This window comes from Choloepus didactylus, chromosome 25 (assembly GCF_015220235.1).
Source record: "Choloepus didactylus isolate mChoDid1 chromosome 25, mChoDid1.pri, whole genome shotgun sequence".
In the NCBI taxonomy this organism is placed as follows: domain Eukaryota; kingdom Metazoa; phylum Chordata; class Mammalia; order Pilosa; family Megalonychidae; genus Choloepus; species Choloepus didactylus.
Genome location: NC_051331.1, coordinates 7,236,359 through 7,364,895, shown reverse-complemented (window position 1 = coordinate 7,364,895; position 128,537 = coordinate 7,236,359). Strand labels below are relative to the sequence as shown.

Here is a 128,537-nt window from a genome sequence, read left to right as displayed (position 1 = left end):
TTGAAAGTACCAGCATGCCCCCAAGAGTGGGACTCTCTGAGTCCCCAAACAGGGATTGCTGCTCCTTCTGGCCAAAGCTGCAGCTCCCCTTTTTTCTCCCAAATATGGGACTGTCTGCCACCCCAAATGGAGGATTTGTGACTCCTCCCCCCCAAATCGAGAGCACTAGGGAACCCTTCCCTAAATCGAGGACCCTTGGCCCCCAAACATCTGGGACGCTCATAACGTCACACCGACATGAGAACAATTCAAATCCATTCCCCAAAGATTTGCACTCTCAGGTCACCCCTAAACATCAAGATCTCTGCGCTGTTTTGCAAGCCTGGGGGCCCCCAACCCCAAATATTCGGCGGTCCCAGGACATCTCCAACATTGGGGCGACCAGGCCTTCCCACAAACATCTGGGATCCCAGCCTCCCAGCCTCCCGAGCCCCGTAATATTCCTGGTTCCCGGCTCACCTCCCACTGCTACGTGGGGACAGGGTGGCCCTGTTTCCCCCTATGGATAGCGCCCCCTACTCCGGTGGGAGCGGGATAGGGGAGCCCGCCGCAGCTGTTCCCACGCCCGCCAGAAGGCAGCCGGGCCGGAAGCCGGCGCTGCCGGCCTCTCCCTCCACCCCATCCCCCATTCCTCACCCCGCCCGGCTCCCGGGGGCTGGAGGCTGGAAAACAACGCGGGAGCCAGGCGTGGGGGTGTGGACAAGACTCCCAGCCCCCGCGTGCGTGCGTGCGTGCGACTGCGGGTCTGGGTGGGTCGTAACTGGGCTCCTAGTTGAGAGTCCGTGCGATGGCGAGGTGGGGGGAGGACGCTCTTATCACCCTGCCTACCCCTCCCAGAACAGGGTCCCCAGGGTCAGCGCCCCTCCTTTTAGACCTAGACCCATCCCCAGGGTGGAGCCCGCCCCTCCCGCTGGGTACAGCTAATGACCTTTAATTACTGTCCCTTACCCCACCCGCCCTGCGAGTCAAAGGGCGCAAGCCCGAGCTCTACACCCTCTCCCCCCGCCCCTCAAAGCCGGGTTCACTCTGACCCTCTGTATCCTCTCCTGCAAGCTGGCGATGAAAACAGGACTTGCCAGCTGGGATCGTGGGAGGATCCAACAGCCTATATATTTAAATTGTGTAGCGCAGGGACTGCGTACTTTAGGCACGCAATAAATGGTGACTGCGGTTTTGTTGTTTTTACTATTGTTATCACTTTCCATTGAGCCCCCTCCACCGCTGGCGCAGGCGGGGTCTCTCCGGGTGGGCGCACCCTCTGCCCGCCCCGAGCCGCGTCCCGGCAGCCTGAGCGCCCCCTGGTGGGTCGCGGGCCACGCGCAGCTTTGGCCGGATCCTGGGTTCAGCCGCAGGGGGCTGCCCGGCAGGGGTCTCCGGGGAGGGGGAGGCGCAGAGGAAGCTCAGTGGAAGACAGAGCCCGGAGGACATGTGTCTGGGTGACTCCTCCTGCCCCATAGGACCACACCGCGTCCCCTTTACTAGCCCCCGGGGCAAGACTGTCAAATCACTTCCACCGAGAAGACCCCTTTAGGATCCCCCCCCACACTCCAAGTCCATAGAATGCCGATGGCCTGCCCCTGCCCCGCGCAGTTAAGCTCCCATCATAAGGGAAAGCGTGTCACTGCGGCAAGAAGGAGGTGTTGGAGGATCTTGCAGCAGAAGGCAAGGACGTGAATGCGCCTGTGTAAAAAAATGGGGTAGCCCCGTCTCGGATGCTGACAAATGATCACGAGGAGCCCCCTACCCCCCAAAAAGGCCAGGAGAGGAGAGGGGGCGGGGTCGCCGTAGGGATGCGCAAGGCTGGACCACGCTGACCCCTGGCGGCAAGGCGGGCGCCCGCCACGCTGCCCGCACCCAAGATGGCCGGGCTGGAGGCCTGCCCGGCTTCCGGGGACGGGAGATCACGTGTTCGGGGCGGGGCCAGCGCTTAGGGGGCGGGACGGGGCGGCGCTCTAGGCCGAGCGGGAGGTCGGGGCTGCGGGCGCTCGCTGGTGGCGGACCCGGAGGCTGCGGTGGCGGCGGCGGCAACTCCGCGGCCGGAGTCGAATCCGATCGGGAGCGCCATGAGCGTGGACAAGACGGAACTATGCGGGTCTCTGCTCACCTGGGTAGGTCGGGGGCGGGGCCGGGGCTAGGTGTGCACCCGCTCCTCTCGCTCGAGAGCCCCGGCCCTGGCTTGGATCGTCCTCCCCTGTCTTGGGGCTGCGAGGGAGCCGGGGTCGTCGGCTCGCCCGGGCCATTGGACTCTGACCTGAACTCTCGGCCCCGTCACGTGGCAGGTCTGCGTGGCCAGCACAGGTGAGGCCCCGCCCCTCCGCGGCTGAGTCACGTGGGGCGAGGGCACAGGTGAGCCGGCCTGGTCACGTGGTGCCTGTGGGGACCGGGTGACTCTAGTTCGTTGGGCAGAAGTGAGGTGAGGCCACACCCCCTCTGGTCCCAGGTGAGCGTAGGCCACGCCCCACCACGCAGGTGCGGTGGCGCAACAGGTCAGCCCTTACCCCACGGTGTGGGGCTTCTGCTGGCCTGAAAGTCTTCAAAAAGAGGAGTGACTCTTACCCCCTCTCCTTTCCTTCCCCCCCAGTTGCAGACTTTCCACGTCCCGCCCCCCTGTAGCAGCCCCCAGGACCTGAGCAGTGGCCTGGCTATAGCCTTTGTACTGAACCAGATGTGAGTGGGGCTGAGGGGGAGGGGGGTTCCCAAAAGGGTCGCCGGTGGAGCTCATCCCACCTTCTGGCCCCTAGAGACCCCTCCTGGTTCAACGAGGCATGGCTCCAGGGCATCTCAGACGACCCAGACCACAACTGGAGGCTGAAGGTGACAGGTGGCCTCAGAACTGGGGGACAGGCTGGTGGAGAGGCAACCAGGGAACGGTTAGCTAGACACTTGTCCTGGCTGATGCACAGACAGCTATCTGGCCAGGGAGGGTGACAGCTTGTCAGTCACCTGTCTATCTGGTGGTCAACCAAGGATTTGCTCTTTCATTCATTTTCTTGAGCACCCACTGGGTGCGGGGGAAGAAATAATATAGGCAGAGAGCTACCTTCACACAGCTGATATATTCCAGCCACGTGGACAAACAATCTGTGCACAAACATAAACCCTAACTTGCAAGGGCACTAAGCCCTCTGTGAAGACAAGGAAAGCAGAATCATGGGAGGGAGCAACTGGGGATGGGTGGGTGTTTCCTTGAGATGTGAGATTTGGGGGAAGGACGCCTCGGGCATAGCCCCCTGGCTGCTAGAAGACTGGAGCGTATGGAGCAAGAGCAGGAGAGAAGAGGCTGTTGCAATAATCTGGTGAAAGATGTCAGTGGCCAGGGCCCAGAGAGGGTGGTGCAGGTGGTGAGAAGTGATTGGCTTCCGGGGACATGGGAGAACAGAGGTGAACAAGTGGACGAGAAGGGCAGACAGCCAGACAGTTCCTCCCCAGGAGATGGGGCTTTCAGACAGAGAATGGGGCCAAACAGGGATTGGGAGGTGAGGCAGAGAGAAAAATATGGGGTAGACAGATGCAAAGATGGGGGCTGCCTGGCCCTTCCTGGGGGGGGGGGTCCCTGAGCCCCTGGACACAGCCCTTGCCCCTCCCCAGGTTGCCAATCTGAAGACGATATTACAGAGCCTGGTGGAATACTCCCAGGATGTGAGTGCCTGTGAAGGGACTTAGGGGGTGGCGTTGGGGGCAGGGGGAGCATCTACAAGCCCCTGACACTTCCCCACCCCCCCATCCTCAGGTCTTGGGGCATCCTGTTTCGGAGCAGCTCCGCCCGGACGTGAGCCTCATTGGCAAGTTCTCAGACCCGGCAGAGCTCGGCAAGCTGCTGCAGCTGGTGCTGGGCTGTGCCATCGGTTGCGAGAAAAAGCAGGGTATGGCTGGGGTGGTGGGGGTGGTAGTTAGGGGATCCTCTTGGGAAGGCCTGAGGAAGTCTTCCTCCCCCCTCCCACCCTGGGGTCTCATTTTATTTATTCTCCCCCACCTTGATCCCCAGAGCACATCCAGAGAATCATGACACTGGGAGAATCAGTTCAGCAAGTGGTGATGGAAGCCATCCAGGAGGTGGGTGGCAGTGCCCAGTGTGGCAAGGAGCATTGGGGGCAGGGCCATCTCCCGGGCAGAGGCGGCCGGGCACAGATTTTGCTCCGCCACAGTGCTGGGCTCCGCCTGGAATGCAGCTGGCCAGTCGCCTCTGTCTCATGTGTCTGCCAGCTCCTCCCAGCTCTAAGTCACTGTCACCCAGCAGTGACAGACGAGTGGTAGGGGCAGGACGGCCGCCCCAGGGCTGGGGTTACTGGGGAGCTGGCCTTGGGGATGGTGGGACAGAAAGGGTCTCAGGCTGGATCCACAAAGCCCTGAGGTCACCCATCCCAGCTCATCTCTATGCTTTCCCCCCTTTCTCCCCTCAGCTCATGACCAAAGACCCCCCTGACTCCCTGTCACCAGAGACATATGGGAACTTTGACAGCCAGGTAAGGGGGAATGGGGGGGCTGCTTCTTGAGGTTAAAGGTCACAGCCCCGTTTCTGATCCTCAAGGCTGCCCAAGGATGAGGGGCTTGTCCTTAAGAAAGTGGAAAGTGCCCCCTTCCTCGGAATCCAATCCTTTTCCCTTGCCATGTTCCCCAGTGTTCCCAAATCATCCTTCCCCCCATCCTCCCGAGTCTCAGCCCTCTCTCCTTCTTAGATCCTGAAGATTTCTTGGCCTCCCTTCCCCAGCCTCCTCCCCCAGATCCCGAGTTCTTCTCCTACCCACCCCTGTCCATTCCTCAGTCCCGCAGATACTACTTCCTGAGCGAGGAAGCTGAGGAAGGGGACGAGCTGCGGCAGCGCTGTCTGGACTTGGAGCGGCAGGTGGGGGACACACGGGAGCTTCTGGGGCACGGTCTCCCCCAGAGCCCCCTACATGCTCCAGCTCGTCTCTGCTCCCTCCCAGCTGGTGCTCCTGTCAGAGGAGAAGCAGAGTCTGGCGCAGGAGAACAGGGCACTGCGGGAGAGGGTGGGCCGGCCCGAGGGTGAGGGGCCCACGGGCCTCACCGCCAAGAAGCTGCTGCTGCTGCAGTCCCAGCTGGAGCAGCTGCAGGAGGAGAACTTCAGGTGCAGTCAGCTGGGACCGAGCCGGGGGCTGGGCAGGCCGGGGGTGGGGTGGGGATGGGTGCAGCCCCCCTCACGTGGCTCACCCCCACCCCCAGGCTGGAGAGCAGCCGCGAGGACGAGCGGCTGCGCTGCGCTGAGCTGGAGCGGGAGGTGACAGAGCTGCTCCAGCGGAACCAGGAGCTGACCAGCCTGGCACAGGAGGCACAGGCCCTGAAGGACGAGATGGACGAGCTGCGGTGAGTTCCCACTGCCCCCCACTCCATGCCAGGGTGCCCCTCCAATGCTCCAGCACCCCTGTAACCCCCGAATGCCCAGTGGACCTTCCCAATGCCTCCCAGATGCACTGTGCCACCCTGGGCCTCGCTACAAGCCCCTGGACCCCACCAGCGCCTCCATTACCCCACATTTTACCCCCCTCAGACCTCATAACATCCCTGGGTCCCCAACAAGTCAGGATCCCCCACAGTGCTTCCCACATCCAGTTCACCACTCCCTGGATCCCCTGGTACCCTCTAGAACCATGCTGCATACTCCCCTAACAACTCCACAGCACCCCTCTAATGCAAAAGGATCCAATAGGGCTTTGGCCCCACAGTCCCCTCTGAGCCCCCACAGACCCATCGGGAAGTTCCCTGATCATGGCCCTGGGTTAACCATCGTTGCTTAGGGCCCCCGCCTGCCCCCTCCCCCAGGCAGTCCTCGGAGCGGGCCGGGCAGCTGGAGGCCACGCTGAGCAGCTGCCGGCGCCGCCTGGGCGAGCTGAGGGAGCTGCGGCGCCAGGTGCGGCAGCTGGAGGAGCGCAACGCGGGCCACGCGGAGCGCACGCGGCAGCTGGAGGACGAGCTGCGCAGGGCGGGCTCGCTGCGCGCGCAGCTCGAGGCGCAGCGGCGGCAGGTGGGGTCCGGGGGCGGGGCGAGAGGGCGGGGTACTGGGGGAGGCCCCGCCCCGGAGCCGGGTGCTGAGCCCGCCCCCTGCCTCGGACCCGCCCACTCTTTTACATAAGCCATGCCATTTCTACCGTCCCTCCACCTAGGCGAACCATCTGGGTTTGCACCCCTACCCTCTAGGTGTGTAAGCTCCGCCCCCAGTCCTGCCTTTGCCCCTGAATTCTTGGGGGCCCATCCTTCCTGCCTGCTCCTTCACCTTAACTCAGTCCCCCCTCCTACCCACTCGGCCGTCTGCGTCCCTCCTCTCGATTCAGGTGCAGGAACTGCAGGGCCAGCGACAGGAGGAGGCCATGAAGGCCGAGAAATGGCTATTTGAGTGCCGCAACCTGGAGGAAAAGTATGAGTCAGTGACCAAGGAGAAGGAGGTGAGGTTCAGGTCGCCCCCACCCTCGGAGTCCGGCCCTGCCCCTTATGGGGTAGCCAATTTCCCCGGAAGCCGAGCAGGCTCACGTGGCTTCTTGCACCCCATCCCTCCAGCGGCTGTTGGCCGAGCGGGACTCCTTGAGGGAGGCCAACGAGGAGCTGCGCTGCGCCCAGCTGCAGCCGCGGGGGCTGATCCAGGCCGGTGAGCTGGAGGCCAGGCCTGGGCGCCGGGTGTGATGGGAGGCCTGGGGCCTTGCCTGGCTTGGGTGCCCAGGGCAGGCGGTAGGGGCAGTATCCGGGGCTTATGTAGGCTGGGGGCAACGCTGGGCCAGTCTGGGGGCGAGGCTAGAGAGGAAAGGGATGACTTGGGCGGGACTCAGGGTGGGGCAAGTCCATCACGGGGCTGGGGTTTGTGTCAAGCCAGGCCTTGGGCCGAACTTGAGACCCCATAGAAGATCCTTGGAAAGGCCTTGAGATGGGGGCAGGGGGTTGCACGGAGATTCGAAGGTTTTTCTGGCATTCTCCAGACCCCACACTGGATCCCACCTCACCAGGCGTGGAAAACTTGGCCGCAGAGATTCTGCCTGCCGAGCTCAGGTATCCTGGGGTCACTCAGCATTCTGGCCCCAAACAGGCCTGCCAGGGCCCGCCCTCAGCCCCACCCCCATTAGGCTCTGCGCCCCTGGCCCAGCCTCCTGGCCCCGCCCACTCTGTCACCTGCCCTCACCCGGCTCCGCCCCCTACCTGCCCTTGTCTCTAGGGTATCGACCCTTAGCATGCAAACTACGTAGGACGCATCTGGCTCCACCCCCAGTGCAAAGAGCCACCGCCCTAGCCCCGCCCACCCCGGCTCGTACTTGGCTCCGCCCCCAGCGTCTTCGTTCTGCCCAGGCCCCGCCCCCAGAGCCCAGTTTCGGTGCCCAGACCACCCCTCCCCACCCCTGCTTCCCTCGCGTCCCCAGTGTTCTGCCCCCCCCAGCTCTGTCCTGGCTCCACCCCGACCCCAATGCCTAGCCCCGCCCACGCCTAGGCCCCGCCTCCAGGGCCTCCGCAGACCCCAATCCCGCCCCACGGTCCGATCCTAGGCCGGTCTCTTCCCCAGGGCTCTGACCCGTCCCTAGCTCCGCCGTCCCCCGGGCCCGGGCAGGCCTGCGGGGTGGCCGCGCCCCAGCCCTGCTCAGCCCTCCCCGGCCGGCAGGGAGACGCTCCTGCGGCTGCAGCTGGAGAACAGGCGGCTGTGCCAGCAGGAGGCGGCGGACCGCGAGCGGCAGGAGGACCTGCGGCGCCACCTGGAGGCGGCCAACCGCGCGCGCCACGGGCTGGAGACGCAGCAGCGGTGAGCGCCGGGGGGCAGGGTGGGGGGGGCGGGGGCGCCGGCGCTGAGCGGACCCCCCCCCCCCGCAGGCTGAACCAGCAGCAGCTGTCGGAGCTGCGGGCCCAGGTGGAGGACCTGCAGAAGGCCCTGCAGGAGCAGGGGGGCCGGACCGAGGACGTGAGTGCCCCCTTCTCCCCGCCGTGCCCTCCTTCCCGCCCCCCAGTAACCCTCCTCTCTCTTCCCCCCTGCCGCCCGACGCCCCGCGCAGGCCGTCGTAAGTGCAGCCACCGAGGGTGGCACCCTGCACCCTCACGCCGGGAAGGGGCTGCAGGTCTCTGAACCCCTTCCTCACCTCCCATCTCTTTTCTCCCTGCAGGCCACCCTGCTGAAGAGGAAGCTGGAGGAACATCTGTGAGTCGCAGCGGGAGGCCAGGCCCGGGCACAGGCTTAGGGGGCGGGTCGGTGTCCGATGGGGATCGTGTAGCGCGGCCATCCCCCCTGCTGAAACAGCGGGGTCAGATCAAAGGGGACCTTGTGGGTCAAACAAGAGAGTCTGGGAGCCCAGAGAGAGTTTCTGCAAAGGACTGTAATAAAGTGATGCTCCTCTTTTAGTTTTTTTATGTTTTAAATTAGAAAACAAACATTTTAAATAGCAATCATATATATGGTTCAAACCCCAAACTGACAGAGCTGTACAGAGACAGGTGGTGCTCCTTCCAACCCACCCCCTCTGACTCAGTTTCCATTCCCCCTTGTTCCAAATTCGTTTGTTATGGAAATCTTTCCAGAGTTTTTAATATAGCGTGAATATGAATATAGATTTATATGCCCATCCCTTTCTTACCTGAAAAGTAGCGTAACATATATGTGCTAGTTGGCTTTTGGCTTTTCATGCTTCACAAGATGACTGGGAAATTTCTCCATTTGAATCAATCAGGAGAGTTCTTGAAGGTTTTTTGGTTTGGTTTTGGTTTGGTTTTTACAAGTTTAACAGCCTTTGCCAGTGAGGGTTCCATGGGAAAATTAGGCTTTGCAGAGAATGATTTGCATGATTGTTTTCTCAATTCTCCCAGAGCACACAGCAAGGAGTATTTCCTTACAGAACACAGATATCTGGGTGCCACAGGGCTCAATTTTCCTGTGGAATTCTGGTTGCTAAAGGCTGGCCTCTAGCACTTCATTTGTGGAAATTACAATGTATTTAACTCATCCTTTCTAGATGTTTGCAATCTCAAAACGATGCTACAGAGTATAAGCTTGTATATACATCATTTGGCTTGCCCTGCCAATATGTCTGTAGAATAAATCCACAAAAAGTAGTTCTGATGGTTTAAAGAGTAGAGGCCTTTGTACTTTTAATAGCCACAGCCAAAAGGGGGGATATAAGATGTTATATCACGTTCCATGTTCAATGCAGGACAGACTCACATATAGGAAGTATTATCTTGCCACACAGACAGCAAAGCTGTGAAGTTTTTGTTGGCATTTTCTTCTGTTGTAAGAGCTTTGCATTCTAGAGAGACCCCTGGCTGCTGGGTGGAGAGTGGAGCTGAGGGCTTGAGACTGGGATGGTGGTGGCTGGACCAGGGTGGGGGACTGTGGTATGGGGTGGGGGGGAGTGGGTGGGTAGGGGGCTCTTCTAGGGGTGGGGAAAATTGTGGCTCCCGTGACAGAGGAGATGGTGGGAGGCCCGGAGAAGGGTTGGGGCCCCTGGCTTGGCATTTCGGGCTCACCGGGAAGGCCGTGGCTCCCACTGGGAGAAGCGGGGGTGGGGGGTAGGGATGGGCTGGAGGTCAGCCAGCTGCCGCCCGCCCCCTGCTCTCAGGCAGAAGCTGCGCGAGGCGGATGTGGAGCTGCAGCGGAAGCGCGAGTACATCGAGGCGCTGGAGCCGCCCGCCGACAGCAGCAGTACGCGGGACTCGGGGTGGGGGGCTGGGCGGCCTGGGGGGGGGAACTCTGCCAGGCGTGCAGCTGAGGGGTCACCTTGCCCCCCGCAGCAGCCCGGCGAATCGAGGAGCTTCAGCACAGCCTGCAGAAGAAGGAGGCGGATTTGCGTGCCATGGAGGAGCGCTACCGCCGCTACGTGGATAAGGCGCGCACGGTGAGGCCACCGTGCATCCCCACGGGCCCCCTGCTGAGGCTGCACACACACACACGCACACCCGCGCCCTCACGTGTCCTATCCATGTCACCAGCCTTCGTAACTGATGCACTTCAACAGGCGGGGGGGGTGGAGCTCGCCCTGGCTCTGGTGTCCCCAACCCCCCAACCCCTAGGTCATACAGACCCTGGAACCCAAGCAGCGGCCGCCTGGGGGGGCGCCCCCGGAACTCCACACCCTGCAGACCCAGCTCAGGGACCGGGACGTCCGCATCCGGCACCTGGAGGTGAGTATACCTGTCCCACCCCTCTCCACCACCACCCCTCGCTCTGCAGGCCCCTGACTGTCACCTCCTCGGCAGATGGACTTCGAGAAGAGTCGAAATCAGAGGGAACAGGAAGAAAAGCTACTCATCAGCGCGTGGTACAACATGGTGAGTGCACAGTTGCCAGGGCACGGGGCTGGGAGGTGCCCTGTGGGCCCACCCGAGCCCCAGCCACGTCCTCTCCTCTCCAGGGCATGGCTCTGCAGCAGCGAGCCGGGGAAGACAGGGCCCCGGCCCATGCCCAGTCTTTCCTAGCTCAGCAGCGTCTGGCTACCAACGCCCGCCGCGGACCCCTGGGACGCCTGCGCCCCCCCGACAAGTACTGGTGAACCTCAGGGCCCTGCCACCCTCCAGTTCCCATGGAGCCTCAGCAGCAGCAGGCCTCAGGGTCATGACCTCTGCCCCTTGCTCTTTCCAGATGGAGGTGAAGCAAGAGTCTGGGGTGGGGCAGGGCCGGAGGCCGGTACAGGCCCGTTCTTTTTAGCAATGTGATTCTTACCCTTGATTCTATCTCTGGGATTCATGAGCTGCCCAGGGAGAGTCTGGTTTTTATATCTGAAAGGAAAAAGAATAAAGATTTTAAATCAGTCCTGGCTGGACCTTCAGCACCAAGGCCAGGGAGAGAAGGCGGGTGTTCCGGTTTGCTAATGCTGCCATTATGCAAAATACCAGAAATGGATTGGCTTTTATAAACGGGGTTTATTTGGTTACAGAGTTACTGTCTTAAAGCCATAAAATGTCCAAGGTAGGTCATCAACTGTTGGGTACCTTCACTGGAGGATGGCCAATGGTGTCCGGAAAACCTCTGTTAGCTGGGAAGGCACATGGATGATGTGTGCTTTCAACAGCTGTCTCCAAAATGTCTCTCTAAGTTGCAGCTCCTCTCTCAGCTCCTGTGTGTTCGTTCTTCCAAGTGTCCCTTTTGGTTGTAGCTCCTCTTCAAAATGTCACTCACAGCTGCAGTGAGTTCCTTCTGTTTGTCAGCTCATTCATAAGGCCCCAGTGATTTAATTCAGACCCATCCTGAATGGGTGGGGTAACACCTCCATGGAAATTATCCAATCAAAGTCATCACCCACAGTTGGATGGGTCATATCTCCATGGAAACATCCAATCAAAAGACCACGCCATAATCAAAAAGATTAATCAATCTGCCCCACAAGACTGCATCAAAGAGAATAGTGTTTTGGGGGCCACAGTACACCCAAACCAGCACAGCGGGCTTCCCTTCCTCTCTTCTGTACCATGGCCCAAGCCATTGCTTTTAAGGAAGGGCCCAGTTTGCATTCTCACTAAAGTGTGAGTGACTGGTAGCGAGCACCCAGTGGAAGGTGAGAATCGTGTTTGTGTCTGTCCAGTTCTGCATCCGCGTGTGTGTGGTGTGGTGTCTGGAGAAACTTCAGACAACAACAAAAAGCATCCGCCTTCAAGAAGCTGACATTCCCGAGGAGGGGGGACAGAAAATGAATGCAATAAATAAAATTTAAGTTTGACATGAGAAGTACTACAGAGAAAGGTAAAGCAGAGCAGTGCAGGGCTGGAGGTGGATTTGGCAATTCTTAATAAAAGGCCGGGAAAGGGGGTCCTCACCAAGGAAGTGACATTTGAGCAGAGACTAAAGGAGGTGAGGGAGGGGCCTCGTAGGAATCTCAGCACGTGCAAAGGCCCTGAGGGAGGTCCTGCTGGTGGGTTAGAGGGACAGTGAGGTGACCGGTGTGCCTGGAGCACAGTGGGTGAGGTAATAAGAGGAGAGGAGGGCAGGGAGGTGAGTGGACAGATCCTTCCGGCCTTGCAAAAAGAGGTGGGAGCCATAGAGGGTCCTGAGCAAAGGAGAGACATGGGCAGACTCAAATGCTCACGGGCGCCCTCTAGCCACTGTGGGGGGAACAGACTGAAGTGGGGAGGGCTGGAACCAGGAGATCAGAGTGGAGGCTGTTGATCCAGGCTGGTGATGGTGAGAGTTCTGACCAGGGGACCCCAGAGGAGTGAGAAGTACTTGGATTCTGGGTGCAGTTGAAGGCAGAGCTGATATCAGTGTGGAGGAGGTAAGAGAAAGGAGGCAAGGGTGGTGTCATGGTTTCAGCCTCCTCATCTGGAAGGACAAAACTGGCAGAGGGCGGGGAAGGTTGGAGAGACCATGGGGAATTGGTTTGGTGCATGGGGATGTTCAGGGCGCCAGTGAGATCACCCCTATGGAGAACCCAAGAAAGCAATTAAGTCTCTGGGTCTAGAATCAGGGAAAGGATCCCAGCTGAACTTGGAAATTCCAGAGTCATCAGCATATGCTTAAACGAGACCCAGAGAATTGAAGGGGGTATTTGAGAAGGCAGGGAGTTTGGGGACAGTCGCTGTGGAGCCACACGGAAGGGTGGCAGGAGGAACTTCTGGTCTTGGGACAGTGCCTGGCACAACCCACGGGCATGGACAGGAGCATTTCCACAGAATTTGGGAAGAAGTGTGTGTGTGTGTGTGTGTGTGTGTGTGTGTGTGTGTGTGTTGGGGGTGTCATCAAATTTCCAAATCTTGCTTAGCACAATGCCTGTCAGAAGTCATCCCAACAATGTTTGAGTACAAACTATGAACATTTTGTCAAGCATCTATTATGTCCCAAAGGCTAGCGGTACTTTTATTTCATTCTCATGACAATCCAATGAGGTAGGCATTCAAATCTCCATTTCCACGGAAGAGTAAAGGCAGGATGGCGGTCTTTCAGGCACCAGGAAGTAAGAAGTCGAGCTGGCACAGGGCCTGGCCCACGGGCGGCTCCAGGATCCCGGGCCAAAGGACTGATGGCGAGGGCGCAGGGAGCAGGTAGCCGGCTGAAGAGCTGGAAGGCGCGTCCGCACCCGGCTTACGCAGGCCTGCGTGCTGTACGGGGGCCGGGTCCCCGCCCTGAGGGTTCTGGAACCCGAGGGGGTCAAGCTAGAGACTCCTCTTCCTCCCCAATGGGGCTGGGCAGCCAGGACGGCGCCGGCCCCCGGGACCCGGGCACGGACCCCACCGAGCAGGGCTCGGGGGCTGGTGCCAGCGCGGGCGCGGGTGGCTCCAGGCCCGCGAGGGACTCGGGCTCGGACTCCCGCCAGCGAGGGTCCAGGAGGAAGTCCCCGCAGCGGCACTCCGGGGCCGCGCCGTCGGGGGCGGCGGCGCACGCGCAGCAGGCGGTGGTGGACGCCTCGGACACGCAGCTGTTCTTGCGACGCAGCAGCGACAGGCGCCGGCCCAGCAGGCCCCCGGCAGTACCCGCGCCCGCCGGCAGGAGGCGCTGCAGGAAGTCGCCGGGCACCTCGCCCAGAGGCGCGTCCGCGCCGTCCAGCCGCCGGAACTGCATGTCCTCTTTGGCCAGCCTGCGGGAGGGACCCCCACCCCCACCCGCCGGGGGTCAGCGCCACGGTCCCGCCCCTCTCAATGATTGACAGAGCGGGAAGAGAGGCCCGTTGCTGCCCCTGGCTCCACCCACCCCTTGGTCTCACTTCTCCCCAAACACCTTGAACCCTCAAGCCAGAGCCTGGCTGCAGCCTCGAACTCAGGCCCCAAAGCCTCAGGCGTGGCTCCGCCCTAACTCCTCGTCCACCCCCTCGGCCCGTCCAATCCTCGCAGACCTGAGTCCTTAGCTCCGCCCCCCCCCCAAGAAGGGCTGGGACCCCGCCCCCTGGCTCCCAAGCTCAACCCCCAGAGAATTTAACCCTTAGCTCTGCCCAAGTCCCCCACCGCCCCGTGGGTCAGATGCACCCTGCGAGGATAATGAGTCCCGGCCCCAAGCCACCTCGCCCCCCACCCCGCTGGCTCACGTGATGTCAAAGGTGGAGCCCTGGAAGGAGGGCTGCTGCAGCAAGAAGGCGGTGGCCGCCGTGTAGGGGGCGCGAGCATTGGCCGCGTCCCAGTACACGTCCTTCTCCAACACGGCCAGGTCGTCGTACATCTCGTCCACCGCCAGCATCGACACCTGCGGGGGCGGAGACGCGGGGCTGGACCCCTCACGACGAGGGTCCCCGTGGTGTCCGAAGGCAGAAGGGTGGTTCAGGGGACGGGGCCTGGCCCAAGTCTTGGAGGGGGGTGTGGGGTCCCTGGGGAGCCCGGGGATGGTCGCGACGGCGCGAGTCTCACCTGGAAGTTGCGGTCGATCAGGAAGTTGGTCTCAAAGTCGTCGTCGTCCTCTCCGAAGGGGTTGATGAGCTGCTCGGCTACCTGAGTTGGGGGCGGAGAGGGGAGGGAGTGGGCGGAGTGGGCGGAGCCTGGAGGCTTCCGCCCCGCCCACCCGGAAGTCCCCGCCCCACGCCCCACCCACCTTGAGCCAGCCCACATAGAAGAAGAACTGGAGCAGCGTGAAGATGGGCACGCACAGGTCCAGGTCGTGGTCTTTGTAGCCCTGCGCCGGGTCCAGGAACTGGCGACCGATGAGGCAAGCCAGGAAGTAGCTGTACACTGCGATGGTCACCACCTGGGGGCGGGCCCAAGGACCAATGACCAGGAATCATTGCGATGGGGAGGAGCGGGGTCGTGTCCCCTTCTCTCCCTGCCACTTGTGCATCAGGGCCTCTGCCACCGGGTATAAACGGAGGCACAGCGCCGTTACCTGGGTGTAGACGAGAGGTACGCTGATCCAGTCGTAGTGAAAGAGCATGCCGCACTTGGCCCGGAACATGTTCAGCTCCTGGGATGGGGGGCGGACATAGGTCAGGAGGGGGCTGCCCTTTGAGCTCACATATCGGTGAAGAAGTGTGGGAACCTGGGATGGAGACAGATGGACACCTGGTGGGAGGTGGGAGTGTGCGTTTGTGAGTTCCAGGGAGAGTTTTTGGTGGTGAGGGCGCACCTGGGGAGAGGGCCACCGTTCCCGGGGTGTAGGGGTGCTGCCCTGGAGGATGTTTGGATTCTGCTCCATGAGGATAAGTGAGAAACTGGGGGGCGCCGGCTTGGAGTGCTTGGAATCTGCCTCGTTGGGGGCGCGCAGCAGGGGCGCCGATGTGCACCCCCGCTCCAGGGCGCACATTTTCCCTGATGGGTCCCTTTGAATGACTTCACCCTGGCGGGCCCACCTCGAGAAGCAGCTTGAAGGCACTGTTGTCGCGGATGCGGCCCTCGTGCCGGGCTTGCGCCGCCAGGTTGCAGAACCAGACGCAGGGCACCCAGAACTTGTTGTAGGACGAGTTCAGGTTCTCGAACTTCTTGCGCTCCTCGCGGGTCATAAATCCTGGAGGGGCGGAGTCATGGTCGCTCGCCCCGCCCCTCGCCCCGCCCACCCCCGGGCCTGCCTGCGGGACCTTGGGCCTCACCCGCCTCCACTATATGGTCCATGGTGGGGAAGCGCTTGAAGACCGCGGTGCTGACGGAGCGCAGGATGAGCACCGCCGAGAGCCCCGCGTAGCGCATCAGCGTGCGCCGGTAGAGGCGGCCGCGCTCGTCGCGCCCGTGCACCGTGCCCACCACCACGCACATGAGCGCGTCCGGCAGCGGCATGGACAGGTACTGGTTCCACCAGCGGTTCACCACCAGCGTCACGTAGAAGCCTGCGTCGGGGACAGCAGGGCAGTCTGTCCACCCTGGCCACGGGTGGCCCCACCTGGGGCTGGGAATTTGGGGACCCGGGGCCTGAGAAGTTGTCAGGGAGACCCGGGCAAGGCTGGGTCACCCTGGCTCCTCGAGGATCACCTGGTCTGGAGTGCTGGGGGTCTCGGTATGGAGGTGGAGATGGGAGACCCATGCTAGGGGGCAGGTGGGTGGGTGCCACTGGGCAGGTGTCGTTGTTTGTGGAAGTGTCCAGCAGACCCACCTTGGCAGGTTTGTCACACCAGCCGCATGGTGCGTCCTGAGCGGGAGTGCGTGAAGGGATTGGGCACAGGGTCTATGTCGGGGAGCCCTGGGGGCCCAGGATAGTGGGAGGGATGTTGGGGTCACATGGGGGCCAGGGCAGGTGAAAGAAATGCCCACTTGGGGGTGGAGTCATAGGGACACCGGAGGGCGGCCTAGGACGTGTGTGTTGGGGTGCAGATGGGAGTCCCTGAGGTGACCTGGGATGGCTCAGGGGCGCATGTAACCAGGAGATATCCAGGATCTTGGGGTGCAGGGCTACACCTGGCCCAAGGGATCTAGGAATGAGGGGCTGGGGGGGGCTGGGTTTGAGTGGGAGTTAACACTCCTGGTCTGGGAGGTGACTCCCTCCTGGGCGTCCCTGGGGTGGAGGGTGGTAGAGGGGGCTGGGAATCTCACAGGGGCGGGACTGGGGCCTCGGGGAGGTCATGGGAGTGGGGGATCGCCGCCCGCACCGAGCACGAAGGAGATGGGGATGAGGCTGGCGTACTGGTCGCAGTAAATGACGAGCTTCTCGAAGTGGCGCTTCTGCCCTTCACTGAGCACGAAGCTGGGAGGCGGGGGGCGCGGGGTCAAGGACTGGGGGGTCTTGGGGGACCCCCACCCCAGCTGCAGATCTCTCTTCCCACCCGGGGGACCCCTCCCAGCCGCTTCTCGCAGCTCCTCCCCCTCCCCACTTCGTCCTCCCCCAACCTCACCGCTGCCCGGGGACGCGCGGGGGCTGCCCACCCCCGGCCGCGCGCCCACCCCGGGGGCCCCTCACCGGTAGGCGGCACTCAGCACCAGGTAGAGCGCCAGGAAGCAGAGCAGCTCCCGCCACAGCAGTTTGTAGATGCTGCCCCGCCACAGCAGCAGCAGCTGCGAGAAGCCGCCGAAGCGCGCGTTCGCCACGCGGGCCGTGTAGGTGACGGTCATGGCTGCGCCGGGCCGGGCGCGCCGCGGGAGACGCGGGCTCCACGGCACCCGGGCCGGGGGTCAAGGAACCGGGAGCTGCTGGGAGCTGGGAGGTGGCCGGGCTGGGCATGGTGGGTAAGGGGTGTCTCCTCCCCTGTCCGGGTTCCCTCCCACCCACCCCCAACCCGGGTCCCCCTCCTCCAGCCCTCCTGGCGCCGGCCACCTCCCCGCAGCCTCGGTCCTCAGGCCCCTGGCTTCCCTGGGGTCCATCGACAATCTACAGCACCCCCCCCCCAACTCCCCAGCCCCCAGTTCTTCCATTTCTAGTCTCTCCAGTGCCCCAACTCCCCCCACCCCCCTTTCCCAATTCCCCTTTCTTTCCCCCCACCTCTGGCCTGCTCCCCCAGCCCCCTGTCTGACGGGCCCCCTCTCTTGCACCCCCTGCCCCAGCCTTCTCCACATCCCACTTAACCAGCCGCCTTGGCTCTGCTCCCTCCCCCTTGCCTTCTGGTCCACCTTGACCCTCTGTCTCTTCCCCTGCCTCCCAAAACCTTCACTTCCTGCACGGAGGTCACCCAATGGCTTCCTGCCCTCAGGCTCATCTGTCCCCAGGGTCTTTCCTCCCCACCAATCCCCCCAACCAGGCCTGGCCCTTCTCACCTGCGCTGAGGGTGGACGCTGTGACTCGGGGACAGGGACAGGATGGGCAGGTGGCTCTGGCACTGGGTGGGAGGGGGTTGGGGATTGGGTGGGGGCTGCCCCTCCCTGGCCCGCCTCCCTTGGCGCAGCCTGAGAACTTTGTTTGGAGAAGTCCGGCAATTTGTTACCTGGGCCAGGAAAGAAATCTGCCCTCTCCTTCCCTTGCCCCATCTGGTCCGTCTCCCAGTCCTTGGCAGGTCCCAGGGGTCTTGGACCTGGGGCTGGGGAGGATGCAAAAGCTGTTCCCTTCCAGGTCCCAGTGTCACATACACACACTGCTCAGCAAGTCCAGGTCCCTGCACCCCCACCTCCAATCACACGCTCCCAAATTTGCACGCGCATCACAGACTCACAGACAAACTCGGCTTCCTGCAACACAACCATCGGTGACCCGGAGGCCGTGCACACTGCTGTAAAGTCGTCTAGGGTCCACAAAACACAGGGACACCAGCTCTAACCCTCTTCCCTAACATGCGCACGTCCAGATGTGAGGCAGAGGTTCCCTAACACACCACAACCAGAGCTCCAAACAGGGCAGGGACACAGAGGGGACCCCTCATTCCCCCATGATCACACGGGTCGCAGAGACACACACAAGGTCACCTAACCGGTCAAAGTCATTACACAGACGTCAGAACACCTGTCCTCCACTCACCACTCACAGTCGCCCAGAGGGAGGTAACACACATGTTTATTCCGGATCAGCACTGCAAGGAGATGCCCTCGTGGCACATCCCAGATGCAGTAACAGCTCCCCTAAACCCAGCAGCACCCAGTCCTGGGGTCAGAGCAGGCCCTGGTGGTCCCTTAGATCCACCAATATCACAAAGACACCCTCACACAAAGGCAGCTCTGCACCACCAGCCCACACATTTCCACACAGCTATAGGGTCACACCCAGGTGGGGTCACACCCATAACCCCTTGTGAAAATCAGTTGCATTTGCGCATACACAAGACGGCCCCTCACTGCGGCCACCCAACCGGACACACATGCAGGTCTCAGAAGCCCAGCACTGCTGTGAACACACAAGCTTGGGGACACAAAACCTTGTTCCCAGATTTGGCATGGATCCCGGACAGATGTTGTCCCACTATACACACCGGCAAAGCCAGCTCGCCCAGACTGGAACCAACGCTTTCTCCCATTCCAACCTAGGCTACACGCAGACGGTGTATGTGTGTGTGTGTGGGGGGGGGCAGGGGCTCAGGGTGCCAGGCCCGGCCCGGGAGGGGCGACCCCTGGGTCCCTCGCGTCCACCCTGCGCTGCGCGCGCGCTGGCAAGGTGCGCGGCTGATTCCGCGCGGCGACGCCCTGAGGCCGGGCGGGCCCAGGACGCGGTGTTCCCGGGGCCTGGCAGATGTCCGCCCCGCCTGGGTTAATTAGGATCCGGCCCCAGCCGGCCGTCCGGCCGTCTCAGACCCGCGCCTTCGCTGTCCAGCTGCCGGACAGCCCATAAACGGGGGGCGCGGGGATGGCGTGGGCGGCGCGCCAGCAGCTTTGGGAGCCTGGGTAGGGGCAGGCTGCGGGCTGATGGGCTGCCTTGGGGACCCGACCTGACCCTCCGTGTCCCCACCCTCCCTGAGCCAGCTCCCACTCCTCTGCAGGACCTCCGCCGGGCGCAGGCAGCTTGCCTGGACGAGCGCACAGGCTGAATAATTCTGACAGCGAAAAAGAACAAAAAAGTCCTTGTTGGACACGTGCCTGGTGCTGTTGTAAAGCATCCTTCCCGACGGCTGCAGGAAGTTGGTGCTCTTGTTAGAGCTGTTATCCGGGTAGGGAAACTGAGGCTCAGAAGACTCACTGCTCCATCGGGGTACAGCTGGGAGCTGAACCCAGAAAGTTTGGTCCCCAGTCTGGGGTCTTTGCCACTGGTGTGCACCAAGTTTGTTTATATGCAACGTGCCTACACCCAGGGGAGTTGGCTGGGGGGACACGTCTGGCTTCGCGGCTGGGTTCCCCTTGCTTGCACCCAGACTCTGGGTGTGCACAATTTCTCGCCACCAGCTCCTGACTCACGTAAATCCTCAGGCACCCCTTTCATCTCCCTTCGCCCCAAACACCTCTGGAACTTCCAACTGCCCAGGGTTGTTTGCCCCTGTACGTGGCCTCTGATAATGAGATAATGGGATAGTGGGTAGCCTTGGCCAGGGGCTGAAGTCAAGGGAGCCCACTGGTGGGAGGCTGCCCCGCAAATTGGGGTCACAGCTCTGTGAATGGCTCATCTCACATTCCCAGTTTGGAAATGAGGGGACTACAGCTCAAGAGAGCAGGGAGCCCACGCTGCAGGCTGCTCAGTGAAACAGCTGTGGGGGCAGGATGGGAGCCCCGAGTCCTCTGCCATGCTGCCCATTCCCCCATCATCCCTTTGTTGTAGCCCAGTGCTGGGAGAGGCTGATGGCACCCCGTGGGGCAGGAATTGGGGGACAAGCTGGAGACAGTTAATCCCCAGTCTGGCAGGCCCTGCCTCTGCCCAGGGCGCCCACTAATTCCCAAACCAAACAGCAGGCAGCGCTGGGCCCGCTGCCGGCCTAATCCACTCCCCGGCAGCCTGGGGCCAGCCAAGGGGCCTCCTGGTTCCCACGCTCTGAGACTCCGGATGTCCTTCTCCTCCACCCCGGGCCTCACAGCCCCAGCAGGGACGCCCCTACCCATACAGAGCTAGGAAAAGGTTCTTAACCCCTTACCCAAGCCATGTCCCTTCCAAAACTGCTACACTAAACATGCATTTCTATTAGATCTCCGTTGTGCTTGGGCTTTTTGTGCAGTGCCCAACCTGTGCAACTGTACACAGCAGGGCTGACCACCCGCCCCCCCCCCCCCATTAACATCCACGCTTTTTAAAGATCATTTTATTGAGGATCGGGAGGTGAGGGGGGGGCAGCTGCAGCCCACCAGCCCCACCAGGGGGAAGAGAGCCCCTCCTCACCTCCCACCCCCTCAGTGGCTCCCCCTGCACCTGAGGGGAGCCACTGAGGGGAACTTTGTGCAAACTCTGCCCTGGGCCAGGGGGAGGGGGGAGAAATGGCGGGTGGGTGTGAAAGAGGAGCAGCTGCAGCAGGCCGTGCTACTGGGCGCTGGGGGGCTTGTAGGGCTCCAGGAGGAGGGCAGAGAAGGTGTTCACCTTGTCTGCCCCCCGCACCTCGTGCGGCAGCAGCGGCAGCTTCACGATGTGGAAGTCTTCATAAAGGTCCTCCATCTGTGACCAGCGGGGAGGGCCCAGAGGGTGGGGGTGGAGCCGGAAAGGTCAGAGGTCACTGGGCTGGACCTCCCGCCCCCCTCTCCAGGGTCAGAGATGCCCAGCCCTGGCTAGCCATCGTCCTTCAGCGCCAGAAACTGGGGCAAGGGGCCAAAGTTGGGGCCAAGGGCTCAAGGTTGAGGCAAAAGGTCAGAGAACACAGTAAAGGGTGGGGGGGGCCCAGGGTCACAGGTCTGAGGGCCGAGGACGGTGCCGGGCGGCGGGCAGCCGGACGCACCTGGTCCAGGTACTTGGCCTGGATCTTGTGGCGGGCCTCACACATCTTGCAGGGCTTCTCAGTGTCGGGGAAGACGAGCTGGTTGACGATGATGTTGTGCGTGTCAATCTTGCACTTGGCTAGCTCCTGGATCAGCCTCTCTGTCTCGTACAGGGACAGGAACTCGGCGATGCACACGCAGATGAAGGTCGTCTGCTCCTGGGTGTGCCGGGGAAGGGGGACGGAGGATGGGGAGGGGTGGGTTCCAGCCCCTGGCCCCGTGCTGCCCACTGCCCGCCCGTCCGCCCGGAGTGCCGACTCACAGGGTCCTTGAACTGCTCGCTGACGGAGCGGATGACGGGCAGGGTCTCCTCCAGCTTGGAGGCCAGCTGGTCGGCGTTCATGTCCCCGAGGCCCAGCATGTTGCACATCTGTGGGGGGGAGGGTGTGGGAGGGCTTGCGGCTTAGCTGGGGGGCTCAGCACGCAGCCGGGGCAGGGGATCGCAGACCACTCTGGGGGTGCCCTGGACCCCTTCCAATAGGCCAAGGCACGTGCCCCTGGGCAGACCCGATGCTGTTTGTGGGGGGCCGTGGCCAAGGGGTTTGACCTCCTGGAGCCTCAGTTTCCCCATCTGTAGCTCTTATCTCCTAGAACTGTTGTGCTCAATGAGCGGACACGTGCTCAGAGCAGCGCCTGGCATGTAGAAAAGGGTCCAACAAAATGTTCCTACCCGATGTGCAAGTCCCCATAGAGAATTATACATGATAGGGAGGTGTAAAAGGTCAGAAGATACAGTAAAGGGTCAAAAGACCACAGTGTAGCAGGGCTGTCATGATAATAACCCAGGGCGGCGTGCTCGGGATCTCCATCTGACAGACAAGGAAGGTGAGGCCCAGAGAGGTCGAGTGACTTGCCTGGGGTCACACAGCTCATGAGTATAGAGGATTTGAACCCAGGCGGCCTGGCTCTGGGAGATGTGTCCTCACTCAGGCTCTGTCCTGTGGGTGGGGGCTGGGAGTGGGGGGGGGGTCTCCCGGCGGAAGGCGCAGACCAAGATGGGGATTGTGGGGAAGGGGCTGTGCCTGCCTGTGAGATGAAGGGGCTGATCTGGTTCTTGATCTGCATGAGGCGACCCAGGCCCCGCTCGACGATGGTGGGAAAGTTGAGCAGTCTCAGCGTGTGGCCCGTGGGCGCCGTGTCAAACACCACCACCGAGAAGTTCATGCCCTTCACCAGCCTGCGGGGAAGCAGGGGTCAGGCCCGCCATGCCCCCCGACTCCCGCAGCCCCTCCCTGCCCCCTCCAGGCCGCTGCCCCCCGCCGGCCGGCCTGGCTCGACCTCATGACCTCGGCGTAGCTCATGGCCTCGTCGATGCCCGGGAAGGCGCTCATGGCCTCCTGCATCATTTTCTTGCCCATGCTCAGCACGTTGTCCTCCTCGAAGAACTCGTCGGGCAGCTCCGCCACGCCCAGGCTGGGGTCGATCTCCTGGGGGCCGAGGGGGGCGGGACTCAGGCCGCTGCTCTGCTGGGGACCCCTGTACCCACAGGCCCTGGGGAGTTTTCATGGCTGGCGAGACCCCCCAACGCGGGCCCTGTTTTCCCTTGGGGACTCGTGGTCTCGGACGGCCTCACAGGGAGTCATGCCATGGGGTAGACTGCTGGGAAATGACACTCGGTGACCCGTGTCCCCAGAGGGAAGCCAAAGCCCACCGCAGGGCCTTGTCACTGGCCTATCCCTCGTCTGCAACTCACCTCCCCAAGATGCTTCTTGACCAGCGCCTCGATTTCACCAGATTCCTCCGCTAATGGGCCCTCCCCTGCCCACCTTTTATCTACAGCCCAGCTCCCCAAAGCCCCTCGGCCCCTTCCCTGACTTATTTCTCCTTAATCTTAGCCTTTCTTCACATCTCTATGGGATTTACTCAGGGTGTTTATTGTCTGTCTCCCCGGCTGGAATGCCAGCCCCACGAGGGCAGGGGCTTTTCTGTCTTGGTCACTGCAGTGTCCCCAGCACTTGGAACAGCGTCTGGCTCACAGGCAGCCCTCAGCACACATGTGGACTCCACGGAGAGGTGAGCACCCCCGGGGGCCCCGGCCAGTCCCTCTCCATCCTCTGCCCCTATCGCCCCTTCTTGGCAATTTCATGGATCCCTTGTGGGAGCCCCCCCATGCGCTGGCCTCAAAAGTCCCTCCCTCCAGGGGACTTGCCCACCCGTCACCCCGCAGGCACACCCTTGGTGGGTTATTCCTGGTCGTTAGGCCACCTCTACCCTCCCACCCAAGTTCTGACCGTCACCTCCTTGCCCCCTGCCTCGCTGATTCTCCCTCTTTGGGCCACTTTGTCCCGTCACCCCTGTGTCCCTCTTGGCCGGCACACTTTTGTGGCTCAGGTGCCACAGGATGTCTTGGCAAATACGCACTCTTCCCTTGTAGTTGGGAAAATCCCCAGCCTAGTTACTCCTAACTCTCTGGTTGTGGAACGCAGGGACGTGCGCCAACTGGATAAGGAACTCCCACCTTGCTCCCCCTTCCTGGTCAAAATTGCCGACGGGCACTCGACGAGCCAGACGACAGTCCTGGGTCCCCCTTTCCCCCTCCAAAGTGTTGATGTCACATCTTCTCCTGCCTCAGACTTCTTCTGTCCCATCCGCCCCTCTCACCCTCTGCTGAGGCCCTCACTCACCTCAGGCATCGTGAGAAAAGAGAAGCCAGTGGCGGCAACCCCCCTCATCTGCTCCCGGGAAATGCCCCAGTTCCTGCGTTCCCTCTGGATCCCCGACCCTGGCAGAGCCCAAGTCCGGGGCCCATGTGCCGGATGGAGCTCATGCCAGCCTGGGGACTCTCCTCTGCTAGCATAGTCTTGGCCTCCTGCGACATCATTTGTTCCTCCCTGTTGGAGTGTTTGCTGCCGGAAACGTGCTCTAGATCTCCTTTCTAAAAAAGCCCTCCTTCCCCCACACCCTCCTGCAACGATGGCCTGATTTCTCTGGCAATGCTTCTCAGAAAAGCGGTTCAGAGCTACTAACTCCTCCTCCTCACCTCACCCACCCCAGCCGTGCTTTTGCCTCCACTCTTTCCAAAACAGATGCACCTTCCAGAATGACGACTTCTTCCTGCCGGAAACCCTGTCTCTCCTGGGTGCTCAGGACGCCACACTCCCAGGCTTTCCTCCGGCCTCACTGGTGGCTCCTCCTACTCCTCTTCTGGAGGAATGCTGATGTGTCCCCAGGCTTGTTTCTGGGCCTTTCTGTTCTCTCACACTCCCATCCATTCACCTGGCTTTAAATACCACCCTTGGGACAATGACCCCCAAATCAAACACACAACGGGCACCTTGGATTCACCATGGCCAAAACAGAACTCTTGATTCCGCCCCCCTACACCTGCTCCTCCCCTAGTTTTCCGCATTCCATCTGCTCACAGGGAGACAGCTAAGAGTCGTACTTAATCCATCCCTTTTTCTCCATCACAACCAAGAAGCTTCAATGCTTTACTCCCAAAACACATTCCAAATCTGACCACTTCTCCCCCAGCGTTGTGCCCCCACCCTCATCTTGGCTGCTGTCATCTGTGCCTGGTTACTGCCACAGCCTCCTCGCTTGTCTCCCTACTTCCACCCTCTCTGTGACGATCCACTCCTTGTGGCAGCCAGAGGGAGTGTTTCAAGACATAGAATTGGCCATGACAGTGCCTGGCTTAAAACTGATGGTTTCCCATTAAACTTGGAATCAAAGCCTAACTGCTCACTGTGGCCTGCAAGAGCCTACGCCATCCGGTCCCTTCTCCTTTCCACCCCCTTGCTCACTGAGCTCTGGCCATTCAGCTCCTCAAACATTCTCTACTTGTTGCCCGTGGGTATGTTGAGAAAGAGGTGGAATCAGGAGAGACATACAGTGTAGAATGGGCAGGGCAGGGTGGCTAATGGTGGGGGCCTTTGTCAGACGTGGGGGGTTGAGCCCTGCTCCACTCACCATGGCGAAGAGGTTGTCATAACCTTTGACCTTGGTAGGCACCTTGGAGAACTTCTGGTCAAAAGCGTCTGAGATGTTGTGGGCTGGGTCTGTGGAGATGATCAGAACGCTCTCCCGCCCCTTGGAGAGCTGGACCGCCAGGCTGCAGCTGGATAAGGGAAAGGCCGAAAGGTGGGGAGAGAGGGGTTGGGCTCCCCTGTCCCAGATCTGCAGGGGAGATGTGAGACCCTAACAGCGGGGGACCCAGATTGGCAGGGTCCATGTGCAGGATCACGCCTGGAGCCTTGATTCCTGCAGGGAGCGACCCTCTGGAACTTCACTTATTGGCCCATCAGATTGGGCTGTGGTGGTAAGGCTCAGCCGACTGAGTCAGTCTGGCTTGGTGCTTGCTTCTTTTTTTGGTGGGTACAGAGGGGCATGGTCCAGCCAACCAGCCAGCATAATTTGACCCTGTGCCCCTCCCTCATCTCGAAGTTAAGGGGTCCCTCGCGGCTCCTGCCAAGCTCAGGATGGTTCAGTCCACTTGTCCAAGGTAACTTGCCCCAGCGACCCCTCTCTCTCCTGTGAGTTGAGTTTGGTTTGGCCCAGTGAGACTGGGAGAGTCTGATCAGGTGGCCCTAGACAGGTTTCACGGTCAAGAATAATTTCCCCCGGTGCCCCTCTCCCTCCCCCTACTCCGAGCTCACTCTGGTACGGTCCGGCTGAGTGGGACATCTAAGTGTCCTCCCACCCCCGTGAGCTGGGCTCACTGTGGTTCGGCCCTTGCGCCCCCACGGGGATGGTTCAATTCAGAGATCGCCCGGAAAGTCTCTTCCCTTCGCCCCAGGTAACTTTCAGAGAGTATGATTCGGAAGACTCCCGCCCAGCCCCCGTCCCTGACCTCCCCTTTTCCAGTGGAACGTCCCACCCGTCCTCCCGGCCCCCGCCGCGGTCTCCTCACCTGCAGGTGGTCTTGCCCACGCCACCCTTGCCCCCGACAAAGATCCATTTAAGGCTGCGCTGCTCGATGATGTTGCTTAGCGTGGGCTCCAGCGGCTCCACATCAGGGGCATCCTCGAACTCGTCCGCCTCAACCCCCCACCCGGCCACCCCTGCCGCCATCTTGGAACCGGCTCACGTGACTGGGCGGAGCGCACCATGCAAAGAACTGGAGGGGGCACGTTCCTTCTGCCATCCCCATCAAGGCTCGGAGCTTGAATTGATTTCCTTGCGGCACGTTTCTAGAAGCGAATAGAAGCCCTGTTTCCTATATTTTCCGCTTGTGGCGCTCCCCTTGCCGATTTCTCTGTCTATATCCTTGCAAAGACTCCCCCTGCCTAAATAATATTTGGTACGTCTCAGGCTACTCCCCTCCACTGATTGGACCCGAAGTCTCTCAGCTCGCCTCTCATTGGCCACATCTTTTCTGCCTGCCACCAATCACTCTACTGTTCCAGTAGCGCCAACCTCTCCTTAGCAACCCGCCAAACACTGGTTGCCTGCCCTGTAGGTGAAGTTAGATCCGAGGTCCGCCCTGGGCTGGCCGCCCGGGCTCAACTTCGTGTCGATCCTTTCCCCACCTCTTTTCCCAGTTGGGTCTCAGCAACGCCTCAGGTCCGCCCCGTCTATCATCCGGTTGGCTGCGAGCCGCCTGGCTCCTGCCGCAAACCGATCATAGACGTATTAATTAGTTGACTGGAGTCAGGTGCCCGGGTTGAGATTGGGTTAGAGGGAGAGACTCCATTTGTGGATAGTGTTTGTGCATCCTGAGCCGTATCCCCGAAAAACCCCTGTGCCCTCTGCTCCCCGTTCGAGGGGATGCTTGTCTGAGCCTCTGCCCTGGGCAGGAATACAAGCGGCGTCCTGGGCCCAGTTCAGAGATACTTCCCCATCCGTAGGTAGGGACTCCAGTCTTGAAATACCCCCAGCTTCATTTGGGTACTCCAGCCTCGAACATACCCCTAGTTTCAGACGAGGACCCCAGCGCCACGGAGCTGGCTGCGTCCCCATTCCCAGATGGGAGCTCCATCCCTGATATAGGCACTCAACCCAGAGGTACCCCCGGTTCTGATCGGGGTACCCAGCTTAGATATACCTACTTGGGGACCCAAGATCCAAAGCGTCAATTGAGCACACAGCCCCAGAAGGGGTCCCTCCCCTCTTAGACATTCTCCCGGGATTCTAGCCCGGGAAAAGCAAACGTGTCCCCAGTTCCTAACGGGACCCGCAGTCCAGAGAGCCAGCTGCAGGCCCCAGTCTCAGACAATCGTCGCTTTCCTGGGGCATCCGGGTGTGCGTAACCCCAACCAGAACCCAGCGGGATTTTAAAAGCCGGCCCCGCCCAGGTCCTAGGCCTCGTTGGCCCCGCCCCTTCGGCCCCGCCCCCCACAGCCACCGCCTGCAGGCCAGGCCTCTCTTCCCGGCATGCCTTGCCCGGGACGAGGCGAGTCGGGCGCGAGGCGCGGGGCCGGAGCGGCCTTCCCGGAGTCCTTTGCGCGGCACCTGGCGACAAAATGGCTGCCCGAGGGAGACGGGCGGAGCCTCCGGGCCGGGAGGCGCCGGGCCCCGCGGGCGGTGGCGGCGGCGGCGGCGGGAGCCGATGGGCCGAGTCGGGGCCCGGGACGTCACCCGAGAGCGGCGACGAAGAGGTGTCGGGCGCAGGTTCGAGCCTGGTGTCGGGCGGCGTGAACTTGTTCGCCAACGACGGCAGCTTCCTGGAGCTGTTCAAGCGGAAGATGGAGGAGGAGCAGCGGCAGCGGCAGGAGGAGCCGCCCCCGGGCCCGCAGCGCCCCGATCAGCCGGCCGCCGCGGGCCCTGGGGAGCCGAAGAGGAAGGGCGGCCCGGGCCCCACGTTCAGCTTCGTAAGGAGCCGCGGGGGTGGGGGCGGGCGCCAGGGCCTTCCCTGGCAGGGGGGAATCGGGGCCCGAGAAGGAGGATCGGAATCCACATTGACACCACTTCCCCCCAACTCTGCCCCGAAGAGGGGGGCTGGGGCCGTCCCGGCCACCCGCTGAGGACGCGGAGCCTGGATTCCCGTCGAGAAGGGTCTGGGGGCGGGGATCCCCGGAGACTGGCCCGCGGGAGCCGGGAGCGGGGGAATCGCACCCGGATACCAGGATTCTGAGTGGTTCCCGGACTTTGGGTCCCCGACTTTGGGGAAGGAGGGCTAATTCAAGTCCTGGAGTCTGAGCTCTGTGGAGTTAGAGACTCGGACCGCTTCCTGTTTGACCTGAGGAAAACTGCTTAACTTTCCTGAGCCTCATTTGTGCAGTGTCCACTTACTGAGCACCTTACTTTGTGCCGGGCGTTGTGCGAGATGCTGGGTATGCAGTGGTTATCGTGACAGGCAAGAACCCTGCTGTCCTGGAACGGCTAAGCTGGCCTAGCCTCATTTTCTCTATTAGCAAAAATGGGGTTCTAGCCTCTTTGAATATAGTAAGGGTATATGGTGAGGCAATCCAGGAATAGTGGTTATCTCTTGGCCTGTTTTATAGGAAGGGTTAATTAGTGGTTCTCAACAGGATATGATTTTCTCTCTCTTCCTTCTCCTCCTCCTCCTGGGGACACATTTGGCAAAGGCTTGGGACATTTTTGGTTGTCAGATCTCAGTGTGTGTGTGGAGGGGTGCTACTGGCATCTAGTGAGCAGAGTCCAGGGATGCTGCTAAATATCGTCCAGTGCACAAAACAGACCGCCCCAGCCAAGAATCATCTGGCCCCAAATGTCAGCAGTGCCGAGATCCAAAATCCCTGAGCTAAATAAAAGAAATGGGACCTTTTTTGGTCATCTCTGGGCTCACTTTGTTTCTGGCATTGAGATCAAGTCCCTGTGGCACGGAGAAAGAAGTGTGTTGACCCGGGGGTGGGGATGGGGTCAAGATCCCGATTCAGCTGTGTATTTCTGAGTCTGTGTATTTTGAGGGTGGCAGAAGGGTCGGGACCTGGGTTGGTGTGAGAACTGGGGATGGAGGCTGGGTGCCCTTCCGTGACTGGGAGTGTCAGGAGTTGCCATCGTCTCTTTTATTTGTTCATATCGAGGGGCTGTTGTGAGAGCACCCCCCCAGAGTAGCCCGGTTAGGTTAGGTCTTGCTTGGTTAAGGATGCTGTCTGTAGCTTTGGACTCACCTGATTGTGAATCCAGCCCCACTGTTGGCTGCCAGCATGACCCGGGGATGGCCTCTCCTTCTCCAAGTCTTTTCTTGTCTGTAAGATGGGCACGATTATAACGTTCACCTTGGACTAACTGTGAATGTCGAACCGAGAGGCTAACATCCAAAACACCCGGCTTGGCACTTGGCATATAGTAAGTGCTCAATAAAGGGAGCTGCAAGGGGAGGACGAGGCCTCAGCGTGGAGAGTGACGACAGAGCCTGTCCCCCCCACCAAGGCGGGTTCTCTTCTCGCTCCCGGGGAGGGCAGCCCGGGGGCCCAGGGCTGCCTGGGCACCACGGGCTGGGGGCAGGCGCTAAGAGTTGCATGTACTCCTCTCTGATTGCTGCGCAGGTCGGCCGGCTGGCGGAGCTGGGCGCGGCGTCGGGACGGGCCGCCGGGCCGGGCTAGGAAGGTGTAGTGGGCCTCAGCACCGCCACGGGCGGGCCCCGGCTCCCGTAACCGTTGCAGTCTTCTGTCCCTTCACCCAGGTGGGCAAGCGCAGAGGCGGGAACAAACTAGCCCTCAAGACGGGAATAGTAGCCAAGAAGCAGAAGACGGAGGACGAGGTGAGCGGGCCTGGGTGCCAGGGGGTGCCCTGCCGTGTCTTCTCTCCTGAGCCCTGTCCCTGCTGGAGTGGTGCGGGTGGGGTAGGAGGGCTGTACGCCAGGTCCCAGATATCTCGATCCTGCCTGTCTTTCCCTCAAATCCGGAGCCTTCTAGAAGGACAGCTCTCAGGGTGGGTCAGCTGCCTCGGGACAGACCTGATCCCAGTTCCTGGCCCCCCTGACAGCCCACTCCCCACCGCTTTGTTCCTCCTCCTCCCCCTTGTCCCAGGTATTAACAAGTAAAGGTGACGCGTGGGCCAAGTACATGGCAGAAGTGAAAAAGTACAAAGCCCACCAGTGTGGCGACGATGATAAGACTCGGCCCCTGGTGAAATGACCCCTTTCCCCGCCTGCCCACGGCCTTGGACTCTCTGCGATGTACATACTATTTAATGTGGCGGCAGCGGCGGCGGCCTTCCCCCGAGGACTTACACATAGAAGGACACCGAGATGCTTCCCGCAGCCGCGGACGATTCTCCAGGACTCTTTTTTTTTTACCTTGAGCACTTGCCTCCTGAGACTTCATAGAACAGTGGTTTACTGTCCCCCCTTCCTTCCTCTTCCCGCTGCCCTGCTCTCTCTGGCTCTCTCTGTCTTCCTCTCCTTCCGCCCTCCCCTCCCTGCCCTTAGTCATCACTTCTGGGAAGTAAAGAACTTGATTTAGTGCTGGAGCTGTGTGCTTAGTTGGCCTTCTTTGCCCTCTAACCTGAGCCTTCCCCCGGGGGCCAGTGCACCCACCAAATCCCGGTCCGGCCAAGTGAGGGGGCCGGACGCTGAGAGGCAGGCCCCCTCCTGCCGGCTTGGACTCTCCGCAAGGCCCATGACCCCCCTCTTCCTCCCCGCCCTGACCGCACCCTCACTGTGGCTCCTTAGCTTCACTTTCTCTTTCCACTCCCATTTCAGCTGAGCCTGAGCTGTTAATTTGTTTGTTCAGCAGGCGCTTATTGAGCACCTGCCTGTGTGCCAGCTCTGTTCTAGGCCCTGGGGCCACTGCAGGGAGCAGAACAGACCCCGCTCCTTGCCTCGGCGAATGAGCGACCGTTTGGGTGGCCACAGCTCAGGTAGAAGGAACAGCCGGGCAGGGACTGAGGTGGGAGAGGGCCCGGCCCTTTTGGGGAGCCTCAAAGGGGCCAGTGTGACCAGCACCGAGGCAGTGGGGGTGGGGGGGGCAGACACAGGAGGTTTTGGTGGCTGGAGGCTCGGGTGTTGACAAGGGAGGGGGGAAGTAGGGCTGGGGTCCTGGATTCCAGAGAAGCTGCTCCACACTGGAAAATACAGACAGGGAAGGGGCCCTCAGTCCTCCCAGTCACTTGGATCCCCTCCTAGGGAGACCATAGTCTGCTCTGCCCAGAGGTATATATTCTTAAGAGAAGGGCAAAGGGGTGTGTTTGTCCCACTGTGCTTATGACACATCCAGGGATGGAGCATCTTGAAGGAACTTTGACTCACTTACTGCCCTCTGATGCTCCTTGCATTTCTCTGCCCTCCTCCTGGCCCCACCTGCCCATCTTGGGTCTTTATCTCCACCAAGTCCACAAGTGTTGTCTAAACATGTCCACTGAGGCCCTTACCCTTTGGCCCCATCTCAAATCCGCAAATCCTGGAGCAACATCCACGGGCCACCACCAAGCAGGAGCACTGAGCAGTTGGCACACTTGCCCACCCCCTTGCCAGGTTCCCACCATCAAGCGAGAGAGGACTGTTCCTCACTGGCCTGGACAGCACCGGGCACGGGGGACCTTGGAGGCCAAGGGAGGAAGGATGGACGGCTCTGGTCCTTGGAGAGGGCTGAATTAGTACCCTCCTAGCATCCCAGATGGCCAGGTCATGTTGAGTGGGGTGTGTGTGTGTGTGTATATGTGTGTTCACTTAAATACTGAGTACCGATTGTGCTTGGTCACCAAAACAGACATAAACCCCTTCCTCAGGGAACTGACATTCGAGTGGGGGGGAGCAGGAGAAATAAATAAAATGCAGAGCACCTGGGATGGTTATACATTCTAAGGAAAGAAGCAGAAAAGGGGGGTAAGATGAGGGTGGGAGAGATGGCAATTTTAAGTTGATCAGGGACAACTTCCCTGAGAAGGTGACATTTGTTCCCAGCCTGAACGAAGGAGGTGCATGGAAGGGCATTGCTGGCAGAAGGAACAGCAGGCACAAAGACACCAAGGTGAAACCCCACCTGGCTTGTCAAAGCAACAGCCAGCAGGCTTTGGAACAGGCTGCCTGCCCCTTCTTGCTTCCTGCTAATGCACAGTAACGCTGGTGTGGTTGATTTTTCCACAACAGCTCTTGCTCCTAATTTGGAGATGGTGAGCTGGCCCAGGTGTGACTTTGGCCTTGGGGACAGAATGTGTGTGTCGGGGGAGGGGACACACGAAGCCATCTCCTCTCCCGAAGCCACCAGCATCACTGAATCTTTGAAAAGAAACTCAGAAATACAAGTGGGAGAAGTAGGTCGTCTCTGCAGAAGCTCAGCCTCTTCTGAAGTATCAGGAGGCAGGAGGAGCTAGTGAAATCCAGATACCTCCCTTCACTGGGCACACCAGCAATGACCTGGGAGAAGTCTGAAGGGGAGGAAACTCAAATCCAGGTCTCTGTGAATCGAAATCCTGGCTTCAAACCCTATTCTGGTGCCTGATAGCTGTGCCATCTTAGGTAAGTCACTTCTACGTTTCAGGTTCTTCCACTGTAAAAGGGGGGTAAAAATAGAGATGCATCTCTAGGGTCAAGTTTTAAAGTTAGGGCAATCGTCACAGCGTCAACCTGAACCTTGACAAGGCTTAAAACGGCGCTTTGCTTCTTTAGGTGAAGCAGTTGGCTCGTTTGGGGCTGTTTGAAAAATGCTGCCCTTGCAAGACGCACAGAGCGGCCGTTGTAAACTGAGAGCGCGTTGGTCTCCCATCTCAGATTCACGGTCGGGCACCACCTCCCGAATTTTTTTTTGCACTGAGCGCTTCTAGCTGAAACGAAGTGTTTGCCGTGCACAGGGCCGTCGTCGGAATTGCATGAAATAACATTTGGAAACCGCCCGACACGCGCTGTAGGTGCTTAAGAAATAGGAAAACGCCTTGTCCCGATTCAGCACTTCTGGGGAGAGGACGAAATAAGACTTTCGTGACCACGCGGGCAGCAGGGGCCACTCTGCTCTGCCCCGCCTCCCGCCTCCAAGGCGAGCGCAGGCAGCAGGAAACTTGACCTACAAAGAAGGGGGTGGTGAGCCTAAACAACTTCTCTCCCGCATCCCCTTATCTGGGGCATCCCTCAACGCTGACCACAGGCTCCTACCGGCCCCCCCGCCTCCATGGACCCCGCGAACCAGCCCCCAGTCCCACCCTTCTGCTCCACACCCAACCTGGCGGGTCCCCAGCCCGCCCACGTTCGGGTCTCAGGCAGAACCCGGAAGCGCGGCGGCCTGGGCGCGAGGCACAACGGGATTTGTAGTTCTCCGGCTCACGGGAGGGGCCGGGGAAGGCCAGAAAACGGACTTTGCGCATGCGTCGGTGGCGGACTTTCGCACGTGTCTCTCGAATCTTGTTTCTCTGCAGCAGGGGGTCTGCGGAGGTCAATCTTCGTTGCTCCTTTAGTGAGACTTCCTGACTCTCGGGGAGTTGGATGCCAGGTGGCCCTACCCAAGCCTGGAAGGCCCCCGGGCCGATACTCTGTTTTTCATGAGTGAACGGAGCCGGGGCTGAGTTTGCCAACTGCAAGGAGGCTTGAAGGAACCTGCCCACAACTTCCAGCAGGGGCAAAAATTAACCTCGTTCCTCTCCTGGAGGCCCCCCAGATCCCTCAGGGCAGGGCAGGGGAGGGTTGTCCTTCGGGTTAGAGCCCTGATTCCAGTAAATATTGATTTAGGGTGGAATTGAATACAGTGAAAGGAAGGCCTTGATCTTTGGTGGGTAAAAACCACAGTTTTCTAAGAACAATTAGAAAACAAGCAGGCCTAGTAATGCTTAACTGGGATTATCTCTGATCGAGAAAAGTCTTCTTAGGTTCATTTCACAAGTGGGGAAACTGAGGCTGCGAGTGGCAAGGTGAGAGGGGAAAGCCGGAGGCCCCAGGGTCTCCAGCCCTTCACTACTGCCCTCTGCTTTCGAGAGAAAGACAAAGTGTCCTACTCTTCCCAGAAAGCCAAGTTCAGAGATTTCTTTCTTCAATTTTCCAGGCTCCATTCAAGCCCAGGTAGGAAAATGGATTAGGGCCATTCGCTCCGGGGTTTATTTTATTCGTTTTTAAAAATTTACTTAAAAAACTTATCTTTGTGGCCTTTTCATGGTCTTGCAAAAACTGCCAAACAGTACAGGAAAATAACGCAAAAAGTGGCAGAGGCTTTGGTAGCAGTACAGGCCGTGGCAGGCTGTCCTTTGTCTGACTTTCTTTCCTTGGTCTCTGGGGTACAAAGCCCACCCCAGGCTCGGTCCTCTCAGGTGTCCTCTGGATAGGGGAGGGAAGCACAGTTCACGTTCTTAGAGGGGAGAGTGACCAGGGCACATCCATCCAGCCTAGGCATCTGGCCGAGGGGTTCTCGGGTCCACCTGACGCCGAACGTCCCACGCGCCAGCAAACTTGACTTCAGCCAAGAGCTACTACAGTCAGGCAGACGAAGGGGGCGGCTGAGGAAACGAGACGCCGGAGGACCGACCGGCCAGAGAGGCCGAGAGAGGCGGCAACTCTTTGGTCACGTGACCCAGTGGCGAGGCCTGGGCCTCTCTCGGCGCCAGGCCACGTGCGAGAGCGGCGCCTTGCGATTGGCTCTGCTGGGCCAGTTTGAACGGCGTACGGAAGCCGCGGCGGCTCACTCACGGCCGCGTTCTTCTTTTTTTTTTTTTTCTCTTTGCCTTATTCTCTCTCTTTGGCTCTCTCCTTCCGCGCGAGTCTCAGGAGAAGCCTCAGCGCGAGGCGCCGCCGCCGCCTGGGGCCCGGTAAGTGGGCCTCACCGGGAGCCCGACTCGTCGGCCCCGTCCTGCGCCGACCCCCACCGGGCTCCGGGCCTGCGCCGCGCGCGGCCCGGGTATCGGGGCCGCGCCCGGCCCGGGAAGGCCGGGGACCCGGTTGGGCCGGATCCGCGGGGCAGCGAGAACGGGCCGGGGCGGGGGAGGGGGGCACCGAGCCGGGCTGAGGGGGGTGGGGCCCCGGAGCCGGGCCCGCTCAAAGAGCCGCGAGAATCGGGCCAGTGGGGCTGCTGGGGTCGGGCTGGAGGGGATCTGAGTGGGGGAAGCGGCTGGGGACTGCTTAGGGCCTGACCCGGGCGCGTCGCGAGGATCGGGTGTGTGTCGGGGGGACAGTTTCGGCGGGGCTTGGCTGGGTCTGATTGGGGGAGGCCGCGTGGAAAAGCTGGCAGGGGTGGGGTGGGGGGCTTGTTGCGCCCTGATGGGAAGGGGGGCTGACTTCGGCTTAAAGGGCTTCACTGGGATCCACTGGGGGCCGGGGGAATCGGATAGAAGGGGGTTTCTGGCTAGAGGTGGTGGGGGGCTTGGCCGAACTTGGTTGGGGGAGGGAGCCGAGATCGGTCAGCGCGGGTCACTGCTGACTCCGGAGAAGAGCGAGGGCAAGGGGAGGCTTGGCCGGATCTGATTGGGGAAGGCGGCACGTCCGGGGGCTTCTGTCGCGGGGTGGGCGAGCTTGACTGGCTCTCATCGGGAGAAGCAACGGGGGTCCTTGAGGAGGGCTGCTGCGGTCCCGATTAAGGGGGTCCTCTGGCATCCGGCTGAGCTTGGAGGGCCGGGTTAGGGGAGGTGGCAGTGAGAGGAGGATCGGAGCGTCCTGGGACGGTGCACCTGGGGGACGCTCAGGGGCCGGTCTGGGGCCGGGGCTGGTTGCGATCTGGCGGGGCCTGAGGGCCGGATTTCGGGAGGAGGAGGGGAGTCTTCGGGGATCGTGCCTGCCCTGGGGAGACCACGAGGGCCGGGGCGCTATCACAGTCTGGGGGGCAGGGCCCTGGACTTGGAGGCGCCGGGGCCCTCATCCAGCGGCTGCGAGGGAGGTGGCAGCCTTAGGGCCCGCAGCTGGGGACGGCGGCATGGGCCGCTGTGGGACGAGGGCTTCCCGGCGCTGGGCCCGATGAAGGTCCGCCGGGCCCTGCCGCCGCCCGTGGCCCGCTTCCACATACCCCCGCCTGCGCTCTAGAGCCGGCGACTGCGCAGCCGGCGGGGTCCCCGCACTGGGGCGGGCGTGGATCGGTGGCCTCCGCCCGTCCGCCGAGGGCGCGCGCTGGTCCTGCCGCTGCCACCACCGGGGCTCAGCCCAGGTCTGAGACGGAGCCTCCGGGACACAGCGTTGACCCCGGCCCCTACCCCCGCAGCCCGCCTTGCGCCATGGACTGGCAGCCGGACGAGCAGGGTCTGCAGCAGGTCCTGCAGCTGCTCAAAGACTCGCAGTCGCCCAACACGGCCACGCAGCGCATCGTGCAGGACGTATCCTTCCTTCCGGCCTGGGGGAACCCGGCCGCCACCTGCAGCCCCAGAGGGCGGGAGGGGGTGGGGCCGAGCCCGGAGACTGACTGCTGCTGTGAGGCCCTGGCCTAGATGGAGAAGACAGGATTAGAATCCTCCATTTCCCTTCCTAGAGTTGGAGGAGTTGTTACAGAAAATAATGGAGATACCTAATGTTCCTTTAAGCACTTCATTCGAGGAGTTATTGTCATTCTCCCCATTTTACAGATGAGGAAATTGAGGCTTAGAGAGGCAGAATGGGTTGCCCCAGCTAGTAATTAGTGGAGCTAGGAGGGGAAGGCCAGCCCTGTTAGATACCAGAGTGCAAGCATTTAACTGAGAAGTCGGAGGCGGGGGAAATGGGTGGGTGGGTTGGTGAGGGAACCTTCAGCTGGCAATCATAATTTATTTAGGTTTAATGGCTATTTTTTTTTTCAGTTGGTTGTCAACATTTAAAATATGTTACTTGAAAATTTGGATTCCCTTTTTTTAAAAAGTCAGGCAGTACCGGGCTGCCAGGAAACAGAGCTGAGTGGCAGCTGCCGTCCCCAGCCCTGGTGGGGAGCTCAGGCATGCCCCCTCCCTGTGTGAATTTGGCCTCCCTGAGCTGCTCTGGGTTCTGGGCAAGTGGGGTCCCAGAGGCACTGTCAGCTACCCGAGGGCGACAGTGAGGCCCCCTGCCTGGGGAGGGCCCCGTCTCCCAGGTCCCTTAACAGCCTGGCAGAAACTCAAACAACTCAACCAGTTTCCTGACTTCAACAACTACCTGATCTTCGTCTTGACCAGACTCAAGTCGGAAGGTACGGGCCCTGGGCCCCTCCCCATGGCTGCAGCCCGCTGTCTCCCGGGGTGGTCCCCTGAGCCTCGGCCCTCTCCCCACAGATGAGCCGACGCGCTCTCTCAGTGGCCTCATCCTGAAGAACAACGTGAAGGCGCATTACCAGAGTTTCCCGCCGCCCGTGGCGGACTTCATCAAACAAGAGTGTCTCAACCACATCGGGGACGCCTCCTCACTCATCCGAGCCACCATCGGTGAGGGGACGGCAGGGCCAGGGGCAGTGGGGTAGGCCGAGGATGGAGACACGAGAGTGGACACTGAGCTCTCACTCCCCACCAAGGGGCTTCTGAGCCCGATTAACATATCGCTTCACTGAATGTCCCCAGCGCCCTCTGCCGTGGTGCTGTCACTGCTGCCATTTTACAGATGAGGAAACTGAGGCACGGCGATATAAGGGGAATTCCCCGTAAGCAGCAGAGCTCAGAAGCGACCCGGGCAGTGGAGGTCCACACTCCGCACCCCTAACCTCCTCCCTGGAGCAGCCGTTCTGGCTTCCCAGGCGATCACAAATTGACGGGAGTGCGGCGAGTGTAGCCATTAACATACACAGGCCCCCTGTCCTCACAGAGCAGGCAGGCCAGGTGCCACAGACAACCGTTAGCAAAGCTCACAAATAATCATTTCGGTTGCAAGTGGATCAGGTTTACTTGTGGAGTATCCCTGACTCACAGAAGGCGGCCCAACTAAGCCACTGGAAGGATGACTAAGAGTTAACTAAAGCGGTTTACCTGGAGCTAACTAAACACCGTTAATTAATGCAATATTGCTTTGAGATTTGTCACTACTTAGAAATGTTCTAACACAGCTCTTTGTTACTGACTTTAATTCTTTAGGTTGATGTCCTTTTTAAACTTGAGTCCGCTCTAGAGTGTTGCTTTGACAAGGAAGTAATAGTGTAACTGTTTTAAACAAAGAAACAGATTGGTTTGTCCTAAAGGGGGAGGTGATCTTAAAAATCACTGCAGTGAACACAACGTTAAATGCGGTAACACTGAAGATAGTATTACATGAGAAGCCGCCGATCTTTTAAAAGTGACATGCTAAAGACACTTCATTTCCAATAACATCCTCTCTCGACATCTGCAGAAGTATCCACAGGGTCCTTCCCTCACTGCTTGGGTTAAGTCACTGCCACCTGCCCACGGCCCTGGAGGGCCAAGAACACAAGCCGAGAGGTTGGGTGGGGCGCCCAAGAGAGGGACCCACCGCGGGGAGCAGCTTTCTCAGTATGTGGGTCAGTGTCGCCCAGCATTGCCGGTGGCAGCTCCCACCCATCTCCCACGCTGCCGTCTGGCTCTTGGCTTTGAACACCTTTTCTGCCCTGACGCCACCCATGTTGACATCTCCAGCCAGACCTCTCCGCTCCCGGATCTCTAATAGGAGTACAAATACGTCCCCCTTGGGCCACCAGGCCTGCAAGACCTGTCCTGCCACCTCCCGGCAAGCACTCCCAGTCCGCGTCTGTCCCCGGCCTCTGCACGCTGCCTTTCCTGCTGCCTGGGGATGCTCTGTCCTCAGGTCCCCGGATGGCTTCTCCCCTCCTCCTTCAGGTCTGCTCGGATAACAAGATGTCACCTGCTGTAAAATTGCCCCCCAACCCCTCAGCCCTGTGTGCCCATCTTAAGACTTGTCATCGGCCCCCAGGTCTCTTACTTATTTATCTTCCTCCTGCTCTCCCTCCCCAGCCGGTCAGCCCCCGGGGCAGGGCCTTCGTGTTTCATTCCGTGCTGTTTCCTGGGCCTAGGAGGGAGCTGGCCCACAGTGTGGCCCGGGGGAGGTTCGCTGAGTGCCGGTTTACCCGCCTCCGGAGGGCTGTGTCGGGCAGCGTATGTTGTCGGCGGAGGAGCAGGCGCAAGTGCCGGGCGGGTGCAGGGCTGGCGGGCCCGGGCCCCGCCTGAGGCCGCGTCCTTTCCTGGCTGTCGCAGGCATCCTCATCACCACCATCGCTTCCAAGGGGGAGCTGCAGATGTGGCCCGAGCTGCTGCCCCAGCTGTGCAACCTGCTCAGCTCCGAGGATTACAACACCTGCGAGGTCGGTGGCACATGGGAGGCCGCCCGGGTGGCTGCGGGGCTGGGCCGGGGACCCACCACCCTCTCCCCGACCCCCTCCCCACAGGGGGCCTTCGGAGCCCTGCAGAAGATCTGCGAGGACTCCTCCGAGCTCCTGGACAGCGACGCCCTCAACAGGCCGCTCAACGTCATGATCCCCAAGTTCCTGCAGTTCTTCAAGCACTGCAGCCCCAAGATTCGGTGGGTGGGCCCCCTCCAGGGGTCTCGGGGAGTGGGGGTGGGTGCCGAGGTGACCCCCGTGCCCGCCCCCGGCCAGGTCCCACGCCATCGCCTGCGTGAACCAGTTCATCATGGATCGGGCCCAGGCGCTGATGGACAACATCGACACCTTTATCGAGGTGGGCGGGCGCGGCCGGGGCGGGGCCGAGGCTGCCCGGGACCCCCCCCCGACCCCGCACCCTGACCCCGCTCTACCCCGCCAGCACCTGTTCGCCCTGGCCGTGGACGACGACCCCGAGGTGCGAAAGAACGTGTGCCGCGCCCTGGTGATGCTGCTGGAAGTGCGCATCGACCGCCTCATCCCCCACATGCACAGCATCATCCAGGTGGGCACGCGGCGGGGGGCAGCCGGGGTCGGCGGGGCGGCCCCCCCCCACAAGCCGGGCCGGGCCTCAGCCTCCCCCCCACCCCCCAGTACATGCTGCAGAGGACCCAGGACCACGATGAGAACGTGGCCCTCGAGGCCTGCGAGTTCTGGCTGACGCTGGCCGAGCAGCCCATCTGCAAGGAAGTCCTGGCCTCCCACCTGGTCCAGTGAGTGCCCCACCGCCCCCACCCCAGCCCGTGCCTGCCACGGCCCTCGCCCTCTGCCCGTTTGCTTTCTATCTGTGCGTTTGTTGACTGTGGAAGGCGTAAGGACATGGCTTCAATGAGTTTTAAAAAAACAGGTTATTTATAGGTTGAAATAAGTAAAAGTCAATAAAGGGCTTCAGGCATAGCTGCATCCAGGTGTTCACGGTCGTGCTAATGCTTGTTTAGGAACCTTCCTTGTTTATGAACCTCAGAGTCAAGAAATTTGACTGGTCTCTTGAAAAGGATTTCTAGCAAAAGTCCTAGGGCTGACTCTCCTTGGCCTACTTGAGCCCCAGATCAAGAATAACAACCGGCAGGGGTTGGCTGACACGTCTTACATGTATGTGTGTGTGTTTGTGTTATATAGAAAAGGAGAGAAACTGGTGGGGAGCAGACGGTGAAAGCTCCCCCAGCCCCTGCCTGCCCACCTCAGTCCCCTCTTCCCCTGACCCTGAGCCCTTTTTCTGGGGCCTCTCATCCTGACCAACAGCCCTCTCCTAACAGGTTGATCCCTATCCTTGTCAATGGGATGAAGTACTCGGAAATCGACATCATCCTGCTCAAGGTGATTCCTGGGCCGGCGGCTGACGGGGGCAAGGCCTTGGGCCTGGGCTGGGGGCCCTGCGGGTGCTGAGTCGTCTCGCCCGGCCGTCCAGGGCGACGTGGAGGAGGACGAGGCGGTCCCTGACAGCGAGCAGGACATCAAGCCTCGCTTCCACAAGTCGCGCACGGTGACACTGCCCCACGAGGCCGAGCGGCCCGACGGCTCTGAGGACGCAGAGGACGACGACGACGATGACGCTCTGTCCGACTGGAACCTGAGTGCGTGGCCTGGCCCTGGGGGTGGCGGGTGGGAACGGGGCCCAACAATCCTAATCCTGATCCCTGACCCCATCCGCCCCGTCCTGTGGCCCTGCCTGAGCCCGTCTCCCCCACCCAGGGAAGTGCTCAGCAGCCGCGCTGGACGTCCTTGCCAACGTCTTCCGGGAGGAGCTCCTGCCCCACCTGCTACCCCTGCTCAAGGGCCTCCTCTTCCACCCCGAGTGGGTGGTCAAGGAGTCGGGCATCCTGGTGCTGGGTGCCATCGCCGAGGGTGAGTCCCCTGGGCACAGCCACAGCTGACCTTTGACTCCCGAGCTGGGCTGGGGCTGCCTGGAGCTGGCCCAGGCAGTGCCCGATGGGCGGGGCAGGTGACTGGCCATCTCCCGGTTCTCTCCAGAGACTTCCTCGTCCGCCTTCAAACCACTGTTAGATCTGAAGCCTCCCTTCGGGCCCTGAAATCCCCAAACGCAAGGCTTCCCCTTAATGCTCACGGACGGGCAGCTCACGGACTTAACTCTCAGGGACGGGCCCCCAGCCTGGTCTGGTCTGAGAATCCCCGGGACATAGCAGGTGGCTTTTCAGGCTCGACACAGTCATTAGTGTGGTTTTCAGGCTCGCTCAGGAAACGCTTGAGTCACAGGAAGGATTTGTGAATGAATCAGTTACAAGTTTCCTTTTAGAACATGTGACGAGCGTATCTTACGTTAATAGGATGTGTGACGCATCAGGCAATACGTAAGGGCATGTTATATATATATATATATATATATATATATATTTTTTTTTATTAAATTCAGTTTTATTGAAATACATTCACACACCATACAATCATCCATGATATACAATCCTCTGTCCACAGTATGATAACATAGTTATGCGTTCATCACCACAATCTATCTCTGAACATTTTCCTTACGTCAGAAAGAACCAGAACAAGAATAAAAAATAAGAGTGAAAAAAGAACACCCAAATCATCCCCCCATCCCACCCCATTTGTCCTTTAGTTTTTATCCCTGTTTTTCTACTCATCCATACACTAGATAAAGGGGGTGTGATCCACAAGGTCTTCACAATCACACTGTCACCCCTTGTAATCTACATTATTATATAATTGTCTTCAGGAGTCCAGACTGCTGGGCTGGAGTTTGGTAGTTTCAGGTATTTACTTCTAGCTATTCCAATACATTAAAGCCTAAGAGGTGTTATCTGTATAGTGCATAAGAATGTCCACCAGAGGGCATGTTATATTAATAGACTATGTCGGACGTGTTGCATGTCAATGGGGAAGAGTTCTAGAGAAACTGCCTCCAGTAGAAATAGCTCCCATGTGTTGGACTTTTGGGGGTCACAGTGGCAGTGCTGTTATATGTGTTTTCCTTTTTAATTGAAAGAAAAACAGCTCAGGGTTTAACAGAAAAGGCAAGGAAGAGAAAAAGAAAAAAAGCACAAATCCCCCAAGAGGGTTTCAAATGGTTAGGTCACATCAGTCAGATAGATCACAGCACCCCCACCTTGGGAGGGGTCTGGTGTTGGGGAACGGCCTGGGCTCATGCAGTTTCCATCCTGACCGACCGTGTGACTACTTTGGGCAAGTTCGTTGACCTCCGAGCCTCAGTTTCCCCCACTGTAAAATGGGGCTGATCTCCACCCCACCTCCACCCCGCTTTCCCCGGGCCGCTGCAGGTTGCATGCAAGGCATGGTGCCCTACCTGCCCGAGCTGATCCCGCACCTGATCCAGTGTCTGTCGGACAAGAAGGCCCTGGTGCGCTCCATCGCCTGCTGGACGCTGAGCCGCTACGCCCACTGGGTGGTCAGCCAGCCGCCCGACATGCACCTCAAGCCCCTGATGACTGAGCTGCTCAAGCGCATCCTGGACGGCAACAAGAGGGTTCAGGAGGCAGCTTGCAGGTGACCCCTGACTCCGCGGCCCCCGCCCTGCCCCTCCACTTGCCCCCCTGGGAAGTGATGACCCTGCATCCCCTGACATCCCGCTGATGTCTCAGTATTCGTACTGGCTGATCCCCAGGGCCGGCCCCCAGTGGTTTGGGGCCCGGCCCCACTCCCTGTTTGCTCACCTGTGCCCCCATTCCCTGCCCGGCCACCCACCAGTGCCTTTGCCACCCTGGAGGAGGAGGCCTGCACGGAGCTGGTGCCCTACCTCAGCTATATCCTGGACACCCTCGTCTTCGCCTTCGGCAAGTACCAGCACAAGAACCTGCTCATCCTCTACGACGCCATCGGCACCCTGGCCGACTCGGTGGGCCACCACCTCAACCAGCCGGTGAGGCCCCAGGGCGGCCCCCTCCTCCCGCTGCCCGTGCCCCTCGGCATCCGGTGACCCGGCGGCTGCCCCGTGTTGCATGCCAGGGACGTGGCCTTGACCTCGCCAGGCAGACAGACAGACCCGGCCCCGCCCTCGCCCTGCTCCCAGGCTAGTGGGGGAGACAGACAGTTATGCGGCAGCGTGGTAAGTGCTGTGCCGGGGAGGGCAGCACAAGGGCCCCGCGGGAACTGGGGCGGGCGGTGGTGGGGAGCAGCGAGAAGAAGCAGGAGGGCCCGCCGGCAGGTCGGGCCGAATGGCGAGGCCTCGCGGGGTCTCGGGAGCCCCAACTTCCCGCTCCCCCACCCAGGAATATATCCAGAAGCTGATGCCCCCGCTGATCCAGAAGTGGAACGAGCTCAAGGATGAGGACAAGGACCTGTTCCCCCTGCTGGAGGTGGGTGGAGTCCGGGGGGGGAACCCTCAACCGCCGCCCCCCTCCGGCCCCCACCCGAGCTCACGCCCTTGCCGTCCTCCCTGCCAGTGCCTGTCCTCCGTGGCCACCGCCCTGCAGAGTGGCTTCCTGCCCTACTGCGAGCCGGTCTACCAGCGCTGTGTCACCCTGGTACAGAAGACCCTGGCCCAGGCCATGGTGAGGACCCCTTCTCTCCTGCCTGGCCCGCTGCCGGTTCAGCTCTGGGCCCAGCCCCTCACTCCTCCCCACCCCTGCCCCCCGCCCAGATGTACAGCCAGCACCCCGAGCAGTACGAGGCCCCTGACAAGGACTTCATGATCGTGGCGCTGGACCTGCTCAGTGGCCTGGCCGAGGGCCTGGGCGGCCACGTGGAGCAGCTGGTGGCCCGCAGCAACGTCATGACGCTGCTCTTCCAGTGCATGCAGGTGGGTGTGCGGCTCACAGGGGGACCCCGAGAACGTTGGGGGAAGAGGGGCTCGGAGAAGACTTGGAAATGATGCAGGCAAGACTCACGTAAAGTCACACGTACAAAGAGAAAACAAATGAGGGCGGAAGTAGAATGACACAAGCCCCAGTGTCTGTCTCACTCCCTTCCGGAACGTTCCAGGATGGGCAGTGAACGGTAGCGCACCCCGTCAGCAGCACCCCAAGCAAAGTGCTCCACTCTGGTTCTCGCTGGGCTCCGGGGCGGGGTTCTGTGTGCTCGGTTTAGACGCTGGGCTGAGGGGTCAGCTGGGGCCCTGGCTGCCGACCCTCTGCAACCCCCAGGACTCGATGCCCGAGGTGCGCCAGAGCTCCTTTGCCCTCCTGGGAGACCTCACCAAAGCCTGCTTCGTCCATGTCAAGCCCTGCATCGGTACGACCCTTGTCTCATCCTTGACCCTGATCCTCACCCCCTCAGCCCTGGCCGCAAGTGATGGAGAAGTGACCCGGGAGGACCGTGACCGCATTGGGGTGTATTCGTACTGTCTGATGGGGCCTTTCCCTGCTGGGCTCAGGGAGCCTCCCTGGCCAATCTGTCGGCTCAGCTCCACTTCCCTCCCTCTCCCAGCCGAGTTCATGCCCATCCTGGGCACCAACCTGAACCCCGAGTTCATCTCTGTCTGCAACAACGCCACCTGGGCCATCGGCGAGATCTGCATGCAGATGGGTGAGTGGCCTGCGTGGCCGTCTGGGACCTCTCCCCATGGCCTCTTCCTGGCTTGGAGGTGGGAGCCTGGCCCTGTCTCCCGGGTCTCCTGAAGCCGGGCCCGAGGGAGGCTCCAAACTGGCCGGGGGCAAGAAGCCGTCTCTGATGGAGGGTTTTCAGGGATGGGCCACGTCTCAGGGCACGTGTGGTTGGCTTCTCTGGAGAGGCGGGAGAGGAGGGCTGTTGGCTGAAGGGCTTCAGGATTGGGGGAGAGGTTCTGACTGCTGGCTCCCGAGAGGCTTGGGGGGCTGCTTCCATGGCTTTGTCCCGCTGTGAGGCCGGGGAAGCCTCTTGCGTTGGGGGGGCGTCTGTGTGTCTGGTGGGCTCTGGGTCCCGGGCTGTGGACCAGCTGGAGGCCCTTCGTCCCTTGCCACTTCTGGTTGGCTGGTCTCAGGATGGAAGGAGGGTCAGCGGGGAGGTGGGCTCACCCCCCATGGCCGTGGCGGGCGAGCGGGGCTGACTGGCCGGTCTGGCAGGGGCCGGGATGCAGCCCTACGTGCAGATGGTGCTCAGCCACCTGGTGGAGATCATCAACCGGCCCAACACGCCCAAGACGCTGCTGGAGAACACAGGTAGGCGCCCGGCCCGGCCACAGGGCCACCCCCACCCCGCCCACCCTGCCCGCCCCTGGCCGCCTTCTGGGATGGGCTTCCGGCCTGGGAGGGCCTGGAAGGGGATTGTGAGAGGAGCCCGAGAGGGGAGGCCGGCTGAGGGAAGCACCTTCCGGGAGGCCCTTGGGTGGGGCTCGGCACCTCCCCGCCACATACCATCCCGGGGCCGCTCAGGGTTTCAGGTCGCCTGACACGCCCCTCTGCCCTTCCAGCCATCACCATCGGCCGCCTGGGCTACGTGTGCCCGCAGGAGGTGGCGCCCATGCTGCAGCAGTTCATCAGGCCCTGGTGAGCCAACCCGGGTGGCGGCCGCGTGCTGGGGGCTGGCTCCCCCGACCCTTTCTTGCCCTGCGCTATCTCCCCACTGACTCTGCTTCCCCCCACGCTGTCCACGCACTGACCCCTGCCCCCCGATACACAGCCCACCCAGGCCCCGCCCCCTCCCCTCCCCTGGCCCCGCCCGCCCCGACCTGCTGCCCCGCCCGTCCGCAGGTGCACGTCCCTCAGGAACATCAGGGACAACGAGGAGAAGGACTCCGCCTTCCGAGGCATCTGCATGATGATCGGGGTCAACCCTGGGGGTGCCGTGCAGGTGGGTGGGGGGCGCCACGCAGGGCTGGGGTGGGGTGCAGCTCGGCAGCCCCTCACCCGGGACCCATCCCGCCGCAGGACTTCATTTTCTTCTGCGACGCCGTAGCCTCCTGGGTGAGCCCGAAGGACGACCTTCGGGACATGTTTTATAAGGTGCGGCACCCGCGGGAGGAGGGGAGGCAGGGACGGGGAGGCCCCGGCCCCTCACCGCCCCCCGCGCCTCCCCGCAGATTCTCCACGGCTTCAAAGACCAAGTCGGGGAGGAGAACTGGCAGCAGTTCTCGGAGCAGTTCCCGCCGCTGCTCAAGGAGAGGCTGGCGGCCTTCTACGGGGTCTAGGCGAGCGCCGGGACGGCCAGGTGAGGGGGTCCCGGGGCTGCCGGCGCCCCCCGGCAGGGCCCCCGGCCGGCCTGACCCCGCCTGCCCTGCCCCGCCTTGCAGGTTCCGTGCGCGCCGGCGCCGGCGGAGGGATTGCCGGAGCGTGTCCCGAGGCGCCGGCCCCGGCCGAGGGGTGAGGGGGCGCGGGGGCCCCGCGCGCAGGCGCCTTCCCCTCGCGTCTACCTGCCCGGCGGCGCCTGAGTGGCAGGCGGCTGGGCGGGGCCTCCGCGCTCATCCTACCAATGGGGAGGGGGGTGGGACTTCGGGGGCGTGGGCCCGCCGCGCGGGAGGGGCTCAGCGCAGCCGAGCGGATCCGGCCTCGGATGCGGAAGGGGCAGGAAGGCAGGCGGGGAGGGGTCCCGGGAGAGACACACGCTCGCACGCGCACACACACTCGCGGCCACACGTCTGTGCAGGCGCCGCAGCCAGGCGTGGCCCGGCCGGTCGCCCCCCGTCCCCCGACTGCATGGAGACAGTAGAGTTAGTGACCCTCCGAGTTAACCCGTGAGGCCCTCCGTGTAACCTTCATCTAGTGCTCAGAAGCTTCTGCTGTTTTGCCGGGATTGGCGGTGATGGGGGAGGGCTGGGGGGAGGTTGGGGGCCTCGGCCAGGACCCCGGGGCTGGGGGTGGGGGGAGGCGATGGCCGTCGGGGGGCGTCCCGTCAGCACGCGCACGCTTCAGACCTGCTCAGCAGACCTGCCCGCTTCCTGGCGCTCTCAGCCTGGGGAGCTCCGTCCTTGTCCCCCCGGCCTGCAGGGTGGGGATGCCCAGGGGGGCCGGGGCTGGCTGAGGTCAGGGCGCCTCCTTTCCCCGGGCTCCAGCTGCTTCTGAAGAGGCTGGGTTGCGCTGGGCCGGGATTTTTCCTGGAGCTGGGAACGACCGGAGTGGCCGGCACCTTCTGCGTCACTCTGTAAGCCACTTTCGAGGGCAGCCTGCGTCTCTGTGCTCCCAGGGGTCCCCTTCTCGGGTTCCAGGCCTGAGTTTTAACCCCCGGGCGGGGACCAGGACTGGGGCATCGGATGGGCATTTAATTGGTGACGGAAGACAAAAAGGCTTCTGCTTTGCCATCGGGGAGACTGACGGCTTGGAGGAGGGGGGAGGTTGGGCACCCTCTGTTCCCCTGGGACTTCCTGCTCATCCCGTGCAGTCCGTGGCCTCAGGGGGCCCCAGAGACCTCACCAGTTTGGGGCAGTGATTCTAGGGAACCTTCCGGAATTGGCCAGGGAAGGGGTCAAGGTGGGAGGGACCCCCCCTTGAGAGGCTGCCGGGCCTGCAGCCCCTTACCTTGGTTTCCTTCTTCCCCACCCCTGCTTTCTACTTCTTTGGGAGCCCCTTGTGTCTGGGGGTCTGCCTGAGACCCACATCCCGGGGCCTGTGTCTTCTCGCACGGGGCTCACCCTGCCTCACTTCCAAGGGGCACCCGGTGCACATTCCGTAAACTCAGCTGGCCCCCCTGGGAATCTCGAGCAGGTCTGTAGAAGCCATTTGTAAAGAAAAACAACTTTTTTTTATTACCATTTAAGTTTTTGGCATTTCTAGTTCTTCAGAATATCCTTCCGCTGGGTCTTGGGAGGGACGGGCAGATTGGCTGGCTGAGGAGATTGTCCACCCTCTCGCCACCCAGGACGGGGGCCCAACTACCTTCAGGGAAGGGGAGCCTCATTCTAGTTTTCCTTTTTTTTCACTTTTGTTTTTGCTTTTTTTTTTTTTTTTCAAGAAGACTATTTAAAAAAAAATTTTTTTTAATTTTAATTTATTTTTGGTTGGTTTTTGCACAACAAAGTTTCAGCTTCTCAACCTTCTCCCTTGCCCAGGGCTGCTTACCCAGCCTGGCCTTGATCCGCAGTCCCTCTGCATCCCCCGTTTTCTGTGTCCCTCCTTCTCCCCTCCCCTTCTCCCCCCGCGGGCTCCCGGGTCTGTCCATTCGTTCCCGTGCTGTGCTGGGGGTTGGTGCCGAGGTGGCGTGAGATTCCACTTGTGTAGAACTTTGTTGAGTAAAGATCAGTTTCTTGTGAAACCCTTGGTGTCCATCCGGCCTCCTGTGTCCTTGGCTTTGGCAGTGGAGAAGACATGCAGAGGGGGCGCCTGGGAAGCATAAGAAATGGGGGGATGCACAGGACTCAGCTCAGGAAATGATTCGGGGAAAGGGTGGGGAAGGTGGAGGAGAGAGACAGAAGATGAATGCAATAACATGCATGCAAGGTGCAGCCTTCTCCAGGATGTGATGAGAGCCCACAAGGGACCCTGCAGTCCTGGAGCCCAGGTTCAAGAGCCAAACTGGCAGGAGCAAGGCCACGCAGCAGTGTCATCTTCATACCTCTATCACTGGGCCCCTCAGAACTGTTTGCCAAAGGCTCCATCGCATGAATGTTGATCGTTACTGAGGTAGGCGAGAAATGGCTCCAGCTCTAGGGACCTACAAACCTTGGGAAACATCTTGTTGCCACCTCAGGATGGCCCAAGGATTATCAGCATAAACTTGGGAAAACTTAAATGCTAACACATCCCTCCTTAAGATCCCATTTTGGCTTGCACGTTCTGGAGGTCTGTGTTCTCAAGCAAACATTCATTCAACAAATAATGTGTACATTTTAATGGGAGGGAATAGACCAAGACAAAACTCAGTGGTATCACAGAGAAAACTACAGCACAAAGAGGGAGAGAGCACACGGGGAAATGGCTGCAGCATTACAGAGGGCTTTCGGGGGAGGTGACATCTGGGCAATGAGCCACGTGGATGTGGGGAGGATGTCTAGCAGAGGGAATAAAGGAGACGTTATTTTGATCAGCATGAGTTTAGGTAATTCCTAGCTGCAATTTCGTTGAGGCCTGTGTGCAGTGTAACAATGCATGTTTCTGGTTCTGAAAGGAAAGAACCAGGAGTTCAAATCACTTCTGTCAGACAGCAGTCTTGGAAAAAGGGCCTTCAACACAGTTGCGGGGTTTTTTGCTGCTTTTTTAATTCTGAAATAGTTTCAAGTGTACAAAACAGTTGCAAAAATAATATTCCGGTTTTTCTTTCTGTCCCAATGATGCCCTTTTGAACCATTTCTCCTCCACTAGTGATCCCATCCAGTATCAAGTACTGCATTTATCATTTATCTCTTTAGTTTTTCTTTTATTTTGAATTGTGGAAACATAAAGTCTTCCCATTCCAACCCCTCCCAAGCATGCCATTCAGTGAAATCAGTGTTGCAGTAACGTCACTGCCATCCATTAGAACTTTCCCTTCACCCCAAACAGAAACTAATCATTCTACATTAACTCCCCATTCAGTGCCCCTGCTCCCCAACCCCTTGTAACCGTCTATTTGAGTTTGCATATTCTGATTTTTTTTGTGTGTGTGGTTACCGCAGGTCTTAAATTTAACATCCTAAATCTATAACAATCTCGTTTGCTTCGATAACAGCTGAACCTCAGTAGCACTCATACACTATGTTCCTCTACCCCTCCGCCCCCCTTTATGTAGTTATTGTCACAAATTACATATTTATTCAGTATGAGTCCAAAACCACTGATTTATCATTACAATTTATGCATCTGCCTTTTAGATCCCGTGGGAAGTAAAAAGTGGAGTTACAAGCCCAAACCGCAATGTCCTGGTATTTATATTTACCCATGTCACGTTAACCCGAGGCCACTGTTTCTTCACGTGGCTTCAGTCAAGTATCCAGAGGCCTTTCAACGTGCACAACTCCCCTGGGCATCTCTTGGGGCTCAGGTCTAGTGGTGGCTTTTCCCTGGGAACGTCTTAATTCCTCCCTCAGAGCGGCATTTTTAAAAAGTCGGCTGACCTTCTGAGTCAGCGCCACCGGCGACACTTGTCCAAAAAAAAAAAAACAGGAATCAGGGATCTCCATTACCAGAGCGAGAAACCCATGGCTAGCGGTCCTTGGCGTCAAATCCTTCCATTTCCGGCCGGCCCTTAGCGTCATCAGGCGGCGCCGGAAGTGCCGTCGCGCTGCCTAGGAGACGGGACGCCGCGCCCGGGCTGACAGGGCTGGGCCGGCCGCGCCCACCCGGCCGCCATGGAGCTGCCCCTAGGGCCGCGCGACGATCCCCGCGCCTGGGACGACGACTCGGACCCGGAGCCCTGCCCCGACCCCGACGCACAGGCCGAGGCCTACGTGGCTCGCGTGCTCACTCCGCCAAAGCCGGGGCTGCCGCCGCCGTGCGCCCCGCCGCCGCCGCACGCGCCCGCCGCGGCCCTCGGCGCTCTGGAGCCGCGCGCGGCGTCCCGAGTCCCGGCCGGGGGTGTCCCGGGCCTGCTGAGCCTCCCCCCGGAGTTGCTGCTCGAGATCTGCGCCTACCTGGATGCGCGCCTGGTGCTCCACGTCCTGCCGCGCGTGTGTCGCGCGCTGCGCGATCTCGTGCGTGACCATGTCACCTGGAGGTTACGTGCGCAGCGCCGCGTGCGCGCGCCCTACCCGGTGGTGGAAGGTGCGCGCGCCCGGGGCCGGGGACGCCTGCCTAGGTGGGACTCCACGGGAAGGAGAGGGCACTTGGGGTGCTGGGGTCACAGCCCCTGGAGCAGGCTTCCTGGCTGTCCAAAGCCCTTGAGCCTCTGGGAGGCCTGAGGCGTGGAAACCTGCCGGGTGTGGGGGCGAGATATCAGGCCGTGGACATCTAGGTCGTGGGGGTTTTAGTGTACCCTAGTGACTGAGGCAGCAAGTGGTGACACCAAAGCCTCTGACCCCCTAGAGGCTGGAGCCCAGAGGGGAGTGAGGCAGGGACTCAGAGTCTAGCGTTTACGAACCTTGAACCCAAGCCAGAGTTTAGAAGTTGGAATCCCAATACCAGCAACCACACATCCTCAAGCCCTGGGCTGATAAGATGGCTTGGGAACCCTGAGTTGATAATTTTGTTCCTGAGAGAGTGATGCCTTGGATTTCCCTGGCCTTCACCCAACCTGAGTTTAACAAGTTGGACAGGTGATTGTCCTGACTTGGAAGCTTTGATTCTGCAGAGCAGAGGGGAGGGGATCCTGGGTCAAAGGTGTAGCCACCTCACCCCCTGGCTCACTCTCTCTTACAATTTGAGAGACAGGGATACTTGGGCCCCATCACACTGGATCTCTGCATCTGGGGCTTGGCTTCTGCGCCTTGACAAGGTTCTCCAGTTTACAGCTACTGGCTTGAAAAACACTTCCTTGGGTCTGGTCCAGATGGGCTACTCATGAGGTTCCAGCCCCCCAGTTTGCAGAAACTGGAGAGAGGAGTAGTTCTGGACTTGCTGGGGTTGGGGATGGAGTGAGCAGGTGGTTCTCAGTCCAGAACCTGCGTCTGCCTGGGGTGGCATGAGGGGTCCGGGTGGGGAACTGTCTGAGTCTGGTGGGACTCAGGTTCCCTGGAAGCTAGGGGTGGGGCGGCTGAGTCTCCACCCACCAGGGCCCCTGCTCTTGGTCCCCCACAGAGGAAAACTTCGACTGGCCAGCGGCCTGCATCGAGCTGGAGCAGCACCTGGCACGGTGGGCAGAGGACGGGCGCTGGGCTGAGTACTTCTGCCTGGCCAACGGGCACTTTGCGTCCATTGACTCGGTGCTTCTGCTGCAGGTGAGGCTGGGCAGGTGGGTGGGCGGGGGGCAAGGGGGCCGGGCCAGGGTAGCCCCTGACAACATCACCTCGCTCCCCTCCCAGGGCGGGGCGCTCTGTCTGTCGGGCTCCCGGGATCGCAACGTCAACCTGTGGGACCTGCGGCGGCTGGGGGCAGAGCCTGGCCGCGTGCTGGTCAAGGCCCTGGGCACCCAGCAAAACGGCACCCACGAGGTGAGGGGCGAGACGGGCCTGGAAGGCATGAGGTCCACCGTAGGATGCCCAGGGAGAGGGGTAAAGGGCACGGGGTTTTGGTGCCAGCCATTGCTGACTTATCATGACCCTGCTATTGTTGGGGTGACCTCAGGGAGACGGGTGACTTCCTGGGCCTCAGTTTCTATTTCTGTCCAATGGGCAGTTATGACAAGGATAAATGAGGACAAATAGACCAAGAGCTTTGCTCAGGCTCAGACACACAGTACGTGCTTAGAGACGTCAGTTATGCCTTGAGAGCCTGCTCTTAGAAATCAAGACAGTCCCGAGCTTGATTGTCATCTTGTGGAGGTGGCCCAGGCTCGGGCTCCAGGCCAGGCTGCCTGCGTTCAAATCCCCGCTCTGCTACTTCCTGGCTGTGTGAGCGTGGGTGAAATGCTCAACCTGTCTGTGCCAGTTTCCTTATCTGTAAAATGAGCCTCTTTCCACATCCTCCTTGGAGGGACCGGCTTGTGAGAAGTCAGTCAGTGGCCAGCGCTCTGTGCCTATCAGCTGCAAAAGCAAGGCTGTTCTTATGTCTATTTTGCAGATGGAGAAACTGAGGCAGGGGGTGCTGTTTGCCCCGGTCATGGAGTGGGAGCCCCAGGCTTAATCACATTGTCACGTGGCCCCTGCAACGCCACAGGACTTGACTTTAAAATGTTGGGTGGGGGTGCCCATGTCAGGGGCTCTGAAGTCAGACGGCCCCCCCAGCCCCCAGGCCTGGTGACATCTGTGAACCTCCTCTGCAGAAGCAGGGACAGCCCGGCATTGTCTCCCCTGGGGTTCAGTCTGCGTGTGACCCTGTGTCCCTGTCCCTCAGGGCTGGGTGTGGTCACTGGCGGCCCAGGACCACCGCGTGTGCTCCGGCTCCTGGGACAGCACGGTGAAGCTCTGGGACATGGCGGCCGACGGGCAGCAGTTCGGCGAGATCAAGTGTGAGGGGTCGTGGGCAGGGGGGCTGGGGTAGCCAGGCCCCGTGGGCCACAGCCCCATCCCGGTGGTCCATGTGTCCCCAGGGGCAAGGCGGCCGTGCTGTGCCTCTCCTATCGGCCCGACATCCTCGTCACGGGCACTTATGACAAGAAGGTGACCGTGTACGATCCCAGAGGTGGGCCGGGGGCTCCAGGGGCCCAGCGGGGAGTGGGGGGGGAGGGGATGTTCCTGGGCCTCCCGACCTGGTCGGGGTGACAAACAGCACTGGGGACTGGGGGTGCCCCAAGGGGTAGGGGACAGAGAGGGTCCCCAGAGGAGGAGCCCCTGAACCCGAGCCCCAAGGGAGGTGGGACAGCCAGGGGTTGAGTGCTGTCCCCTCCGGGCTGCGTGGGAGTGGGAGGGGGACCCAGACAGGCCCGTGCCTCAGTGTCCTCATTTGTAAAATCGGGGGGATAACATCAACACCAGCCCCCTCAGAGCTAATGGGAGACAAGAACTACAGCCTCAGCCTCGTGCGGGCACCCGGTGGATTAGCAAAGTAGTTTCCAGAAAACGCCCGCCTGGCAGAGAAGCCTTTTCTGTTGTTTATTTATCTGTTCATCCTTAGCTTGGGGAACGGGGGGGTTGGGGGGTGCGCTTCCAGGCAGAGCTGGGGGTGTGTGTGCGTGGGGGGGGGGGGGTCCCGGGCAGACATAGACGCAGGGGAGGGGGCTTTTAGCTGGGACTTGCCAAGGACGCGGCGGCTGGGATTGGAGGTGGGGGGAGGTGGGCTGGGACATGGTGGGGGGAGGTGGGGAGCGGCAGGCGGGGGTGGGGGTGGGCACAGTGGGGGGAGGTGGGCTGGGAGATGGGGTGGCAGAGGCGGGGGGGGGTGCTGGACCCCCGCGGTGGGGGGAGGGGCGGCAGAGCAGACCCCGAGTGACGGGGCGGGCGGGGGGGGGGGTCCCCTCGGGCCTCTGACGCGCCCGCCCCCCTCGGCCGCCCCCAAGCCGGCCCCTCGCTGCTCCAGAGCCGGCGGCTGCACTCCAGCGCGGTGCTGGCGCTGCTGGCCGACGACCGCCACATCATCTCGGGCAGCGAGGACCGCACCCTCGTGGTCTTTGACCGCCGCGCCAACGGCGTCCTGCAGCGGCTGCAGGTGGCGCCCGCCCCCGGGGGTGCTGGTGGGGCTGGGGGCGGGGGGACCGGTCCCCTGAGCGCTCTGGGTCCCTCCGCAGCTCGACTCCTACCTGCTGTGCATGTCCTATCAGGAGCCACAGCTCTGGGCCGGCGACAACCACGGCCTGCTGCACGTCTTCGCCAACCGCCATGGCCGCTTCCAGCTCGTCCGGGTGCAGGCGACCCCCTCCCCCCCGTCTCCCATCTGCCGGCCGGGTGGGGTGGGAGAGCCGCGCCCCGGTGTCCCCCGGCCCTCCGCCTGCCTGCCAGGGCTGGGGGCAGGGGTAGAGGCTGTTAGGGGAGAGTCACCCCTGAGTGTCCCCGTGTGCCTGCCCCCTCCCCGCAGTCCTTCGACGTGGGCCACAGGTCGCAGATCACAGGCATCCAGCACTCGCTGGGGGCCTTGTACACCACGTCCACGGACAAGAGCATCCGGGTGAGGCCCCGGCCCGGCCCCTGCCTCGGGGACCCCCCACGCCCCGCCAGGCCACCTCCTGACCTTTGCCCCTCGCCCTCTGCCAGGTGCACCTGCCCACAGACCCCCCGCGGACCATCTGCACCCGCAGCCACCACGACGTGGTGAACGGGGTAAGGCGCCCCCTCCCGACCCCCGCTGCGGGCCCGCCCAGAGCACCCCCGACCCCCCTGACGTCCCTGTCCCCCCAGATCTGTGCCGAGGGCAACCTGGTGGTGGCCGCCTCCGGGGGCCTGTCGCTGGAGGTCTGGAGGCTGCAGGCCTGAGGGTGGTCTCGGAGCTGGACTCTGGTCTTGGAGGACTCCGTTCTCGGGGGGCGTTTCCCCCACGCTGGTGCTAGCTCTGCTCCAGCCCCCCACCCCCAGCCCGGGGCCTGGGGCGCCAGGGCGTCTGGGCCGTGGTCGGGCAGGGGGCCCCGGGCTGGCCCGGGCTCGGGGGTGAGGTCGGGGTCCGGGCCCCATCGGCGAGCCGCTCTCCACCCTCGGGCCCTGTCTGTGTGGTGACTTGGCTGTCCCCGCCGTTCCCGCCTCCACTGTGGCGAAGTCGTGAACCAAGAAAGAATAAACGTGATGGAATGTTCCGGGGGCTGGGCCTGGTGGCTTGGGGAGCCTGGGGGGCTCTGCCAGGGTCTGTGCGGGCTGGGGGGACACAGGGGTGTCCCTGTGTGTGTCATGAAGCGATCTGGGGAGCGGGTGCGGGGTGCTTGGGGCTGGAGGCGGCCCTGGGCGTGTTTCCATTACACTAACTGCTGTGCGTGTGCGTGTGTGGGGGGGACCTGCTTCTAGGGTCACCCCTCTGCAGGGGTGATGTGTGTCAGTGCTGGGGACCCCAGGGGAGGGCGAGGGAGAGACCTGGGCCAGTGCCGCCAGCCTGTCCCCCCCACCTGCTGCGAGGCCACCCCCCACCTCCCCGGGCCCAGCCACACCCCAGGAACGGTCACTTTGTTTATTGGGGCCGTGGGTCACAGGATGGCACAGGGCCTCTTCTCCTTGAAGGGGTTGGTGGCGGCCGGGATGCCCACGAGGAAGGGGTCGCTCTTGGCCTGCTCCGTGCAGAACTGCAGCAGCTCGGCGGCCGCCTTGGACACCTGGGGGAGCCCCCCCCCGCACCCCCACCTGTCAGTCCCATCTGGGCGCTCACCCGTGCGCCCCGAGCCCGCCTCATCCACCTGCCCGGCCCTCACCTTCACGCGCTCCAGGCCCACCTCCATGCGCAGCTGCTCCACGGCCCGGCGGGCCTGCCCGATGTCACTGCCAAGGGCCACTTTGCCGGACATCTGGGGGGTAGGGGTGAGCTGGGTGGGGGCTGACCCCAGACCCCGAGCCCCAGGCCGCCCTTGAGCCCCTGGGTATTGTGGGGGGCAGCTCCCCGACCTCCCCCAAAGGCCACTGTACCTCGGCTGAGGACTCCGGCCGATGTGACCGTCCCATCCACCGCCAGCCCCGCTCTGGCTCCCCGCCGCCCCCACCCGGCCTGGCCTCTCCAAGCCCCCCTCGTTCCCCCCACACCCTGCAGAGACTTGGAAGCCGGGAGGCTCCCCCACCAGGGAGTGAAATGTCACTGAGAGAGCAGCAGTGGCAGCAGCAGCTGCTGCCCGGGCCGAGGGGGTCCCTGCCCCAGGAGGCCCTGGCTGCGGCCCTGGTGTCATGTGTCACCTGGGTCCCTGGGGCATGGGAGCCCTGCAGGCTGAGTGGGGCTTGGTGGGGGCACTGCAGGGCTTGGGGGTGGGGGGCTGGCCACCCAATGGCCTGTTTGACCCCTTGTTGGCCTGTCCCCAACCAGCCTCTGCCACCCCCTACACCTTGGGGATAAATGACTCCATCCTAGAGAGATGCTTCCCCTGTCCCCTTCCCAGCCCTCCCCTGAGCTGCAGACCCCGAGGATCTGCCTCCTTCCTTGGGGCGGCGTCTAATTCAGCTGAACAAGACCCTCTATTATCTCTCCCCCCAAACCTTGTGCCCCCCAAGTTAAAGTTCACCACCTTCCACTTGACCACTCAGGGCCAAATCTCCAAGTCCTTCGCCGCCCCTCTTTCCTGTTACCCCACACCAAATCCCTTCTCGCGTGCCATCAGAGCACCCTTCAAATTGGATTCCGCATCTGCTCACTTCTGTCTGTCCCCTGGTCCCGTCCGCCTCTGTCTTCCTGGACCTGCACAGTTGACTCGGCCCTGGTCCCTGTCCCCGCCCGCCCTCTCCACATCCCTTCCTCGGTCCTCTTCAAGGCCAGTGGGGATCTGCTAAAAAATACCTCAGAGGCTCTCGATCCTGTTGAAAACTCTCCCAAGGTTTCCCTGCCCCTTAGAATGATTTTCACCGTCTTCGCTGCACGAGGCAGGCCCCTTCTGCTGTCTCTGAATTCATTTCCTGCCAACCTGTCCCTCTCCTTCTTCACTGACCACCCTGACGCCCTTGTGTTCATCCATCCACCCATTCATTCTTTCATTCAGCATACTTGCCGAGGTCCCAGTTGGTGCCTGGTGCTGCTCAAAGAGCAGGAGGCGAAACGGACAAAATCCTGCCCTCATGGAACTGCCAGTCTAGTTGGAGAGGGACAGACAACAAGCAAATAAAATACACGTGATAATGGAGACAAAAGCAAGGTGAGGGTGAGGGGGAGTGATCAGGGCAGGCTTCTTGGAGGAGGTGACATTTGAGCTGGAACCCGAAGGGGTAGCTGCGGAGCAAGAGAGAGGCTGGCGGGTTCCAGGGATGCCTGGAGGCTGAGGTAGCTGCGGAGAAAGGAGCGAGGGGGAGTTGGCAGGTGTTGGGGGCAGTTCAGCAGTGCTCTGGAGTTTACTCCAAGGAGAAGCCCCCTTAGAGGGTTTTTAATGAGGAACGATGCATGTGATTTACGGTTGAAGAAGAGATCTCTGGCTGCTGTTGGGAGACGGACTGGAGGGGAGGCAGCCCGGTGTGGAAGCCGCGGGGATGAAGAAAAGTTCCTGGATCTGGGACCTATTTTAAAGGTAGAGCTTAGTGGGTGGGCTGGTAGATGGAAGTCAGAAAATGGAAAGCCTCAAGTTCAACTCCCTAGTTTTTAGCCAAGGAGAGGAGTGGAGGGTGAGGGCATTTGCTGAGACACGGAAGATTGTGGGAGGATCAGGATTAGGTGGAAAGGGGAAGGATGTAGTGGGTTTGAGATTTAAGTGGGGACAAGGAGGATGTTCTGTTCATAATATAAAGTGGGCTGGCTGCCAGCCTCAGGGCTTTGCACTGGCTGTTCTCGCTCCCAGTGTGGGGGGTGCCCTCCCCCCAGATCATCACAGAGTGGTGGCATCTTTCTCCGCCTTCTGGTTTTGGCTCAACGTCACCTCCCAGCCACCTGTCTAAGGTCACCAATCACCCCAATTACTCTCACACATCACCCTGTTTAAATCCCGAATAGCACTTACCACTGTCAGTTCTCAGACTGTGTCCTCCATGAGGGCAGAGACCACATCCTGTTTGTTGCTAAACCCACAGCACCCAGTGCGGAGCCCAATGCATAATATGTCTCCACACATCCCAGGTCAGCGAATAGGGGTGGTGGCTTCTGGACTGGACCCTGCGCACATTTAGGGGGATGTGTGAGATGCAGATCCATGCTCAAGGGTCTTACAGTCTCCCTTGGGGGTAGAGTGATGGTGGAGATGACAGAGGAGATCCCTGGGCCAGTCTGGAAAGTCAGGGATGGCTTCCCAGAGGAGGTGACAGTGCAGCTGCCGGTGGAAGGAGGAGCAGAGGGTTGTGTAGCACGTGGGGGACGTGAGCAGGGATCACTGTGAGATCCAGAGGCAGGAAACTGTATCTGACTCTGCGTGGTGACCCAAATCCTGTCCAAAGGCGACGCCTAAGCAGCTGTCCTTTCTCCCGGAGGAAAAAGAAATGGACGGGGAAGCACCACGCAACACGGCGGGTCTCCAGCAGGTGGCAGCAAAGGCAGGCAGCTATTCCTAGGAGGCCGAGAACACGCAAACCAGGGAATAAAGACTCCTCGCGGCTTCCGTCGCGGCTTCCGTCGCGGCTTCCGTATTACGGAACAGCCGCAAATACATGGCGGCTCCCTAGACTCCAAGGAGAAGCATGTGACTGAGCCACTTCCGGTCCGTCTCCCCGGTCTCCTTCCGAGCCCCATTTCCTGCCCTCTGGCAGAAAAGCGCGTGTGAGGGCCGCCGGAGGCCCGGCTGGGGGCGGCCGTGACCTAGGACCGCGGCCTTAGCGCATGGAGGGCCCCCTGGAAGGAGGGGCGCCCGCGGCGGCGCTGGCTGCCGTGCTGAAGCACAGCTCGGCGCTGCCGCCCGAGAGCGCCCAGGTCCGGGGCTACGACTTCAACCGCGGCGTGGACTACCGCGCGCTGCTGGAAGCCTTCGGCACCACGGGCTTCCAGGCCACCAACTTCGGGCGCGCGGTGCAGCAAGTCAACGCCATGGTGAGGCCTGGGGCGGGACTTCCGGGACCGTGGGGGGGCGTGGTCTGCAGTGGGACCCAGGCTGCACGTGGGAGGGGGCGGGACTTCCTGTGGGCTGGGTGGGGCGTGCCCTCCGACGGGACGGTCCAATCGGTGGAGGGAGGCGGGGCCTATCCTGGGCGGGAGTTTCGTTGGGGGCTGGGCCTGCAAAGTTGATGAAAAGGAGGCAGAGCCTGAACTCTTGCCCTGAGGTCCAGGCCGGGAAGGGGGCGGGGCCTGGCACCAGGTAGAGCGGGCGGGGCCTTGGGGGCGGGGTCTGCCTCTGGAACCCACCTGGGACCCTATACCCAGATCGAGAAGAAGCTGGAGCCGCTGTCGGAGGACGAGGACCATCACGCCGACCTGACCCAGAGCCGCCGCCCGCTCACCGGCTGCACCATTTTCCTGGGCTACACGTCCAACCTCATCAGCTCGGGCATCCGCGAGACCATCCGCTACCTCGTGCAGCATAACATGGTGGGGACCCGGCAGGGCTGGGGCCTTGGCGCCTCTGAGCCTCCGCGGGCCAAACGATCATCGACAGTTTAAGTGAGATGGGTCGGTTCTAAGCAGAGGGACAGGATGCAGTTGGTTTTGCAGCAGCTGCTGCTCCCCTAAGGGTCACGGGGTGAAGGTGTAGGGTTTGGAGACCCTGCTGGGGCTGAGGGCAGGGATCTCCTCCCTGGGCCAACCTTGCTCCTTCTGGCCGCAGGTGGACGTCCTGGTGACCACGGCTGGGGGTGTGGAGGAGGACTTCATCAAGTGCCTGGCACCCACGTACCTGGGCGAGTTCAGCCTTAGAGGGAAGGAGCTGCGGGAGAACGGGATCAACAGGTGGGGTCGGGTGGGGGTGCTGGGAGTCCCAGGGGGGCTGGGCCCAGGGTCCCAGGGCCTGATGCCCACCTCCTCCTGCCTCCAGGATTGGGAACCTGCTGGTGCCCAATGACAATTACTGCAAGTTTGAGGACTGGCTGATGCCCATTTTGGACCAGATGGTGCTGGAGCAGAACACGGAGGTGGGGCCGGGGCCGCCTGGGGGGAGTGGGCACAGTGGGAGCCTGGGGAGGCATGGGCTCACCCTCGTCCCCTTTTAGGGCATGAAGTGGACGCCTTCGAAGATGATTGCCCGGCTTGGCAAGGAGATCAACAACCCGGAGTCGGTGTATTACTGGGCCCAGAAGGTGAGGGGCTGGGTAGGGGGGCACAGCAGCAACCCATCCCTAGGCCCACGTTGGCTCTTCTCCTCTCCACAGCCTCCTGGGGGGTTGGCACCCTCATTTTGAGGTGAGGCGCTGCCGACACAGAGAGGTTAAGTAATTGTGTTTGAGATCACACAGCTATTGAGTGGGGCTGGTGTCCTGGTTTTCCTGGGTTGCCTGGGAGCACCTGGGGGTTTAACTGATGTCTGGATAGTGCTTAGTAAGACCCCTGGGGCTGCCTGAGGATCCGTGGCCCCCAGAGGCCAGGAGAACACCACGTGCTACTGCCTCTTAGGTACCAGGTGCTGTCCTAAGCGTCTCGGGTGGTTTGTTTCATGGGCACCTTCCAATCTATGATGAGGGAGACTGTTACTGTCCTCGTGTTAATGCCTGAGGGATCTGAGCCCAGAGGAGTTGTGGCCCCTGCCCCTGCAGAGAGGAAGGGATGAACCTGGGAGAGGAACGTGGCCCCCGCTCTGGGCTGGGGGCTCCAACCCCTGTCCCGCCCTGCCCTCTCCCAGAACCACATCCCCGTGTTTAGCCCGGCACTCACGGACGGCTCGCTGGGAGACATGATCTTCTTCCACTCCTACAAGAACCCGGGCCTGGTCCTGGACATCGTGGAGGGTGAGTGAGGGCTGGGGCTGCGGCAGGGGGACGGGGAGGCGGCTGGCCGGGCTCACAGCCTGACGGCCGCCCCTTACTTCCCAGACCTGAGGCTCATCAACACCCAGGCCATCTTTGCCAAGCGCTCTGGGATGATCCTCCTGGGCGGGGGCCTGGTCAAGCACCACATCGCCAACGCCAACCTCATGGTGAGGGCGCTGGGGCAGGGCCCATCCCTTCTGCTGCATTGGGGGAGGCGGCGGGGGTGGGCTGGACTGGAAGGACCTTGCCTTGCCCTCTTGAGACTGAAGTCCTTGTGGAGGAAATAGGGAGCTGGGACAGGGCAGCAAGAGAAAGGGGTGCGTGAGGGGGGCCCTTCTGGGAGGTGCCTCCCGTGAGCCATGTGGTTGTCTGGCATAGGGAACAGCCAGTGCAAAGGCCCTGAGGCAGCCAGGAGGAGGGAGAGTGTGGGGAGGCGACGGGGCAGGTGGTGTGGGGCCTCGGGTTCCACGAGCAGGACTCAGGCTTTGACTCTGAAGAAAGTGGGAGCCATGGAGGTCTCCAAGCAGAGGAGGGACGTGACCTGACTTGGGAGTTCACAGTCGCCCTCCGGCTGCTGTGGGGGGTAGAGGGTGGGAGCTGGGGAGCTGAGATGTGGGATTTGCAGATGTTCCAAAGACAGGGCTGGTGGCAGCTTTTGTGGACCTGTTGACACCTGGTCCCAGGTGGGTATGGGGCAGCGCCCCCCACCACCTGCCCAGCAGCCCCTGCGTCCCTTCATCTGTGCTGGGGCATGGCGGTGGGATACGCCCTCGGCCGTGTGCCCACCGGCCCTCTGTGCTCTGCTGGCTCTGGCCGTGGGTGCCCTGCCCCTGCCTCCGTGTCTGTCTGCCCATCCATCTCCTGTGACTGACCCAGCCTCTCCCGGCCCTCCCCACAGCGGAACGGGGCTGACTACGCCGTCTACATCAACACGGCCCAGGAGTTCGATGGCTCCGATTCCGGTGCCCGGCCGGACGAAGCCGTCTCCTGGGGCAAGATCCGGGTGGACGCGCAGCCGGTCAAGGTGAGGGCCGGCAGGCGGGTGGGGACAGGGCTGCGGGTGTGGACCGCAGGCTCACCAGGCCCCCCGCCTCCCCCGCAGGTCTATGCTGATGCCTCCCTTGTCTTCCCTCTGCTCGTGGCCGAAACCTTTGCGCGGAAGGTAGACGCCTTTACACCAGAGAAAAACGAGGACTGAAGGGCCGTGGCCGTGAGAGGCTGGCCCCCTCCTCTATTTATTAGAGTGGAAACCCCTTCCTCTCCTCCTCAGCCAGCAGCGTCTCTGGAATAAACAGTCCTTGCTGGCCTTTGAGTGTCTCTCTGTCCTTGGGGTGCCCCCCACGTCAGCCTGCTCCGCCCTCAGCCTCGTAGGCCTCTTCCCGCCAGCACTGGACGCTGCCCCCCATGGCGGTCAGCAGGCAGGGCTCGGTGGGGTGGAAGGCCAGCGACTGCACCACCCCGGAACCCACGGGCAGGGCCAGCGCCAGGGCACCCTGTGGGACAAGCAAGCGGGAACATTATCAGTGGGCAGGTTCCCAGGCGTCCCTCTCCCCACCGCCTGGCCCCAAGTCCGGTCACTCCGAACACCGCCAACTCAGTGTGCTCGTTTGAAGCTGTATGTACCCCCAAAAATCATGTTCTTTTAATCCATCCCTATGGGTGCAGACCTCCTGTGGATGGGAACTTTTGGTTTTGTTACTTCAACTGAGATGTGACCCAACCCATTCAAGGTGGATTAAATCCTCTTACTGGAGTCCTTTATAAGAGAATAAAACACAGAAAAAAGTCTTCAGAGGCAGTGAGAGAGGACACACAGAAAACGGAGAGGTAGCCACCGAAGCCAGAGGCAGAAAGCAACAAAACCCAGGGAGAGAACTAGCAGATGCTGGCTGTGTGCCTCCCACGTGACGAGAAGCCTGGATGTCATCTGACGATGCCTCAATTTGGACATTCTCACGCTTCGGAACTATAAGCTTGTAAGTTAACAAATCCCCCTTGTAAAAGCCAACCCATTTCTGCTGCATTGTATTTCATCAGCGTTAGCAAACCAACACACCCAGTCCATCTGGTCCAGCCCCTCCATCGCCCCACGCTACCAGGGGCTCAGGACAAACACCTCGGGGGGCTTTGTTTTTCCTCTCACCTCACATCCCTCTCAGTGACTCCTGTTGGCTCTGCCTTTAGGACATGTCCAGAGACCACTTCTGTTCCCCTTTCCAGTCCCCACCCTGCTCAGAGCCCACTGTGGCCTGCTCCCAGCGTCCCCGTCTCCCTGGCGCTGTCCACCCCAACCAGCCTGCTCTGCAGCCCCAGTGACCCTAGCCTGTCTCATCACCCTACAGCCACGGCAGGATGTTACATGTTTCCTCAAGTGAGCCACGGTTCCCCTTTCTACCTCGAAAACGTCCCTCTCCTCCAGAGGACTTCAAGTCTACAGGGCCCATGACAAGCAGGTGGGACATCTGCACCCTCCTCTCTACCCTCCCTCTACCCTCCCGGAGACTTGACTGTCCCAGGTGAGCCCTGGCCCCAATGTCTCCTTCCGTGAGCTCCCTGGCCCTCACCCCCACTGAACCAGGACGGTCCGTGCCCAGCCTGCCTCCCCCTTCAGACTGGGAATCCTCAAGGGCTGGAACCTGTGGGGTTGCTCAGACACAGTTCAGGTTTCCTGGACAACTACGGTCCCGTCTGGCCCAGGGTCAGATGTCCCCCTCGGCTCCCCCTCACCCACGGGGAGCCCTGAGCCTGGCATCTGAGGCCCTGTCTGATCTCGACCCTGCTGTTCCTGCCGCTCCTGCCATCCTGAAGAACTTGTACAGCTGATTCTAGTTATTCATGGTAGTTCTGTCCTATAAAGCTGCCGTGAACAACAAACGGGCAAATGCCCACGGCTCCCAGGGGCAGGGCAGGGTTAGCTTCCTGCCAGCTTCTGGTCACACTTCCATCAACTGACCGCTATGTAACTTGCTTTACTTGTGTTTCTGTTTAAGGAAACCTTATTTAAAACATACGTTGTGAAATCCCTAGCACGGAACTCACGGCCAACACTATATAGAACTTAGCCTAGAAAAAGCTGATCTAACACCTGTATTTTCTCCATAAGGCACATCCCAGTCTCCTGGTGCTATGCTTAGGGGGCCGTTTTAAACAGCGAAATCAGCAACAAAAAGCACAAAAATGCAGTAAGTGCGGCACTAAATCTACCAGAAAAAGGACGCTTGTTTACAGAATGAGAGCTGAAGCAAGCAGATGGAGTGTTTCCTTGTTCCATCTTAGTTGGGAACATGCGTGTTGGGCGGCTCTGATTTTTTGCCATTCTGTGCATGTCTGCGAATGACTGCCAAAGCTCTACGAACATTGATTTTGGGGTTACAAATAAATTTTAGCAAGTAGGTGACTGCAGATATGGAGTCCCTGAATAATGAGGGCTGACTGCATCTCCTGACCACTGTATCCCCCTCCAAGCCTTTGCATATGCTGTTCCCTGTCTGGAACATCCTCCCCACCCGTCTTCTTACTCATCCTTCAAGACCCCAGTTGGAACACCCACTCCCTTCTTCAGGCCTGGGAGTGACCAGGGTAAAGGCCTGTGGCATTTGGGCTGCAGAGAGAGTATGTGTGTGGTGGAGGGGGTGGGGTGGGGTGGGGCTCACCTCCACCAGGTCCCAGAAGAAGACCTGCCCGTCCTCAGAGCAGCTGACCACGTGTGTGTCCCGCTCGCTCAGGCAGCAGTCCAGCTTGTACTCCTGGTTCTTATGGCCAGTGTACCTGCAGACGGCAGGGTCAGGGGGACTTGGGCCTCACCGGTCAGGGTGGAGGGGGCGGTATCCCACGACCCCGGGGACTCACTCGCCCAGCAACTCCCCCGTGTCTTTGTCTAGAAGCCGCAACGTGGAGTCCAGGCTGGACACCAGGGTGCACTGTCCGTCCCGGCTGAAGCAGATGCAGGTGATGGCACCTGGGGGGAAGGGAGGGAGGCACATGAAGCTGGGGCCCCTTCTGCTGTCTCTGTGTGCCCTGCCCTGCCCGTTGCTCCACCCCGGGCCACACTCACTGCCCACGTAGTCTGAGAAGAGCTGTCCCATCCTCAGGTCATAACGCCTCACCCGGCCATCTACAGAGCTGCAGGAGACAGTGAATCCAGCTGAAATGTGAACTGGGCCCAATAACTCCAGGCCTGGGTGTCCCTGCCCCCCACCTCCCCACCAAGGGCCCTAATGGTGAGGCTGGTCTACTCTTCTGTGCACCCTTCACTGCTGACCTGGGGGGGTCCTGTGCGGGGCAAGCCATGGAAAACCCTCGGTCACTGTCATTGGGTTGAAATGAATTGAATTCATAAGTAGAATTTTGAGGCTGGCAAATGAATAAAAATCGAGGGGTCAGCAGGTGCCAGACCTGGCAGGGCCTTGCCAGGACTAGACTTTAATCTCAGCGTAGAGGCAGCTGTGATTCCCACGGCACCTAGGGAGGGGCGAGCTCCTGGCTCTGCTCACCCTGCCAGGACCTCATGGTCTGACACCTTCACACTGGATATGCCGTCCCTGGCCTCGTCCAGCGTCTGCACTGGCTCGTGCTTCCGAGAGCGGCAGTCCCAGCAGCGGATGCTGGAATCGATAGAGCCTGTGAGGCCGGTGTGAAGCTGAAGTCAAGTTTGGTGGGATGGGGAGAGCACCCTGGTCCCCCTGTGTTGGCCCTAGACTCACCGGACAGAATCATCGTGGCCTCTTCGTTAAACTGCACCGTGTTCACCTTCTGGGAAACAGGAAATGCTGCTCAAAAGGGGCTAGGCTTTGGAAGACTGGGACAGGGATATAGGCAGGGTTCCCAGAACAGGTAAAAGCAAGGGCAAAGGCTAAGGGCAGGGGCGACAAAAAGCTTCTGGGGAACGGCAAGGGCTGGGCTGGGCTTGGCGAGTGCCTGCCACAAGGAACAGGAGCAGGTTTGTCCTTGTCACTTTTGCATTGATGTGGCTCCCTTCGGCCACCCCCCGCTCCAGTGAGGGCCACCTGGCTCGCACTCACCCCCGCGTGGCCCCGGAATTTGCGCACGACCTGTCCTGACGCCACGTCCCACAGCACCACGGCCTTGTCCCCGCCGCCGGAGCAGAGATTGCTGTTGTCAAAGGAGCTGGAAGGAAGGGCGGGGATGGAAGGTCAGCGTCGGTCTCGGCCCCCAGCCCCAGCGCCCCGATGTCGGCCTCGCCCCCGGCTCACCCGGCCGCGTCCAGCACTTCGTAGCCGTGGCCGCTGTACGTCCGCAGCAGCGTCCCTCGCAGCGGGTTCCACAGCTTCAGGGTCTTATCGCTGCCGCACGTCAGGCAGTAATTGCCATCCACTGGGGAACACCAGGCGGGGGTGACCGGGCCGCGACCTCAGGCGGCGGGAGGAGGACCCAGAACGAAACGAGGGCGCTCACCATTAAACCGCACGGCTCGCACCGCCCCCTGCCCGCAGTCCAGCGTCCTCAGCCGCTTCTGCGGCAGCTCGGGGGCCCGCGGCTTCGGCTCAGGAAAGGCCATGACTCCGACTCCCCTTCCTCACCGCCTTATGTCGGCACGTCCTGAGGCTTTCGAGCTCTCGGAAACCACGCTCGGGTGTCACCTTATTATTGTCCCCCCAAGGCCTACTTCCTGTTTCTCACTTCCGGGTTCAAATTTCCTCTTTTTCGAGATCGTGCCGGGAATACTGAAGCCCGCTTCCAGATATTTCCCCCACTTCCTGTTTTCAGGGAGCCTTTGGGTCTCTTCTAAAACTTCGTCCTCTTGCTTGGGGGTCCCCCCGGACCCCGCCGCGACGACCGGAAGTGCAACGCTGCGGGTGTTACTCTAAAAGCCGCCCTCCGCTTTCTCGCCGGAAGTCGTCGCCTCCACGGCGGAAGAGGCGCGACCTGGACTTCTGTCGGCTATGTCCACGAACAATATGTCGGACCCACGGAGGCCGAACAAGGTGCTGAGGTGAGGAACCCCAGCGTCATGGCAACGGGGCTCGGACGTGGGGGGTGGGTGGGACTTGGGCGTCCCTGACCCTCGAGCCCGCCGCAGGTACAAGCCCCCGCCGAGCGAGTGTAACCCGGCCTTGGACGACCCGACGCCGGACTACATGAACCTCCTCGGCATGATCTTCAGCATGTGCGGCCTCATGCTTAAGGTGGGCGGGCTGAGTCTGAGGAGGAGGCCGGGGGGGCGGGTTCGCGGCGTGGCAGGGCCGAGGGGCGGGGCCTGAGCTTGGCCGGGGGCGGGGTCCGGCCTGAGAGCCAGGGGGCCAGACGGTGGGATGTAGCAGGTCCGCGGGGCAATGAGGGGGCGATAGGAAGATCAGGGTTTGAACTGCTCCAGGGGTGGGGCCGGGGTGACGCCGGGATCAGAAAGCCGGAGCCGAAGGAGCATCCCGAGGGCGGGGCCAGAGTGGGTAAGTCGGAGGTGGGTCTGAGCCTGGACCAGATTTTGAAACAACTTGGAGGGGCAGATGGAGAAAGGGCGAGGTCCTTAGCATGATGGACAATGTCAGAGGCCAGTCTTCTTGGGCCTGAGGGAGGACATCGTGGGGCCAGAGACGCAGGACCCGGAATAGATCTGAAATGGGATACCTGGAATAGGCTATGAGGGGGTGGGACTTGGGAGACTGGGGGAGGAGGCAGGGCCTGAGCTGTGCCAGCGGGAATCGGGGTTGGAACTGGTTTCAGGGGGCCTGGGCCTAAGGCTTGCAGGGCACACTGGGGAGCCACTCGCCCATCTAATCCACCCATCACCTACCCCCCCCCCCCCAGCTGAAGTGGTGTGCTTGGGTCGCCGTCTACTGCTCCTTCATCAGCTTTGCCAACTCCCGGAGCTCAGAGGACACCAAGCAGATGATGAGTAGCTTCATGTGAGCCGGGGCCTAGAAAAGGAGGGTCTCCTGAGTAGTGGAGGTGGGGGGCCCAGGCCTGCCCGTCCTGGACCCCGACTGACACGTCTCTCCCATCTCAGGCTGTCCATCTCTGCAGTGGTGATGTCCTATCTGCAGAACCCGCAGCCCATGACGCCCCCTTGGTGATGCCAGGCCAGCTGGGTCCCATCCCGGCCGCCATATAGCCCCCTTTCCCCAGGCTTGGCCTTTGGCTGCTCAGCATCCTGCCCTCAGCTGCTGTCATGGGCTTCCCTGGGTGAGGAGGGCCTCGGGGTCCCAGCTGAATGGAGGGAACCTGGCCCTTTGCCTGGCCCCCACTTTTACGGAGGCACAGAGGGTAACTTGGTAGGCCTACCCCCTCCCGCCTCCTCCTCCCCCCGGCCTGCTGCTGAAGGAGCTGTCCACGTTTCTAGGTGCTTCTGCCTGTTTTCTTGTTGAAACCGTTAATAAAGTTTTTCACTTTGACTCTCCTCTGCGACCTCCTTTTGGTGCATTGGGGGTGCCCCTCCCGGTGTGGAAGATCTCCAGGACCTCCACTCAGTCAGACCTGGGGTGGGGCCCCGGGGTTATTTGCTTGTTTCAGGGGCCTCCTGCCTGAAGGCAGTGACTCTGCCCTTGGGCAACCGAGCAGAAGGCACTGCTGATCTGAGGAAGCTGAGCTTTGCTTTCCTTATCAGAGAAATGAGATAATGGCTGAATGGGCTGGTTGGAATTGGGAAAGGCAAGAGAAAGGCTCAGGCCCCTCCTAATCCACCCATCACCCACCCTCCCTAGCTGAATCTCACCCCCGGGGGCAGAGATTCTGAAAGTAGTGCCCTGGGAACCCTCCCAGCCAGTGCTCCTCTCCCCAGCACTCCACAGGCAATTCCTTTGCTTAGCTACCCCAGTCCCCACAGTGCAGGGCAGGCCACCGTCAAGCCCTGCTTCCAGCCAAGCCCGGGCCCTCCCGGCCCCCAGTCCTGAAGGTGGACGGGACACCCCAGGATCCCATGCACCGCTCCTTCCCCCGGCCAGGCAACCCGGGCACCCGTAGGACAATCTGAGATCCCTGTCCCTTGGGGACACACGGGCGCTCTGAGACGCCAAGGAGGAGCCGGAGTCTTTGGTCAAGTCAGCGCCCCCAGGGCCACGGTCCGGCTCTCGTGACGCGCCGGCCCGCCCGGCCCCGCCCCCGCCGGCGCTGATTGGCCAGACCGGGTTCGGGGGGCGGGGCCTTCGTCCCGCTTCGGCGGGACCGGGAAGCCCCGAGAGTCGGCGGCGCAGCGATGGGCGCGGACGCGTGGGCTGAGAGGGTCCGCGCCGGCGGCGGCCCGGGCGCAGCGGGGCCCCCGACGAGTTCCCGCCCGCCGCGGCCGCCGCTCCGGCCTCTCCCCTTCCTACTTTTGTTGTTGCTGGAGGCGCCCGGCGCTCGGGCCGCGGGGTACGAGGTGAGCGGGGCCGGCGGGCGGAAACGTACCCGAGCCCGGGCCGGCGGTGTGGCTGGTCTGTTTTGGGGGTGCCCAGCGAACGGGTGCCACCGTGACAGGGTGGCCTGAGTGCGAGTGTCATTGAGAGGTCTGACTGTGCGCGTCTGAGAATGCGATTGCGTCTGTCTGTCCGCTCTTCTCTGTGCCCGCGCCTCGGCTTGTCTGGATTTTGCAGGCACAGAACTGTGTGTGACTGGGGGGATAGGGGGTGGTCTGAACTGCAGGGGGTGGGGTGGGGGGCTGGTTGAGAGCCGGGACTCTGGAAGTTGTCCTGCCCGGAGTTCCAGCGGGGCTCCTCCACTCCCTGGCTGTGTGACCTTGGGCAAGTCACTTTCCCTCTCTGAGCCTCTGTGCGCTCATCTGGAACTGGGGATAATTTGACGTCCCAGGGTGGCTGCCTGGCACTTGCCAGTGCTTAATGAACTTCAGCTACTATTATTGTTATTTCCGCCCCCACCTCCAGGGTGTAAACAAGAGCTGCTCTGTGGGGTTGTGCCAAGTGGGAGCTGTATCCATTTCCTCCCAGGGAGGGGTCTGGCTTTCCCTGCACACCTCAAGGAGTCACTCACTTGCTGGATCAAGACTTGTCTGTGGCTCCCCACTCCCTGGCCTCCCGGGGATACTGACAGGCTGTGTGTTTTTGGGGTCTCTGTGCAGACGTGCCCCAAGGTGCAGCCAGACATGCTCAATGTGCACTTGTTGGCCCACACACACGATGACGTGGGCTGGCTCAAAACGGTGGACCAGTACTTTTACGGCAGTGAGTACAGTGGGGACCGGCCCTGGGACTTCTGCAGGCCCTCTGAGCCCCTCAAATCCCCTGTGATGCCCTGGGCATTGGGGTGGGGCCATGCCTAGTCTGGGATCCTGTGTCAGGAATATCCCTCTTGGCTCTGCGGCCCCCCGACTGCCCGATCCCTGTACCCACAGTCGAGAATGACATCCAGCATGCAGGCGTGCAGTATATCCTGGACTCGGTGATCTCTGCCCTCCTGGCTGAGCCCACCCGCCGCTTTGTCTACGTGGAGATGGCCTTCTTCTCCCGCTGGTGGCTCCAGCAGACAAATGCAACGCAGGAGGCCGTGCGGGACCTGGTGCGCCAGGGTGAGCTTGCCCCAAGGAAGTGAAAAGAGGAAGCCCAGCCCAGTTTCCATGGCTACCACCCTGGCTTCTGAGATGATATCAGGCTGTGGGCTATGTTTAGGCCAGACATGCGTGGGGTTCTGCCTGCCTGAACTTCCTGTTATCTGGAGAACTCCTATGCATCCTGCAAGGCCCACCTCCAGGGCTCCCCTGGGAAATTTGCCATGCAGGGGCCTCTCTGTCCTAGATCTGTCTACACCAGGCTGGAAGTGGCCTGGATATGTGGTGGGGCACCTCCCCGGACTCTACCCCTGGCCCTGACTGCTGACCCCCACCATACTCCTTCCTGAACAGGGCGCTTGGAATTCGCCAACGGCGGCTGGGTGATGAACGATGAGGCGACCACCCACTACGGTGCCATCGTGGACCAGATGACCCTTGGGTTGCACTTCCTGAAGAACACATTCGGCAGTGACGGCCGCCCCCGAGTAGCCTGGCACATCGACCCATTCGGCCACTCGCGGGAGCAGGCCTCGCTCTTCGCTCAGGTGCTACCCTGATCTCTACTGGACCCACCCCCTAACGCACTCTGACACCTCTCGTGGCCAGTCAAGCCCCTGCCTTTCACTGGCGCCCGCCGTGCTCCAGTACCGGGCAGGTGGCCCACCCCGGAGTCCCCTGGGATCCCACCCCTTGGGAGAGCTATGAAACCCATTCCTTTCCAGCTTGGGACCCAGGCCCTGCTGTGCTCCAGCTCCAAGCTGGCTCTTCCCCAAGCTTGGTGGCAGCTGGAGGCCTGTCCTGCTTTTAAACCTGCTTCATTTCCTGTCTGTGCTCGGACCCCATCCATCCTCAACAGGGGAGGGGAAGTGTCCCCTTGACCCAGGCCTCACCCCCTTTCCACTTCGACCTAGCTTCCTTTCCGAGCTGGGGTAGGTGGAGGTGGCTTCTGGCTCTGGGCTGTCCTTCTGACTCTTTCCCCGAGCTTGGAAATGAGCTGGGGGCCTCCCTTTTTTCTACTCTTGCCAAGCTGGCGAGAAAGGCGGACACTGATACATTTTGCTCTCTCCTGTGGCTCTGAATCTGGCCCCATCCCTAGATGGGTTTTGATGGTTTGTTCTTCGGGCGGCTGGATTATCAAGATAAGAAGGAGCGGAAGGAGACGCGGGAGATGGAGCAAGTGTGGCGGGCCAGTGCCAGCCTGCCTCCCCCAGCCACTGACCTCTTCACTGGTGAGCTGGCGACCTGGGCTCCGTGGGGGCCCCATTGAGGCTCCGCCGTCACCATCTTGAAATCCTTAATAATTTACAAACAAGGGTCCGGTTTTCCATTTTGCGCCGGGCCCTGCAAATTCTGGAGCCTGTCCTGGTTGGGGGGTTGGGGTGGCAGCCTTTGACCCCACGGTGGGGCTGGGGTGCTGGGTCACCCCTGACCCCTGGTGTCACCTGCAGGTGTGCTCCCCAACATGTACAACCCTCCAGCTGATCTGTGCTGGGACTCGCTGTGCAGTGATAAGCCGGTGGTAGACGACCCCCGCAGCCCCGAATACAACGCCGACAAGCTGGTCGATTACTTCCTGCAGTTGGCCGCTACCCAGGTAAATCCCCATCTCCAGAGCCGCCATGGCTGTTGCTAACACACTGAGCCCTTCCCACGGTCCTGGCGGTGACTAACACCATCTTGCAACCCTGCAAGGAAGAGAACATTTCCTTCACTGTCACCGTGTCCTCCTTCTCCACATGGGAGTTTTCAGGCCCATGTCTGTGTGGTCGGCCCGATAGAACCGATCAACAACCGTTGACTGTCGTGTGTGTGTGTCCCTTCGGACCCACGGGCCACACTTCTACACCTTTGCCCACACCCGCATGTGGGCAGACACTCTTGACATACTCAGGACACAGCCATACCCTGGGGGTGGCACAGGCCACCCTGGCCTGAGAACTCCCCGCTCCGTCTGCAGGGCCAGTATTACCGGACCAAACATATTGTGATGACCATGGGCTCGGACTTTCAGTACGAGAATGCCAACATGTGGTTCAAGAACCTTGACAAGCTCATCCAGCTGGTCAATGCCCAGGTAAGTCAGTGTCTCCACCCTGGGGTGCCCGTGTGTACACATGTGCTCGTCTCTCTGTGCCTTGGGATTGAGCTGAGGGCACAGCTTTGGATGCTGTGTCGGTTTCTGTTTTAGTTTCCCGGCTGCTAAAAACAATTCTATGCAATGGGTTGGCTTTGATGACTGGACTTTATTGGCCATGGTTTCAGAGGCTAGAAGGCTTGTTTCCTCCCGGTGTTCAGTGTCTTCTGGTTGGCTGACATTCTTTGGGGTTCCTGGGCTTTTCTGTCACATGGTGATACACATGGCAGTGTCTTCTTTCTCTTCTGGGCTCTGTTGACTGCCTGTGTACAAATTTCTTTGCTTTTAAAGACTTTGGTTGTGTTGGTCAAGGCTCACCCTCATTCAACTTGGGTCACCCCCTAACTAATAACACAGTCAAGACACCCTATTTCCAATGAGTCCACACCCCCCAAATGTGGGACCAAGACCAAGAACATATCCAAACTGGGGTACACAGTTCAATCCACCCAGTTTCCTATGAGTGCTGTAACAAACAGCCACAAACTTCAGGGCTGCAAACAACAGAAATTAACTGTCTTTACGGTTCTGGAGGCTAGAAGTGGGACACAGGTCTCACTGGGCTAAAATCAAAGTGTCAGAAGGGCCACCTTCCTTTCTGGAGGTGTAGGAGAGAATCCGTGGTCTTGCCTTGTCCAGCTTCTAGAAGCTGCCTGCACTCCTTGGCTTGTGGCTCCTTCCTCTGTCTCCAAAGCCAGTCACAGCCTCACGCTGACCTTGCTTCTGTTATCACATATCTTCCCTCTGACTCCCCTCTTCTGCATCCGTCTTCCACTTCTAATGACCCTGTGATTACACTGACCCACCAGATAGATAATCAAGGAACATTTTCCTGTCTTCAAGTCAGCTGATTAGCAACCTTAATTCTACCTGCAGCCTTACTTTCCCATTACCGTGTAACCTGGCATATTCACAGGTTCTGAGAGTTGGGAGTGGACATTTTTTGGGGGTTTGTGTGCGTGCATTATTCCACCAATCACAGATGTGTCGGTGGGACCTGCGTCTGTGGCTTTGTGGGCAGGGAGTCATTCTTTCACGTCAGCACAGAGACTTGTCTCATCTCTCCTTTGGAAAAGACGCCCTCCTCCATGTTGTCTGCCTGTGAGATCTCCTTGGCCTCACCACCCTCTCGCTCCCAAATTGGCTCTCGCTAGGTCAGCAAGGACCTTCCAGAAGACACTTCTTGGTCCTTCTCCATGCCCCTGGTCCCGGAGGAGCCGTCAGCACTCTTGACCACTTCCTCTTGCCAGTGTCATGTTTCTTGGCTGCCAGATTCCACACTGTCTTGGTTCTTCTCCTGCCACTGACTACTCCTTTGTGAACTCCATTTTTACAGATTTCCGGAAACAGCTCTCTGGGGTTCAAACCTGGTTCTGCCATTTATTGGCTGTGGACCTTGAGAAATATTCTTAAGCACTTAGTTGTCTCATCTATACAATGGACGTAACGGTGGTCCCTGCTTCACAGGGCTGTTAATAGTTTGTTTTTCTTTTTAATTTTATTTAACACATACAACATAAATTCCTCATTTTAACCACTTCCAAGTATATAACTCAGTGTTGGTGTAGTTATCATCACCAAATTTTTTCATCCTCCCAAACAGAAACTCTGTCCCCACTAAGCATTAACTCCCCTTTTCTCACTCCCACCCTTGCCCCTGGTAACCTGTTTTCTAATTTCTATCCCTATGAATTCACAAACTCGAGTTATTTCGTATAAGTGACATTATACAATATTGGTTCCTTTTGTGCCTGGCTTATGGCAGTCAACATGGTGTCTTCAGGGCTCATCCATGTTGTAGCACATCTTTAATGATTAGTGTCATGAGTTCATTTGCATAGAACAATGCCTGGCATGTAATAAGTGTTAGTGCTGGTTTATTATTATTATTTTCATTTCTGGTTGAAAATCTGCTCCTCACTGATGACACCAGCTTCAATGCCCCCTCCTCCAAGAAGCCTTCACCCAACCCCAGGCTGATACCCTTGCCCCTTCCTCTCATGGGTGGCTTCCGGTTTGCTAAAGCTGCTGAAATGCAATATGCCAGAAATGGATTGGCTTTCACAATAGGGGTTTATTAGTTCACAAATTCATAGTTGTAAGGCCATGAAAATGTTCCACTTAAGGAATCAATAGGACGATACCTTCTCTGAAGAAAGGCTGATGGCATCTGTGGTTCCTTTGTCACATGGGAAGGCACATGGCTGGAGTCTGCTGGGCCTCTCCTGGGTTTAGCTTCTGGTTTCCGTGGCTTTCTCCAAGTCTCTGGGCTTCTTTCTGTCTTAGTTTCTCTTGTAGGTCCTTCTTGCTTCTCCCGGGGCAAACTCTAGATTACACATTTTAGCTTCTCTGAGCTCTCTCCAAAATATCTCTGCCTTTTATCCTCTCATAAAGGATTCAGTAAAGATGATTAAGACCACACCTTGAATGGGGTGGGGTCACATCTCCATGGAAACAACCTAATCAAAAGGTCCCACCCAACAATAGGTCTGCCCCCACAAGATTGGATTAAAAGAACAGTCTTTTCTGGGGTACGTAATAGATTCAAACCAGCACAGGTAGTCACCACCATCACCCATGGATGCCTGTGATGCCACATCCAGGCCACCTGTAGCCATTTGACTGCCTATTGGAGGTCCCTTGGCTGGGAATCCCATGAATTAATTCCCTGTCCTCTGTGCTTCTAGATCATGTCTACAGCTGGGATCACACTGAAGAACTGTGTTCGCTGAGTGAACACAGTGTGTTTGTCTGTGAGGTTGACTGTGCATGTAGGTGTGTAGATTTGTGTAGTCCTCCATGCAGCCCTTCATTTACTCAAATGTTTATTGAGCACCTACTGTATACCGGGCCCCGGGGGTACAGGGCAAGCAGAACAAATGTCCTTTTCCTCCTGGATGTATCTTTCTCATGCCTCCACCTCCCTCAATCAAAAGCGAGCCTCCATTTATTAGAAAAGTTGTGTCATTTGGGAACAACCTGATAATACTGAGAAGTGATTATTCCTGGAGTCTATAAGGTCACCATTTTCCCACCGAGGTTTTTAATCGTGCAATTGGAGTTATTAGGAAAGTTTAGTAAAATTTCACAGTTACTCTTGCACCCCTGATGTTCTTCCAAGGATGGTAAGATTCCTTCTGCCAAATGTTCATTTTCACTCTTGGCTACTGGTTTGCACTCAGAATGGGTACTAAGAGCATCTGATCGTGAATGTGTGCACACGTGGGTGTGCTGGGGGCAGGCGCGGGTTCTCGGAGGGCTCACACACCCACGCCTTCGCCCACAGCAGGCCAACGGGAGCCGCGTCCACGTTCTCTACTCCACCCCCGCCTGTTACCTGTGGGAGCTCAACAAGGCCAACCTCACCTGGTACCTGGGGGGACCGGGAAGGCTCGGGGGTGGGGGTGCCCCCCAGGCCGTGTCCCTGCCCTCAGCGCCCGCGCCCCCTCAGGTCGGTGAAGGAAGACGATTTCTTCCCCTACGCCGACGGCCCCCACAAGTTCTGGACCGGCTACTTCTCCAGCCGGCCGGCCCTCAAACGCTACGAGCGCCGCAGCCACAACTTCCTGCAGGTGGGCGCGCGCCCGGCTGGTGGGGGCGGCCCCGGGGTCCCCCGCAGGCCCGGTCGCCCCAACCCGCGCCCCCCTGTCCCCCAGGTGTGCAACCAGCTGGAGGCGCTGGCGGGCCCGGCGGCCAGCAAGGGACCCTACGGCTCGGGAGACAGCGTGCCCCTCCGTAGGTGACCCCCGACCCCAGGAGGCCCTAAGCCCGGCTCCGCGGGCCCTGGGGTGGGGCCGGGGGTGCCGCAGAGACCCCGCCAGGCTCACTCACGGTCGCGCGCAGGGGAGGCCATGGCCGTGCTCCAGCACCACGACGCCGTCAGCGGCACCTCCAAGCAGCACGTGGCCGACGACTACGCGCGCCAGCTGGCGGCCGCCTGGGGGCCCTGCGAGGTGCGGGGGCGGGGCGGGGGCGGGGCCCGGGGCAGGTGGGCGGGGCCGAGTCTCGTGGGGGCGGGGACCGATGGCAGTGGGCGGGGCCTGGAAGGGCTCGAAGGGGCGGGGCAGAGGCGGGGGCGGGCGTCCAGAGCGGGCCCGCCCCTTCCCCACTCCCACAGGTGCTCCTGAGCAACGCGCTGGCCCGGCTCAGCGGCTCCAAGAAGAAGTTCACGTTTTGCCGCGGACTCAACATCAGCGTCTGCAGGCTCAGCCAGACGGCGAAGCGCGTGCGCGGGCCTCGAGGAGCGGGGCGGGGCCTGGAGGGCTGGTCCCGTGGGTGGGGCCAGGAGCGGCCGAAACCTGGCAGCTCGCGGGGCGGGGCGCGGAGGGGCGGGGCTCCGGCCGGCGGGCTCTGGAGGGGCGGGTGCACTCTGGCAGATCGCGTGGGGAACCGTCCAGATGGGGCGGGACCGGGACAGGTGCACCACGTGGGGCCGTGACCTGGCCACGCGTGGCGGGTGGGTTTGGGGAAGGCCTGCCGTGATTCACGTCCACTCTGACCCTCCCACCCCAGTTCGACGTCACCATTTATAACCCCTTGGGGAGGAAGGTACGGTGGATGGTGCGATTGCCGGTCACCAAAAGCGTTTACGTCGTGAAAGATCCCAATGGGATAACTGTGCCTAATGAAGTGAGCCCCCAGATAACTATCCCCCCCGTGAATATTCTCCCCCTACCACGGACACCTCCACCCCATGATTTTTCCCTCCAATGATATCTCCTTCCCCTGAATACCTCCTCCCCCTCTGCTCCTCAATATCTCTCTCCGTACAGAATATCTCCCCATACTATGAATATCCCGTGCCATGGAAATCTTTTCTATTTATGAATATCCCCTTCATCCCAGAAGGTTCCCCTCCACTCCCCCCCAATCTCTTCCTCTCCCAAGAATTTGTCCTTTTCTCTTTCCTCTTCCTCAGCGCCCCCTCCCCGTCTCTGCCCTCCCAGTGGATACTTTTTTTACCTGGTGAACCTTCTCTGCAACTTTTCCTCAACATTTCTTTTCCCCCGCCCCAGGAGCAGAAATCCTTTCTCTCCTTGAGTTTGGCTCCTGCACTCATTTCATACACACATGCACAGACACACACACACCCCACCATGTATGCATGACTTTATATGAACTCACAGCCTCTTGACTCAGTTTCCCTCCTCTGTTCCCCAAGGTAGTGATACTTCCGAGCTCACAGAGTCAGGAGCAGCCCCCAGAGCTGCTCTTCTCGGCCTCAGTGCCTGCCCTGGGATTCAGCATCTATTCTGTGGCCCAGGTGCCTGGCCAGAGTCCCCAGGTCTCTACCCCACAGTCCACCGAGAGCCGGGCCCAGACCCGTGTCCTGACCATCGAAAATAAGGTGAGACCCCATTCAGGTTCCCTTCCCCACCTCCGCTACAAGTTTTGAGTTTTCACAGTGGAATGCGTGAACTTGGGCCCGAAAGTTCATGGTCGAGTGCCACCCCTGCCTCGATCAGTGTGTGTCCTTGGGCAAGCGATCCCTGTCCTGAGGTCCTTGTGATGTCCCAGCATGATCAAAGGTGACATTCAACACATAGATCTGTGCTGTCCGCCAGTGGGGTTTTGCAGTTTTAGATGGGAGTGGGGCGTGGATCAGGGAAGGCCTTCCTGACAAGGTGACATTTAAAGTGAGACCTAAGAGAAGAGAGGAAGCAAGACTTTTGGGGATGCCTTCCTCCATAAAAATTTTTTTAAAAAGCCCTAAAAAATAAAATTAAAAATCACATTGCGTGACAGCATTGGTATAAAGATGGAAATAATACAGGCTGGATTTGTTATTATTATTACTATATTCAAGTTTTCTCCTGACTCCAAAATAAATTAAAATGAAAAACATTCCCTCGGGACTTTAAAAGTCTGGTTGTGGTATTGGCTGCAGAAGTCCCACCCATAAAGGTCTAGGATGGATTTAGAGCTTCACTGGCGCCCTCTGGTGACTGCAGGGGTAACAGACAGCGGGGTGGGCAAGCATGGAAGCCGGGAGAAGCACACTGGTCCCCGCTAGTCATAGTGGCAGCTCTGCCCGGGTTGGGTGATGAAGAGTCAAAGCAGGATATGCTTGAAGATGGAGCATCTAGGATTTGCTAAGAGAAGTGAGAGAGCACGTAAGGATGACCCTGGGGTTGCAATGGTCACTGACCGTCGGCCTGTTGTCTCTGCCCAGCACATCCGGGCTACATTCGACCTCAACACGGGGTTCTTGGTACAAATTGAGAACCTGGACCAGAATCTCCTGCTGCCTGTTCGCCAGGCCTTCTTCTGGTAGGCACGGCCCACCTGGCCAGGGAGGGGCCATGGGTGGACCCAGGGCCCCTCGCCTCACTCTCGCCCACCCCGGCTCCAGGTACAATGCCAGCACAGGCAACAAACAAAGCTCCCAGGTCTCGGGTGCCTACATTTTCAGACCCAACCAACAGAACCCACTGCCCGTGAGCCGCTGGGCTCAGATCCGCCTGGTGAAGGTGCGAGGCCAGGAAAGATGAGAGGGAATTGGGGGGCAGGGAGGGCTCAAAGCGTGGGGTGGGAGCTGGGGGGAAGGAGTTGTAACAGAGTTACCCAAGTGAATTGCCTTTAACAAGACAGAAGATTCTTTCCCGCTCATATAATCCAGGGCAGGTGTGTGGCTCCGTTGCCACCCAGCACCATTCTGTCTCATTGTCCTTAACATTTAGCTTTCAACTCATTCAAAATGGCTGCTCATGCTCCGGCCATCACATCTGCATTCAAGCGAGTGGGGGAGAGAAGAGGGCAAGAAAAGTTTTTCACGTTCCAGTGGGCAGACTGTGGTCACACAGCTCATTGGTGCTTTGGGGAGCTTGGGAATTAGTCTTTATTTCAGGTTGCCATGCACCACGCTAGAACTGTTAATATAGAAGGAAAGGAGATGGGGGTAGTGGTGGGCAGCACACAAGCGATGTGGCTATGCAGTGGGTGCATCACATCTGGCTGGGTGGGGGCGGTGGGTGGGCTTCCCATGCTCTGTGGTAATGGCAGGCATTTGTGGGGCTCACCTCTGCCCCAGAGCAGCTCACGTCTTGCCCTCCACCCCCATGCACCCGCAGACAGCGCTGGTTCAAGAAGTGCATCAGAACTTCTCAGCCTGGTGCTCCCAGGTGATTCGCCTGTACCCGGGACAGAAGCACCTGGAGCTGGAGTGGACGGTGGGGCCGATACCTGTGGTGTGAGTGGCCTGGGCTGGGACTGGGGGATGAGGACAGGGCAGGGCAGCTTTTAGGCGAGGCTCACGACTTTTGTCACCCCATTGGGTGCAGCGATGGCTGGGGGAAGGAGATCATCAGTCGCTTCGACACGACGCTGCACACAGCTGGACGCTTCTATACAGACAGCAACGGCCGGGAGATACTGGAGAGGAGGTGGGGGTGGCTGGGGAGGCTGGGGGGCAGGGGGTGGGCTCTGGTATCTCGGGGCCCAGGGATGGTGGGGGCATTTGCTGACCCTGTGAGTGTGGGAGGGAGAAGCTGAAGGAAGGGATGAGGAGTGGGGGAGCAGGGGAAGCAGGGCTGGACCCCCAGGCCTGATAGAAGCCCACTCTGCCCCACTCCAGGAGGAACTACCGACCCACCTGGAACCTGACTCAGACCGAGCCAGTGGCGGGAAATTACTACCCGGTCAACACCCGGATTTACATCACGGTACCTGTCCCCCAACTCCCAGCCTGCCCGGCCCCACCTCTGCCCACCACCCTTCTCCAGCGGTGGGGACTACCCCTTATTCTCAACATCTCCCAGCTGTCCTTGGCCGTGGCCACCACCCCCTCTGGCTGGCTGGCAGCGCAGCCCCTAACCCTGCTCCCCTCGCCCCCAGGATGGGAACATGCAGCTGACTGTGCTGACCGACCGCTCCCAGGGGGGCAGTAGCCTGAGGGACGGCTCCCTGGAGCTCATGGTGAGTGGGTCAGGGCCTGTTGAAGTCGGGGTCCCCCACTCCCTCATCCCCTGCTGGACCTGGAAGCCTGTTTCTATTCTGGTTCCTTGCTTAGGTGCAGCCCCTCGGTTTGCCGAGCCCCCCATTCCTGTGCTGTTCAAAAAGCCCCGTCCTTACCCAAGACCCCTCTCCAGGTCCTTACTTGCCCTTCCAGGCCCTCACCTTCATCCTCATCCCCTCACCCCTTAATTTCTCTGAATCCAGGCTCTCCCACAAGCCCTTACCGCATTTCTGACCCAGGGTCCCCCCACCGGACCCTCTCCCTCTCCTGGCCGCTCTCCCCAGGTGCACCGAAGGCTGCTGCTAGACGATGGCCGCGGAGTGGGGGAGCCGCTGGAGGAGGCGGGCCCGGAAGGGGCCGGGCCGGGGCTGTGGGTGCGAGGCCGCCACCTCGTGCTGCTGGACACGGCCCGGGCCGCGGCCGCCGGGCACCGGCTGCAGGCGGAGAAGGAGGTTCTGGCGCCGCAGGTGGTGCTGGCCGCGGGCGGCAGCGCCCCTTACCACCGCAAGGCCGCCGAGCGCAAGCAGGTGAGGGGCGGCGGGGAGAGGGAGGACCGGAACGACACCGGCGGGGCTGCTCCTGGGGGGCCTGCAGATAGTCCCCGCCCCCCAGGCCCAGCCAGGACCCCCAGGCAGGCCCGGCCGGGTCCCACCCCAGCCCCTTCCCTCCTAGACTGAGTCGCGCCCCAGCCCCAGCTCCCGCCCCGTCTCACTTCAGCCCCACCCTCTCGCCTGCGCTCCTCCCCCAGGCTCGGCTCCGCCCCGCCCTAAATGCCCGTCTGGGGCGAGAGACCCTTCCGGGCTCGGACCCGCAGGGCTGGGACCCGCCTCCTCCCTGGGTCCGCGGGGTCTTCTCTCTGGCTCAGCCCTCCCGTTCCCGGCCCAGCCGCCCCTCCAGGCTTAGCCCCGTCCCTCCCCTCCCCGGGTGCGCCCCACACCCGACTGCTCAGCCCCTTCTCTGACCTCGGCAGAGCCCTGCTTCTCCCAGGCTCCCCTCAGCCCCGTCCGCGGCTCAGCCACGACCCTCCCTTCCAAGCCCCGCCCCCGGCCAGCCCCGCCCCCTCAGCTGAGGCCTGCCCCCCACAGCTCAGCCACTCCTGCGACCAGAGCTCAGCTTCTTCCTCCCCTTTCCAAGCCCCGCCCTCCCCCGGCTCAGCCCCGCCCCGTCCCTAACTGAGCCCTGGTGCTTCCATTCTAACCCCGCCCCTCCCTCCCAAACCCCGTCCCTTCCCTGGCTCAGCCCTTTCCGCAGCTCAGCCCCGCCCCTCCCGGCTCAGCTCTTCCTCTGATCGCTGCTCAGCCCCGCCCCTCCAGCTCAGCCCCGCTCCTCCCGGCTCTGCCTTCCTCTGATCGCTGATCAGCCCCGCCCCTCCTGGCTCAGCCCCGCCCCTCCCGGCTCTGCCCTCCTCGGGTCGCGGCTCAGCCCCACCCCTCCCGGCTCAGCCCCTTTCCCCGGCTCAGCCCCGCCCCTCCAGCTCAGCCCCGCCCCTCTGTCCTCCTCTGATCGCTGCTCAGCCCCGCTCCTCCAGCTCAGCCCCGCCCCTCAGTCCTCCTCTGATTGCTGCTCCACCCCGCCCTTTCCCTGACTCTGCCCCACTCCTCCGGCTCAGCCCCGCCCCTCCCGGCTCAGCTCCTTTCTGATCATGGCCCTGCCCCGCCCCTCCCGGCTCTGCCCTCTGATCGCTGCTCAGCCCCGCCCCTCCCGGCTCAGTCCCGCCCCTCCCGGCTCAGCTCCTTTCTGATCATGGCCCCGCCCCTCCCGGCTCTGCCCTCCTCTGATCGCTGCTCAGCCCCGCCCCTCCAGCTCAGCCCCGCCCCTCCCAGCTCAGCCCCTCCCCTCCCGGCTCAGCCCTGCCCCTCCCGGCTCAGCTCCTTTCTGATCATGGCCCCACCCCGCCCCTCCCGGCTCTGCCCGCCTCTGATCGCTGCTCAGCCCCGCCCCTCCGGCTCAGCCCCGCCCCTCCCGGCTCTGCCCTCTGGTCGCGGCTCAGCCCCGCCCCTCCCGGCTCTTCCCCGCCCCTCCGGCTCAGTCCCGCCCCTCCCGGCTCTGCCCGCCTCTGATCGCTGCTCAGCCCCGCCCCTCCAGCTCAGCCCCGCCCCTCCGGCTCAGTCCCGCCCCTCCCGGCTCTGCCCGCCTCTGATCGCTGCTCAGCCCCGCCCCTCCAGCTCAGCCCCGCCCCTCCGGCTCAGCCCCGCCCCTCCCAGCTCTGCCCTCCTCTGGTCGCGGCTCAGCCCCGCCCCTCCGGCTCAGCCCCGCCCCTCCAGCTCAGCCCCGCCCCTCTGTCCTCCTCTGATCGCTGCTCAGCCCCGCTCCTCCAGCTCAGCCCCGCCCCTCTGTCCTCTGATTGCTGCTCAGCCCCGCCCCTCCAGCTCAGCCCCGCCCCTCTGTCCTCCTCTGATCGCTGCTCAGCCCCACCCCTCCGGCTCAGCCCCGCCCCTCCCGGCTCAGCTCCTTTCTGATCATGGCCCCGCCCCGCCCCTCCCGGCTCTGCCCTCTGATCTCTGCTCAGCCCCGCCCCTTCCGGCTCAGCTCCTTTCTGATCATGGCCCCGCCCCTCCCGGCTCTGCCCTCCTCTGATCGCTGCTCAGCCCCGCCCCTCCAGCTCAGCCCCGCCCCTCCCGGCTCAGTCCCGCCCCTCCCGGCTCTGCCCGCCTCTGATCGCTGCTCAGCCCCGCCCCTCCGGCTCAGCCCCGCCCCTCTGTCCTCCTCTGATCGCTGCTCCGCCCCGCCCTTTCCCTGACTCTGCCCCAACCCTCCGGCTCAGTCCCGCCCCTCCCGGCTCAGCCCCGCCCCTCCGGCTCAGCCCCGCCCCTCCCGGCTCTGCCCTCCTCTGGTCCCGGCTCAGCCCCGCCTCGGTCCCCGCAGTTCTCTGCGCTGCGCCGGGAGCTGCCGCCCGCCGTGCACCTGCTCACGCTGGCTCGGTGGGGCCCGGGGACGCTGCTGCTGCGCTTGGAGCACCAGTTCGCCGTTGGGGAGGACCCGGGTGGCAACCTGAGCTCCCCCGTGACCTTGGACTTGCGGGTGAGCGGAGGGGGAGGGGGCAGGGGAGAGGGGGACGGGGTTGGGGGGGACCCGCTCTGCTCCCGCTCAGCCTGGCCCTCCCGCGCCCCCAGGACCTGTTCTCCACCGTCAGCATCACCGCCCTGCGGGAGACCACGCTGGCGGCCAACCAGCTTCGGAAGGACGCGGCCAGGCTCCAGTGGGACACGGACGCGGGTGGGCGCCTGCCTGGGGGCGGGAGCCGGGGCGCTGTGCGAGGCGTGGGGGTGTTGACCAGATCCGCGATCTAGGGCGTGAGGCAGGCTTGAGGGTTTGGGGACGGCACGGGGTGGGGGGCGGTGTCCAGTTGCAAGAACAGGACTTGAGAGTCTGGGGGCCGTGTCTAGCTCTGGCCAGACATTGGGGAGGAATTTGAGGATCTGGGAGTGATATCCCCAGCCCCGGGAAGTGGCATATGGTTCTGGGGGTGAGTTCTTGGGTTTAGGGCCGTGTCCAGACGTAGACTGGGTTGCTCAGAAGGTTGAGATGGAGGACGTCTGTGCGGGCTCATTCCTTGTCCTCCCCTGCACCCCAGGCCCGAAGCCCCAAACCGTGCCTGTACCGCTGGACCCCGCCGCTGTCACGCTGCAGCCCATGGAGATCCGCACCTTCCTGGCCTCTGTCCAATGGGAAGAGAAGGGCTTGTCCGGCTAGGATGACCCCTTGGGAACAGGAGGTCCCTCTTTTAGGGCTGGGAGACTTCCTGCTTCCTCTTGCTACTGTTACTGCCACAGTTGAAAGTCATTAAAATGCCACCAGCATGGCCCAGTTCGAGGCCTGACTGAGTGTGAATTTTGGGGGGCAGGTGGGGGGTGGGGATAAGATTTATGACACAGAAGAGTCAGCAAACCCTGGCTCACTCCTGATCTGAGGTTTTGCAGGGACATACTTGCTGCCTGGAATCCTCACTCCAGGCACACACATGCACTGTTTCTGCCCTCTCTCTCTCCCCACTTGCTCCCCAGTCTGCTCCTTCACTCCTTTACCCCCAACAACCCCCTAGGCTCCGAGGAGCCACAAAAGGCAGGGCTTGTGCTGGGCCCTGGGCCTTGGGCCCCAGAGTTCTCCCTGACTTGGCTTTGGGAGAGCCAGACCCTAAGGGTGAAGCAATCAGGGAGGTCTTCCTGGAGGAGGTGTGCTCAGGGGGCAAGTGTGAAAGCAAGGCCCAGAGCTACGGACCTCCCAGGTGGCAGAGGCAGAGAGCCTGCCCTCCCACTCCCCAGGCTTGTGCTGTTCTCTGGGGTCAGTGTTGGAGGAAGCACAGTGGATTAAGTCTGTGGTTTAGAAACAGAACAAGCTAATTTCACGTCTACTTGGGGCAGCCTTGTGAAGCATCTTGGAGGCTCATGGGGGCGGGGTGTGGTGGAGTGGGGTGTCATCCCAGTCCCACCTGCATCCTACCTGGTGACCAGTCTTTGGATGCACCTCCCGACAATTTACAAAGTCACTTTCTGAACTGGATAGGGAAGGCTGAGGAGGGTGGCCCCAGCCCAGCCACACCCTGTGTGAGCCCCAGTTGCCTGATGCACACCCCCGAAAGTTTTTCTAAAGTCCTCTCTTTAGGGAGAGCCGCGTCAGGCCAGCTTGTGAGGCCCCAAGGAGGCTGTCTGTGCCCATCTACTATCCTCCATTGTTCCCTCTGTGGGTAGGGGGTAGGGGCTGGCCTGGGGTGCATGTAGCCCCTTCGTTGGATGCACCTCCATAAATATTTGAGGTTTTCCATCCAGAGAGGGTGCATTAGCCCACCCAGCCGTGAGATCCCCTCCCCTAAAAGTTTCCTGATTCTTTCTGTAAACACCAGAACTGGTCTGGACCAGATAGGGAAGTTTGTTGGGTGCTCCCCAGTCCCTCCTAGGCTCCATGGGGGGATCCCTGTTTTAGGCAAATCCTCCTAATTTTTCCAAGTCCCCCTTTGGGGAGGAGGATTGGACCTGGCTGGCTGGGGCTGCCCAGGGAGGATAACTCCCACAGCCCCATGTGGGTCCAGTTGTTTCCTGAAAAGTCCCCATTCCATCGGCAGGCTAGCAGAGGGTGCCCCGGGCCTGGCTGTGGTCTTGCACGGGCCTGATAATTCTATGCACTTCCAGAAAATATTTCTAAATTTGGGGTGTGAGCCCTGGCTGGCTAGGAAGGCCTGGAGAGGGCACCCCAGGACTGATGGTGGTCACACACTGGGAGCCAGTCATACAAGGTGCCACCAAGTTATTTATAAGGATCCCCCTGGGGCCAGGCAGTGAACCCCAGGATGACACCTTGTGCCCGGTTGTCACATGTGCCTCCCCAAACATATCTAAGTCCCCTTCAATGGGGGCACCATCCTGGACCAGCCAAGGAGGCCTATGGGGATGCCCTGGATCATGCCTTAGTTACCCATAGGTCCCCCCTAAACTTCTCTAAGGTGCAGTTTGGTGGTGGAGTCAGGCAGAGGCCACCTGGAGAGACTCTAGGTGGGAACCTGTACCAGGTGGGGTGGTCTTTGGATGGTGCCTCCTGGAACTTGTATCCGTGTCCTCATCTGTCTTAGTTTCTTGGCTGCTGTGACAAATATCTGATGACGGGTTGGTTTAAACAATAGGAGCTTTTGAGGCTAGGAGAAGTCCAAACCCGAGATGTTGGCAAGCCCATGCAAATCCTGGTGTTATTTGGCTTTCCCACCCTATGGCGATGTCCTGTCGTTTCTATTCCGGGTTCCCACTGATTTCCTGCTTCTGGTTCCTCCCCATGGCTCTCTCTCTATGAGGCCCCCAGTAAGCCAGGTAAACACCCTCCCCCATTCACCTTAAGTAAAGATATATCTCCAAGAGGGCCTGTTTACAATAGGTTGACACCACAGGGATATGGACTAAGATTCAGAATGTGTGTTTGTTGGGGTACGTGATTCAACCTACCACCCCATCCAAAGTGTGCTGGATAAGGAGACCTGTGCATGCTGTCCTCATGGGTCCAGTCCTTGGGAGCGCCTCCCCAAAAGTTTCTGTGTCTTCCTGCAGAGGCTGGGACTGGGCTGGACATGGAGACACAAGGAGGGTGACCTCAGCCTGGGCCCTGTCATTGGAAATCCCACCCTACCCCCAAACCAGACCAAACCAAGCAAAAATGCTTTTAAGTCCCGCTCCTGTGGCAGGGACCAGTGCAGGCCATGCTGAGAGGCTCAGAGAGGGTGCCCCATGCCATTGGGTGGTCCTGAGGGGTGTCCTGTCATCATGGGTGCCCTTCACAAATCCCCCTCCTGTTCTGGAACCATCCTGAGACAGGTAGGGCTCCAGGGGAAGGTGTTCAACCACAGCTGCCACCCACGTTGGCCCCAGATGTAGGATGTTTTAGAGGGTGCACCCACCTGAGCCGGCACAGAAAAACCTGAGCAGGAAACCGCTGGTTCAGCCATGGACTTGCGTGTGACCGTGTGTTTCAGTTTGCTAAGCTGCTCAAAGCAGATACCATGAAACGCGTTGGCTTTAACAATGGCAATTTATTAGCTTACAAGCTTGCGGTTTTGAGGCTGAGAAAAATGTCCAAATCAAGGCATCATCAGGTGTTTTTGTTTGCTAATGCTGCCGTTATGCAAAATACCAGAAATGGATCGGCTTTTATAAAGAGGGTTTATTTGGTTACACAGTTATAGTCTGAAGGCCATAAAGTGTCCAAGGTAAGTGATCAACACCAGTATACCTTCACCGAAGGAAGGCCAATGGCGTCCAGAAAGCCTCTGTTAGCTGGGAAGGCACGTGGCTGGCATCTGCTTGCTCCCAGGTTCTGTTCCAGCTCTTATCTCAGCTCCTGTGCTTTCTTCAAAATGTTGCTCTTGGAGTGTTTGGTCCTCTCTTAGTTTCTCTGGAGCAAACTCTGTGCTAGCATAAGTCTGTTTTGATTGGCCATCTGCAAAATGTCCCTCTCAGCTGCTCTGAGCTCCTTCTGTTTGTGGGCTCTTTTATAGGACTCCAGTGATTAAATCAAGACCCACCCTGAATGGGTGGGGTCCATATCTCCATGGAAATAATCCAGTTAAGAATTTCATTCACAGCTGACTGAGTCACATCTCCATGGAAACAATCAAAGGATTCCAACCTAATCAACACTGATACATCTGCCCCCACAAGACGGCATCAAAGAACATGGTGTTTTTGGGGACATAATACATCCAAACGGGATCATTGGGTGACACTTTCCTCCCAAAGACCGGCTGCCGGTGATCCGGGACTCTGCCGCATGGCAGGCCCATGGCGGTGTCTACCGGTCTCTCTCTTCTCTTCCGGGTTTCATTGCTTTCAGCTTCTTCTGTGACTTCCTCTCTCTCTCTCTATTCATCCCATTTATAAAGGACTCCAGTAAGATTGAGGTCACCTTGGGCCATGCCTTAATTGAAGTAACCTATTCTAAAGGTCCTACTTACAATACATTTACACCCACAGTAATTGATTAGCTTTAAGAACATGATTTTCTGGGGTATGTACAGTTTCAAACCACTATGCAATGTTTCTGCTTGTGCCTCCTAAAATGTTTTCTAACTGTCCCTTCAAAGGAGGGAATTGGGAGGGTGCCCCACTGTGGTAGATTGAAAACGTGTTTCTAGTCTTAATCCATTCCTGTGGGTGTGAACCCATTGCAAATAGGAACTTTTGAGGATGTTATTTTTAGAGAAGGTGTGGCTAACTGAATCAGGATGGGTCTTAATCCCATTACTAGAAGCCATATAAAGAGAATGCCATGAGAAATAGCCAGAAGCAGGAAATCAGTGGGAACCCAGAAAAGAAAGGAGAGGATGTCACCAAGTGATTGGAAAGCCAAGGAACCCAAGGATTTCCAGCCAGCTGGATGCTACTGATCTCGGAGGAAGCAAACCTTTCAGCCTCCAAAACCGTGAGCCAATAAATTCCTGTTGTTTAAGCCAAGCCACTGTGTGATGTTTGTCACAGAAACCGGGTGGGAGGCCTGCCTTTCTTGGCACCCCCAAATGTTTCTAAGTACCACCCAAGCACCCCATTGGTGGTGGGGCCCAGCCCTGGTCAGCCAGGGGCACCACGCAGGGCCTCGATGCTACGTGTGTCTTGTGTCTTGGTTGTTAGGAGCTCCTCCTGAAATGTTTGCTTAAGTCACCGTCCAGAGGCCTGCACAGGCCACCCCTGCCCAGTCTAGGACCTGAGTGGTGCCCATTTGCTGGGAATATTTCCAAGTCTTCTTCTGGACTGGGGAGCTGGGCGAGGGTGGCCTGGAGGCCTGGGAGGGAGCATGGGGTCCAGTTTTTTTTTAAATCATATTTTTAATTGTAGAATATAACATATATACATAAAAATGATAACTTTCCAAGTGCAATTTAACAAGTAGTTAGAAAGCAAATTTCAAAGAGTATTATAGGTTATAATTCTGCAGTTTCAGTTATTTCCCTATTATGAAGCATAACATATATACAAAAAGGTACTATTTTCCAAAACATGATTTAACTAGTAGATATATGGGAAATTTCCAAAGTTGTTGTGAGTTATAGTACCATAGTTTCAGTCATTTCCTTATTGTGAAATCTAACATATATCCCAAAAGGTATAGCTTTCAAACTGCAATTTAACAAGTAGCTATAGAACAAATTTCAAAGGATGTTATGCATTACAGTTCCAGCATTTCATTTTTTTCCTTCTAACTATTCTAATACCCTAGCAACTAAGAAAAAGAAAATTATATAGTGATTCAGTATTCATAATCCTTTGTTAAATTCCATCTTGTCTGTGGCTCCCCCTTCCTCTATCACTTTCCTGATCCTCAGGGATGTCTAGGCAGTGACCACCCTAACCTGTTCCGGTTGAAAAGGGGTGTCGAGTTTATGGGAAAAGGGGACACATCTGGTTGATGTTCTTGAAGAAGCTATTGCCTCTGGGTTTGGGGACTTAGCTGGCATAGGGGTACTCTGGAGGATTTAAGTTTCTGACAAACTTAGTGAAACTTTTATAGAGTGTGATGTTTCTATTAATTAATGGTCCTTAGTACTCAAGGTGTAGATTTTTCCCATGTACCCTTCTGATGTCAATTGTCTGTGCCAATGTCATACCTATTGGGGTCCAGTTTTAATATGTGTTAGTTCCTCTCTGGAAGTGGATATTGGCCTAGGCCGGGCAGAGAGGCCACAGGGGGGTGCCCCGGGCCCGGTTTCCCCCATGGGGTCTGGTTCCTGAATGCACCAGCCAGGCAAGACATGGCAGCAGGAAGGGTCAGTTTGCTAGATGATTCCTGCCCCCCCAATATTTTTCTGGGCCCCTCTCGAGGGAGGAGGCCCAGGTAGGGGGATCCTGGCCATGTGTAGGCCCCGTTCATCGTATGCCCCCTGAAAATGTTTCCAAGTCGGGGAGGACTTTGGAGGGTGTCCTGGGCTAGGCTGAGTTCCCTCATGGGATTTGCTTGCCAGATGTGCTTCTGAAATATTTTCTACGTCCCCCCACCCCGGGAGGGAGGGGTGACCTGGGATGGCCGGGGAGGCCTAAAGAGGGCACCCCTGGCCCAGGCACCGTCCCCTGTGAGACCTGATTGTCAGTGGCACCTCCTGGAAGTTCTCTCTGTGTCCCCAGGGTGACACCAGAACCCACCCTGGCTGTCTAGGGAGGCCCGAGAAGGGCACCCCCTGGCCCAGCCATGGTTCCTTTTGGAGTTTGATCACTGCAGGCACCTCCAAAAAATTTTCCAAGTTCTCCCTCTGGACACTGGGATCAGCCCAGGCCCAGGGGGTGGGGGGTGGGTTCTGAGGAGGATACTTTGGGCCCACCACCATGACCCTCCGAACACCACGCTCCTCCCACGATTCGCGTGAGACCCGCGGCTGTCCAGCGCTGGCCATGGGGTGGACCCAGCCCATCTACCTGGTGGCCACTTTAACACCATCCCCAGAGCTCCAGCGGCCGCCAGCCTGGGTGGGATTTGGCTGTGGAGCCCAAGGCGTAGTTCTAGGAGGCTGGCAGTGAAGACAGGGTCTTCCTGCGTCGGAAGGGGATTCTCTGAGATTGTAGCCGTGGATTTAGGAGAGAGCAGCATCTGGGAGATGGGCTGGCAGGTTTAGGCCACCATGGGACCAGTGTCTTAGTTTGCCTGAGCTCCTATAACACCTACCACAGACCGGCAGGCTCAAACTAGAGGGATGTATCATCTTGCGGTTTTGGAGGCCACAGAAATCCAAACTCATGGTGTTGGCCGGAATCTGCTTTCTTCCAAGTCCGTAGCTCCTTTAGGTGGCCTGTCACCAATCCATAAAATGCAGTCTCTGTCTCCGATATGCGGCCTTCTGTCTCCCCATCTGTCTCTTTCTGTGTCCAAATTCCCTCTGCTTGTGAGGAATCCAGTTATGTTGGATGAAGGCCCACCCTGATTCAGTTTGGCCTCATCGTAATGGGCTCTTCGGACAGCCTATTTACAAACGAGCTCCCAAGCCCAGGACTTTGGGTTGGGGCTCGAGCTTCTTTGTGGGGGATGTGATTCAATCCATTACATATGGTATTCCGGTTTGCTAACGCTGCCATTACGCAAAATACCAGAAATGGATTGCCTTTTGTTAAGTCAAGACCGCTTAGCACAGGGGCTCATGTCTGATGAATATGTCTTGTCAAAATTCTTCTACGATTACTCAGGAGCACCCTCCCCCTGATGTGGGACAGACCCCCAGGTGAGTGACTTTCCCTGGTGATGTGGGGCATGGATTCTGGAGGTGAGCCTGACCCTGGCATTGAGGGGTTTAGAATGCCTTTTTGACAAAAAGGGGAAAAGAAAGGCAACAAAATAAGGTTTCAGTGGTTAAGAGAATTCAAATAGAGTCGAGAGGCTGTCCTGGAGTTTACTCCTATGCAAGCTTCAGTTAGATCTGTCAAATGGCCACAGTACGATAAGCCCAAGTCAACAGTAGTCCTGAATATCCTAAAGAATACCCGGGTCCCTATAGGAGTCTCTATAAAAGTTTCACTCACTAAGTTTATTCTTCAGAATTTTAAATCCTTCAGAGACGTCCTATGCCAGCTAAATCCCAAAACCCAGAGGCAACAGCCTCTTCAAGAACATCAACTAGCTGTGTCCCCTTTTCCCATAATGTCGACACCCCTTTTCAACATGAGCAAGTTAGGGTGGTCACTGCCTAGACATCCCCAAAGATCAGGAAAGTGATTAAAATAGAGGAAGGGGTACAAGCAGGCAAGATAGAATTTAATAAAGGATTATGAATATTGAATCTCTATATAATTTTCTTTTTCTTAGTTGCTAGGGTATTAGAATAGCTAGAAGGAAAGAACTGAAATGGTGGCACTGTAACCCATAACATTGTTTGAAATTTGCTCTATAGCTACTTGTTAAATTGTAATTTGAAAGTTATCACCTTTTTTTGCATATGTGTGATATTTCACTATAAGGAATTAATGGAAACTGGCACTGTAACCCATAACACTCATTGAAATTTGCACTCTCTTTGTTGGGTTGCACTTGGAAAGTTGTCACTTCTACATAGATATGTTATATTCCACAATTAAAAAAAAAAAGATCACTCTGGAGGGATGGACCGGCTGGGTCAGCAGTTGAGGATTGGGGGGGGGGGTTCCCCAGCCCAGAGGCAGCCCCCCATGAGTCCAGGTCACTGGTTGCCCCTTCTGACAATTTTCCAAAGTCTCCTTCTAGAGGGCAGAACCTGGGCTCCTCCATCCTGCGTGCAGGGGCCAGTCATAAGAGACACCTCCCCAACTTCCCCATCTCTTTTCCAGTTTCCTGCTGGTGCTAGAGCCTGGGCCACGTGGGTGGTTGAAAGCAGGTGAGAGAGTGAACTGTGTCCCCCCAAATCTTTGATCAATTCCTAACCCACGAACGTGACCTCTTTGGAAAGGGTCTTTGGCAATGCGATTAGTTAAGATGAAGCCAAATTGGATTAAGGAGGGCCTTCGCCCAGTATGACCCATGTCCTTATAAGAAGAAGGAAAAAACCCAAACAAAGCAGGACATAAAGTATCATGTGGATTTTTATGAAAACGATGTAAAATACATACACGTGAAAAATTCTGGAAATGAAATGCACCAAATAATAATAACAATATAAAAATCAAGCTAAGCACATAGAGATCCATTCCATTCAAATTAAAAAAAAAAAAAAGAAAGCAGAAGAAGAGACAGAGGAGCATGCCATGGATTGCCGGCAGAGCACCGGAAGCTAGAAGAGGCAATGAACAGGTTCCTCCCTGAAGACTTTGATTGAAGCCCGAAGCTGCCCACATCTTCATCTCCAACTTCCGGTAGTTTTAAGCCATGCTGTTTGTTCTGGCAACCCTAGGACAGCGAGACACCGGGGAAGGCTGCCCAGGCCTGGCCAGCTCGGGAAGCTCTGTGAGGGCTTCCCAGCTGCCATTGTGGAGGCCCCTGGTTTTAGGGGTGTTCTCCTCCCTTTCCCCAATGCTCCAAAGTTCCCCATCGGTCTGTGCCGGCCAGGGAGGCTCAGAGAGGAAGCACCAGGCCTGGCCACAATGCCCGTGGACCCTGGTCATCGGATTCACCCCAGAAAGATGTTTCTGATTCCTGGTCGGTCTTGGAGGCTTGGAGAAGACACCCCAGGCCAGGCCTGTGTCCACTGTGGGTCCCAGTCACAGGGTTTGGCTTTGGGAGGCTGGGCCCAGCCCGGGTGGGACAGGGAGGCCCCAATCCAGCTCTGGTCCCACGTGGGCCTGCCTTTTAGCATGCTCCTCCTCCAAATTTTTGTAAGTCACCCTCTGGAGTGGGAGCCCAGCCCGGGTCAGCCTGAGAGAGCTCAGTGGGCTCAGTGCAAGCCTGTGTGGGCCCCAGTCCTAGAGGCGTTTCCTGAAAATTTTTCTAAGTCTCCCTCCTTACAGGGGCACCTGCCGTGTCTGGCCAGGGGATCTGGGGAGAATGACCTGGGTATGGCTGCAATCCCTCGTGGGTTCCGTTCATCTGCACCATCTCCTCAAAGGTTTTCTTTCTTTTTTAGAAAAAATTTTAAAAAACATTTTTATTAGCAAGTATTTCCCCTTCCCCCTCCCCCTGCCACCTCTAGTCTCCTATCTAACTGAGAATTTGCTATCTCTAGGCATCTCTTGTAAGTGGTACCATACAATATTTGTCTTTATGTATCATTTTCATTTTTCTTTTCTTTTTCTTTTTTTTTTTTTTGCATTCAACTACTATTTATTGAGACCCCATCTTAGTTCCTGTTCTCAGGGAGTTTATAATCTGGCAGGAGAGATATGCATACCAAAGAAAAGTAACAAAATGATAAAATCATTACAACCTTGGGGGATGTATCATGTCACCCAAAACACCATTATCTTTGTTGCAATTTTGTGGGGGAAGACATATTAGTGTTGATTAGGTTGGAACCTTTGATAGAGTGTTTCCATGGAGATGTGATGTAATCAACTGTGGGCGAGGCTGTTGATTGGATAATTTCCATGGAGGTGTTGCCCTGCCCATTCAGGGTGGGTCTTTATTAAATCACTGGAGTCTATAAAAAGAGTTCACAGACAGAAGGAGCTCAGAGCAACTGAGAGTAACATTTTGAAGAGAAGCTGCAGCCAAGACAGACATCTTGAAGATGGCCATTGGAAGCTGATGGAGACATTTTGGGGAACACCATTTCAGAATGCAACCTGGGAGCAAGCAGATGCCAGCCACGTGCCTTCCCAGCTAACAGAGGTTTTCTGGATGCCATTGGCCATCCTCCAGTGAAGGTGCTCAATTGTTGATACCTTACCTTGGACACTTTATGGCCTTAAGACTATAACTTTGTAACCAAATAAACCCCCTTTTATAAAAGCCAATCCCTTTCTGGTATTTTACATAATGGTAGCATTAGCAAACTGGAACAAACCTGTATTGATTAGATAAGGAAAGCAAACTGTGTAATAGATATACTGAGGTTTAAATAAGTTTTTGAAAGAGAGAGAGAATGAGCAGAGTAAGTTGGTTAAATGCATCAACACTGGAGCCAGATAGCGTGAAAAACTCAGCTCCACCACCTGCTACTCATGTGACCCTGGGCAAACTACCCAACTTTTCTATGCCTCCTTACTGCATCCATAAATGGGAATGATAGTTTCTCTGAGAACTAAATGAGTTAATATTTGTGGCATGCGTAGAATAGTACATGGATAAGGAGAGACCTAATGAGTGGATTTCTCTGTTGCCAAATTAACTACTTACCTGGTATTTCCATGGCAAGGGATGTATTTTCTGAGGGCTGGTGGTATTCTGGAACCATAACCAGTTTGCCAGAGCCATTTGGTGGCAAATCTTCCCAAACTCTGCATTCGGTGACTTGAAACTCTCCTTGCAAACTCTACCTTTAGTGGTAACTTGAAATGGGCCCTGGTAGAAGTGTTTACACCACAGCAATTGGCAAATGCAACAAATCAGGGTGCTTTTTTTTTCCTCTTGAAGGGTTGGTTGTTGAATATTTATCAGCACCCAATGGTACACAGATTTAGTGGAGAGGGATGGGGAGCTGGAGTTCTAAGTGGTTCCAGAGTGATCTGAGTCTGGTGTGGTTTGGTTGTGAAATAAATATTTGTTAGGAAATTCAAAACACCTGGTTTTGATGTATCCAATATACCAAGCTAAAGGAATTGGGGTGTATTTGCTTAGGGTCTGGCATCTGCATTAGAAGACAAGGGAGGGACATGTGCGGTGGATATTGTGCCATAAAGATAAGCTCTCTGTCAGCTGAATATTTCCTCTTGACATTGAGCATCTCCAAATGTCCTTCTGTCTGCATCTCCAAGCGTCTCCAAACATCAGCTTTCAATGGCCGTCTCCAAAATGTCTCTCTCAGCTTCTCTTGGGTCATTTTGTCCTCTCTGCTCTCTGTGTGAGCTCCCTTTAAAGGACTCCAGTGATCTAATTAAGACCTACCCTGAATGGGAAGGCTCCCACCTCCATGGAAATAATTCAATCCGAAGTTCCACCCTGATCAGCAGACTAATCTCCCACAAGATTGCATTAAAGAATATGGCTTTAATCCAAATTGGCACAGGTGCATTTAGGGAAGTAGCACAGACTGCATCCAGGGGAGCTGGTAAGATCCAGAGGAATGGTTGAGAAACACTTCTAGAAAAGTTATGAACCAGACTGAGACTAACAACCTCATCACAGATCCTGTGCCATGCCCAGGTAGGGCAGGGACAGAATCAAACATTGCCATGAAGTCTTGGATTGTGAGGTACCTGCACTGACCAGTATGGACCAAAGCTGAGAATATCCTTTCTCTCCTGGATTACTAGAAACCCTCAGGACTGAAAGACCCTGAAAGAAAAGAAGTCACATTAATGATTGAGATTGAGCTTCTAGCCAGTCCTGAAGTATGGGGGGCTTTGCAGTCATATATAACTTGGTCTTGAAAAATGAAGTATTGCAACATTTTTTCCTTCTGAATTTTAAGGTTGATAAAATTTATATCCACTGCCTATGCTACAGACCAAGAATGTCATCTGTTCTAGTTTGCCAATGCTGCCGGAATGCAAAACACCAGAAATGGATTGGCTTTTATAAAAGGGGGTTTATCTGGTTACAAAGTTACAGTCTTAAGGCCATAAAGTGTCCAAGGTAAGGCGTCAACAATTGGGTACTTTCCCTGGAGGATGGCCAATGGCGTCCGCAAAACCTCTTTTAGCTGGGAAGGCACATGGCTGGCTTCTGCTCCAAGTTCTGGTTTCAAAATGGCTTTCTCCCAGGACATTCCTCTCTAGGCTGCAGTTCCTCAAAAATATCACTCTTAGTTGCTCTTGGGGTGTTTGTCCTCTCTTCGCTTCTCGGGAGCAAGAATCTGCTTTCAATGGCTGTCTCCATACTGTCTCTCATCTGCAGTTACTCTTTCAGCCTCTGTGCATTCTTCAAAGTGTCCCTCTTGGCTGTAGCTCCTCTTCAAAATGTCACTCTCAGCTGCACTGAGTTCCCTCTGTTTGTCAGCTCATTTACATGGCTCCAGTGATTTAATTTAGACCCACCCTGAATGGGTGGGGTAACACCTCCATGCAAATTATCCAATCAGAGTCAGCACCCACAGTTGCGTGGGGCACATCTCCATGGGAACACTCAAAGAATTACAATCTAATCAACACTGATACGTCTGCCCACACAAGATTGTATCAAAGATAATGGCATTTAGGGGGACACAATACATTCAAACTGGCACATCATCCAATTCTGTTTGTAAAAGGAAGGAAGTATGCTAATAAAGCATGTGATAAGTAGTGGGGTATGTCTGGGACAAAGGGAATCAGGAAATACAGGTGAATGATGGTTATTCCATGACACGCAAAAGACTCTGCACATACCCACATAAGCCACAGGCAATGGCTTTAGCTACAGCCTTTGGCAGGACTTGGAAGGAAGCTTTGTTATACTCTCAGTACACAAGAGATGGGAGGCTGGTGAGGCTCTACCTTGAGGCCATTTCCTATATATTTCTATTATTTCCCCATGGAGGCTGACATGAGACAGTTTCTCATTGCCTCCCAGGTTCTGAGACTTTCTGCCCTGCTCCCAGAAGAGCATAGCTGCAGACTATAAGACTATTTTGCAGCAGGCTAGAATTAGCACCAGAGGTATCCCACAGCTCTCACTGTAATATTTGGCCCTTTAAGTTTCAGCGTTCTCCCTTTTGGTACGTGAAACAAAGATCTGGGAGGTGGCATCTTTAGCTACCCTTCCTCTTGCTGGCTATGTGAGCAATAAATTCTCAGAATCTAAAAGTGGGCTCATGGTATATTTACCAGTGCGTCAGTCAGGCCTTGGCCTTGCCTTGTCTTGTGTGCTTAACAGAAAAAAAAAAAAAAAAGTTGAAGGGACTCCAAAGTCTTTTTGCCCCTTTGCACTGTTGCAATGTTTTCCAGCTATATTTGCTGCTGCTTTTCCAAAAAGAAGATGTGTCAGGCTGATTGCCCAAGTTATTCTGTGGTCACAAACAACCTCCAAATAATGTGATTTAAAACAATGAAGATCTATTTCTCATTCATGATCACTTGCATCAAGAGTCAGCTGAGTTTCTGCTTCGTGTAGTCCTTCAGCCATAACCTGCCACCGAAGCCACCACTGTCCACACTCCTGTACACGTGGTTGGAAAAGCCAACCCCCGCATTTGTTTTGGGAATCAGTGTCACTGAAACTGAGACACTGCGTATCTGCTTTTTTCATCAGATGCAGATTCTTGTGGAAAGTCTGTAGTCCAGTACCAATATAGTTAGATTGCTGCCTCCTCAAGCTTTGAATTTCCTGGACTTTAAAATCTCATTGGGGATGGCTCTTGTCTGCACAGTCTTTCCTTCTTGGTTCTCATAGCTGTGGGCTTTGGGGTCTTTGTGAAGCATGCAGACACCCCCATGCCAAGGTCAATAACTGGACAACATCCTCATCTCCATAATCCTTGCTTTCTTTGCTCTCTACTCTTCATCGGTTGTCTCTACGGAGCATTTGAAGTTGTATTTACTGGGGCTATATCCCTGGTTTTGGCTAAAATCTTCACCATGGTTCTGGCATTCAACACCACTACACCAGGTGAAAGGATGAGGCAGTGGTGGATATCAGGGTTACCTGAATCAGTCGTTTCCATCTGTTCCCTAAGTGCTGTCTATGGAATCTTGCTGGGAACGTCTGCCCCTTTCATCGACATAGAAGTACACTCTGAGCCTCAACTACTCATCGTTGTGTGCCAGTAAGGGCTCTCTGTTGCTGCCTTCTACTCTGTTTTGGAATACATGGGCTCCTTGGCACTGGGGATCTTTACGTTGGCTTTCCTGGGCAGGATTTTTCCTTACATTGCCTACAATGACCACATTTGTCTTTGAAATGGTAAGTGATACTGAATCTGAGAGGCCAAGTTCCTGACCTTTAGTACACTGGTGTTCTGTAGTGTCTGGTTTACCTTCCTCCCTGTCTACCACAGTACCAAATGGAAGGTCATGGTGGCTGTAGAAATTTTCGCCATCTTGGCCTCCAGTGTGGGGCTACTAGACTGCATCTTTGTCCCCCAAGTGCTTCATTATTCCCCTAAGGCCTGACAGGAACACTCTCCAATAGATAAATAATAAAAAAGGCTCTGGAATAAAAGAACCATTGCAAATATTTATCATGGCTCTCAAATGAATAACAGACTATAAATACTGCAATGGCTTCAAGAACTTCTGACACCAACTTCAAATATGCAGTAACTCAATTTTGACTCTAACTACCTGGAGTTAGGCCAGATCCCACAGGTTAAGAGACAACCTTTATAAGACTGCCCTTTGGGCACCGTCCCAACTTTGGGGGCCCAGGCTACCTTCACTTTTGACCAACTGGCCTAAGCTATTATGTGGTGACATATTATAGTGGCAGGTATTTTAACCTGGATGCAGATGTGAGCTACTTATACTCCTTAGTTTGTGAAATACTTTCATCATAAGTCTTTGCGTGTTCCACATTTGGATTTAGTTCATGCTGTTTTCTTAAACTTGCTTTCTACCTTTGTCCTTCCACATTCCAATTTCAGTAAGGATTCTTCCTTTCGAACAATCTTCCATGGTTATTTAGCTCTACCCTTGAAAAACAATATTTCTTCATACAGCTATATTTATTCACTACTTTTTCTTTGTCCTGTATGTTGTCCTGTATTGCATCTATCTGGCATCAATTTCCTTCTTACTTTCATGAGAGGCTGATGGTGACAGTTTCTCTTATTGCATGAGGGTCAGATGCATCTTTATTCATCTTTATTTCTTGTGGATGTCTCATGTATTCTTCAGCTTGGCTTTTCCATGTTCTCTTCATTCCAAAACCTGGGTGAAGGAGCACCACTATCTGGGACACATTGGTCAACTGGCAGAGGGAGATGAGCAAAGGCACAAATATACAATGAGTCTGGAAATGGCATTTGTCATTTGTTTAATTTCCTTGGCCAAAGAAACTCTCAGGGAAAAGCCTGATGTCAGCTTGGCAGAGAGATGAACCGACTATTTGAGGCCAATAATACAATCTACCACACATCATACTAAAATGATGAAACATTCCCAAAAGGATAAAACCTTAAATGAAGCCAGAAAAGTGAATGTATCTTCAAAGTGTCAACAGTTAGACTGACAACTAACTCTTTAATAGAAACAATAGAAGCCAGAAGGCATTTTGAAAAGGATAGTTAACATTAAGATGAAATAAACTTTTGAGGTGTAAACCACTAGGATTTTGCAGATTTTTTTTAAACAACAGAATAACCTAGTAGATAATTCTAGATGTAGATTTCTTTTTAAAAATCCATTTTGGAGTAGCTAGGGAAAATTCTCATCTATTATCTCTTTATATTTATTATTTCTGCCCTATTCTGTATCTCCTCTCCTCTCAGTACTCCAATTACATATATGGTGGAGCTGTTGTTTCCACTATGTTGCCTACTGTCTCCTCTGCATTTGCCATCAATTTTGCTTCCATGTGCCTCATTGCGGATATTTCCCTCTACCTTAACTTCCTGCTCATTAAATCTCTCTTCCGCTGTATCTAAATTGCTGGCAAATCCATCCTTTGAGTGCTTAATTTTATGTAGTCATATGATTTCCATTTAGTTCTTTTAAATTTTTACAGAAGGATATAGAAATTTTTATAGAAGAAAAGTGAACATAAAATAAATAAAAGCTGAGTTTTTACAGCTGGACACCCATGAAATCAGCACTGGATTAAGAAACAGGAAATTGCCAGTGCTGCAAAATGGAAATTTTACACCTTTCCAGTCAGTGTTCCCAAACAGATAACAGCATAGATGAGTTTTTCACTCACTCACACAAACACACACACACACACACAGTCTATGTAATTGTCATCACACAACATGTATTTTTGTGTATCTGTTTTTCACTCAGCACTCTGAGATTTTCTCTCTCTCTTTTTTATTCTCATTCTGTGATTATCCACAGTATATTTATCCATTCAACTTTTCAAGGACATTTGGGTGGTTCCCTGTTTGGAGCTATTATAAGTAGTACTGCAATGATCATTCTAGTACTTGCCTTTCTTTGGTGACAATATGCATTTCTATTTAATGTATACGTGGGACATAGGGCATGAAAATCTTCAGCATTAACAGATACTGCAAATGGTCTTCCAGAGTGGCTGTACCCAACTTATAATTGTGTATTTATAATCAGTATATGAGAGTTCCAGTTACTCCACATCTTCATCAACAATTGGCATTCTCCTGTTGTTTCTTCCCCCCCTTCACTTTACCAATTCTGGTGGGGATGGAGCGTAATCTCATTGTGCTTTTAATCTGCATTTCCCTGATGACTAATGGAATTGAAAATTGAAATGTTTATTAGTTATTTGGATATCTTTGTGAATGATTTATTGAATCCTTTTTCCATTTTACTGTTCTTTTGCATTGCATTCCTTTTTCTTATTAATTTGTAGGGGCTCTTATTGTATTTTAGATACAAGCCATTAGTCAGACATACGTATTGAAAAATTTCTTTTTCTGTTCTGTGGGCTGCCTTTTCACTCTCCTAATGTTGGCTTTGGTTGAATAGTTTAAAATGGCAGCCTGCTGCCCAAAAAGCAGCAGCTTTTTGCCAGGACCCAAGGAAGTCCTACGGAGGAAGAAGACTTTGCAGAGGCTCCTGAGCCCAATGTGTGTGTAGGAGGGGGGTGCCTTACCCACTGTGTTAGTTTTCCAGTGGCTAAAACAAATACCATTCAATGGGTTGGCTTAACATGGGGATTTGTTGGCTCATGGTTTCAGAGGCTAGAAAATTGCTTCCTCCCAGGGTCAGTATCTTCTGGATGGATGACAATCTTTGGGTTCTTTGGTTTTTCCATCCCATGGGAATGCACATGGTGGCATCTTCCCCTTTCTCTTCTTGTTCCATTGACGTCAGCTTCTGGTTGCTTCCCCCTGGCTTCTCTCTTCATCTGACTTTCACCCTGCTTATAAAGGACTCCAGTAACCCAGACTAAAGCTCAAACTAATTCAGTTGGGCCACACCTTAATTGGAGTAACATCTTGAAGAGATCTTATTTACAATGGGTCCACACCCACCAGAATGAGGCCCAAGACCAAGAACACATCCAAACTGGGATACACAATTCAATCCACGACACCCACAGACTTGGCCTGATCAGCATTCTTAAGGTTCCAATAACCAGGCTGGCTATAATACTCCAGAGCCCTCACGGAACACACAGCCCTATGTCTCCATAACAATCTACCGGAGCCATCACCAGCACAAAATGGGAGCCTGAGGTCCTGATGGTCAGGGGTTGACAGCACGAGGCCTGGCTAAAGATATGATGCTTCTGCACTTCACCCTGCCCCAGGTTCCTGGCAGGACCGGGCCTCCGCTGTCATTTCAGGGGTTTTGTTTCTTCCTTTGATTCTTGACTGGGAGCCCAGCGAGGGCAGCAGTGGTGCCAGTCCACTCTCTCAGCCGCCATATCCTTGGGTGTGATCCGCCATTTGTTCACAGTCCTCTCTCACTGGCACCCACGGCTCTTGCCACTTCCTTTAGAGTATCCGCCATCCCCAGAGGGTGGGCGCCTCGGAAATTCTAACCTCTGGTCTAGCCCGGAAGCGACTGGTGCGGTGGGACACGAGGGCGGGGCCTCCCGGAAGAGCAGCGAGAACAACTTCCGCCCTAGGAGGAAGTGGCTCCCCGGGCACGCCTGCGCCTGCGCACTCCCAAGAACGCGGCTTCCGACAGGATGCGGCTTGGTTGCGGAGCGTGTCCGTGTGGCGCTACTGGGAGCAACTTGAGGGGCTGTGGAAGAGCGTTCGAGTCCTTTCTTCAAGGACTGGAGATCTGAGGGGGTGTTTCTCGTCCGGAAGAAATGAGGGTGAGGTGCAGCGGGGAGGGCTTTGTGGACCCTGCCGGGAGCAGGGGGGAAGACGGGGTTGCTGGGGAGCGTTTGGCCGCTGGCGTGCACAGCGCATGTGCGGCCCGCAGCCTCAGGCCCGGAACTGGGTTTGGTATGGGAATTTTAGAGCTACGAGTGGCTGAAGGTAGGATGTGGATGCACAAGGATTAGGATTCCCCTAGGAGGGGAATTTTGGAGTTCTGGGGAATTAGCTTTTGCTTCAGGAGCACAGCAGTCTAAGATCTTTGACCCCAGTAACCTGGAGTGGATGTGGGGATACATTCCAGCTGCCCTCTAAGTTTTCTCTGTTCATGGGACTGAAGTGAGGGTAGGTGTGTGACTGTAGAGAGTGTTTCCTGTCTTCAAAATCCGTTCCAAGAAAGGCCCGATGCGTCCAGAAAAATCAGCGTTCAGGTGAGTTTTAGCTTCCTCTTAGTTCTTAACAAGGGATTTTTGTTTGTTTTCTACTAACTTGTTTTTTGATTTACAAATAGGAAAATTCACCCAGCTCAGTATACGGTTCTAGGAATTCTCACAAAATCATAGAATTGTACACCATAATCAAGATACAAAAGAGTCCGTTACCCCCATAAAAATCATTTTGACACTGCCCATTTGAAGTCAAAACCTAACCCCAATCTTAACTTCTGGCAGCTACTTAGATCTGTACGTTTTTGCCTTTACCAGAATGTCATATGAATGGAGTCATACACTGTGCAGCCTTTCGAATCCTATTTGTAAGGTTTCATGCCCTATTTGTAAAACTGAATAATTATATGTGCCTTCCAATGTTGTTCTAGGTTTTAGAGTTTTCACAATGCCCACTACAGGTCATGGCACATAATGGCCTTCAAAACTGAGAGATTCATTATTCATATAAAATTATACTAATCTGTGCTCCCTGTGGTTAAATTTTCTTCATTTGTACCCTGTGCAGAGAGGAGGGAACACATGAGAGAATAGCGATTTTCAAACACATTATTCTCTGCTATGCTATTCAAATATAAGTTAATGCTGAAACACAAAGATTGGACCTCATTTGCTCTTTGATTAAGCAGAAGTTATTTCATTTTTTTTTTTTTCTCTTCCTTAACGTGTGCTGGAATTCTAAGCTTAAGGAAGTCATACCTATGAAAGGGAAAATGGGCTCCTTCCTGGGCTGTAAACAAAAATTTCCACCTTATAAAAAGAAATTAACATTTTTGTTGTGTGAGGATGTCAAATATACATTCTTTTCTCCTAAACAGGGATGTTACTAAAATTGATACCCACTGCCTGCAACTCATTTCAGTTATTCCTTGGATAATTCCCTTCTTATTTGTGCCAATTTGGATCTATTATGTCCCCCAAAAGTCATATTCTTTAACGCAATCTTGTGGGGGCAGATGTATTAGTGTTGATTAGGTTGGAATCTTTTGATTGGGTGTTTCCATGGAGATGTGACTCAATCAACTCTGGGAGAAACATTTGATTAAATTGTTTCCATGGAGATACAGACCCCACCCATTCAGGGTGGGTCTTGATTTAATCATTGGAGTCCTATAAAAGAGCTTACAAACAGAAGGTGCTCAGAGCAGCTGAAAGAGACATTTTGGAGATGGCCATTGAAAGCAGACTTTGCTGATGCTTTGGAGATGTTAGCCCAAAATTTGCTCTGGAGATGCTAAGAGAGAACAAAATGCCCCAAAGGCAACATTTTGAAGAATGCACAGGAGCTGAGAGAAAAGTTGGAACACAACCTAGCATCAGTAGAGGCCAGCTACGTGCCTTCTCAGCTAACAGAGGTTTTCTGGACACCATTGGCCTTCCTTCAGTGAGGGTGTACTTGTGTTGATGCCTTAATTTGGACATTTTCATGGTCTTCATACTGTAAATTTGTAACCAAATAAACCCCCTTTATAAAAACCAATCCATTTCTGGTATTTTGCATAACAGCAGCATTAGCAAACTGGGACATCATCATTCACACTTTTTGGTTCTACCTGGACACTACAGTGGGTTTACATAGCTATCACTCTGCTCACAGAAAAGGCACTTGCCAGGAAAATTGTGCCAATGACTGTAACTCTTTCTTCTACTAGGGGAAAATCGATGGTTTCCTATGGTACAAACTGTGTCGGTCAGTCTGTAGGAACAGCAAGATGACAGTGTGAAATATATAGTACAACTTTCAATCTTTCAAACACCCACACCCTGAGGCCCAAAGCAATTTCAAGCCTCTAGTTTCACATCCATGTCCAAACTCATAAACACACATCACATACCCAGGAGCTTTTCATCACTGGGAACATGAAGATCAACCATGAGTACACCTTTATTGTAATGGTTAATCATTACTCTGTTAACTCCATGAAGGCAGGACTGTGTGTTTACTGCTCCCCACTATTTGCAGATTCCCCCAGCAGTTCCTGAAACACGGCTGACTTAGGACACAGAAGATGGTAGAAGTAAAGGTGAATTAATGATGACCTCCTCACTTACCAAGGCCCTTAATCTCCAGAGAAAATACACACTGCATTCTGTGCATTTCCTGTTTCCTTGTCATGTTTAATTTCCTCCAGTGCCCTTGTTTCTATCTTATAACATCTAGCTTTACCTTTTTTTTTTTTAAGCAACTTTTTCCACAAAAATACAAGCACTAGGTCTGCAAGGATGCTTTTTTTTTTTTTTTTTTTTTTTCTTTTTTTACCATGCCTCTAACCCAGAGTCTAGAGTGCCTTGAATAGTTTTCAGCCCCCCAAAATTTTGAAACTTGAGTTCCTGGCACATGCTAAAAAAAGTAGCATCAAGAAAAGAAAATGGTCTCTGAGCAAGAATGGTTTGGTTTCAATCCCAACCCTGGCTTTATCCCTTGCTAGCTTTGTGATTTGTGGCATCTTACCTAAAACATAGTCTTCAGTTGACTCTCAAATGAGACAAGAGTATCTATGTTATAGTTTGCTAATGATTAACTTGAAATTTTATGTTAATTGAGTTACTTTATGGAGAACGTTTAAAACTGCCCAAAACAGTAATAGTCCAGTTTCCGCTCCGACATGTAAAGACCTGAGAAGTTGTCACTCCCGTCCTAACAAGAAAAGCACTGAACTGAAAAAACAACTTTTCGTAGATTTATGAGGGTATTGAAGTCACAGACAAGCCACTGCCCTGGAGTCAGAAAGAGTGGAGCTGGATACAGAGACTCAGTTTACCTGGAACAAAAACAGGTCTCATAAAGTTGACACCCCTTTTCAACATGAACAGGTCAGGGTGGTCACTGCCTAGACATCCCTGAAGATCGGGAAAGTGACTAAACTAGAGAAAGGGGTAGCAACAGACAAGATGAAATTTAGCAAAGGATTATGAATACTGAATCTTTATATATTTTTCTTTTTCTTAGTTGTTAGGGTACTAGAATAGCTAGAAGGAAAGAAATGAAATGGTGGAATTGTAACCCATAGCATCCTCTGAAATTTGTTCTATAGCTACTTGTCAAATTGTAATTTGAAAGCTTTACTTTTTTGTGTATATGTTATATTTCACAATAAGGAAATAACTGAAACAGTGGAACTGTAACCTGTATTTTTTGAAATTTGCTAACTAGTTAAATTGCAGTTGGAACGTTATCACATCTATGTATATAAGTTATATTCGACAATAAAAATTATGATAAAAAGGTAAGTAGGTAAGCACTTGAGAAATTTGGACATAAGTATTGAAAAAAAAGCACATCTCTAGTGGAGCCTGTACCAGTAGACACTCTTTAGTCATCCTTATTGCTACAATTCAGTAACCCCTCTCCATGACTACTGGTATTTTCCTGGTGGTCTGTGGCAAGAGGGGACTGAGAAAACCATGATTTAAGGTTCTGCTATTGTATAATGAATATGTTATTTTAATGACAAAGCTGTAACTATACAAGAATAAAAATTTGCCCCAAAGAAAGATGCCTGAACTTGTATGCATCTGGTAATAGTGACTCACAATGTATAATGATTAAATTGGCAAAATTACAAACTTGATCTGACAATCTATAATTGCAATGGGATATTTTAACATGACCTCCCAGTAAATGAAAATTAAAGACAGTAATATTTGGTAGTATACAACTTACTTGAAAACACAGCTGATAAGATATTTCTAAGAAACATCTACAGATACCTTTGACAAAGAAAATGCAGTTTTTAAACACCCATAATCAAAAATAATAATTGAACAAATACTGATGGCCTACATTCAGCAGGAAATGCCCACAATTTGCCTGCCTGATAGGAGGAAAGTGCTTACTTTCACATAGAATGACTGAGTGAGAGCTGTCACTCCACAATGATGTAGAGAAATGAATTCCTATAAGCGTTGTTGTTGTTGTTTTTTTTTTTGGCTGCACTATTGCAGCTGTCATAGCCTCTAGCAGTATAAACAGAACAACTTGTGTATTACACAGATTAGACCTTACATAAATACAATCTAGAGAAGTGGGGAGTCTGAGCATCACTGACAGTCCCCAACATGGCAGTCCAAATAAATGGCTGGTGAACCAGTAATGTCTTGCAGGAAACACCAAACTGCTGATGGATCTTTGCTGTGGAGCTTGTGGAGATGTCAGTGGAAGCCTATCCCTCTGAGAAAATGGAAATCAACCAGTTGGCATTGGTATTGAGGATACTCTTGATAAGCAAAGCAAAGAAAGAGGAAAATGAGCTGGAAGCTGGTGTCCGCAAAATGCCTATATCCTTGTCTGTCTCCCTGTGTGGTAGCTCCAAAAACATCAGTAATGACTTCTTCGCTTCTGCCTCCCAAATCTCCTGCAAGTTACACTTTTGGTGAAGATTAACACGGAATCATAAAGAGAATGTATTCTGAAAAATGTAGTTTCCAATATTTCGTACACTGACACACCCAGTCCAGGAGAGCCATCTCCAAATCTAGATTTAAGCGTCATATCAAATGTTGCACTTCTTAACTCAAAGGCTATTTTCCAAATCCCAGCCTGATGCAAGGACAAACAGCAAATGGCAAAAATGAAAATGATTCACACGAGATCATACTGTTTGATGAACTTTGCATACTTAAAATTCCTGGCAACATTTATTAGTGAGGAAGAAAACTTCTGGCCAAAAAATAAAAAGTTTTCTCAATAAGAAAGAAGAAATATATGTATAAATATAAAATGGTTAAGTGACATTACCTGCTACACAAGGTCTATCAGAAAATCCCACTACCAAGGTGTCATTTTTCAATGGCCCCTTATTAAAGAATACTGAAAAAATATATATAAAAATTAAACCTATTTGCATATTACAAATGTACTTCAAATCACCCATGGATCCAACAGACTTCAACATGGGAAAAGTTTTATTAATTGAATTACAAGAAAAAAAATTACCTAACTAAAATTTATGTACTCTTTTCGAAAGAGCACTTTCAGAATTATTACTAATCTCAGTGTTCATTTGAGAAAGAATTGGGCATTCATAGTCTACAGGTCCACTTAAATAATGACACTGATAAAGACAACATCAAATTTATAACTCTTAAATAGGACTTCACTCATGGTGTGTATTTTCTGGACCATATACTTGAATTAATGTGCATCAGGCTTTCTCACATAACTTACATTTACGGGGCTTCTCTCTGGTGTGAGTTCTCACATAACTTTGAAAGGATTTGTTTTAACACAAAATGCTCCATATTTATCATATTTATAGGCTTTCTATCCAGTGTGCATTCTCACATGTTTTTGTAAAGATGACGGCCAAATGAAGGCTTTCCCACAATGCTTACATTCATAGGGTTTCTCTCCAGTGTGAGTTCTCACATGACATTGAAAGGATTTGGAATAACAGAATGCTTTCCCACATTTTTCACATTTATAGAGTTTCTCTGCAGTGTGAGTGCTTTCATGTCTTCGAAAGGAAGTGGGACAACTAAGTGCTTTACCACATTGTTTACATTCATAGAGTTTTTCTCCAGTGTGCATTCTCACATGTCCTTGAAAGGATTCAAGCCAACTGAAGGCTTTCCCGCAATACTTACATTCATAGGGTTTCTTTCCAGTGTGAGTTCTTTCATGTATTCGAAAAGATTGAGGATAACTGAAGGCTTTCCCGCATTGTTTACATTCATAAGGTTTCTCTCCAGTGTGTGTCCTTTCATGTCTTGGAATGGAACTGGGACAACTGAAGGCTTTACCACACTGTTTACATTTATAGGGTTTCTCTCCAGTATGTCTTATCATGTGCCTTTGAAATTTTGAGAGACAAATGAAGTCTTTCCCACATTCCTTACATTCATAAGGTTTCTCTTCAGTATGATTTCTTTCAGATCTTTGAAAACATTGGGGATAACTGAAGATTTCCCCACATTTTTTATATTCATAGGGTTTGCTTCCACATTCCTGATACTCATATGGTTTGTGTCCAGTGTGAGATCTGAGATGTCCCAGAAGGGATGAATGATGCATGAAGACTTTTCCACACTCACTACATCCATATGGTTTTGCTCCGGTTGGTCTCTCGTACAGATTGAGATTTGGGATCTGGCTGAAGGTTTCTTCATACTGAATACCTTCATTACTTTCACAGAGTCCCTCCACCACATGATTTCTGTTAAAAATGAGAAATATATTGTTTATTTAATGATTTAATACTTAGTAATATGTATTAGAATTATCTATGTACCATTTTCAATGAACGCATAGGTTTTTGGTCCTATCTAATTGTTTGAAAGTGGAATAAGTGAATGCTCTGGAGACGAGCTCAACCACCCATTATTAAAATAGTGTTTCTTATGGGTGGAGTTTCTTGATATTTTCAACTGAATTAGTTTCTTGATATTTTCAAACACTGAACATCTATGCTACAGTTAAGAAAATATTTTTGGTAGAAATTCTCTGAGAATGAACAAAGTTAAAGCTGTGCTTATGTGTTTTATTTGATTTTTAAAAAAATTTCCTGACATACTAAAATTCGATATGGGGATACAGCTTTCTCCTGTGAGCATAACTCACCTCAGATTTCCCCCTTGGTGTCTGTGCTGATCTTCAGTTCTATGGATGTCCATATTTTTTCCTAAAACACAGATCCAGGAATCATTTTTTGTGAACCCTGCTATTTTCTGTTCTTTGGGTATGTTTTTCCAAAAAATGTCCTCCTGAGAAACTGACCTATTGGCTTGCAGTTGAGTCTCATCATCTGAAACAAAACAAATGAAGAACTCTTACAAGGAAGAAGGCACCTGAAGCAAAGCAAGATGGTAAGAAAGGGTTTAGCTGTTAAACTTTTTCAGTAACTGACACTAGAGGTTAAAATGTTAGCCAATTTAGTAAAAACAACAAATCACAAGGTCAAATGAGAAGCTTCTGTATGCCCCCAAATGACCCATGAAGTCTATACCCATACTAAATGAGACTAAAAGAGCTTCAAGTATTTTAACCAAGACAAAGAAAACTCGCTTTAATAAATAGATTTTCAGTTGTCATGGAAAAGTTATTAGATGCTGCATCTGTGAGGGCTGTGGCCACACTTGTCTTATGTATCAATTTATTCCCTTTCTATATTTCAAATCTTTTAATGGCACTGGGGAAGAAATGCTTGTTCTCCAAATGACTTAGTGAAGGAATGATGTCATCCTTACCTACAGAGGCCAGGTTCCTGAAGGTTTCCAGCATCACATCCCTGTAGAGGTTCCTCTGAGAAGGATCCAGCAAAGCCCACTCCTCCAGGGAGAAGACCACAGCCACATCCTCAAAGGTCACTGTGTCCTAAAAGAGCCCACATAAGTGTGCAGGCGGATGGGTGAGACCGACAGCACTGGGGATCTATCCTCAACTCAGAAAGTACAGGCAAGATCCCGTGAACTCCCAAAACTTACTCCGTGACTTGTCTGTTAGAACCTTACTGTCTGCCCACATTTTCTTCCTCATAAATTTAACAGCACCGAGAACTCATTTTTCTATGATCACTTCAAGCCCTATTCTCTAACAGCAGGGTCCAGAGCACCTTGGAGAAAGAGAAATGCTATACACATGAAGCAAATATTCCATTTTGAGACCTTCAATTTCTTGTGAGGAAAAACTCTTTCATCTCCTTATTAATGACTACATCACTCACATTTTATGAAGCAGAGGGCCAAAGTTTTAATGAATAAACATACTGAAAGCTTAGGAGCTTTTACTTCTGGGAGCTTTCACTTCACCAAACCTGAGAACTCGAGAGGTCTGTGGAAACCGGTGCCAGTTTGAATGTATTGTGTCCCCCAAATGCAGTTATCTTTGATGTAATCTTGTGTGGGCAGATGTTATCAGTTTTGATTAGATTTCTTTGAGTGTCTCTTTGGAATGCACCCCACCCAGCTGTGGGTGATGACACTGATTGGATACTTCCATGGAGGCGTGGCCCCACCCATTCAGGGTGGGCCTTGATCAGTGGAGCCATATAAATGAGCTGACAGGCAGAGGGAACTCAGTGCAGCTGAGAGTGAACTTTTGAAGAGGAGCTACAGCCAAGAGGGACACTTTGAAGAATGCACTGGAGCTGAGAGAGGAGCTTCAGCTTACAGACATTTTGGAGATGACCTTTGAAAGCAGACTTTGGCTCTGGAGAAGCTAAGAGAGGACAAACACCCCAAGAGCAACTGAGAGTGACATTTTGGAGAGAAGCTGAAGCCTAGAGAGGAACGTCCTGGGAGAAAGCCATTTTGAAACCAGAACTTGGAGCAGATGCCAGCCACGTGCCTTCCCAGCTAACAGAGGATGCCACTGGCCATCCTCCAGTGAAGGTACTCGATTGTTGATGGCTTACCTTGGACACTTTATGGCCTTAAGACTGTAACTGTGTAACCAAATAAACCCCCTTTTATAAAAGCCAATCCATCTCTGGTGTTTTGCATTCCGGCAGCATTAGCAAACTAGAACACAGACATTAACCTCTACAGGGAGCAGATTAAGTGAGTTGAAGATTCAGATGATGCACCTATGGTGCTGGTAGGAAACAAGTGTGATTTGCCAACAAGGACAGTTGACACAAAACAAGCCCATGAAGTGGCCAAGAGTTATGGGATTCCATTCATTGAAACGTCAGCCAAGACTGACAGGGTGTCGAAGATGCCTTTTACACATTGGTAAGAGAATTACATCAATACAGAACGAAAAAACTCAACCGTAGTGATGTGGGACTCAAGATTGTATGGGGTTGCCATGTGGGATGACGTAACAAGATACTGATAAAGCTCTATCATCAGAAAAGAGCCACTTTCAAGCTGCAATGACACCTCGTCCTAACTTCCTGGAGGAGAAGTTGTCCTCTTGCCATCTTCTTCAGTCTCATCGAGAAGCTCCTACTACTTCCCCAACTCTCAGTAGACGAGCACAATATTCTTTATTTGAGAAGTTCTCAGAGTAGCTACCTCCTCACTCGGCTGTCTGACCAGAGAAATGCACCTCTCGTTACTCCCCAGTGTTTTCTGCCCTGGGTGTCCTCCTCCCCCCACCCCACCTCCTCTCTCCACCACCCCAGGTTTTTCATCTGAAAAGCACTTCAGGCCCCGAAACAGAGAACCAAACTGTAGACATGAAATTCTGTTGAAAATAGTGTCTTGAGCTCTAAAGTAGCAATTGCAGGTGACTTTTTTTTCTTTTTACGGTTGAACTTGGAGCTATGTTGGTTTTTGGAGAAATGTCATAAATTACTGACTGTTTTGCAGAGACTATAGTTAATGTTGCTGTTTGGTTTGCTTATGTTATCAGCTACATTCTCTAAACTGGCATCTGCTCTGTATTCATAAATACAGAAGTGAATACTGACTTTTGAGTCTGTCCTAGTCTTCTCAACTCCATGTAATTAAATCCAACTTTGACAACAAAGTGCCTTTTTCCTAGAAGACTTCCTTTACAATAGACTTCCTTTACAATACTTCAATGGAGTTGATGTCTCAAAAAACATTAAGAAAATGAATGTCTGAGATGTATTTATGATCAGTCTGTCCTTTGAAGGAAAGATATATCTATTTGGTAGCAGATGCCTTTTCTTACATGTATTAAGTCGATCTTTAAGAGGCCTGTTTTTGGGCTATCCAAGGAGAAAGTGGAACCTGGAAATAATTATGAATAATCTCACTTAATTTTTGCCTAATCTCCATATTTTTTTGTAGGCTACTACCTATAAATTGTACGTTATTTGTTTCTTCTAGCTTACTGATAAACCTGTGTTTGATGAACTTCCACTTGTATTCAAATTTGGGTCTCACCAGAGAGCTCTACATTTGCATGTGTTCAGATATTGTAAAAAAGTTGGGTGCAGTTTTGCTGAATTATCTGTGATCAATTATTTTCAAGCCTTAAATGCAGTATATTAACAGACAAGTTACACATTCACTGCATATCATGGTATCTTGATGATGTAATAACGATTGCCCTCAATCTCCTCATCCCACCCTGTGCCCCTCATCCCACATCAACGGGTACTTGACTAGTTATTTCATTTGGGTAAAGTATGGTGCTAATGAATCAGGGTCACAGTTTCAAAACTTGAACAAGCCGGTTAGAATCGGAGAGAGAGAAATTCTTCCACATTAGCACACTGCACCAGTAATTCCAGGTAGTAGTTTTGCCAGTTGCATGCTGTAGGCCCTGCAAGAGGTCACTTAGCACAACTCCTTCACCACGACTTGGTGTACTAAGGAAGGTCAGTTTAGAATTCTTTATGAATGAAGTATTCAGACCTTCAGACCTTTTTTTAAAAAAATTGGTTCATTCTTTCATTTATTTATATCAATGGACTCATGGATTCTTAATTTATTCAATGGGTTATACTATCATTACTTATTTTTTTAAATTAAATTCAGTTTTACTGAAATATATTCATATGACATACAATCACCCATGGGGTACAATCAGCTCTTCACAGTACCATCTTATAGTTATGCATTTATCACCCCAATCTATTTTTGAACATTTTCCTTACATCAGAAAGAATCAGAATAAGAATGAAAAATAAAAGTAAAAAAGAACACCCAAATCATCCCCCCCATTCCACCCTATTTTTCATTTAGTTTTTGTCCCTATTTTTCTACTCATCCATCCATACACTGGATACAGGGAGTGTGATCCACAAGGTTTTCACAATCACACTGTCACCCCTTGTTATCTACATTGTTATACAATTGTTTTCAGGAGTCCAGACTACTGGGTTGGAGTTTGATAGTTTCAGGTATTTACTTCTAGCTATTCCAATACATCAAAACCTAAGAGGTGTTATCTATATCAGACCTTTTTTTATGTCATGTAGAAATTCTAAATCAAGCCAATAGTTTTTTGTGTCAAATATTTTTTTTGAGAATGAGAATGCCTCAACTCAAAACTAAAAAGTTTTTCTTTATACATAATGTCCTCTGAAGGATTTAAAACAGATTTTGATTAATTACTCTATGCATACCAGATAGCCAGAGCTGATGAGTTTGTTCAAAATAAGTAGTCTCTGAATTGAAATTGTTGTTTGAGAAAGGAATAGAAAATACAAAATAACTTGGATAACTTTTGATAAAAGAATAATTCCAAATGGCCACTCTCTGTTCTGATCTTCTAATTCTAAATACTTACTAAGTTCCTCCATCTAGATAAGCAAACTCCATATTACCTTGAAAGGAATTCAGAAGAGGGGAAGAAACATGCTGTGCCCGGAGTATAATAAACCCAGAGAGTTGTGTTCCTTAGTGCTGATTCTGAAAGCTTTCACAGCACCACTATCGCCTGTAAACAGTTCTCTTCTTTATTTTGCTCCTTTTGGAGCATTGCTCTGATGTTTTCTTGAGGCTTGATCGAAGCTCACCACCTCAACCAATCTTCTTCTTTTTTCAAGTATCTGTATGACTGGTAGCTTGACTCTTTTCCTAAAAAGTCTATTAAATTTAACGTTAAATTAAGGAGAAAGAGATAGTTACTCATTTCAGGCTCTTGTGCCCTTATCTCCTTATAGTTTCCTCAAGTATGTTCTAAGCACAGAAGTATCTAAATAGGGCCAAAAGTCAGACTTGAAAATGTTCTTTTATTATCTTAAGACGTTGAACTTAGGTGTGAGTTTTGGCACAATAGTGTGACAAAACTACGGCTATAAAAGAGCTGAATAACTTCAGTTAGTGTGGTATAAAATGTGGTGTTTTGAATATGTTTGTGATTGCTGAAAACAATGTTAGGTTACTCAAAATCTGAAAATCTCTTTCCCCAAGTTAAGTGCCTGGCCAGCTGTCATAAATTAGATATTCCTTCATGTATGTTGTTTTTTTTTAAGATTGCAAGTTAAAGAGTAAAAATAAGATGTTCTGTTTATCTAAAGGCTACCATAACTCATCTGTTAATAAATCTATTAAGTGTTTTTTTTTTTAATTCTCTTGGGACACCCACATACAAATACTGATCTAAAAAATGAAAGTATCTGAGAACTTAAATACACCCATCTCATATCTTGAGGTTCTTTTGCCAAAAAGGAACAAAGACTCTGGTTCCAGAAGTCTCTTGCCTTATGTTTTACCCCTCAAATCTAGAGAGACTTTCACCCAAGAAAATAAAAATCTTACATGCTCAAATAAGGGTATAACATTCCCAGATACTTAGGGAAATTAGAGTTACATGGCATCAATACTGGATAAAGGATTCAAAAGGAAAGAAAAGCCAACATATGACTCAGCTCAGACAGGCGGACAGCTTTACCCACAGTTCACTAGGAAAACCCACACTCAGCAGGTTAAATACATTCCCCAGCTTGGGTCCCAGACTCTCATCCCCTAGGGTGGGTTAGTTCCCAGGGATGGAAGGGAGAAGACCTGAGCAGCCCCAGAAATTAAATGTGGGTGCTCCCCACCCTCCTCTCCCCTGGCAGGTTGGAAACACCCCCCTCCTCCAGGCTTCAATTCCCACAGTGAAGAAAAGCCCCATGGGATTCATTTAAGGCTCTGACCCAAATGAACTCCAGAATTCATAAACCAGGAGACAAATGCAGAGGATCTCAGTCTGACTCCAGATTTTCTTAATATGCACAAATTACTCTCTGAATGTAGGACAATGTGGATTCAAAACCTAAGCTTACTGTCTAGAAATAGCCCCAAGGAAACCACTATGTCAACCCCCAAATGGTGTCACCCCAACCCCATCTGCACCTGCCCTCCAGTGCCCCAGTGCTTGGCAGCTTCTCCCAGCATGCAGGCTCCTTCTGTGGTGGGGTGGGGAGCAGGCCCGGGGTCTTGCAGAGGAGGACCCCCCCAGGGAGAAACTCCTGCCCTTCATGTATCCCACTTTGCAGGCTCAAGATTGCTCTCAGCTCAGAGTCACTGGCCCCAGGCTTTTGCCCCCCAAAATTATTCACTTCCTTTGGACTGCCATTAATGTTTTAAATGAAACAAATCTGTGTCTGAAGAATCCAGCAGAATCACTGCTTATGTATTAAGGAGTGAGGGAAACTGCAAGGCTATTTTTTTTCTTTCTCATAAAATAAAAGACGTCAGGTTTATTGATGGCAATAAATGGTTTTATAAGCAACTAATCATATTTGAACACTTCAAGGTGTTGCAAGTCTCATCTCATGGGATTTAGCATTAATTTATGAAGTCCAGATAACAGAAAACAGAACAGATTTATCCACTGACACCCATTCTCCATCTTGCACAGGAGAAGAACTGATGTTTTGGTGAATATTTGCACGTCAGTTTATCTACCAACTTTTTTTGTTTGTTTTGGTGAATCACATACATTTTTCTGTACACATAATGGAACAGAGGTCTTCTCTTTCTCTAAAATTCTTTTCCCCTTAAGTGTTCTCAAGGCGAATCCCTGGAATTCCATTTGTTATCACCCAGAAGAAAAGAACAGATCTGAGAACCTTACTACATAAGTGCCAGGGAAGAAAAATGGTTAAGAAGAATTTTTATCAAATGGAATGTAATAACTGGAATCTTTTTTTTTCTCCCTGTTAATTCTTCTCTTTCTTGACACTTTGGAAATATTTTATCTTACCTTTCTAACTTAATTAATCAAAAAAATTTTTTATAACTACTGAAAAACTGAGGCTCACCTCAGTGAATAAATCTTTTCAAGGTGACAAATCCAGGGAAGGATGGTGCTGAACTGGGACTGTGTTGAAAGGGCAGATTTCAACACAGTAAATTTTCCAAAGGGGAACCTCAACCCAAAGAGGGTCCCGTGGGATGTCCGTGCTCAGAGAAGACACTGGGAGGGGAGGCGCCAGGATTTTATACTACAAAGTGTCAAGCAGCTATTCTCTATTTTCCTCTCATGTAAAATATTTACAAACAAAAAAGAAATTCTTAACAAAATCCATGCATTGCTCTGTTAAAATACCATAATTAAAATACTGCAGCTGTTTGAAATGTAGAGACGATGGGAACTGGAGGAAGAGAACTGGCCTTCGGGAACGCGGCGGGGGGGATCCGGGATTTGAGGAATTTAACGCCAGCACCGGGAAGGGCTGGGCTGGGGCACCCACCGCGCCCTCCTGCCCCCAGGCCCGGGACCCCCGGCCCCGCGCACTCACCATCTCCGCCTCCCGAGGTCCCCCCGGGGGTCCCCCCGACGGCTCCGCGACCCGGGCAGGGGACAGCGCGCCGGGGCCGCAGCAGGGCCTCCGGGAACAGGGGTGACACTGGCGCGGTCGCCGCGGGAGCCGCCGGCGCCATCCACCCGGCGGGCGGAGCGTAGCCCGCCCCTAGCGGCGCCGCTGATTGGACAGTTCTGCAGGCCCGCCCCCTCGAGCCTGAGTGACAGGGAGGCCACGTCACGGAGTGGGCGGGGCTTCCGGGACCCGCCCGGGGTTACTTAGGTTCAAGCAGCACTGGCTTCCCGCCTCGAGGGGCGGACACCCGGGTGTCCCTGCAGCTCGGCGGCCCGCTGCGCCCTCCGTCGGAACCCGGGGACGCGGGTGCGCAGGGAACTCCAGACTCGGTTTCCGGGAGGGGCGCGCAGGCCGGGCCCCAGTGGACAGGTGGGCGCGGGGTCCTCCAGGGATCCAGGGGTCTGCAAGACCACCCACGGAACTGTGCCACTGTTTACGAAAATGAGCACTTGGAAGTGATGGCACCAAGTGTGATAAAGCATCTGATGTCATTCTGATGTTTGATCTTTGACAGCCACACATCTAGTCCTTTAGATCGGGAAACTCTTGGCCTCAGGAGATCTTGGCTCTGAAGTGTGAACCCCGCAGCCCGAGCCTGGGTGCAGAAACTCTTAGACCAACCACAAAATATGAGGTGTGTTATTAAAATTCTCAGGTGTACATTTTACACTGGAAAGATATTTCTTTTAGATCAGTTTGTGTGTGTGTGTGTGTGTGTGTCTGCGTGTCCCTCCAGAAGTCTGAAATGTAAAAGATAATTGAATTCCTATTTTCATGGATATAAGACAAAGCATTAAAAGCTTGTAAAAATTTGAAAGTCTCTCTCTGCCCTCTCTTATTAGCTCCTGTCCCTCCCCTCCCTTCCCTTCCCTCTTTATCTCTTTCTCAGTCCTTATTCATTTATTTTTTAACAGCTTTATTCGGATATAATTCACGTACCATACAACTCATCCATTTAAAGTGTACAATTCATAGGTTTTTATATTGTATATTCACAAACAGATGCAAGCATCACCACAATTTAGAACATTTCATCAAATTAAAAAAATACCCTGTACTCTTTAGAAATCACTTTTTTATTCTCCTTCATCTACCACTGCACCTGCCCCCAGCCTTGAAGAAACTACTAACCTATCTTCTGTCTATATAAATTTCCTTAGGCTGAAATTTAATACCAGTGGGATCATAAATATAAGTCTCTTGAGACTAGCTTCTTTTGCTTAGTATGATGTTTTCAAGGAGCATCCATGTTGTAGCATAGATCAGGATTTCATTCCTTTTTATGGTGGAAAAATGTTCCTTTGTATCACTATATCACATTTTGTTTATCCATTCATCAGTTGATAGACTTTTGCTTTTTTCTCCACATTTGAGTATTATGAGTAATGCATTCATGTACAAACATTCACAAACAAGTTTTTACGTGGACATATGTTTTCTTTTTTTTAAATGCAATTTTATTGAGATATAGTCACATAACATACAATCCTTCAAAGTGTACAATCAGTTGTTCATAGTATCATCATATAGTTGTGCATTCATCACCACAATCTCTGAACATTTTCATTACTCGAAAAAATAAAGATTGGAATAAAAAAGAGCATCCAAAACAATCCATTCCCCATCCTCCCCCATTGTTCATTTACTTTTTTCACATTCGTTGTTTTTAACTTTATCAGAAAATTAAAAAACAACTAATAAAAAAATACTTCAAACAAAATCCAAAGGAAGGAATAAGAAAAAACAAATAATGTAAAATAACTATATTCCTTCCAACACGTTTCTACTCTATCCCAAGAAAATAAACAGACTATAACACAAAAAAGGAATAAGAAAAACAACCTAAAATAACTACATTTCTGCGAACTTGTTTCTACCATACCCCCCAGAAATTAACAAACCATAGTCATTCCTGGGTATTCCCAGAACATTAAGTTTACCCTCCATAACTTACCTGTTCTTATTAGCATCGTTCCCCCTTCACTATTTGCTGCTTATCGCTAGGTCCCCTACATTCTACAATATGAACCATTTATTTTACATTTTCACAGTGTTCACATTAGTGCTAACATACAATCTCTCTCTTTTTGTGCCTGGCTTATTTTGCTCAGCATTATGTCTTCAAGCTTCATCTATGTTATCATATGTTTCATGACCTCATTCCTTCTTACTGCTGCATAGTATTCCATTATGTGTATATAACACATTTTGTTTATCCACTCACCTGTTGAAGGATGTTTGGATTCTTTCCATCTCTCGGCAATTGTGAATAATGCTGCTCTGAACATTGGTGTGCAAGTATTTGTTCATGTCACTGCTTTCAGATCTTCTGGGTACATGCTGAGTAGTGGAATTGCTGGATTGAAGGGTAGCTCTATATCTAGTTTTCTAGGGAACTGCAAGACTGTCTTCCAGAGTGGCTGTACCATTATACAGTCCCACATCCTCTCCAGTATTTGTAGTCTCCTGTTTGTTTAATGGCAGCCAATCTAATCGATGTGAGATGATATGTCATTGTGGTCTTAATATGCATCTCCTTAATAGCCAGTGAAGATGAATATTTTTTCATGTGTTTTTTGGCCATTTGTATTCCCTCTTCAGAGCAATGTCTGTTCATATCTTTTGCCCATTTTATAATTGGGCTGTCTATACTATTGTCATTGAGTTGTAGGATTTCTTTATACATGTAAGGTATCAGTCTTTTGTCAGATATGTGGCTTCCAAATATTTTTTCCCATTAAGTTGGTTGCCTCTTCACCTTTTTGACAAATTCCTTTGAGGTACAGAAAGAAGCTTTTAAGTTTGAGGAGTTCCCATTTATCTATTTTTTCTTTTGTTGCTTGTGCTTTGGGTGCAAGGTCTAAGAAGGGACCTCCTAATACCAGGTGTTGAAGATGTTTCCCTACATTATTTTCTAGGAGTTTTATGGTACTGTCTCTTATACTGAGGTCTTTAAGCAATTTTGAGTTAATTTTTGTGTAGGGTGTAAGGTAGGGGTCCTCTTTCATTCTTTTTGTTATGGATATTCAGCTCTCCCAGCCCCTTTTGTTGAATAGAGAGTTATGTCCCAGTTTAGTGGTTTGGGTGTCTTATCAAAGATCAGTCAGTCGGCCATAGATCTGGGGGTCTATCTCAGAATTCTCAATTCAATTCCATTGATCAATATGTCTATCTTTGTGCCACTACCATGCTGTTTTGACTACCGTGGCTTTGTAATAAGCTTCAAAGTCAGGGAGCGTAAGTCCTCTCTCATTGTTTTTCTTTGTTAGAATGTTTTTAGCAATTTGAGGCATCTTTCCCTTCAAAATAAATTTGATAACTAGATTTTCCAAGTCTGCAAAGTAGGTTAGTCTTATTGAGTGTTGTTCTAGTTTGCTAGTGCTGCTGGGATGCAAAGCACCAGAAATGGATTGGCTGTTTTTTTTTTTTTTAGATTTTATTTTGAAATAAATTCAAACTTACAGGAACAGTTGCAAAAACAATACAAACTCCATACACAGAACTCCAGTATACCCCAACCCCCCTCCCCCGATTCCCCAATCCTCCAACTTTAACATCCTACCACCATTTCTTTCTTTCCCTCCTTCCCTATCATCCATCATCTATTGCTCTGTCTTCTGAACATGAGTGCTAGCTGCACACATCGTTGAACAAACAATATAATTCACACATACATTTCCCATGAACAAGAACATTCTTTTATGCAATCCCATGAAGTGCAGCTAAGAAGTTCAAGAAATTCAGCATTGATAACAAAGCTTAGATTCTATATTTCCTTTTTTTTTCCTCATGTCCCAACTGTGTCCCTTTGAGCCTCCTTTCCTCCCTCCTCAGATCCCATCCAGGATCATTCTTGGCATTTAATTGTCATTATCTATTTAGACTGTATTTTTGTTTTTCAATTGTGGAAACATATATACAGCCTAAATCTTCCCATTCCAGCCCCTCCCTAGCCTTCTATTAGTGGGTGTTCTCATTTGCTAATGCTGCCAGAATGCAAAACACCAGAGAAGGATTGGCTTTTATAAAAGGGGGTTTATTTGGTTACACAGTTACAGTCTTAAGGCCATAAAGTGTCCAAGGGAAGGCATCAACAATCGGGTACCTTCACTGGAGGATGGCCAATGGTGTCCGGAAAACCTCTGTTAGCTGGGAAGGCACGTGGCTGGCGTCTGCTCCAAAGTTCTGGTTTCAAAATGGTTTTCTCCCAGGACATTCCTCTCTAGGCTGCAGTTCCTCAAAAATGTCACTCTCAGTTGCTCTTGGGGTGTTTGTCCTCTCTTAGCTTCTCTGGAGCAGGAGTCTGCTTTCAATGGCCGTCTTCAAACTGTCTCTCATCTGCAGCTCCTGTGCTTTCTTCAAAGTGTCCCTCTTGGCTGTAGCTCCTCTTCAAAACATCACTCACAGCTGCACTAAGTTCCCTCTGCCCATCAGCTCATTTATATGGCTCCACTGATCAAAGCCCACCCTAAATGGGTGGGGCCACGCCTCCATGGAAATATCCAATCAGTGTCATCACCCACAGCTGGGTGGGGTGCAGCTCCAAAGAAACACTCAAAGAAATCTAATCAAAACTGATAACATCTGCCCACACAAGATTACATCAAAGATAATGGCATTTGGGGGACACAATACATTCAAACTGGCACAGTGGGATTAATCACATTTAGAATGTTGCAATGCTCTCATCTTCCACCATCCATTACTGGAAATTTCCCTTCACCCCACACAGAAACCCTACCCTCATTTCTTAACTCCCCATTGCCCCTTCCCCCACTTCTCGTAACCCATACTCTACTTTTCATCTCTATGGTCATATTCTCTGATACTCTCTTTGTGTTTACTGTGGGGCTTAAATTTAACCTCTTAAATCTATAACAGTCTTGTTTTTCTTTGATACCAACTTAGCTTCAATAGGACACACAAACTATGTTCCTATACTCCTCCATTCCCCCAGCTTTATGTAGTTCTTGTCAAAAATTATGTATTTTACATTGTGTCCGAAACCACTGATTTATCATTACAGTTTATGCATTTTAGATCCTGTAGGAAGCAAATAGTGGAGTTACAAATCAAACATACAGCAGTATTGGTATTTATATTTACCATATGATCTTTACTGGAAATCTTTATTTCTTCATGTGGTTTCAGTCAATTGTTTACTGTCCCTTCCTTTCAGCCTGCAAAATTCCCTTTAGCATTTCTTATAGGACTGATCTACTGGTGATGAAGTCCCTCAGCTTTTGATTATCCGGGAATGTTTTCATCTCCCCCTCATTTTTACCCTCCAGGTGTTTGTGAATTTTCTAAGACTCTGATGGTTATTGACTTCTATTTGTATTCCATTGTGGTCAGAGAATGTGCTTTGAATAAATTCAATTTTTTTAAATTTATTGAGGCTTGTTTATGTCCCAGCATATGGTCTATTCTGGAGAAAGTTCCGTGATCACTAGAGAAGAACGTGTGTCCTGGTGATTTGGGATGTAATGTTCTATATATATCTGTTAAATTTCTCTATATATCTCTCTCCTTTCTTTGTTTCTCTGTCGGTAGGGCTTCCTTTAGTATCTGAAGTAGGGCAAGTCTTTTATTAGCAAAATCTCTCAGCATTTGTTTGTCTGCGAAAAATTTAAGCTCTCCCTCAAATTTGAAAGAGAGTTTTGCTGGATAAAGTATTCTTGGTTGGAAATTTTTCTCTCTCAGAATTTTAAATATGTCACGCCATGGCCTTCTTGCCTCCATGGTGGCCGCTGAGTAGTCACTACTTAGTCTTATGTTGCTTCCTTTGTATGTGGTGAATTGCTTTTCTCTTGCTGCTTTCAGAACTTGCTCCTTCTCTTCAGTATTTGAGAGTCTGATCAGAATATGTCTTGGAGTGGGTTTATTTGGATTTATTTTATTTGGAGTTTGCTGGGCATTTATGCTTTGTGTATTTCTATTGTGTAGAAGGTTTGGGAAGTTTTCCCCAACAATTTCTTTGAATACTCTTTCTAGACCTTTACCCTTCTCTTCCCCTTCCGGGACACCATTGAGTGTTAAATTTGGACGTTTGATTTTATCTATCATATCCCTGAGATCCATTTCGATTTTTCAATTTTTTTCCCCATTCTTTCGTTTGTTCTTTCATTTTCTGTTCTGTGTTTCTCAAGGTTGTTGAGTCATTGTTCAACTTCCTCTAGTCTTGTATTATGAGTATCCAGAGTCTTTTTAATTTAGCCAACAGTTTCTTTTATTTCCATAAGGTCTTCTATTTTTTAATTTACTCTTGCAAGTTCTTCTTTATGCTCTTCTAGGGTCTTCTTCATGTCCTTTATATCCTGTGCCATGCTCTCGTTGTTTGACTTTAGTTCTTTGATTAATTGCGCTAAGTACTGTGTCTCTTCTGATCTTTTGATTTGGGTGTTTGGGTTTGGGTTCTCCATATCATCTGGTTTTGTCATATGCTTTAAGATTTTCTGTTGTTTTTGGCCTCTTGGCATTTGCTTTACTTGACAGGGTTCTTTCTGCATATAAAAAATACCGATCTCTAATTTGTCAGATCTACAGCTTGGTGGCGTACACTTTCTCTAACCAACTAGTAGATGACGTCCACGAGTCACCTATTTCCCTCAAGTCAGTTCTCTCCCACTTTGTCTTTGTGGTGTGTGGGGATCTGGTTCTTGTGGGGTTCAATTGGTGCAGTAAGTTTGGGTGTGTCGTTGGTGCTGTCTGTCCTGAATGTGGGGCATGTGTCTGGGTGTTTAAGGAGGCAGGGCAGCTTTAATAATTAAACCGCCTAGGTGTTCCCGGAGATTTAAGGCTGTTGCAAGAGTCTAAGCCTTCATTTTAGTCTCGCCACAGGTTGTCTCTGCTGCTGACCCACAAGTCCTTGGTATTGGCATAGGGGCCTTGGGATTTCTGAGTGGGTTCCCCTTCTCAGCCGTGCTCTTCCAGGACCTCTGCTGAGGGAGGGCTGTGCCATGTCACAAGTGTGCGCCGGCCCTCCAGGGAAGCCCTGGGCCACTGGGCCATGCAGGGGCGATCCCAGCCTGCTTTACAGATGGTTGAATGGGGCATGTTAATTTCCCCCTTTTCGCACAGCTCCACCTTCCCAGCTCCGGGACAATTAGCTGTGGGTGCACTAAAGGCCACTGTGCATGGCTGATATTGTGGCATGTGTGGTGCTGTGGGTGACACTCCCCATCACACTGGGTTTCTTGGTGCGGCTCTGGGCTATGGCTCTGGCCCCGGGCAGGAGTGTTCCCAGCCTGCTGGGGAGATGGCTGCAAGGGGCGCGGTTTCTTTCTGCTTTTGGCTCCCCTCTGCCCCCCTGGCCCTGAGGCAATCAGCAGTGGGCTATCCTCCACGCCAGACACCGAGAGGTTGGCACAGCCCGCTCCTGCTGTGCTTCATTGCACGGTTCTCACTGTCATAACTGCAGCTGCCCCCGGGTTTTTTTTTTTTTTTTTTAAAGAACTAATCCATCTCCAAATACCAACCGATGGTTTCCCCACACCGCAGTGTGGCTGCCCGACTTTCAGCCAGCTCACTCACTCATTTCAGAATGCAGACTCCTGGTTTTACCAAATACATGGTCCCTGTGGATTTAGCAGGCCTTGTCTGGCTGGTGCATTGCTGGAACTGGTGTTCTGGGTCACTTTCTGGCTTTTATCTAGTATTTTTCATGGAGGTGTTTTTTTGCTTTGTCTCATCTAGCCACCATCTTAGGTTCTGTGGATTGGCTTTTATAAAAGGGGATTTATTTGGTTACACAGTTACAGTCTTCAGGCCATAAAGTGTCCAAGGTAACACTTCATCAGTTGGGTACCTTCGTTGGAGGAAGGCCAATGGCATCCGGAAAAGTTCTGTTAGCTGGGAAGGCACGTGGCTGGCGTCTGCTCCAGAGTTCTGGTTTGAAAATGGTTTTCTCCTAGGCTGCAGTTTCTCTCCAAAACGTCACTCTCAGTTGCTCTTGGAGTGTTTGTCCTCTCTTAGCCTCTCTGTAGCAAAAGTCTGCTTTCAACAGCCATCTTCGAACTGTCTCTCATCTGCAGCTCCTCTCTTAGCTCCTGTGTGCTCTTCAAAGTGTCCCTCTTGGCTGTAGCAAGCCTGCTCCTTCTGTCTGAGCTTTTATAGTGCCCCAGTGAACTAATCAAGGCCCACGCTGAATGGGTAGGGCCACATCCCCATGGAAATCATCCAGTCAGAGTTATCACCCATAGTTGGGTGGGATGCATTTCCATGGAAACAACCTAATCCAAACATTCCAGCTTAATCCCCACTAATATGTCTGCCTCCACAAGATTGCATTAAAGAACATGGCTTTTTCTGGGGGACATAAAACATACAAACTGGTACAAGTGTCCCTTGTATGTGATGAATCACTTTTCTCTTCCTGCACTCAGAATTTTCTCTTTATCTTTGTCATTTGACATTATGATTAGTATATGTCTGAGTAGGTCTATTCATATTTATTCTCTTTGGAGTACATTGTGCTTCTTGGATATGTGTATTTCAGTCTTTCATAAGTGTTATAAACTTTTGGCTCTTATTTCCTCAAATATTCTTTTTGCCCCTTTTCCTTCTCTTCTCTTGTGACACCCATGACTCAGATGTTTGTGCACTTCATGCTTTAATTCAATTCCCCAAGGCCCTGCTCAACTTTCACCACTCTTTTCTCTATCTCGTTTTTTGATTGTTTGATTTTGGATGCCCTGTTTTCTAACTCACTTATCCTTTCTTCTGCCTGTTCAAATTTGCTGTTGTATGCCTTTAATGTATTTTTAATCTTATGTATTGTGTCTTTCATTTCCATAATTTCTGTTATTTTTCTTTGCATACTTTCAAATTCTTCTTTATGTGTCTTTTTAATATCCTTTATCTCTTTAGCTTGCTTTCCTTCATCTCCTTGATTTAGATTTACTTGAACATCGTTGATCAGTTGTTTCAAATCCTATGTCTCATCTGAAGTTTTAATTTATTCCTTTAACAGGGCCATATCTTCCTGTTTCTTAGTATGTCTTGTAGTTTTTTGCTGATCTCTATGTATCTGATTACCTTGATGAGTTTACTCTGATGTTCAGTTTCTCTCTCTTGCCTAGGGTTTTATTATTGTTTGGCTTTGTATTACAGCTCTTCTTTGACTCTTGGTTCAACTTATTCTAGACCTTTAGTATTGCCAAAGTTTAACTAGTCAAAACTGGGCTAGAGACCCATGAATGGGGCACAGACCAGTTCTAAGGTCCCTGGAGAAAGGGACAGGAAAAATGGAAAAAAGCCTCTTTTATTTTTTTTCCTTGCCTTCCCAGAAGTGCACCTTCCTGTACTGCCCTGCAGAGGGAGCTGTTCTGCAAACCTTTCCCTGAAGTGGCAGAAGTGTATTTTTTTCAACCTCCTCCTGGTGTTGAGACTATGGCCTCTGGAGTCTCTTCTCAGCAGGTTACAGTCTGTGATTCTGAGTCAGAACCTAGCAGTCCAAGCTCACCCATCAGAAGTCATGCTTGGGATTTGACTGTGTCTCCACCTTCCCCCACTCCTCATTCCTGGGAAGGAAGGCCTTCACTCACCTCTCCATCCAAGGAGCCAGCCATGGCCCATCCATTGGGGGTGCTGGATGGGTGCCAGTTATTGCCACTGGAGCAAGTCACTCATAGTTTCTTGTTTTACTTGTTTTTTGTTTGTGTTTGTTTTTTTTTAAGAATAAGTTGTATTTAATTAAAAAATGGGGGGAGAGGTGCACCCCACAAATAACACAGTCATGAGGATACACAATTAGATCCCATTGTATGACTGAAGAATTTCATTGTGTTTGATGTCATCACAATGGAAGGCATAAAAAGTGGAGTAAATCAGTGTTGATACAGTCCAGTCTAGTCCATTAGGCAAGATGGTACAAGAAATCATTTAAATTAAAAGTGCCCTACTCTTACCTAAATGACTAGCAGACATGGAGAACAACACATTGATGAATCCACAGAGCTTTCTGCATGTAGCTATAAAAATGAATTGTCAAATGGCACATTGTTAAACACTGGAAGGGGTGCCACAGTGGACTTCTCTCCTCTATAAGTACAAATACTAGATTCAACTATCTCAACTAAGCGGGAACTGGGATATTCTGCTAAGAATGACAACCCCAATTAATTGGTCTTGAAATATATACAGAATATGTACAGTAGTCACTACAGTAATATTTTCCTTGGGTTGCCAGGCTGTATGAAGTATTTTCTTTTTGAAGTCTAGGCTGTCAACACTTATTTCATCTCTCTTTCACCTGCCACTTGCACAGACTTTCCATCACTTACCGTTTCTGCTGCTGCTTCTCAGTCTTCTCATCCAGCTGTTTCCTGGGGTGCTGTATGGAGCTCCTCCGCCTCCAAAGCTCCAGAACCAGTGATTCAGACAGTTTCTGCCTGTCCACGAGCTGTTTTTCATAGGAGAGATGTAGAAAAGTGCTCTGTCACCCCCTACGCCACCATCTTCCCTAGAATTCCAGAAAGCCTTCTGGATAGCTTCCCGAGGCTGTGCTTTCCTGGACTTCCCAGAAGATGGCACTCTTCAGCAAACTGTTCCTTGCAGCCTTTGCCTCTGTAGGGGGCATGCTAAAACAGAGGTTCAGAGCTGGGACCCAGCAGTCTAAATTCACTGATCAAAAGCCATGATGAGTACTCAGCCTTTCTCTATCCCCCCTTTCTTGGGGAAGAGGACTTCCACATCCATCTCCACCCACAGCAGCGAGCCAAGGACTGGATCCTGAAGTGGCCAGTCTCCAGAGTGGGGGATTGGCACTGGCAGCCTCTTGGAGTGAGCTACTCCCAGTTCTTTAATTCAGTTTTTCATCGTTTTCCTCTTGCTCTTCCCCGGATGCTGAACATTTCTTCCCTGGCCTTCAGAGCCCCAGAACACTTGTTTCAGATACTTTCTGCCTGTCCACTAGCTGATTTTGGAGAAGGAGTGAGTCCTGGAGCTCCCTAGTCTGCCATCTTCCCCCTACCATTCAGGATATCAAAGTCTTTTTCATTTCAAAGTGAAACAAAGGACACACTCAAGAACTTATCTAGAACAAGTATCCTTCCAGTGGAAGATGTACACCTGAGAATTTTAATGGATACATCTCATATCTTGTGGTTGGTCTATGAAGAGTTCCTGCACCCTGGGCTCGGGCTGTGGGGTTCAAACTTTCCTCAAATTCTGGGGGAAGCCATGGGTTTCCCTATCTAAAGTACCAGAGGTGTAGCTTTGGGGACCAGATGAGTGGCAGCCTCAACGTGGTCAACAGCCAAAAAATAAAACGGAGTCAGATTCTTTATCCATCACTTGTAAATGTCTATATTTTTAATAATTCAATTTTATTGAGCTATATTCACATACCATGCAGTCATACAAAGCGTACAATCAGTTGTTCACACTACCACCATATAGCTGTGTGTCCATCACCAAAATTCATTTTTGAACATTTTCATTAGTACACAGACACAAATAATAAGAATAAAAATTAAAGTGAAAAAGAACAATTAAAGTAAAAAAGAACACTGGGTGCTTTTTTGTTTTTTTTGCCCCTGTTTTTCTACTCATCCATCCATACACTGGACAAAGGGGAGTGTGATCCACATGGCTTTCCCAATCACATTGTCACCCCTCAAAAGCTACATTTTATACAATCGTCTTCAAGATTCATGGGTTCTGGGTTATAGTTTGATAGTTCCAGGTATTTACTGCTAGCTATTCCAATTCATTAGAGCCTAAAATGGGTTGTCTATATTGTGCCTAAGAGTGCCCACCAGAGTGACC

General features: G+C 54.7%; 12 protein-coding genes, 1 long non-coding RNA gene and 1 other non-coding gene across 27 annotated transcripts; 8 read left to right on the top strand and 6 right to left on the bottom strand.

The window, feature by feature from the left end:
* The first annotated feature begins 1,943 nt into the window (after positions 1 to 1,943).
* On the top strand, positions 1,944 to 10,727 carry HOOK2 (hook microtubule tethering protein 2). Of its 4 annotated transcripts, none has more exons than XM_037818512.1 (22): positions 1,944 to 2,108; positions 2,582 to 2,667; positions 2,742 to 2,814; positions 3,589 to 3,639; positions 3,731 to 3,863; positions 3,986 to 4,053; positions 4,401 to 4,463; positions 4,763 to 4,843; positions 4,926 to 5,086; positions 5,182 to 5,322; positions 5,779 to 5,980; positions 6,288 to 6,398; positions 6,511 to 6,598; positions 6,924 to 6,993; positions 7,595 to 7,732; positions 7,801 to 7,888; positions 8,088 to 8,122; positions 9,537 to 9,619; positions 9,709 to 9,812; positions 9,988 to 10,098; positions 10,174 to 10,245; positions 10,329 to 10,599. In XM_037818512.1, the coding sequence occupies exons 1-22, from the start codon at positions 2,064 to 2,066 to the stop codon at positions 10,464 to 10,466; spliced, it is 2,142 nt and encodes a 713-aa protein (XP_037674440.1). In that variant the 5' UTR covers positions 1,944 to 2,063; the 3' UTR covers positions 10,467 to 10,599. The 4 variants fall into 4 exon arrangements, with proteins under 4 accessions (XP_037674440.1, XP_037674441.1, XP_037674438.1 ...); XM_037818513.1 differs by having other exon boundaries at positions 9,541 to 9,619; positions 10,329 to 10,525; XM_037818510.1 differs by lacking the exon at positions 9,988 to 10,098 and having other exon boundaries at positions 9,541 to 9,619; positions 10,148 to 10,245; positions 10,329 to 10,727.
* Positions 10,728 to 12,748: 2,021 nt separating this feature from the next.
* Positions 12,749 to 16,860, bottom strand: BEST2 (bestrophin 2). Its single transcript, XM_037818515.1, has 9 exons — positions 16,709 to 16,860; positions 16,401 to 16,495; positions 15,411 to 15,644; positions 15,174 to 15,328; positions 14,711 to 14,788; positions 14,423 to 14,575; positions 14,242 to 14,322; positions 13,926 to 14,080; positions 12,749 to 13,481 (listed from the first exon to the last, which is right to left on the bottom strand). The coding sequence occupies exons 1-9, from the start codon at positions 16,858 to 16,860 to the stop codon at positions 13,055 to 13,057; spliced, it is 1,530 nt and encodes a 509-aa protein (XP_037674443.1). The 3' UTR covers positions 12,749 to 13,054.
* Positions 16,861 to 20,375: 3,515 nt separating this feature from the next.
* On the bottom strand, positions 20,376 to 26,094 carry GET3 (guided entry of tail-anchored proteins factor 3, ATPase). Its single transcript, XM_037818529.1, has 7 exons — positions 25,907 to 26,094; positions 24,967 to 25,114; positions 22,333 to 22,481; positions 22,081 to 22,231; positions 21,317 to 21,424; positions 21,015 to 21,212; positions 20,376 to 20,737 (listed from the first exon to the last, which is right to left on the bottom strand). The coding sequence occupies exons 1-7, from the start codon at positions 26,065 to 26,067 to the stop codon at positions 20,606 to 20,608; spliced, it is 1,047 nt and encodes a 348-aa protein (XP_037674457.1). The 5' UTR covers positions 26,068 to 26,094; the 3' UTR covers positions 20,376 to 20,605.
* A 1,320-nt stretch (positions 26,095 to 27,414) lies between these two features.
* On the top strand, positions 27,415 to 30,372 carry TRIR (telomerase RNA component interacting RNase). Its single transcript, XM_037818530.1, has 3 exons — positions 27,415 to 27,806; positions 29,585 to 29,662; positions 29,931 to 30,372. The coding sequence occupies exons 1-3, from the start codon at positions 27,459 to 27,461 to the stop codon at positions 30,036 to 30,038; spliced, it is 534 nt and encodes a 177-aa protein (XP_037674458.1). The 5' UTR covers positions 27,415 to 27,458; the 3' UTR covers positions 30,039 to 30,372.
* A 4,158-nt stretch (positions 30,373 to 34,530) lies between these two features.
* On the top strand, positions 34,531 to 48,179 carry TNPO2 (transportin 2). 4 transcript variants are annotated; one of them, XM_037818647.1, is made up of 24 exons: positions 34,531 to 34,626; positions 36,006 to 36,117; positions 36,860 to 36,935; positions 37,018 to 37,167; positions 38,899 to 39,005; positions 39,090 to 39,223; positions 39,300 to 39,381; positions 39,466 to 39,588; positions 39,678 to 39,796; positions 40,340 to 40,400; positions 40,492 to 40,657; positions 40,776 to 40,928; positions 42,341 to 42,566; positions 42,768 to 42,939; positions 43,289 to 43,375; positions 43,463 to 43,570; positions 43,660 to 43,818; positions 44,162 to 44,249; positions 44,445 to 44,543; positions 45,059 to 45,154; positions 45,406 to 45,481; positions 45,686 to 45,785; positions 45,863 to 45,937; positions 46,015 to 46,748. In XM_037818647.1, the coding sequence occupies exons 2-24, from the start codon at positions 36,019 to 36,021 to the stop codon at positions 46,120 to 46,122; spliced, it is 2,664 nt and encodes an 887-aa protein (XP_037674575.1). In that variant the 5' UTR covers positions 34,531 to 34,626; positions 36,006 to 36,018; the 3' UTR covers positions 46,123 to 46,748. The 4 variants fall into 4 exon arrangements, 3 of the variants coding, with proteins under 3 accessions (XP_037674575.1, XP_037674577.1, XP_037674574.1); XM_037818646.1 differs by lacking the exon at positions 34,531 to 34,626 and having other exon boundaries at positions 35,927 to 36,117; positions 46,015 to 46,142; positions 46,225 to 46,748; XR_005214201.1 differs by lacking the exons at positions 43,660 to 43,818; positions 44,162 to 44,249; positions 44,445 to 44,543; ... (3 more) ...; positions 45,863 to 45,937; positions 46,015 to 46,748 and adding an exon at positions 43,026 to 43,125 and having other exon boundaries at positions 43,463 to 43,518.
* Positions 42,615 to 42,682, top strand: LOC119520668. Its single transcript, XR_005214208.1, has one exon. It is a non-coding gene; the product is annotated as a small nucleolar RNA SNORD41 (small nucleolar RNA).
* LOC119520654 lies at positions 47,945 to 50,549 on the bottom strand. The gene is made up of 3 exons (XR_005214202.1): positions 50,473 to 50,549; positions 49,779 to 49,982; positions 47,945 to 48,247 (listed from the first exon to the last, which is right to left on the bottom strand). It is a non-coding gene; the product is annotated as an uncharacterized LOC119520654 (long non-coding RNA).
* On the top strand, positions 50,132 to 55,093 carry FBXW9 (F-box and WD repeat domain containing 9). 5 transcript variants are annotated; one of them, XM_037818651.1, is made up of 10 exons: positions 50,132 to 50,602; positions 51,575 to 51,714; positions 51,799 to 51,927; positions 52,769 to 52,881; positions 52,965 to 53,056; positions 53,871 to 54,019; positions 54,099 to 54,212; positions 54,386 to 54,475; positions 54,562 to 54,627; positions 54,706 to 55,093. In XM_037818651.1, the coding sequence occupies exons 1-10, from the start codon at positions 50,191 to 50,193 to the stop codon at positions 54,778 to 54,780; spliced, it is 1,380 nt and encodes a 459-aa protein (XP_037674579.1). In that variant the 5' UTR covers positions 50,132 to 50,190; the 3' UTR covers positions 54,781 to 55,093. The 5 variants fall into 5 exon arrangements, with proteins under 5 accessions (XP_037674579.1, XP_037674580.1, XP_037674578.1 ...); XM_037818652.1 differs by lacking the exon at positions 53,871 to 54,019; XM_037818650.1 differs by having other exon boundaries at positions 54,099 to 54,475; positions 54,706 to 54,848.
* Positions 54,685 to 59,057, bottom strand: GNG14 (G protein subunit gamma 14). 4 transcript variants are annotated; one of them, XM_037818660.1, is made up of 4 exons: positions 57,909 to 59,056; positions 56,969 to 57,053; positions 55,698 to 55,790; positions 54,685 to 55,601 (listed from the first exon to the last, which is right to left on the bottom strand). In XM_037818660.1, the coding sequence occupies exons 3-4, from the start codon at positions 55,788 to 55,790 to the stop codon at positions 55,476 to 55,478; spliced, it is 219 nt and encodes a 72-aa protein (XP_037674588.1). In that variant the 5' UTR covers positions 56,969 to 57,053; positions 57,909 to 59,056; the 3' UTR covers positions 54,685 to 55,475. The 4 variants fall into 4 exon arrangements, with proteins under 4 accessions (XP_037674588.1, XP_037674587.1, XP_037674586.1 ...); XM_037818659.1 differs by having other exon boundaries at positions 56,973 to 57,053; positions 57,909 to 59,055; XM_037818658.1 differs by having other exon boundaries at positions 54,685 to 55,790; positions 57,909 to 59,057.
* On the top strand, positions 58,544 to 62,095 carry DHPS (deoxyhypusine synthase). Its single transcript, XM_037818655.1, has 9 exons — positions 58,544 to 58,924; positions 59,255 to 59,419; positions 59,655 to 59,776; positions 59,862 to 59,958; positions 60,037 to 60,123; positions 60,663 to 60,768; positions 60,853 to 60,956; positions 61,688 to 61,813; positions 61,892 to 62,095. Exons 1-9 carry the CDS (start codon positions 58,718 to 58,720, stop codon positions 61,985 to 61,987), a joined length of 1,110 nt encoding a protein of 369 aa, XP_037674583.1. The 5' UTR covers positions 58,544 to 58,717; the 3' UTR covers positions 61,988 to 62,095.
* WDR83 (WD repeat domain 83) lies at positions 61,967 to 66,395 on the bottom strand. The gene is made up of 9 exons (XM_037818656.1): positions 66,205 to 66,395; positions 66,003 to 66,123; positions 65,811 to 65,916; positions 65,493 to 65,541; positions 65,283 to 65,409; positions 64,844 to 64,911; positions 64,639 to 64,747; positions 64,443 to 64,557; positions 61,967 to 62,282 (listed from the first exon to the last, which is right to left on the bottom strand). Exons 1-9 carry the CDS (start codon positions 66,305 to 66,307, stop codon positions 62,133 to 62,135), a joined length of 948 nt encoding a protein of 315 aa, XP_037674584.1. The 5' UTR covers positions 66,308 to 66,395; the 3' UTR covers positions 61,967 to 62,132.
* A 188-nt stretch (positions 66,396 to 66,583) lies between these two features.
* WDR83OS (WD repeat domain 83 opposite strand) lies at positions 66,584 to 68,143 on the top strand. Its single transcript, XM_037818661.1, has 4 exons — positions 66,584 to 66,742; positions 66,830 to 66,935; positions 67,555 to 67,652; positions 67,754 to 68,143. Exons 1-4 carry the CDS (start codon positions 66,693 to 66,695, stop codon positions 67,818 to 67,820), a joined length of 321 nt encoding a protein of 106 aa, XP_037674589.1. The 5' UTR covers positions 66,584 to 66,692; the 3' UTR covers positions 67,821 to 68,143.
* Positions 68,144 to 68,916: 773 nt separating this feature from the next.
* Positions 68,917 to 84,126, top strand: MAN2B1 (mannosidase alpha class 2B member 1). The gene is made up of 24 exons (XM_037818645.1): positions 68,917 to 69,100; positions 69,797 to 69,899; positions 70,070 to 70,243; positions 70,577 to 70,770; positions 71,322 to 71,454; positions 71,674 to 71,819; positions 72,183 to 72,299; positions 75,646 to 75,728; positions 75,811 to 75,931; positions 76,016 to 76,094; positions 76,203 to 76,312; positions 76,477 to 76,584; positions 76,872 to 76,988; positions 77,521 to 77,706; positions 78,532 to 78,629; positions 78,712 to 78,829; positions 79,430 to 79,548; positions 79,640 to 79,741; positions 79,933 to 80,020; positions 80,193 to 80,273; positions 80,598 to 80,840; positions 83,179 to 83,334; positions 83,427 to 83,529; positions 83,888 to 84,126. The coding sequence occupies exons 1-24, from the start codon at positions 68,939 to 68,941 to the stop codon at positions 84,004 to 84,006; spliced, it is 3,060 nt and encodes a 1,019-aa protein (XP_037674573.1). The 5' UTR covers positions 68,917 to 68,938; the 3' UTR covers positions 84,007 to 84,126.
* A 22,344-nt stretch (positions 84,127 to 106,470) lies between these two features.
* Positions 106,471 to 116,833, bottom strand: LOC119520524 (zinc finger protein 555-like). Its single transcript, XM_037818441.1, has 4 exons — positions 116,691 to 116,833; positions 109,786 to 109,912; positions 109,160 to 109,343; positions 106,471 to 108,755 (listed from the first exon to the last, which is right to left on the bottom strand). Exons 1-4 carry the CDS (start codon positions 116,691 to 116,693, stop codon positions 107,864 to 107,866), a joined length of 1,206 nt encoding a protein of 401 aa, XP_037674369.1. The 5' UTR covers positions 116,694 to 116,833; the 3' UTR covers positions 106,471 to 107,863.
* Positions 116,834 to 128,537: the final 11,704 nt, after the last annotated feature.

Bases quoted from the DNA above. Each gene is read 5' to 3' on its own strand.
- LOC119520524 (XM_037818441.1), bottom strand. The intron at 109,344-109,785 runs GTAAGGATGACA...GTTTTGTTTCAG, and splicing joins CAGGAACCTGGCCTCTGTAG to ATGATGAGACTCAACTGCAA. The intron at 108,756-109,159 runs GTGAGTTATGCT...CATTTTTAACAG, and splicing joins CACCAAGGGGGAAATCTGAG to AAATCATGTGGTGGAGGGAC.
- FBXW9 (XM_037818650.1), top strand. From the start codon at position 50,191: ATGGAGCTGCCCCTAGGGCCGCGCGACGATCCCCGCGCCTGGGACGAC. The intron at 50,603-51,574 runs GTGCGCGCGCCC...GGTCCCCCACAG, and splicing joins GCCCTACCCGGTGGTGGAAG to AGGAAAACTTCGACTGGCCA. The intron at 51,715-51,798 runs GTGAGGCTGGGC...CTCCCCTCCCAG, and splicing joins ACTCGGTGCTTCTGCTGCAG to GGCGGGGCGCTCTGTCTGTC.
- BEST2 (XM_037818515.1), bottom strand. From the start codon at position 16,860: ATGACCGTCACCTACACGGCCCGCGTGGCGAACGCGCGCTTCGGCGGC. The intron at 16,496-16,708 runs GTGAGGGGCCCC...CCCGCCTCCCAG, and splicing joins GTGCTGAGTGCCGCCTACCG to CTTCGTGCTCAGTGAAGGGC. The intron at 14,081-14,241 runs GTGAGACTCGCG...CCGCCCCCGCAG, and splicing joins TGATCGACCGCAACTTCCAG to GTGTCGATGCTGGCGGTGGA.
- MAN2B1 (XM_037818645.1), top strand. From the start codon at position 68,939: ATGGGCGCGGACGCGTGGGCTGAGAGGGTCCGCGCCGGCGGCGGCCCG. The intron at 69,101-69,796 runs GTGAGCGGGGCC...GTCTCTGTGCAG, and splicing joins CTCGGGCCGCGGGGTACGAG to ACGTGCCCCAAGGTGCAGCC. The intron at 80,274-80,597 runs GTGAGTGGGTCA...CGCTCTCCCCAG, and splicing joins ACGGCTCCCTGGAGCTCATG to GTGCACCGAAGGCTGCTGCT.
- TNPO2 (XM_037818647.1), top strand. From the start codon at position 36,019: ATGGACTGGCAGCCGGACGAGCAGGGTCTGCAGCAGGTCCTGCAGCTG. The intron at 39,382-39,465 runs GTGGGCGGGCGC...CTACCCCGCCAG, and splicing joins ACATCGACACCTTTATCGAG to CACCTGTTCGCCCTGGCCGT. The intron at 44,544-45,058 runs GTGAGTGGCCTG...CCGGTCTGGCAG, and splicing joins CGAGATCTGCATGCAGATGG to GGGCCGGGATGCAGCCCTAC.
- DHPS (XM_037818655.1), top strand. From the start codon at position 58,718: ATGGAGGGCCCCCTGGAAGGAGGGGCGCCCGCGGCGGCGCTGGCTGCC. The intron at 59,420-59,654 runs GTGGGGACCCGG...TTCTGGCCGCAG, and splicing joins ACCTCGTGCAGCATAACATG to GTGGACGTCCTGGTGACCAC. The intron at 59,959-60,036 runs GTGGGGCCGGGG...GTCCCCTTTTAG, and splicing joins TGCTGGAGCAGAACACGGAG to GGCATGAAGTGGACGCCTTC.
- GNG14 (XM_037818657.1), bottom strand. From the start codon at position 57,041: ATGAGGGCAGGATTTTGTCCGTTTCGCCTCCTGCTCTTTGAGCAGCAC. The intron at 55,791-56,972 runs GCAAGTATGCTG...CCTACCCCCCAG, and splicing joins AGGCACCAACTGGGACCTCG to ATGTCCGGCAAAGTGGCCCT.
- WDR83 (XM_037818656.1), bottom strand. From the start codon at position 66,307: ATGGCCTTTCCTGAGCCGAAGCCGCGGGCCCCCGAGCTGCCGCAGAAG. The intron at 66,124-66,204 runs GTGAGCGCCCTC...GGTGTTCCCCAG, and splicing joins GCGAGCCGTGCGGTTTAATG to TGGATGGCAATTACTGCCTG. The intron at 65,542-65,810 runs GTGAGTGCGAGC...CCTGTTTCCCAG, and splicing joins AATTCCGGGGCCACGCGGGG to AAGGTGAACACGGTGCAGTT.
- HOOK2 (XM_037818510.1), top strand. From the start codon at position 2,064: ATGAGCGTGGACAAGACGGAACTATGCGGGTCTCTGCTCACCTGG. The intron at 2,668-2,741 runs GTGAGTGGGGCT...TCTGGCCCCTAG, and splicing joins GCCTTTGTACTGAACCAGAT to AGACCCCTCCTGGTTCAACG. The intron at 2,815-3,588 runs GTGACAGGTGGC...GCCCCTCCCCAG, and splicing joins ACCACAACTGGAGGCTGAAG to GTTGCCAATCTGAAGACGAT.
- GET3 (XM_037818529.1), bottom strand. From the start codon at position 26,067: ATGGCGGCAGGGGTGGCCGGGTGGGGGGTTGAGGCGGACGAGTTCGAG. The intron at 22,232-22,332 runs GTCGAGCCAGGC...GCTTCCCCGCAG, and splicing joins AGCTACGCCGAGGTCATGAG to GCTGGTGAAGGGCATGAACT. The intron at 21,213-21,316 runs GTGAGTCGGCAC...CGGCACACCCAG, and splicing joins GCGAGCAGTTCAAGGACCCT to GAGCAGACGACCTTCATCTG.
- WDR83OS (XM_037818661.1), top strand. From the start codon at position 66,693: ATGTCCACGAACAATATGTCGGACCCACGGAGGCCGAACAAGGTGCTG. The intron at 66,743-66,829 runs GTGAGGAACCCC...AGCCCGCCGCAG, and splicing joins AGGCCGAACAAGGTGCTGAG to GTACAAGCCCCCGCCGAGCG. The intron at 67,653-67,753 runs GTGAGCCGGGGC...CTCCCATCTCAG, and splicing joins CAGATGATGAGTAGCTTCAT to GCTGTCCATCTCTGCAGTGG.
- TRIR (XM_037818530.1), top strand. From the start codon at position 27,459: ATGGCTGCCCGAGGGAGACGGGCGGAGCCTCCGGGCCGGGAGGCGCCG. The intron at 27,807-29,584 runs GTAAGGAGCCGC...CCCTTCACCCAG, and splicing joins CGGGCCCCACGTTCAGCTTC to GTGGGCAAGCGCAGAGGCGG. The intron at 29,663-29,930 runs GTGAGCGGGCCT...CCCTTGTCCCAG, and splicing joins AGCAGAAGACGGAGGACGAG to GTATTAACAAGTAAAGGTGA.